This window comes from Equus przewalskii, chromosome 29 (assembly GCF_037783145.1).
Source record: "Equus przewalskii isolate Varuska chromosome 29, EquPr2, whole genome shotgun sequence".
NCBI classification, from domain to species: domain Eukaryota; kingdom Metazoa; phylum Chordata; class Mammalia; order Perissodactyla; family Equidae; genus Equus; species Equus przewalskii.
In genome coordinates, this window is record NC_091859.1 from 29,736,242 (window position 1) to 29,880,420 (window position 144,179).

A 144,179-nucleotide genomic window follows, 5' to 3' on the forward strand; every position below is an offset into this window, starting at 1 on the left:
GTCAGCAGTCAACCACCCTGAGACCGCCATGCTGGAAGGAAGCCCAAACTATCCCACACAGAGAGACCGTGTGGAAGGCTCCAGAACTACACAAAGAGAGATATCTCACCAGCCCCCAGCTGCTCCTGCCCTGCACTATTCTAACGCCAGCCCCCGTCTGGCTGCAACCACAGCAGAGACCCCCAAACTAGAAATGACCGGCAGACATCTTCCCAAATTCCTGACCCTCCAAAGTCACGAGAGATAAAATAATTGTTTTATGCCAGGAAGTGTTTGGAGTGACTTTTTTATGCAGGAATAACTAACCAGAGCCCCACTCAATGGGCACATGGTGGCCAGAACTGTATGAAGCAGTGCTACTCAAAGTATGGTCCCTGGCCCGGGGCCCAAAAGTGAGCTGTTGGTTCCCAGTCAGTGTGGATACTGAGAGTAAGTGTTTAGAGGCTTTTGAAAGGGTGATTTTATGCTTTTTGCGTCTAATCATCAAAAAATTTGGACTTACGTTTTGTCTGGATTTGGGCAGACCTGGGTTCAAAAAGCAGAGAGGAAACCGCTTTTGACTGGTTGGTCAGACACATCCCCTTCTGGAAACTGTGCTGCATTGAAAGGATGCGGCGGAGAGGCTGTGAGCGAGGAGTGGGAGGGGAAAGAGCTCCAGGCAGAGGCAGTAGGATGAGGGGCCCCTCTCTGATGCAGGAAAGAGTGACGTGTTCATGGGATCGCAAGAAAGCAAGGCACTCCTTGACAGGCGCTCACCTTAGGAACCCCTTCAGCCGCACATAACAGAAACCCCTACTCCAGTGGCTTCAACAAATTGTGGTTTATTTTTCTCGGTGTACCAGAATCTTGTCTGTGACACTCCCATATCTCTTGGCACTGGACACTTCTATGCACACCAGCCAGTCTTCCAAGTGCCAGAACTTGCAGCTCTTGGAGGGCTTTCTCCAAAGTCGCAGGTCACCCTGCCCTTGGGTGGGATGAGGGCATGTTCTGCACCGCCTCCCACAGTCCTCCAGTGGGATCAAACTCCGGGTGCCCCTGAGGGATTGTAGTTCATAACCCACTCTGTATTGCCTTTCTCATCATCCTTGCCACATGCTCCTTGTCCCTGATCAGCATTTCCTGGGATCATTTACTAGATAAACTACCTGTATTCTGTGAAGCTATAGCAGCATAAGCAAGATGGAGAATGGTAGGTAATCACGCTGGAGAAGTAGACAGGGGCCAGAGAGGCAAAGAGGTGGGGACTTGCCTAAGAACACACAGAAGTGGTGAGACAGCTGGAATTAGCCCCTGCTCCTGCGATAGCAGATGTGTCCATCTCATTAGGGTGCATTCTTGACTAAGAAGTCAAGAAGCAAACTTGCAAACTTAATGTTGCCTCCAAAACCATCTTGGTGATTCTTCCTACAAATGACCTCACGTGAATTCTTGCTTCTCATGGCTTCCTTCCTTCCTCTCCTTCCGTCCTCCCACTAAGCAGCACCCACCTCAGAGCACTCCTAATACTGAGGCTGTCACACCAAAAACAAACAATCAAAGGATTCGTAGGAGCTGGAAGCGCTCCTACTAGTATATCCGTATCGGTCAACTTGAAGTGGAAACCAGAGCACTTGAAGTCAAACAGACTCTGCTCAGCAAATGCCTCCTCCATGTACTAGCTGTGTGACTATGGACAATTTTCTTAACTTCTCTGTGCCTTCTCTGTAAATATAGGTCTGCTCATAATGCTACCTTGCTAGATCATTTCAAAATAAAATGTATAATCCAAAAAAGTGCCTCGGTCCTGCCTGATGCACAGGAGGAGCTCAGTAATGGCCCGTCTCTTCTCATCTCTTCCCACACACTCTCTCTTTCACAACAGAACGAAAGATCAAGTAAAGCTGCATTAGACCAATAATCAACTCCATTCGTCTGGTGTTTCTCAGCCCACTTGCTTCACATGATTATTTCTATGAGGCTAATACCTCATTACAATAACACAGCACTCTAATACCAGTGGGCCCATAAACAGAGGCCCAACTAAAATAAAACCATTACAATCATGGCCCAGATTGAATCACTGGCTAGTGGGCTCCCCAGTGGTTTGAGCAAGAGCCAGGCAATAGTCAAATAATCAAACTGCAGATGCTGGGATAGCAAATCGGCTGAAATTTAAACAGTGGCAGAGACCCAACGACAGTGGGGAGAAAGGAGAGATGAAGGGGCGGAGGGCGGGGGGCGGGATGCAGCCTTGCACAATGTTGGAATTTCCCTTCCACGGCCTCCCAAGTTAATTGGCCCATAAAATAACCAGGCTGGTTAATGAATAATAGGCTCATTCCTGAGAGGCACCTGGGTCAGGCGGTCACTCGGGGCCTGCTGGCTGTTGACTCTGCTCTTAGAGCTGAAAAGGATCCCAAGGGTGGGTGACTTGAAGACAGAGGCATTATGATCTCCGTCCTACTGTTCGCTCATGGGCGCTCAGCTACTTCGAAAGAGGATCCTGAGTCATAGAACCAAGAGTGAGAGGTAAGGAAAGGCAGATCAGGTTGGGGGGGTCCTGAAAGTTATACGATCTGGGAGCCCTCTTTGAGAAAAGTGAGACAAAATTCTGCATATAAAATAGACTCAGCCATCCAATACCACCTTGAATGAAAGAGTGGTCACCCCAACCCCACCCAACCCAAGAAGCGGGAGGCAGAGGAAGTGGAGTGTAAAGAGACAGCGGTTTTAGCCCATTGCACTTAAAATATCTTACAAAAACGCATGGCCATGTGGACATGTAGCTAGGGCCACCCCTAGGCAAATGACAGGCCCCCAAGCTTCCTTAGCTTCATGACAAACCCACCTCTAATGGGCACCTTAGACCATGAACTTCTGAGTTTCCCACATTTTGCTTCCTGATGCCATTCCATTAAACCAAGAACCAAGTGGCTACCTAAAGGGCAGCCACTAAGAGCAGGGCCTAACGAGACATGGCGAGCAGGACAGAGTACATCCCTGGGCAAATGTCTGAGGACTCATCAGACTGTTTCCAAAACCAAAACACCAAAGGCTTTTTGATCCCCCGGGCTGTAGCTCTCTCTGCATTTTATTTTAAAACCAAGTGTGTCATGAGATAGGCAGACATGGAAGCCCAAGTTCTTCCAAGGAGCCCGGACATTCAAAGGGAACTGTGGTTTAGACCTTAACCGGATCGTCTGTCAGTGGCTGAAAGCATCATGGTTCAGAGTGTAGGTTTTTAAATTACACAGATTTGGGTTTAAGTTCTGATTCTGTGAATTTAGGTAACTTACTCAACTGCCTTCAACCTCTGTTGCCTCTTACGTAAAATTGAGGTATGGATAACATCTGTTTCACAGAGGTGGAAAAGGTTAATTAAGATAATTCACATAAAGCACTTAGCCCAGTTTCTGATGAATGGTCATGGGAGACCGAGATTCACCGGGATTAAGAATCAATCCAGGGGTCTGCCCGGTGGCGCAGCGGTTAAGTTCCTACATCCCGCTTCTCGGAGGCCCAGGGTTTGCCAGTTCACATCCCAGGTGCGGACATGGCACCGTTTGGCATGCCATGCTGTGGTAGGTGTCCCACAGATAAAGTAGAAAAAGATGGGCATGGATGTTAGCTCAGGACCAGGCTTCCTCAGCAAAAAAAGAGGAGGATTGGCAGTAGTTAGATCAGGGCTAATCTTCCTCAAAAAAAAAAAAAAAAGAATCAATCTACCGTCCCTTCTTGTTATGGAATAGATGCTTGCTTCCTCCTAAAATTCATCTGTTAAAGCCCCAGCCCCCATTGGAGGTAGGGCTTTGGTGGAGATAATTAAGGTTAAATGAAGTCATAATGATGGGTCCCTGATCCAATGGGATTGGTGTCCTTATAAGAAAAAACACCAGAGAGCTCTCCACCTGTGAGGACACAGGGAGAAGGCAGTGGTCTTTAAGCCAGGAAGAGGCTCTCTCACCAGGCACCCATCCTGCTGGACTTCAATCTGGGACTTCTAGCCTCCAAATCTGTGAGAAAATAAATGTCTATTGTTTAAGGCACTCTGTGCTATTTCGTTATGGCAGCCTGAGCACATTAATACGGTTCCACAGATCAGCCCTCGCTATAGATAAAATTACTGGCCAGTAAATCCTGTAGTCTTTTGTTTTCCAGCATAAATAACATCTCCGATTTCCTTAGTGTTCTCATAAGAATAAAATGTCCAGGACCTTTACCAGCTGGGTGAGTGTGTCCAGAATCCATTCAAATAGATTGGATCTAATAGGCTGATGAAATATAACAATGCTCCTCTCAAACACTTGCATGCAACATCGAAGTTCGTCTTCCCAAACGGGATCAGACCAGAAGGAAAGCATCATCCAGGAATACTCTAGGCTGGGTTTTCAGTCTCAAGAAAGAAAGAAACAGGCATAAATAACTTCCAGTGATGGGCTTATTGCACAGAGCCTTGGAAATGTGAGGTGGAAGGAGAAATCAGCACACTCAACATCAACACTACAATAGTTCAATAACCTCATCTTATTCCTTCTACTCTGCGGTGGCTTCAAAGCAATGGACAATGTTGCCTACCAGTATTCAGAAAGCAACATAAGTTGAAGGACCTATTTTCTCTAAATTGAGCTAGTATTTGTTCTTCCTATAGTGGACACAAATTTTGATTGTCCAAGATACCTTCCACCTGGGGATGCACTCCTCCCTCACTCCAAGCGCTAGCTGGGGACTGCCAATCCCCCGACTCAAGCTACAGGGATGGGCCAGTGATCTGGGATGGGCAATCAGCACTTTATCTCTCCAGCCCCAGGGATTGGGCAAGAAATGGACACGTGACCTGAGTCAAGCAAATCAGTCTTCACTGAGATTTTTCTGCTAAAGCAGTCTGGGAAGATGACTTCCTTTATGGGGGTTCTTGGGAAGATGCGAAATCATGGCTTCTAGTGGTCATTTTCATCCATCACAGGGAGTTAACCTGTCTACAGAAGGAGAAAATGAGGCCAATGCAGAGAGGGGAAAAAGCAAAAAGATGAAGAGAGTATACTCTGAAGATGGTTGAGGCCTGGATCCAGCTATGCCTGAAACCTATTTGGACTTCCCAATTATGTGAGCCAAAAACTTTTACTTTTTCCTTAAGCTAATTTGACTTGGATGTTTTGGATTTTTTTTTTTTTGGTCACTTTTATCAAAAAGAGTCTTAATACACTTCCCATGACTGGAGATTTTTGGCATCGTTTGATCAAGTCACCGTTGGGCAGTGTTCTCCCACACTGCCTCATACTCAGAAGTAGCCAGTCCCCCTTGCTGCCTCATCTTCTGGCTGTCCAGTCCTCAGCTGCCAAGGCACAGCTGGCACCACCAGCTGGCACAGGTGGTCTCATGCCTGCAGACCTCGGCAAAGCACGCTGTCCCCACCCTAACCTTTAAAGCAGGAGAAGCCAAGCTGGGGCTGCTCTGCTTAAGTCTGTTCCCAGCACCTTTCAACCTGCAAATTCAGTGATCTTGGGGAAAGATGGTGGAGTCTGTCAGCCATGCTGGTCCGGCAAGAGGGAGTGGCTGAAGTCTTCCTGTCACCCGGACAGGCAGTTTTCAAAGTGGGTACCGCATGTCCCAGGTTCGCTCTGGAGAGAGATCCAGTTTGTCTGTCTTGGCTCATCTGTGTGCCGAGGGGAGGCTGGGGTAGGAGGAGCCAGTGCCTCTATCCACAGGACCCAGAGAGGTGATGTCAGCTTCATGTGAAGAGTGTCCAAGCCCCGTGACATGGAACTGGAGGGCACCGGCTCCGGGGGAAAGGGCATTCCCGCGGGTTTGATTGACAGTGCAGTGCAAATGAAACAGGGCCACTCCCAGGCCCCCACATCACGGCCCCAGCCTCATTGGTGATAGCACATCTGGGAAACAAGAAACCAGAGCTTGATGGCATTTCCTTCCCTTTTGATCCGTAAGGGGCTTTCACAGATGTCAGCTCATTTGAAGTCTCACACCAAGCTTGAGGACAGGAGGAGAGGACAAAGCAGTGGTGAGTCTCTTCCACGTTTTATGCGGGGAGACCAAGGTTAAGAGGGTTAAATCACTTTCTCAAAGCCACACTGTCAGTCCTGTGCCTCAGTTTCTCTGCCTCAGTCTTTCCCAGCTGTACCTCATCGTGGCCCATGGATCCATCCACCCCCAAAACGCATGAAGGCTTAAGCAATCCCTGCCGAGTCCTGCCCAGCCAGCCTGGACTGAGGCAGGAATTTCCTCAACACACACACATGCATCCCACTCACACATTCTTACACATATACCTATACACACAGGCACACGCTCGTTCACATGTTCACATGCATGTGCTATACAGTCATGCATATATGCTTATCACAGACGCATGTGCAAATGCCCATGCAGATACAAAACAGGAAGACACACGCACACATTCAGCTACAGTGGAGTCTAGTGTCCTGGCTCCCTCCTTAGGCACGTTCACAATACTGAGCCCCGGACCTGACGCCTGCATTCCTCCATTGCCCCAAGTCATCCAGCCTGCAAGTTCCACCCCTCAACTCCCAGATTCCAGCGATTTCATCCCGGATTAAGATCTGAGTTTTTTAACTTACAGCCTCTCCCTGATGCTTCAGGGCTACAGTTCTGTCACGACAGCCTGCACAAAAATCTGTCACTAACATATGTGGAAATGCAACGGAGAGGAGGTGTGATCCACTGGAAAGGCCAGGGACTCATTCGCTCGTGCCAAAGCTAGACAAGGAGAGGGCACAAATAAGAAACCATGGGCCGTAGTCACTAAAATAGATGATAAATCCCAAATACATGTTCGCAGATCGGATTTAGCACTATCATCAAAGAAATGCAAGAATCAGGAAGCAAGACATCTATCATTGCAATTCACTACATTAACTCATTCAAAAATATTTATTGTGTTATTTGAACACTTACTCTTTGCCAGGGTAGTATTGGCTCAAGTACAGAGCAGTAGAAGAAACAGATGGATGAAGACGATTAAGTCTGCAAATATATTAACGGAACAGGAGATTCCAGACACAGACCTATATATAGGGATATATTTTAACGATGAAGGTGACAATTAAAAGCAGAAAGGGAAAAGACTATCCAATGCATGGTATTGACACAACTGCTCATTTATAAGGAAAAAAATCAAATTAGATCTTACTCAATGCCATTCAAAGCAACAGATCCCAGACGCGTTCGACTTCAACATCGAAAGCAAAACTACAAAGTAGGCTCCATAACAAACGAATTCGGTTAGAGCACGGCCAGTGGTTGGCAATTAGTTCTCATCTTCAGCACGGTAACACCACGCCCACATCTTAAGTGACAATATTTGGGGCCCCCACTTCTAGCATTATGATGGGGCTTCAGTAGACTAGAACACAGGAGAATGGTTTTGCAACCTTGAGATGTGAAGAAGGCCTTCATAAGCAAGACGCAAAACTCGGAAGCTATAAAAGAAAGACTGACAGCCGTGACTACATCAGAATTCAATGTTCTGTCAAATCAACACCAAGTGAAGTTCAAGGGTGAAACTCTACAGCAATCCAAGCATTTTTCGGTAGAGAAATCATTAACAAATTTGCCTACATAATTTGTCATGCAGCCATTTTACGGAATCTTAAATAGTGGTTAAGAAAATGACGCAAAGTTATATGTACGGGTGTGGAAAAATTTCTGAGACGTAGAGCTAAGTGTCAAAAACAAGCCACAGAACTGGCTAGAGAGGCAAATAGATCCCGTTCATGCCTAAAGTGTGTGTGAAAATTATTATGAAACTTCATAGAAAATGGACAACACTCACACATAATGAACTGTCCGTGTTGGTTATCTCTGAGGAGGAAAATGCGGTCCACAGGCGAGGGATGAATTTCATTTTTCAGTCTATAAGCTTCTGAATTGATAAGATTTTACAACAAGAATGTACTCATGCATTTCGTTTGTATAATATATGAGAGAAAGGCAATCATAACATTCATAATCAGATCATCGTGCTGTCGTCCTGGCTCCAGTGTATATTAGCTTTGTGACCTGTGGCAATTTGCTCAGTCAAAATGGAGCGATAACACTTACCTCATAATCGTGTTATGAGCACTGAATAAGATAAGTTATAACTACCGTTTATTGAGCACCTACCGTATACCATTCTTTTTAAACAGACAGTTGTCTTTTAAATACTCTATCAGACTGAACAGGCGTAGCAACCTCATAGCTGTTGTAAGTGTCTTGCATGTAAGGAAACCGAGGCTCAGAGAGGTGAAGTAACTTGGCCAAGGTCACAGAGCTGGTAAGTAGCAGAGCTGGGGGGAGACCTGGATGTTTTTGACTGTAAGATCAATGCTAGTTTCTCCCATGTTCTCCCTTTGATTTTCTCTCTGAGTAGTGGTGCTTACACTGGGCTTAGGCAACACCCCAGAATAGACCTTAGCCCAGCTCCAACAGAGCCCCCAGCCTAGACCCTGCAGAAGGGGGCCCAGGAATTACTGACTCATAGCCACAGCCGATTGCTCACAGACAGTGTCTGGCAGCATCCATCTCCCACTTCCTCTGAAATAGATAACGACAGCTATTTTAGCCTGAAATGCCACTGGCATAAACACACAAAGAGTAATATGTCTGGACGCAAAAAAATTCCTTGTAAAAGAGTAGTGAGGGACTTTCATTATAAAACGCCTTCCCCTGCTAGAGCCAGCCGGGACCCCCACCCCGGGGACCCCCAGCCGAAGAAAGGAGAGGACGAAGAGAAGACCAGGGGACAGGTACCACATAGAGGAGGGGGCTAGGAAGAACCTTCAGCGGCAGAAACTGAACAGATGTTTAAGAGCAAGGAATGGCTAACTGGATATTTGAATTATTTGCAGCAGGGTACATAATCTGATTTGTTTCTGTGAACCTACAATTTTCAGTAAAGTCTAATCTACCTACAAATGTTAACTAACTCCTCTTAAGGACTTTTTATGTGGCAGGAACTGTGCAAGGAATTTCCACAAATTAGCAGATTTAACCCCCACAACAACTCAGTTATTATCCCAATTCTCTAGATGAGGAAACTGAGGCACGGAGAAATTAGGTAAGTTGCCCAAGATCTCAAAACTATTAAGTGACAGGTCTGTCTTCGGAGTCCATGCCCTTAACCACCACTGCACACAGCCTCTCAAACACTTGGCATAAGGGAGGTTTTTGCATTGAAACGAATGAAGGAGCTAAAAGTCAGGTCTGGGTTTATGTCGCACAGAGAGGTTAGCCTCAGGGCAAAAATGGCCTTGAAAACATCAGGAATACTCAGAAGTCTGGGGAAAGGGGAATGGAATGAGCTTTCCAGCCAATCTTATCTGGATCTCAAGGGTTCCAGAGCCCCAGCTGTTGTCTGGGTTATATTCCTGAACGACTTCACCACTTCCTCTCCCGAGATCTCTCTGGGGGTCAAGAAATCCTAACGTGGCTGGGCCTGGCGTCCTCTGCTCCTTGGCAGCTGGGCCCCTGCCTTCCAATTCTCCTTCCAGGCCCCAGGTCTGTTACACCCTTGTCGTTGCTTGGTTGCACTGGGATTTAAAAGGATCAATATCAACTCTGCCTGCTGCTCCCAGGGCAGAATACATCTAGAACTATAAATACAGACATCAGACAAGGGTAAACTGGCGGCCATATTATTGATCTTGCCTGATTGGAGAACACGGCTGATACTCTCTGGCTAATGGGTTCCCTATGACTATCCCTAAGTCTAACCAAGCACCGTCCAACAGAACTTTCTGGAACGATGAAGATGTCCTGTGTCTGCACTGTCCAATAGGCAGGCTCAAGCCCCATGTAGCTATTGATTAGTTGAAATGCAGTTAGTGCAACTGAGGAAGTGAATTTTAAATTTGTGTTTAATTTTAATTTAAATAGCTACATAGGGCTGGTGGCTACCGTATTGGAACTCGGCTCTCGACCTTGGAGCACGCTCCATGAAGAAGAGTCAGACGCCGTGACAGCAAGCAGGGGAATTGCTGCCCAATGCCAGTTGAGTCTGTATTGGTTTCCTATTGCTGCTGTAACAAATTACCAAAACTTCATGGCTTAAAGCAGCATACATTTATTATTTTTATAGTCCTAGATGTCAGAAATCCAACATGTACTTATTTCACTGGGCTCTAATCATGATGTCACTGGGCTGTGCTCCTTTCCAGGGGTTTTAAGTGAGGATCTTTCCTGCATTCCTTGGCTCACGGCTCCTTCCTCCACCTTCAAAGCCAGCAGCATAGCATCTTCAAATCTCTCTTTCTCTTCATCACCTTCCCTCTTACAAGGACCCTATGATTACATTGGGCTCACCCAGATAGTCCAGGATAAGCTTCCCATCTCAAGATGCTTAACTTCCGTAAAGAAAGTCATTACAAATCACACTGTAAAATCCCTTTTGCCGTGTAAGGTACCATATTCAGAGGTTCTGGAGATTAGGATGGGGACATCTTTGGGGGTGGGGAGGCATTGTTCAGCCTGTCACAGAGCCCTGTACCGGAACAGCAAGAGACGAACTTCTAGCTGTGCCTCTACGGCCTGCATCTGTGCCCTGATCCAGAGGTGTGGACCCCACTGGGGGCCAGAGTTGGAGGGTAATGCAGGGCTAGCACCCCACTTAACTCTAGTTGGTGCCATTTGCTTCCTTTATGCAAATGGGACCCAATGGAGTTTTGCAGTGTACAAGCTGAGCAGCTGTACGTGGGGACTCTGTGAGAAAGCCTCTATCCAGCAGACAAGCCATCCAGAAAGGTGAAAGAGAGGAACGGTAGGCAGACATATTCAGGTCTTTCTCCTGGTTCGACCAATCAGATGAGGCCCTCTTCATCCCTCAGGGGAAGCTTCAGTGAGCAAAAGGTAGGGACTACGTTACTTCCAAATACTTTCACCTTCCAGGAAATGGGGCAAAAGTTCCTTATGAAAACATGAGGACAGAGGAAGAAGTTTCTCCTAAAGTGCTGCCTGGCTTAAAGCATCTAGCAACTAGTTGGCTGGGGTAAAGATTCCCCCCCGACACCACAGCACATACCCAACCCCTCCCCATCCCCGACTGCTTCCTAGACCGACACAACAGGAAGACCGATAAGACCCAAAGTCCCTCGCCGCCTAACATCACCTCTTACAAGTGGCCCACAAAAATGTCCTGTGGCGTTGGCCTTTCCCCACTGCAGAGGACTGAGTGAAGTCAGCATTCTTTACATCTCTCTCTGCCTTAAGCCAGTTAACCAAACCCCCTTAAAGAAGAGGATCTGTCATTGTAGTCACAATTTTCCCCTCTACCCAGCACCAGTAACAAAAAGAATTTGTCTGTCTCCATCCTCACGCAGTCAGGGAACTCCAGCTACCATCAGATTCCCCCCGTGAGTTCTGGGAGTTCTCAGAGGGGCTCAAGTGTGCTCACCAATGTTCCCTCCCAACCACCAGGTAGCATTAGTCGTTTGAATCGTGTCCCCCCAAAAAAATTATGTTGGAGGCCTAACACCCAGTACCCCAGAAAGTGACTTTATATGGAGATAGAGTCTTTACAGAGGTAATCAAGTTAAAAGGAGGCCATTAGGGTGGACCCCAATTCAACAGGACTCGTGTCCTTACAAAAAGGGGAAATTTGGACACAGACACAGACACACAAAGGGACGTGATGTGAGGAGACAGAAGGAGAAGATGGTCACCTACAAGCCAAGGAGAGAGGCCTGGGACAGAGCCTTTCCTCTCAACCCTCAGAAGAAACCATCCCAGCAGACACCTCCATTTTGGGCTTCCAGCCTCCAGAACCGTGAGATAATAAATGTCTGTTTTTCAAGCCCCTCAGTTTGTGGTATCTTGTCACAGCAGCCCTAGCATACTAATACAGGAACATCTTAGCTCATTTTCAAATTTTGGAATAAAACTGATCATGAGCTTCTTTTTCTTTCTTTTTTAATTGGGCACATGATTTGAAATCTACCGCCCAGGATTAAATGAATTGTGGTACGATAGAAACCTTCGCAGCTATAACTATAGAAAAATGTGAGTATGGCAAGCAATTCCCATCTATTGTTAAATGAGAATACTGACCCCATCGCTTACCGCTGTGCTGCCTTATTTAAACTCTCTCTGACTCGGTTTCCTCATGTCTAAATTGCTGATGATCATATTAATACCTACCTCCTGGTGTTATTACGAGGATTAAGTCAGCTGGAACGTAGAAAGACATTAGAATAGTACCTGCACGTGGAAGGCCCTCTAGATGGATGAGCTGTTACAATTAGTGGTACCGTCTGATTCTACGTTTGTAAAAACCACTTACATGTTTACATATATGTAATTTGTATCTATACATATTAGAAAATTCTAGATAGATAACAGTAGTTAGTTCCAGCTGATGGGATACAGGTGATTTCCGTTTTCTTCCTTTTGTTTGTATTTATTAACCCTTCTATAAGAAGCACATCATGTATACAGAACACATTTTTACGGACTTTTTATTATTGTAGAAATGTGTCTTTTGGCATTCCTGAAAGTGTACTGTAACACAGTGACATACGAGGGATTGATGGGCAGTTTACAAAAGGACATTTTCAACCCTGTGACCTGGTCTTGGGTTTTTGGTGTCAGAGAGAGAGAGAGACCTGCAAGTTTGGTGTTGGCAGGGCTCTCGTCTTCCTCCTGTTCCTTGTCTGGTTAGCATAGGGGGCGGGGTGTGGCTAGAAAGGGGAAGGGCCCATAGAACAACCCATGAACAGAGGGAAGAGCCAACCCCGGCCAGTGGGTGACGTGACTTTGATCATTGATCCCTCCATATATGAAGTGTGTCTCCACTAAGAAGCTCTCAATTCTTTATTCACTTACATTCATTCTATTTATGCATTCAAGAAACGTCAAGTACGTACTACGCACGAGGTCCCGTCTTAGGAATAAAAGATGATTCAGATGTAGTCCCTGCCCTCAAAAGGCTCACACTCCAGTGCTGAAGACAGATGACAGATGCTCCACCATGAGCAGTGACAATACCAAGAGCTCAAGCAGTGATGCACGTGGGACACAAAGACCCTCAGGAAGGCCAGCCAGGCCACAGAAGCTGTGGGCCGAGTCTCTCCTCAAGAACTCCTCCAGAGCCTGCTTGGTTGATTCTGAGATTTTAGGCCTCATATCTAATAACCCCCTGTACTCCCCATCCAGGGGAAGGTCACACATTGCCCCTGAAATTTTGTTCTTTGATATTTCTACAACCAGGTGAGGAGATGAACTCAGACATCGAGAACGAAAGCATTCCAGGCCCACAAAAGGCAAGCGTCTGATTTTTTGACACAGGTATACCCCTGCCAGGTTGATAACAGCTAACAGAAAACATTTGTAAAGCTGTTTGCAAATTTGATAAAAGGCATCGTAAAAGATCCTGGCCAATATTGAGACACAGGTAAGTGTTCAATAACAAGCAATCATGACTGGAAACTCACTCCAGAATCTCAAGCTTCAGGCCAAGAAAACTCCGCTGCTTCCCGTCGCTGTCCCCCGCGGCCCTGCCTGCCTCTGGGAGGCTGAGCCGTCTCCCTGTAAAAGTCCCAGGGGTTGCTTTCTCTGCAACCTGCACTCCTGGAGGGTACTCAAGATGCCCCCAAGACCCAGGAGAGGCTCTGAAGCTGAGGCAGGGCAGAAAAGAAAAGTATTTCTGAAGCCTGGGAAAGGAGGAAATTAACGAGTCCTCATGACCACTAACATCACTGCCGCCATCACCATCTTCATTCTCTCCATCGTTTATTGAGCACCAACGACATACTCAACACTACTGGGCTACAGCATGAGCAACACAGGGGAGGTTTCTGTCCCTGTGGAACTTCTATGCTCGTGGAAGAGAGACAATAAAAAAAGTCAGAAAATTCCAGACAATGATAAATGTTATAAAAGCGGGTGATATGGTAGAGAGGAGCTTGGGTGAGGAAGCTCAGATAAGATGTGAGGACGAATCCTGGGGCTGGCCCCGTGGCCGAGTGGTTAAGTTCGCGCGCTCCGCTGCAGGCGTCCCAGTGTTTCGTTGGTTCGAATCCTGGGCGCGGACATGGCACTGCTCATCAAACCACGCTGAGGCAGCGTCCCACATGCCACAACTAGAAGAACCCACAACGAAGAATATACAACTATGTACTGGGGGGCTTTGGGGAGAAAAAGGAAAAAATAAAATCTTTAAAAAAAAAAAAAGATGTGAGGACGCATCCTTAGAGGTGAGAACCTAGTGATAAGAAAGGACCACGAGGCTGAAGATTCCTAAGGCGAGTTCTCCACACAGAGGGAACAGCACATGCAAAGGCCCTGAGGTGGGAACGAGTTTGGCACATTTGAGGGACTGAAAGAAGATTGGGGTGTGCACCATGGCAGTAAACCACAGGGAGAGGATAGGAGACGGGATGGGAGAGAGACGAGGAGCCAGATCACACAGTGCTTGTAGACCGTGACGAGGGATTGGATTGTGCTCATAGATTTATTGAGCAACTATTATATTCCGGGCGCTTTACAAGCACTTTCTCTTTAAATCCTCATGGTAACCACACAAAGCTGATGTAATGAGCACCACATTATAGATGAGAACAATATGATGGAGGGAGGTTACAGGATGTGTTTTATACCCCACCGTAAATGGCAGAGCTGGAATTTAAATCCATATTTGTCCAACTCCAAAGTCCGTGCAGCTAACCACTACGGCATGCTGGGAAAAGAATAGGATTTTCGCGGTTACAGGGCATCTGTGTGTTCCCCTCTCTTCCCTCCTCTTGACTCCCCCCAACGGCTTGTGCCTCCTCATTTCCCCTGCCCTTTCCCTCAGACATCTGTGGTATGTGAACAATTTGAGGGCCGGGGCGAGACAGCTTCCCTGAACCTTACATGAATCTCGGAGCCCGGGGCTCTGCATCGACAGGCAATCCTGAGTGTTGCGGGGAACCTTCCTGCTCCCCCACCACGCTTCTTCCAAGCAGCGGCAGGAGCCCCCCTAGGGTAGCACTCTCAGCATCTCTCCCCCCTCTCCCCTCCCCTAGGGAAGAAGAGGTGACTTACCCTGATGGGTGAGGTTGACAGGAAGCCCTTTTCCCTCCCCTCTCCTCCTCTCATCTCTGCTTTCCTCCTTCTTGGGACCGTGTTGCCCACATGGAACACCCATTCTGCTCTCCCACTCGCGGCAGGCTCTGACCTCTGAGCTGCCTGTGTCTGGTGGGTAGATCTGTCTGTTCCAGGGTGAGTATTAGGATGCCCATGAGTCTGCCATCTGATCCGAGGCTAACTTACCTCCTGCTGCCTTTTGAGAAGCAAACAGTGGGGAGAAACACTTTGTAGGGAGACAATTAATGTTCAAGGGTGTGATGCCATTATTGGGCACCCACTGCATGCCACCATCATCAATGGGCCTTGGCTTAGGTCCCCTGAGCTGTGATTGGGACATCAGTAAAAGTTAGGTGAATAATCTTAGCTCTGCTTACCTCCCTCAGTTATTGTGAGAAGCAGCTAAAGCAGGGCATTGAATGGCAATGTGGTCCATAAACCATAAAGCTCTATTAGTAAGTGTGGAGGGAGGAGAATATGATTAATACGAGGAACCTGGGAGTAAAAGTAGGATGTCAGAACCAGGAGTAGCCAGAGAGTGTGATGAGGAGAAGGCACGGATCGGGGGATGGGGGCAGCCTGCCCTCAGCAGTACATGACAGAAAGAGCAGAGGCTTTGGAGTAGAGACCTGGGTCAGAGGCTTGGCAGCTCAGTTTACCAGCTGTGACTCGGGCAAATGACTTAACCTCTTGGTCTATGTTAGCCTGTTTCCTCATCTGTGCAATGGATGAGGCATCTGTCCTGCATGCCCAGCATCCATGCCCTCCTTCAGGTAACAGCCTCCTGATTTTTCTTGCAGAACCACCTACCCCCACTCTCAGGTCATGCTGTGGAGCTGACCTCGCCCTCAGGTCCAAGGTGGGCATTTGACAGAGACCTGAACGACTTGAGCATGAAAGTTGCATAGCCACAGTGGGTTGTTCAGAAATGGACATGTAAATCTATGCTCATTCTGAGACCTTTATTGAAACTCTCAGGAAGAGAGAATCTCTTCAGGTTGTGAAGCGGATGGATTATAAAACTGGAGCTGCTGGAAGAAAAGTTGTCACAACAGGCAGCCTGGTTGAGAAGCAGATCCAAGAGATAGAGAAAACAAGACTAAGACTTAATGACATTTTCTGAACCCCTGGACCTAGCCATACCTGAAGCCCAAGACTTTGCCAATGAAAATAAATAAATTGTCTTTATTTTGATGAGGCCAGTTTAAGATGCTACCTGTTACTGGAAGTCCCAGCTTATAGAGCATTTAATTTAATAATATATTCCAAGTGCTTAAAGCCATGCCTGGCACACAGGAGCTACTCAATATCTGAAGGCCATTATGTTTAAGCTCACATGACTGCACCTTGGTGATAAGGCTTGAACCAGAGGTCTTAAGGAGGCCCGTGTTGTAGAAAGCAAAGGGGACACTAGCCCTCCTCTGTAGCTCTTGCCTCCTATAAAGAGCCTCCAGTATCAGAGATTCGGCAGCCTCTGGCTGCCAACCAAACGCTGCCCACCACACCAAGGGAAAGGCCTCACCCCTTCCCACTCCTCACAGCAGATCCAGTGACTTCCGTCTCCATGACATCTAAGCCAGTGCTTCTTAACCTTGGCAAAAGTTGACATTTTGGACCAGATCATTCTTTGTTGTAGAGGCATTCTTGTGCATTGTAGGATGTTTAGCAACATCCCTGGCCTCCACTCCTTAGAGGCGATTAGCACCCCCAGAGCTGTGACAACCGAAAATGTCTCCAGACCTTGACAAATGTCCCTGGGGGAAAACCACCCCAGCTGAAAACCCTGATCCAGACCTAAGGCTTGAATGTCCAATCCGTTGAGTAACCTTGGTGGTGAAATGTACACCCCAAAGACCCCAAATTTCAACGACACAAGCAGTGTGAGTTTTAGAGAATTTAATGCACAGCAAGTTACATGATAGTGGTGAAAGCGGCAACATGGGTAAAAAATAAAACAGAGCTTCTAAAGGCATTGTCATCATCAGCATTGTCGTAATGAGCCATTATGTATTGGGTACTACCAGGCACTTTTCACTTACTATCTCTCTTATTCCTCATCACAGCCCCATAAGAGGAAGGAATACTAGAGATGAATCACAGATGGGGAAACAGAGGTTAAGTAACCCGCTCATAGTCACATAGCCAGCAGGAGGCAAAAGGCATGACTGGGATTCTAATGTAGGTAGTCTGACCTCACAGCCTAAGTTTTTAACCACAATAATCAGAGGTGACATCAAAGGAGTTCCTGAGATGTAAGCCTAGATAGAAGATGAGAGATGATAGATAGATGGATGGATGGATAGGGAGATAGATAGAGAGATAGATAGAGAGAATCAGAAATATGGAGCCAGAAAAGGTCTCAGATATTATTGCAGTCTGTGGGTCCCATCCTGGAGACCAAGTCCACCAACGCCACTTACCAGACGCTGATTAGAAGCCCTGATTGGCTATCAGGACAATCATAAGAATCCCTAAAATGTGATTTTATTATATAATCAGAAATATTTATATATCTGCATCATAAACAGCAGGAAAAGAAAATTATTTAACAACTAGTTCTGTTCATAAGACAATATCTTTCAAAACTTGGGGAGAAAAGAAATCAGAAAAAAGGCCTGAAGCATCAAAAATCGTGAGACCCTGCTCGGGTCCAATCTCGTTGCTTCTAACGAAGGTGGGAAATTTGGGGAGCCAAGTTGGACAAAACTAAAAGGAAAAACTCAGTTTCCCTCAATTCGTAGTCCTGAGGACACTGTCTGAGGAAGATGTGCCCGTGGAAACGTATTTCTTTTTTCTAGCTATATGTGGATTAGACTCTCCAAAGAACTTGTTCCTCTGGTTGGCTAGCTGGCCATCATTTCTAGATATGGAAACATTCCCATAGAGCCTCCTCAAATGATCACGTGAGCAGCAGGGGATCCAGAGAAGGCAAAAGAACGAAACCACCCCCATCTTCATCCTGCTCAGATTTGGGCAAGAGTGGGAAGAAAGGCTGGCTTGGCCAGTTTGCACAGACCATCCATGTGACATGTGCACTTTTGCAAATAAAAACATATAAATCCTGACTGTGGCCATTTGCTTATTTCCCGATCTCCCCTCCAAGACTGTAACCTGCTCTTTGTATCTCCAGTGCTCGATACCTTTCTTGCCATACAGTAAGCATGCCATAAATGCTCATTGAATTAATTCATGTTTATAGACTAAGGCATTAGTCAACAATGATGAACACGGACTTCAAGGACCAGGGTTCACATCCTGGCTCCTACTGGCAAACTTTGTGACCTCATCCAGGCTTCTTTGCCTCATCTGTAAAATGAGTAAATCTGAAAAGCGAAAGATCTATGCCAGGTGAGTGGAAAGGTAAATGATTACAGACGTTTCAGAAGGCAATCTGTGAGCTCTGAGTGAAATTAAATGTACGTATGTCCCAGGTGCAAATATGCCAGAGAAATTCCAGTTTATGGTAATGGGTGATGCCAGGGGAAGTAACAAAGTTGAGCGTAATGAATGTGGTCTATGGAATGCAACGCAGCAAAAGAAACAACGTACCATACATACCGAGAGCAACGTGGATAGATTTCAAAGGTGCAATATTCACCTGCAAAACAAGCAAGCAGCCAGAAACACATGAAAAAACCTACAACCTCACTCCTAATAAGAAAAAAATGCAAATTGAATCTATACTGAGATACCATTTTTTCACCTATTAGATTGTTACAAATATGGAAGTTTGACTTTATTGGCAGGACTGTGGATTAACCGGCATCTTGTACATTACAACATGTAAATGATGCAATTCCATGGTGAGGAATTTGCAAATATCTCGTAAAGGGATGTAGCATTTGTCCTTTGACCCTGCAAGTCCATTTCTGGGAATCCGCCCTGAAAATGCACCTCCACAAATTCAATACATGCCCATGGTTGTTCACTGTGGCATTGTCTGTAATAATAAAAGAAGGGAAGCAACCTAACTTTCCAACAATAGGAAACTGGTTGAAGAAACTATTGTACAATGGAGTACTACGCAACTGTAAAAAGAAAGAAGGGCTCTGTAAGCTGGTTTGGAGTAACTCCAGGATACATTGTTCAGTGAAAGAAAAGCAAGGGTAGAACACTGTTTCTACATGTACTACATTTCGTGTAACAAGAAAGAGAAATAATATGTCCATATATATATATGGATATGTAAGTGTTTATTTTTGTCCCCAAAATTTGCTGGAAACATATACCGGAAACCAATAATAATAGTTACTCTTATGGGCACGAGGGCCAGAAATAGGATGGAGGTATGGAAAGGACACATCGTTGAGTGGGATTTTTAATTTAGTTTTGTCTTTTGAACTATGTGTTTTACATATTTAAAAAATAAACTAAACCAAAAAGAGGGAGAAAAAAGACAAACACCAAAATGGACAACAAACTTTTAAACACAATATCCTAACTATTCATCCTTAGTGGGGTGTGTTCTAAGAACAAGAATCAAAGAATTTGGCAGAGAAATCTTAAACTTCACTCGGTAGCTTTATTGTTAATAATAATATTTGTATTTCAAAAAACAGTATTGAATGAGAAAATAAGGATAGAATAAGATTTATAGCACAATACCACTTGTGAAAATTAAAAACATATACACAGGCAATATTTTACAATAACACACCCATATTTAAGGATGTATATATCCTTATCTCCATATATATATATAGATCACATTAGAATGAATGCCTATTGTAAGGAGAGAGAATGGGCGTGGGTGTTTAGGAAAAAGGGGAAAAAGAAAACAAGAGTGAGACTTTGCAGGAACTAATGATAACAACATGCTATGAGCTCAGAGGCATGACTTACAAAATTCTCTGAACATGAGGGGAAAAGTATACAGATATTAAATAAATAAAATGAATGGACTGACTAACTGCTCAAGTTTCTCCTAGCTCTAAATGTTAAATAAAGAAAAATTGAGAAGACCATGAGCAACATGATGGCACTCTTTTCCTGCAAGAACCCAGCACAATGTCTGCTTTATAAGAGGTGCTCATTAAATGTTTGCTAAATAGATGCATATCAGCTATGAATTGCATTTGACTGCTCCTAACACAGATGGAACCTCCTAAGAAAGAAGTGTATTTCTCTCATACCCAAAAGATGTCTAGAGTTAGGCAATTCAGGGCAAGTGTGGTAGATCCCAGGTCATTAGGGACACAAGCATCTATCTCTCTGCTCCACTGACCTCATCCTATGGTTTCTGTCCTCAAGGTCATGTCTTGGTCCACGATGGTCTAAGATGGCTGCCAGAGTGCCAGTGATTTCATCTACATACAGGCCAGATGATGGGGAAAATGTGAAAGACCAAAGAGAAGGAAAAACAGTATGTCTCCTTCTTTTTTAAGGAAAATTTCCAGAGGCACCAAACGCTTGTGATTTCATTTCATTTGGTCACACCTAGTTATAAGGGTGCAGGAAGGAAAGCTGGGAAACACAATTTTCTAGATAACGTGCCCAGCTGGAAATTAGGGTTTGTTACTGAAGAGAGAGAGAGAGATAATAGGAGCTGGGTAGGCAGCCAGTCGTCTATCATGGGAGAAGGAAACTTTTTAAGACACAAACTAGGTGCTAGGTGTCTAGCAGACTCTTTACACACATTGGCACACGGTCAAATCACATGGGACACACTTATACCAAAAATTACTTGTTGTTTATCTGAAATTCAAATTTAATTGAGCATCCTATATTTTTATTAGCAAAATTTGGCAATGCTACACTCTCAGGATGTGATAAAGGCTAGCAGCTGAGCAGGAGGCTGTATGGCTGAGTGGTGAGGCAAGCAGACTCTGGAGTCTGAGTGCCCGAGTTCAAATCCCCATTCACGATAGGAGCTTGAGCAGGTCCTTGGTCTCCGTCTATGCTTCCACCTCCTCAATGACATGATAGTCTCTATCTCTTAGGGTAGTTGTTAGGAACAGATGAGTTATGCGAGCAAGATACCCAGGAGGGAGTGTGTCTAAATAGATACAGGAAGTGGGATTTGGACAAAGGACTCTGCCCATCAGCTTGCAGTCCCTCCTGGTTTGACTTTGGACCCCAACATGCTGTGGCGCAGATAACATGTGTCACCCCGACCCTCTGTGTTTCACAGTCCTCACTATTACTGCTAATGATGATTAATCGTAGGAGCAGTGATTATAATCATCCCTCCACCGTACTTCACACCTTATGAAAACAGTCTCTCTCCCATTAGCTCATGCTCTCAGTCTGCATTTTATCATTTGTTAAATATCAGTGATGAATTGATGTGACTAGTGAATGAGATCATGTGTATTGAGTGCCTGGCACACAGTAGGTATTCAACAATCCTTTTGCTTAATTCCTCTGCTCTACTGCATAGCCCTGAGTGTGCAACAAACATGAAATATTTGTATGTTGAGTCTTTATTTTATGTATTTGAATATTGACTTGTATTTGTATCTACATCGCTATGTATATATATTGAATCTTTATGATAAATAAATGCCTAAATGAACCAATTCTCATCAGTGCTTCTAATCACTCTCACAGATGGCTTTTATTGGGGGGGTCACCTCAAGGCACTTTTGAATTGGGGTTTCCTTGCTAAGGGGTCTGAACTTGGCCTGCTTCCATCCTTCTGGCCCTCACACCAGTCATAGAAACTCAAAACTCTAATCACTGGCCCATGCCTGGACCTGTTCCAGAAACCCCGAGTCAGGAAACAGGCTCCGAGTGAGAGCTTTTTTCGTTCATTCTGGTGTTGGCCTGGCACAGAGCAAGGAGGATAAGGGGCAGGAGGAGAGAACTGTATCAAGGATGCTAGATGAGGCCCGGAGTCTGAACACACCAGGCGGATCCTATGACCCACGGGATGCTGTGATTGGTATCCCTCGTATCCAGGCAGAATCCCGGGTGACTGGGATTGCCAGCACGCTGTACCATTTCCTTTGCAATGCAAAGTAGAGCGGGACAGCCAGGAGGAGAGGAGAGCTGACATCTGGTGTGGGTGGGCGGGACAGAGAGAAGGGTGGGGTTTCTCACCAGAAAGGCCTCAGACATCCCCCGTCTACACTTGAGGTTGATAGATGGCAGGCTGTGTCACACAATGAATAGTAACAAAGGGGGACCGACTCAGAACAGATGTTAGAAGGTATATTTCACCAAATAGGAAAAAACTAAAGTTCTGCCATGCCCAGGGCTCGCAAGCAAATGGGTCGAAACTGTGTCTGGTTCACTTCTGTTCCCATTCAACACGTCTACCCAGAGTCCTCTGAACCAGGGACCAAACGGGATCCACCTGCCTCTTCTTTCCTCAGAAGGGATCTGACCCTTGACTTCCACCCTCCTGAAGTCACAGCTGGGAGAGCCCACACCATGCAGATGTAGATGACCTGGGCTCAATTTTAGCCCCGCCCTGTACAAGCTCAGGGTCTTGGGAAAGTCGCTTTACCTCCCCAGGGCCTCAGTTTCCTCATCTATTAAATGGGGACATAGTAGCCCCCTGCTGGGTTGTTATATGGATTAAATGAGATGGTGTAGGATGATTTGTCATTGCCGTGGGTCGTTTTTTGGCTGCCCAGCATTTGAATCTCTGGGCCTATGACCCAGGCCAGAGCCGTCAGACACACATGCCCAGGATTTCAAATCTGAAAGTAAGAACCCACAGAAGCAGAGAAGGGGAGAATTCATCTTGGCAATTCTGACCTGGACCATCCCATTTTCTAGGGCAGCAGTGCCACCAGCAGCCCCCAGTGGCCAGAGGCCGGACCTGGCTACGGTCGCAAAGCAGCCACGAAGGCAATCTTCAGCAGCGGGAGTCGCAGTCTCCTCCACAAACTGGCTCTGGGGCCCAATTTTGGCTGAGTTCTGGCCACCTTGCTTCCTTTAGATTCCTAAGCCTTTAGTTTTCCGAGCCTTGTTTCCAGGCTTCCTGGAGATTCTGGGAGCTGCCCCATTTTCTTTCATAAATTGCTTTCCTGCTTAGATCAGCTGGAGTCCCTTTCTGTTGCTTGCAACTCAGAGCCCCGTCTGGCCCAACCGTGAGCAGGACTTGCCTCAGGGCCTGGTCAGCAGCAGGTGTGCAGGGCACGCTCATTTCCCTCAGAAATTAGTTTTCTCTTCCTATTCCTAGGGCTGCTGTAACAAAGTACCACAAATTTCGGGGCTTAAGACAACACGCATTTGTTATCTCACAGCTCTGTAGTTCAGACATCCGGCTCGACATGGTTGAACTCTCTGCTCAGGGGGCCAAAATCAAGCTGCTGACAGAGCTGCGTTCCTTTCCGGAAGCTCTGAGGAAGAACCCACTTCTGAGCTCATTCAGGGTGTTGACAGAATTCAGTTCCTTGCAGCTGTAGGACTGAGGTTCCCATTTCATTGGCCTGTGGTCCCCTCCATCTTCAAGCCAGCAATGGCCTTTGAGTCCTTCCCCTGACCTCCCTTCTGCCCTCCTCTGCTGCAGGTCAGAGTTCATGCGATTACACTGGGCCCACCTGGGTCCTCCAGCTGCTGCTTCCCTCTCTTAAGGCCAACTGAGTCTAAGCTTAATCACATCTGCAAAGTCCTTTTTGACCTTAGGGCTGGAATCTTGTGGGACCCTAAATGTGCCCACCACACCCTCCTTCCCAAAGCCACTCTGCAGTGCCTCCAACTTCTCTCCTTGCTAAAATATCACCTAGAAAATGTTCTGAAGCGAGGTCCAATCCGCGTTTTAGGAAAATGACTCAGATGGCAGCGTGCAGGAGGGAGTGGAGAAGGGATGAGGCAGTCAGGGAAATCGGCTCGTGTGGGAGAAGACGAGGGTGAAAACTAAGGCGGTGGCAGTGGAAGCAGATGTGACACAGAGAGTGATGGAGAAAGCAGCTCAAGACGGAAGGAGGGAAAGGGGAGGAGAAGCCACCCGCCCTCCCTGGGTTTCTGTCCTGCACATCTCGTGCCGTTAAGCAAAATGGGAAACCAACCAGGAAGAGAAGCAGGTTTGCTGGATGGGAAGAAGTAATTTTGATTTGAAGGCGTTGCATCTGAGAAGCCTGAAGAATATCAAAGCAAGAATCCGTCGCCGGGCCCTGGGAGGAAGAGGAGGAATTGATGAAACAAAATATAGAGTGAAAAACAAAAAAGCAAAAAAGCAAAAAAGAGAGAAGTGGAGGAACTTGGAGGTGTGCAAAGCAGTCACGGCAGGAACGATGGGGAGCATCTCAGACACCATGACCGCGCTGCTGGGAAGTCGCCTTCTGCCAGCTGCGCCCCCTCCGACATGTGATCTTAAGTTCCCATCTGCGGCATAGTCACACGTGTCGGTCTCTGCTTCCCAAGCACGAGGTTTTCTGCTTCCCTGTGAAGCTGCAGCCCAGCACAGGCCTGCCCTCCTGATTTTGCAGAGATAAACGCTGCTTTGGGACTTCATGGGACTCCAGATGGCACTCTGGGATTCCTGCCCACGTGCCTTATGCTTCCCAGGCTCAAGAGGGTTGCCACCACCTGGATTCTCCTCCAGTCCTGCCTACCATCTCCACATGTCCTACCCAAAGCCTCTTCCTTATCTCCCTCTCATTCCCCCTTCTTCTCCCTTCCCGGGCCCCTCCCCTGGGATATAGTGGAAAGATCACGGGCTCTGGAATCCAATAGACCTGGTTAGTTCCTTAACCAGCTGTGTAGCCTCAAGCAAGTTACTTAATCTCTCAGATTCCTCACACATAGCATGAAATCAGTAATACCTGTCTCGATAGACCTGTTGAAAGTACATTACCCAGTACAGAATAGAAACTCAATGGATGTCAATCTGCTGCCTTCAGCCTGGCACACAGGCCTGTGGACCTCTTTTCAGAGGCAAGAAGGAGCAGACAAAGGCCGCAGGGCCAGAATGACTATGGTGATGGTGAGCTTTTAGTGAGGGGGGCTGAACTGCTCTGTGTCTACCACTTGTTGAGATAACCTTGGGCCCATTTTCTGTGTAATTTCTCGGAGCCTTGGTTCCTCCTCTAGAAAATCGGGACAGTAGGCGCGTGTGCTTCTGCTGAGCATCTCCCATTTGCCCCTCCGGATGTACTCTCCTCCTCTCTCTATCTGCTCTGAGTTCTTGGAAGGTGACCTGTGTGAACCACATCAGTGGATATCCCTGCCCTCTGGCTCCAGTTGAACTTCAGCTGAGGGGGGGCACTGGCGGATCAGAGGAAGGGAGAAGAGTGAGGCCAAGATAGTCATTTCCGAGTCCCCTCCGTGCAGCGGACAGATCATGGGCTCCGGAATCCGACACGGTCAAGGTCAGGCAGAGAAGAGACAGAGCAAGATCAGCTTCAATAGTGGGCATGGGTCCCCCACAGCTAGCGGACTGAGGCAGAGCAATTGGCCCATGCACTCCCCTCGGTGCCGCAGCAGAAGGAACCTGTCCCCTGCCCGCAGAGGACAGGTGCAACCGTGGGGCTGGCCAGGTGCCACGTGACGCGCAAGCTTTAGACAAAGGGGCACTCATCGTGCCTGCAAGAGGGACGGATGTTCCCACACAAGGTGATCAGCCTGGCACAGGCTGAGCCAGCTCTTTCTCTCTTGTAAGAAAGTGTTCCAGGCCCAAGATGGCCCATTCTTATGCAGAGTGGAGGTTGAAAGACTGTGCACCTGAGACAGCCCTTCCAACAGTCACCTCGGCTGTGGCTGCCCTTGATGGGAGCTTCTGTCCAGGAGGCCCTCTCGCCACAGCTCTGTCCTTCCAGAGCCCCAAAATGCCCCCTCCTCAAGCCTTCCTCCCTGTCCCTGGGTACTGCAGCTCCCCAGAGGCTGCCCTGCACCCTGCCCACACCTCTGGAAACTGTCCTTTACAAAATCTCCTCTTTCATGCGAGGCCCCTGCCTAAAGCTGGTAAGGAATGAATTAAATAAGATATGCCAAGGGCTTAGAGAATTTTCCGGCATAAACACTAAATAAGCGTTAGCTCTAATTATGTCACTTTGTAGAGTTTTCATGGAAATTTATTGAGATTACTTTCGAAAGTGCCTAGTAGCATGTCTGACACAGAGGAAGACCCTAGTGAATGATCGTATTAGGAAGATGTTTATTCTTTCCGTTTTGACAAAGGGGAGGGAGGTCCTTTGCTACTTGACAGAAGGGAATATTGGTAAGAGGGATACAACTCGTCCTTCTTTTTACTCCTCTCTTCCATGGCACAGGTGATTATCTGGCTGGTGAAAGCAGAAAAGGAGCATAGGACAAACTCACTCAAAGGCATTTGGGCTCACTCTGTTCCTTACCACCTGCCCACAGGAATACCAGGTCCTTCCTTCGGTCCCAGATGAGGCACTCTGTGTGGGAGAAGCTGTGTTCGTCCACTGCTAGACAAGTTCACTTGAAGAGAGAAGGATAAAAAGTCCAGTATGGCCTAGGGTCCAGGCCATAGTCTCCAATTTGGGTTTATCAGGAATAAAGCTAACACCTGGGTTGCTTTCTCAATGGAGTTAGAACCCAGAGCAGGAAAAGTAAAATTATTTGTTACCCTATCAATCCTAAACCAGAAGTTGATTTTGTATCATTTTTATTACTATTATTCTACTAAAAGATAACTTGCAAGCAGCATTCATTGTGTGGCTTTATGGGGAAATATGCCACATGGGCCTACTTTGCAAAGCCTGTCCAACCTGGGTCTTCCCACACCACGTGCTCCACAGTTCTTGTAGTTGGGGCCAAAGATGCTGTAGGTTCAAACTGAACCTTCCCTAATATGGTCAACACTGTAGACATTTGTCATTCTATCTGGTTGCCTCACACATCCTATGTCCAAAGGAATCCTCATCTTATGAGGCTTAGGGCAAGGTACTATAGAAACCTGATAGTCACTTCCCTTGCCACTAGGGTGCAGATATGTGAGCCAGTCCCCACCAATTAGACAAACCCATGCCTGGCTTTGACCCAGATGCAGACCCCACATATAGTCTATTCTAGCAATGGTGGTGGCAGCCACCTGCAATTTTCAGAGGCAGCTGTGACAAATATTGTATCATTAATGGCCTATTCTCTGCGTCACCCTACCAGATGTTGGCACTGCAAGGGGCAATGTCTTGACACTGGGGCTGGCCAGGGGGTCTCCACCTGCCAAGTTCTACAACAGAAGTCTGTTTCTGCACCTGCAGCCTCAAAGTCTGGCTCTCCTGCACGTCTGTGTTTACCGAAGAGGCTTTAATAATTTCCATTTCTGCATAAAAGAACTAGAACTCAATTCTAGTGTTTGAAGCTCAGAACTCTGACTGATAGAAGCCATTGACATGACAGCCCCTTGGACCATGAACAACGTGAGGGCAGAGGCCACCACTGTACCACTAAGAGTTTCCTTTGGCTTTTTATCCCATGTTTTGCTCAGAAACCCTATCAGTCAAGAATCCTTCGGTTGCAAGTGACAGAAACCCAAATCAAACTAATTAAGCCAAAAAATGGGACCAACTCTCATAACTGGGAAATCTTGAGGCAGTATTTGCTTTCGGGACAGCTCGACCCGGAAGTTCAAATGATGCTACAGCGCACATTTCATTTACTTTCTTAGTTCTGTTTTCTTCTCTTGGCTTCATTCTCGGGCCATCTTTCTTTTCACTTGGTGATAAAACTGGCCACCATTAGTATCCCTAGGTTTACATCCGTCTCAGGGTAATTCCAGAAAGAAAAGCAAGAACCCTAAACTCCTCTCCCCTAACATTCACACCTGACCACCCAAATGGCACTGAGTGGCCTTGTTTGAGTTTTGGGGGGAACTCAGGACCAATCACTGGGTCCAGGAGAAAAAGAAATCCAATTAGTTGGAGGGGGTGAAGAGCTCACCCCTGCAATGTAGAAGGTAATCACAGGAGGTGATGCCCCCCTGGAGTCACGTTGCATTGGGAGGGACAGTTCCCCAAAGGAAGTGATGCAGAACCTACAAAAAGAGCAGGTTTCCGCTACAGAACCCTAAGTGGCACAGTAGCCAGTCAAAGCTATTAGAATGGAAACTAAAAGCGTTCTCCTACTACGATTAATACATTCTCCTCTCTCTCTCTCTCTCCTGTCTCCTCATTTCACATACACACACAAGAAAGAGGTTTCAAACAGTCCCTTGGGCCCTAACAGAGAAAAATGGCCAGGAGGATCAATCCCCATATTACTCAGGGGACAGAGCTAAAGTCTCTTGCTACATCAAGAGGAAAAGAAAAATCGTGAATTGCAGCATAGACTTCCTCATTGTGAGGACTATGAATGGGGGGGCAGTGAATACCTCATCATTCTCAAATAGACGATAAGCTTCAGGAAGCCTTCCATAAATAACCTATCACATTGACATGAATGAAGTTGAGATGGAGTGGGCCATGGTGAGACAGTAGAGATTGGACAGGAGAACCAAAAGAAAGATGGGTTCTGATGTCCCTTTGTATCTCTCACTTATCCAGATACCGAAACTGAAACACCACGACGAGTCAAGTTTCATATTCCCAAAAAATCTGCCAGCCATTCCTGACATTTCAGCTTTATTGAATTACTATGTAGTGCAGCCTTAGAAATATAAATCATGGAGAAGCAGGAAATGCGCTGATTTCATTATCCCATCCAGCCTTCATTTAAGGCATGCTGATGCATCTCTTAGGAACAGCCTTGCAACCTCACCCTGCAAATACATTGCATTTTGTTTTCCAGCAGCAAACCTAATGATGGACTATCGTTTCATTCCTGCTTCTCTCAACAGTCTTTTATTTCCAATTTAGTTGCCCAGCTGTAGTGCAGAGCTTCTTTAAGATGAGAACATCTTTATGTCCTTTTGTTTGTCGTTTCTTGGTCTCCCAGGCAGCAGTTGGCCAGACTCCCTTTTCATGTCCGTTCCAATCAAACAGCCATGAAGGGGAAGAGCTCATTCCCAAGACTGGCAACAAACATCTGGACGATATGCAAAGGCCTGATGACCTTTGGCACAAAACGTGGTCCTCTGTGGAGGGAATGCATATACAAAATGCTTAATTGATGGCGTCAGTAATGAAGACAGATTACTTGGTCATAGCAAGCAACTTTGCATGCTTAGATGACGGAGCAGAATTAGGATTGGGAGCCCTGCAGTTAGGTGGCCTGAGTTCACATTCAGGCTATGCATTTACCAGCTGGATGACTTGAGCCCATAAATTCCCTTCTCCAAGCTTCCATTTCCTCAGCAGTATCAATGTTTACCTCCAGGGACTATTGAGGGGCAGCTCCAAGGAAAAAATGAGTGTGGGGGGACCTGTAAGCTACAAAACATCCCTCAACTTTGTTATTGTTATGACACCCGGACCAAAGAAGGCAAGAGACATGTACTTAAGTGGCTCAGCTTGAGGCAAAATTTGAGTCTCTCCTTGTCACCTTTCCTGTAAGAATTCCCTTGCTTTCTCATCCTGTCCCAGTTCCCAAGGGGCCTATGTTGTTCTCCGCACTCGCTCTCAGTTAGCACTCAATAAATCTCTCCTGAAACATTCATGGCTGGCTAAGGTCTAGCTGACAATGGCTTGATGTGTGCTTCCTCCCAGGAGTAGTGGCATTTATTTTAAGAGGGAAGGAGATCTTGACTTCTCTCCTAACCACTCAGAAGTTCCACCGGGCTCCAGGAGACATCCCTAAAATGTCACCATCTGGGCCTGTCCCACATGATCGTGTTGAAGGTTTGGGAGAATGAACAAGGAGAGGAAAAAGAAAGCAAAAGAAACCCTGTTGGGAATTACTTCTCACTCCCCGGTGTGAAGCAAAGCCTAGTGCCTGGAACATGGTAGGTGGTCCATAAATAAGCTTGAATGGATAAATAAATGATAGAGTTAGTGAATGAGTGAACAAAGAAAGGAAGAGCTGCCCCATACCTTCTTCACTCTCACAAAGAAGAAAATAAATGAAAGCCCACTTTGTCAGGGCACCTCTGAGAAGGAGCAACCATAACAGCTAACTCCCTGGCCAGTCCTTTTTACTGGAATTACCAGCAAGCAGAATAACTAATTTGCTTTTCACTGGTTGGATTTTTACCTGCATTCTTTCTGGAATGTGATTAAAGGGGTTAGGGTAGAGAATAGAATCTTGATAACAGGAAAGGCATAGGCTTTGAAGTCTCCCATATCTGAGTTTAAAACCCAGTTCTGCCATCAGCTATTTCTGTGACTGGGCAAATGACTTAACTTCAACTTTTGCTTCTATCCATGAAGGAGAAACTCTTATGGCTCACCCTTTGCCCCAGTGTAAAAACAAACTACAAGAGGGCCAGCCCTGGTGACCTAGTGGTTAAGTTCAGCACACTCCACTTTGGCGGCCTGGGTTTGGTTCCTGGGTGTGGACCTACACTGCTCTGTCAGCAGCCATGCTGTGCTGGCAGCCCACATACTGAAAAAATAGAGGAAGATTGGCACAGTTGTTAGCTCAGGGTGAATCTTCCTCGGCAAAACAAAACAAAACATAACAAAATAACTACAAGACAGAACAAAATGTATTAAACAATTGTTTTCAGACATGAGACAACAAGAAACATAGGACTATAATCCCCAGTAGAAAGGGAAAAACAAGGTATATCCTACAATTGCCCCATCTTGACCTGGGGGCAGTTTCTGGTGAGAATCACCAGGAGGGGAAACAAGTGATAGAGATAAGGGAGACCCTGGAGGCCAAGGAAGTGAGATTTGGGGGCACAGAGTGCTGGAGAGAAGGGCACTATACAACAAAAGAGCTCCAGAAATCTGCATGGGAACACTCTTGAGTCTTTAGCTAAATACTAATCTGCTAATTTGTGGGGGGAAAGTCTATCAAGGTGAGCAAAGAAAAAAAACAACCCCCAGGGAGCAGCAAGCTGAGCAATTCCTAGAGCTTACCCAGGGCTGGAAATATTCAAGCTCCCACCAGCCAGAGTACAGAAACATTGCTGAATGAATATACCTACCAAACAGAAATGTTAGGGATGAAAAACACAATGTCTGAAATAAAATTTCACTGGATCGAGTTAGGAGCAGATTAAACACTACCAAAGAAAATATCAGTGAACTTGAAGACACACTGAAATGAACATGTAAAACAAAGCACAGAGAGAAAAAAAGACCAAAAAAGGTCAACAGTGTCTCATTGTCACAAAAAATGTCAACCCATGTCAAGTGGTGTAAAATATATGTAACTGGAGTTCAAGAAGGAGAGGAAGGAGATGAATCAGCAAAACAAGCATTTGAATACATAATGGCAATGACATCATCTCCAGCCACTCTTCCTATTGCTTACTCTGCTCCGGTCACCCTGGTCCTCATTGTGTCCCGAGCACCTCAAGTGTGTTCCTTACTCAAGACCTTGGCACTTGCTGTTTCCTCTGGCTGAAGGCTTTTTCAATACACAGCTGTAGGGCTTAATGCTGAAGTGTCACCTAACCAATGAAGGTTTCCCTGAGCACTCTACAAAAATCACTGCTCCTCACGCACATACACACCCCCTCCAATTTCCTTGTCCTGCTTTATTTCTTCCATTGACTTATCAGCATCTGCCATAGTATGTATTTTTTTTGTTTATTGTCTGCCTTCACCATCCACCACTAGAGCTTATCCCCAGGAAGGCAAGGACCATCTCTGTCTGTTCACTGCCGCATCCCCTGCACCTAAGACAGGCTATGCAATAAATACATGTTGAATGAATCAATTTTAAAAGAGAGGCAAGAAGCATTCCCATAAACAAGGGTAGAGGGTTTCTGATCCTAAAAGAAATAGGGAGCAATGCTGTAAAACTAAACCGTTATATTCCCACTTCACCCATGCAGTGAAAAACCAAGTGAAGGGCCTTGGAGTAGCTCTTTCCATTCGTGTGGCTTTAGGGGAGACCACTAAGACCAGCTGGTGCTGGAGGAGGCACATACCGGCTCTCAAGAGCCCGTGGTTACAATTCCAGGAGTTTTGCTAGCTCATTGATATCACATTGGTGTCTTGAAATCAATCATGGTGGGAGAATTTATGCTATAGAAATTGGCAAACTCTACAAATCAGTGCATCTCCCCACACTCCACCCTCCCCTACCTACCACCCCACTGCCCTGTCTGCCCCCAGAGAGCCGGTTGTTAAGCATTTACCAGAACCCCACTCACTAAAACTATATAGCCCAGAGCTTCTTTTTGGAAAATTTTCTAGCCATGAATTTCACTCTTCGAACAAAAACCTCTCAAGAAGCACAATCCACAAACAAATTGGAACAGCTTAGGTTGGACCGTGGGGAGGTTTTCTAAATCACAGCAACTCAGGTTTCTTTTTCCCCACTCTCCTTGACCCAGATGGGTATTCTCTACGGTGATCCCAAGAACACAGTTGGAAAATCACTGCTCCAATCCAAGCCTCCCTTTGCAAAAGAGGAAAATGGTGTCCAGAAAGAGAAAAACAACTGGATCGAGATCCCAAACTCCAGAACTAAGGTCTCCAGACTCCCAGCTCGGCATTGGAATCGACGTTGGACCAAGACCCCTGATTTCCTTTGGCTTGAAAGGATGATTCCCAATCACTTATTAGGCATTGGGTCAGGCAACAAGGTCACCCAGTGCAGGTAAAGGGTACAGGTTGATCCAGGGGTGCATGCTAGGAAGTCACAGCAGTGCTCATATTCAGGGAATGAGCAGGAGGCAAAAATCAAAGGCAAGTAAGAGTTCAAGGGCCAGACAAAGGCAGAAAGGCTTGGCAGGTGAGGCGGAGGAAGAAACAAAGCAATGAGGTCCAGGACTTTGGCTGTGAGCAAGGCAGTTGGCATTGGAGATAGTGGCAGGATCATGAATAAATTAGCCAGAATGGAAGATGCAAGGACAGGAAAGACCTCAGGTGAAACACCAGTCAAAGCACCCATGCGAGACTGCACTGGAAACTTGGAGGATGACTCGCTTCTTTAAATCTGTCTCTTCCCTTTGGAGCCCTCTTCTCAACAAGGAGCACTCTCGGTGGCTCCAACTTAGCCTCATGGGCAACATTATCCCACTATTCTGAATCCCAAAAGGGCCTGAGCATGTGATTATGAGTTGTTTCTCCAAAGAGAGGCACTTTTCCTCAAGCCCTCCATGTCTTTTTACCTCCTCATCATGGTGCCCAGAAAGACGTGTTTATGAGAAGCGAGTCTAAGCAGCGCCCACTGCCAGGGACCATCTGTATCTCCCAGGGGCTGAACCCACAATCACAGCCTCTTGGGAGCTGACCAGCAGGGCTGGTTCTGAGGCCTGCATCTGGCTTTCTGCTTTGCACACATCCTTTTGTCTGGGCTCCAAAGCCTGATGGCTGAAGCTTCTGGAATGCCCTAGGCACTGCTGAATCAGATGTTTTTCAGTTTCGATGATTCACAAATCCCAATTTGCAGAACTTTCTCAGGATAACTATTTTTTGGAGCCCCTTTTCTCCAGCTGCCTCCAAAATGAACTGTTCCCCACCCTCAGTTGCAGCTGACAGTGAGGTGTTCCTTTGGAAGTCTGATTTGAGGTCATGACTGTGTCATCACCCCGCTCTGGGCTTTGAAGATGTGGCAATGCTGTGCTTTTTATGTGATCGAAGTTGCTGTTGCAGTGGCTGACCCCAGGCAGGTCCATGCAGTCCACCCTGGCATCCTGTGTTTCCATATGACTCCACGCAGTCGCTTTGAGTTCTCAGCCCTGTGGAAGCAGAGTCCCCGGAGGCACCTCAGCACGGGAAAGAGCGTGTTGAGGGGGTGCATGTGAATACACAGCTTTGGTCAGAAGAAACCCAGCCACTGCAGGCCTACTGTCTCCCCTTACAGACTTCTGAGCCACAGCAGACTGTAGCTGCCCCTGACACAGGAAGGGTTAATAATCACTGGAAAAAGCTTGCCAACAAACTGTGACCTGGAGGTGAGAAGGCCGGTTAGCCAATGACGGGTAAGACCCCCTGGGGGGGCAACCTAAGCCAGGCGGCGGCCGCCCGGGGGCACAGATGGAGAAACGATATCAATATCGGGAGCAAGAGGGACCGTTGCCTAAGAGACCTTGCCTGCTCTGAGATAAAAATATAGGAGCACAGCAACAACATGATAATATCAAAACAGAGACCAAGGGAGGGCTCCCTGAGAAATCACTAAGAATTCTTGGCATTCGCTAATTACTTCATCCAGAACACCTGTGTATGTTTAACAGATGTAGGCTATGTATATATTGAAACGCTGGTTATAATAAACTCAGAGTGGCCATCAGCCCTCTCCGCATCTATCCTGATGTGTACATTGGATTGCGACACCGACACAGACGCTTAGGATGGAGACACACTCCTCCATCCCATGCCACTCTAGAAGAGTTAAGAAATCTGAAGCAATCCTATTAATTCCATCTGCTGAGACTGGACCTTCTAGAACCTGACACTAATGGGATATTGGTGGACAGTTGCTCTCCTCTCCATGTTTGTTAGGAGAGTACATTGACTTGGGCCAGTGCCTTCATTCCTGATGGTTTTCTGCTCAGTTCCTGCAGAAAAATGTTGTTTACATGAACAGGGATGGCAACAGGATTGGGTGTTATGATCAAGGAGCCTGGCTTGAAGAAGGATCATCCCAGGGGCCCAACAGAGTGGTTAAGATCTTGGGCCCAGAAGCCGGTCAGCCAGGCCTGTTTTGGAATCCAGCTCCACATTTGATAGCTGGGTGACTCAGGAAACTTGCTGCATGTTTCCAACATTCAGTTTCCTCATCTGTAAAAGTGGAGATAAGGGACCATGAGGGGCGTTAAAAGAGATGATGTACGTAAAAAGTAGGCACACTGCCTGCAGCTCGCTAAGCTCTTGGTTAATATTAACAGCAATGATCTTTCTTTATGCTGGGACCTCCTTATGGGAAGCAGACATAAGCTGTGACAGAGAGGTTGTTACATGTTCATCTGATTCCATTTGATTTTCCACTTTTTAGGTACTATAGACTTGAAGAATATCCAGGAAGTTAGGTTGGGGTCAAATGACTGAGTTCTGGCCCATGGGATGCGGGTACAAATGATGTACACCACATCCAGGCCTGATCCTTAAAAGATCCTGACTTGTGCTCTCTCTTGATCTCATTGGCACAGCTAGAAATGAAGGACCCCAAGATGGCAGAACCACAGGATGCAAGAAGCTCAGATCCCTGAGTGCCTGTGTGGAGATGACATGACAAGGAGAGCTGCCCAACCTGTATTGGACTTGGTGAGAATAAGAAATAACTGTTTATTATATTGAACCACTGACATTTCAGGGTTTACTTGTTACTTTAGCATAACATAACCTATTCAGACTAATTTATGAAAACTAGCACAGGGAGTGGACAGGGCAATCAGCTGGCTAAGACACAATGGGTATTCCCAGTCAGACAGAGACAGGCAGTGTAAATTTCTCATCAGTAGGAAAATAATCTCCACAATTTTAAAACAAAATTGGTTGCTAATTTTCCACACAATTCCATGCTGGAACCAGACAATTGTGATAGCATGGGGCAGGTCTTGTGACATGAAAACCTTAGTCTTCACTTTCTGGTCTTCACAGAGCATCACCACTACTCCACTTCCATGCCCCAAACTTTGCATGGTTCTGTGGATTAAAAACATCTCCATAAATTGCAATCAACTGGTAGTGAATTTCTGCAGTGGAAACATATTTTTGTTTAAAATTGCACATCATGGCATGTATCTCATCTGGGGACCACCTGTGGAAGGAAGCGGGCATTGTAATTAAGGGTACACAAAGTCATAAATGATCACAGCCAGTCCATGTTAGAATGTGGCCACACATGTTTAACAAAACACCACAATCCCTGGACTGTCGTTGCCCTATGCCAACAGACCAGAAATTAACCCTGTAAAGCTCTGTTTTGAAGACCCCAGGGCCTTTGCATATACTGTTCCCTCTACCTGGAATGCTCACTCTTCATATAGCTAGTTCTTCACATTCAGACCTCTACACAAAGGTCACCTCTTCAGAGACGCCTTCCCTGACTACTCTTTCTACAGGAGGTTTCCCTCTTCCTTAATTCTCTATCTCTGCATCCTATCCATTTCCTTCATAGCACTTATTACGATCTGTACTTTTGCAGCGGTTTATTCATTCACTTGTTGATTACCCATTTCTCCCAGTAAGTAAATGTGACATCTACCCTAACTCTAGAATTCCGCATGTATGAGCTAATAAAGTCTCTTAGGGCTTAAACCAGTTTCAGCTGCATTTCCTGATATTATAGCTGATTTTACAGCTAAAACCTTCCTAACAAGTACATCTCCTGTCTACAGTGTTATGCCGTTGTCTTCCCTGATATTATCAGTATAAATTAAGAATCTTTTATGTGTCAGACCCTGTATTAGGTATTTTATTTCATTTCATCTTTGCCATAACTCTAAACGTTAAGGATTATTTAATGCTATTTTATAGATGAGGAAATTGTGGCCCAAAAGGTGTAGCTAAGATGGGTTGCTTTTTGTCAGTTCTATATCGCTTCCTTTGGGGGGCTTCCTTCCCCCACTCTGTGTGATTCTGAAGGAGCTGCTTTCAAGTATATCAATGGGTGGGCACATGATCCAGGCAGTCCAATCAGAGCATCTCTTCACTCTGTGACTGGGCCGGAGGGAGACACGTGAGCCCGGCAAAGCCAATCACAGTCCTTCCTTGGCACATACTGGCTAACATAGTTAAGAATCTCTATCTGACTCTAGGATCACACACTAAAAGGACCTCATAACCCAACTACAACCAGGAGCTATCTTGCTGCTGTGCAGAGAGAGTCTGCCTAAGAATGAAGCCCCGACTCAGTGAGAATGGGTGAAAAGGAGGCCAATGACATCGCTTGAACCCTGGATCCAGCTGTGCCTGAGACAGAGGCCTTGGACTTCTCAGTTACAGGAAGCAGTAAATTCATCTTGTTACTTAACATAGTCTAAGTTGGGTTTCTGCCACTTTCCGCTGAACAAGGATGGAGTGAGCACCATGTAGAAGCTTAAGAAATCTAAGTTCTCTCAATTTTCTTCCTTAAAGTGACCACTCCCCATTAACCTCCCAACCTATCAGTTGACAACATGTCAACCGTGCCAATCCAGCCACCTTTACTCCCTCACTACCCCTTATGTGTCACATTTGGTCCAGCCTCTAGCCCGTGCACATGCTGTTCCTTCTATCTGGCTGCAGAATTATGTCTTTCCAAAGAGGTTTACTTTTAAATAAACTTCTCCTTAGTCCGTTACCCTGAAAATGACTGACAGGCCCATTTGCTAAAAGTGGCAGCAAGAATTAAGAGCCTCCAATCCAGGTAGATTGTCTTTGAAATGTCCTATTTTAAAAGTCAGTGAGTATTGCCCTGTAAAGAAAGCACTATGGTTTCCCATTTGTGCTGAGTTTTATACTCAAGATAACTTCATAGAAATTCTCTCACTCCTTCTTCACAGCCCCGTTAAGAATTGGGTAAGGTAGCAGTTAACATACCCAACAGGTGAGAAAACTGAGGCCCAAAGAGGTGAAACAGCTTGACTCAGCAGCAATCATCACGTCCCACATGGAATTAGAGTTCTTCCCACCTCAGCCCAGCTTGAGAGGCAGGGACCTGTCCTAATTTGGCAGGTCACAATTATAAGCATCCAGGCCCAACCCTCTGCCATACCCAAATTAGCCAATGAAGTCCCATCGGATTAGGTTGCCAGATAAATTCAGGATGGGCAGCTACATCTGAATTTCAGATAAATACTTTTCTTAGAATAAGCATGGCCCAAATATTGCGTGGGACACAGTTACAATAAAAAATTATCCATTGTTTAACTGAGCGTCCTCTGGTGTTATTTGTTAAATCTGACAATGCTACATCAGATGTTCTCCCAGGAGACCATAAGGGGTGAAAGCTGTAATTTCTTTGGGAAGTCAGACTTCTCATGGATGGATCCCCTGACACTGCTATTCAGTGCAGAGTATGATTCTCTAATGTTTGGTACGAGGGAAAGGGTTAATGTCATTTGATACTGTGACCAGGATCCAGGAACTCCTCAGTCTGACCCAATTGTTCATCCTCTTTCCAAAAGCTTCCTGGAGGGTCTGTTCACACAAAGAACAATTGCAAAATGCGGCTCAAGATGCCATTTTATTACAGACAGAGCAGTTGCCTTCCCCATTAGGAAACTGGCCCATTGGTCTTGGACTCTGAGCAATCAGACGAGCCATTTGTCTGCCGTGGGATAGAGGGGAGTGCAGAGAAAGGGGGCAGGCAGGGGAAGAGGAAGCATGGGGAGAAAGTGTGGCTGAGTCTTAACCTTTGATGGTATCTCTAGTCCAGACTGAAGGAACTGGGTCAAAAGTCTCTTTTGGAAACTGGAACCGAGAACATAGAAAGTTGGAAGCTATGGGGTAAGCCAAGGCAGGTCACAAAATCAGGGAGGAGAAAGCTAGGCTACAAAAGGAGGGGAAAAATAAAGCTGTCTGCAAAGAGGAGCAGAAAAGAGGGTGCTTAGTTTTCTTGGATCCCACTTCTCCACTTCCTGGTTCCAGCTGCACCGCCAGCTGCATTTCTTCTGAGAACTTCGAATCAATTCTCCTTTGGTGCTTAAGCAACCTTGGGTGGGTTTCTGGTACTTAAACCCGTTGTGTCACTTACTTAACTAGGAGAAAAACAACCAAATAAAGAGGCAAGGTCCCACTTCAGTTCAGTTCATTGCAATTTATTTAATTTAAAAATAAAAACAAAAAACCCAAAAAACAAAACAAAAATCAGTTTCCAATGAAAACACAAACACTTTGGGTGGTTATCCAGCTTTTTTTTCCCTGTAGGCTGTTCCGGGCTCAAACCAATCAAATGAGTTAAAACCAATGTTGACTGGAGCCATAAAGCATGTTGCACCAATTAAATTACACCAATATATTATTATAATACCTTTGAAATGCCTTTCAGACCAATAAATAAAAAAAAGACAAATTCAAATAAAAAAAGTCAACTTTTTATTACCAAAAAAAAAAAAATAGAAATTAAATAAAAGTCACAACATGGATTTAAAAAAAAAATGCAGTCAAGTTTCTCTCTCTTTTTTTTTTCTTCTAGGAATGATACCATGCCAGTAAATCCCTACAGAACATTTCCAGTTTGGCAATAAGCAGTCAGTCGATCATTCACATTTGTACTCAAGACAGCAGGCCTGGGCAACACATCCCTGAATTTCATCCTGAAAAGTGCGCCCCCGTCATCTGAAGAAGCAGCACCTTATAACAGGGATGGAAATTCAGAGAGGACTTAGCATTTTTCATTTTGCCTGGGGTCTTGAAGCACTTCCTGAAAACTGATCATGCCTTGAAATTTACCTGTAAAAAGAAGTATAATTCTACTCCTTTGGCAGATGTGTAAACTAAGACACCGAAAGGCCCACCGAGGCAAGGAAAGGACCAGAGAGCTGACATCGAATCTCCCGTTTGGTCCACCAGGTCAGAAAAGTGTCTCTCACTTGTAATTCCATGGAAATGACTCAAACATGACTTCCTCGGCTGGGGATTGGCTGGTAGGGAGGATGGGACTGACTCAGGAAATAGAGGAGCTGCTTTTCAGGGCTTTTCCCTCTATTTCCAAGTTTTGCCTTGAAAGGGCAGTCAACATCGCATCTAAAAGCAGAGGATGTTAGCAGAATGTCAGAACGAGGTGGGGCCTGAGACACCAGCGGATCCACCCTTCCAACCCTCACTGAAGGGAACGCTCAGCCCCCAAAACACGGCAGTGTCTGAGGCCAGTAGCTAGTTAGCAGCACACCAGGACTCAACTCAGAATCTCGGCCTCTGAGTGGAGGACTGTCTTTGCCACAATCCACTGTCTGGGCTTCTTGACAAAAGAGAACATACATGTGGGGGTTTTTTTGGGGTGTGTGGGATTATTTTCCTCGATGATGTCATTTTTATTTAAAGATTAGAAGGATGGAAAACACTAAACAGATGCAATCACTTGGCAAAAGGAAAAAACACATCAACCAGTAGGTAGGTGTGATACCTAAGTCATGCTGACAGCTACCCGCTAGGCCAGCTGCCACGTGAGGGGCCGGCAGTGAGGCAGGAGAGGCTGTTCAGAAAAGGTTGCATAAAACGAGTTAAGGAGCAGGGAGCTCAGAGGTTGCAGAATGCCCTCCATGCACCCACACACCTCATACACACAATTTGCTATAGCTTTTTTTTCCCTTTGAACCTATATTGGAGTTCAGGAAAGAGATGGAATTGAATGAAAGCAAACTGAGAAGCTTGCCATAATACACTACTCAGCTCAACCTGAAGGCGCAAGCCCAAACCCTAGAGCTGGTGGGAAGGGGAGAAATGGGAGCTGCCTTCTCAGGGAAAGGGCAACCTCATCCTACTTAATGTTCTTAGTGCCCTCAGGTGAGTTCTTTCTCATCTCCCTATGAACCATTGTCTGTTGGTATTCCCAAAAACACTCCCAAGACTAGTCCTCCTTATGTGTCTAGGTGGCTCTCGGAAGTCAGCCATCTTGATACGAGGGTTTCGATTTGCCCAAGGCAGTAGAATCTGAAGTCATCCCAAATTCCCAAAGAAGACCATTCATTTCGAACCCAGTGTCTGGAGATGTCCCATTGTGGGAGTGACTTTGTCAGATAAGAGTCCTGTCACACCTCTTTTTTGCCTCCTCCAGGATCACTTCAATGAATCCTAAGAAAATGTTCTCTCTCCTCTATGCTTCCTCCTAACCCACTCTGCTCTTTCAACACCTTTTTCCCCAAAGCCTAGGAGACCAAAACCATGACAGAATACCCAGATTTGGGGATAAAACACCTTCTGCCTGACTTCCTTTTCCTCCTCCAAATATCCCACCTACACACTAACTCCCAGAGCAAACTTGCCTACTCTGAGAGGTCTACACTTGGGGGATCAGTAAACAGAGCAAACGGTTGAGCCAGTGGCTCCTTTGGAGACTATGGACAGTATCACATCCAAGTCAAAGCATTCATGCAGGCGAGAACCCAAGAGGCAGCATTCCAGTTAATATTGAGACGTTAAGGAAATTGACAAGTCGCCCCCTTGCTGGTGTGGATCAACGTCCCCTCATCTGCACAAAGACCACAGAGGGTCCTGAGCTCTGTTATACACCATAGTTTTGACACCACTATCTTTTTCCCTGTCTACCTTCGGGAGGTTATGCTGAACAGCAAAGCAGACATCAGGAAAGAAGAAGTGGAGAGCAGGGAGCCAAAAAATCACCATGGGCTGACTCTATGTCCTTAGCAGAGTTCAGAGCATTCTCTCTCTGACCAAGGCTCTGTCTTCCATTCATGGTAGACTAGCAAATTGACAAATGCCACGCCAGAGGCATACAAGTTCACATAGATCCCACAGGATGCCTTAACCTAACTCCCAGGGCTTAGCCAGGTCAAGGATGGCAACTACATGGCAAGAGTGCTACTGCCCCACTTCCCATTCCCATGGCAGCCATTACTATTCAATCATAGCACTCCTTCCTGGGCTACTCAAGCTAGCACATTCAGCAGCCACTATCAATCAATCACTGATTCAAGATCAGGTTGCTGAAATCTACTTGCTGGCCTCGTGTGCTCAGACCAAGCTTGCTATGGGAGGAGAGGAGGAGCAAGCTCTTTGAGCTCACCCACAGCAGATGGCTCCAGTCTCTCTTGCCCCTCCTCCAGAAGCATCTGGACGCTTCTAGGGAAATGCTTCCTCTCCCACACACTTCCTCCCCACCCTCTAAGTGCTGGCCAACACCACCTCCCCGGGACAGCTGGTCCTCTGGGAGGTGCCACAAAGCAAATGCCAATTAGGACCCAAATTCTGACTGGCAGTTGACAGGACTGGAAGAGAGCCCACATCTCCCTTTTAGGTGCTGGCTCAAGGCTGCAAACCTGGCCAAGCAAGATGGCAGCACCAATCCTTTTTCAGTCTCTTGTCATGGCCAGCAAAGAGGTAACCAGCTCGTTAGCACAAGTCACTGCTCCCCTTCCTCCCTCGTACCCACCCCCGCCCCGCCCTGCACCCCGGGGGAGCTAGTTGAGCTTGTTGCAGATCTCCAGCGCTTTCTTGTAGACCTGAGTCACGTCATCCATGTCCGTGAGGAGCGAGAAGCTGCTGTCTCCCAGCCGGTTCCGGTACCGCTTTAGGTACTGGGGCCGGGGCCGGTTCTGGAGCCCCTCAAAGTCCTGGATCTGGAGGAAGTTTTCGGCGGAGACGCAGCTGCGGATGCGCTGGCGGGCAGGGCGATTCTCCTGCAAATCCAGCAAGTCGAAGGAGTCGCTGGACAGGACGCTGTCTTCGCTGATGACGCTGGAAGGCCGGCTGTAGCTCCGGGAGAGGCCCTCGGCGGGGACGCCAGGCTCCAGCAAGGATTCCAGTGTGGGCATTTCGGGGCTCGCGAGGGCCGGGTCCATGGTGCCTGCTGAGTACTTGCTGCTGTGTTTCAAGATGCCCTTCCTGCGGCAGGAGAGGCTGTGGGACGTCACTCTGGCTGGGTCCGGGGGGCTGGGGGAGGGGATGCTGCTGCCCATCCCGTCATTACTGTCCAACAGCTCTGAAGACTCGCTGCGCTCTGGGGAGGAGTAGTAACCCGATTCTCTCTGCTGGGTCTTCTTCAAGATGCCTTTCTTGGGCATCGTGGCTGACTGTTTGGGGCTGAGTTTACCAGGCACCTCTGCCTCGGGGGAGCTCGGGACGGGCACGCCAGTCCGGCACAAGTCCTGCTCCATCTTGAAAGCAGAGGGTAAGGCAGGAGTGACGACGCCTTCGATGAAGCCGGTGCTGTGAGAGCGATGCTCGCTGTTGCTTCGCTTCTTCAGGATCCCTTTGGGCCTCTTGGAATTCAACTTGGATGGGCTTTCGGGCACCGAGTCCTGGCCGGACTGGGCAAAGTCATTCTCCTTCTTGGACTTCTTCAGCGACCGCTGCCGCTCCAGCATGACCTCAGAGGCCCCGGGTTTGGCCAGGCCCTTAATTTTGGCTTCGGCCTCAGCCTGCAGCCCCGTGGAACGGTGATGCCAATCGATAATGCGCGCCAAGAGCGGGGACTCGGAGTTGTGAAGGGCATCACAGTCGCAGACGCTGCTCTTGTAGCCCCAGTTCACCCACCAGTGGTTGGCTATGTCCTCGATGGTGGCCCGGCGATCAGGGTTCACCATCAGCATCCACCGAATGAGTCCTCGAGCATCTATGGGTCAAGAAACAAAAGGAACGATGCATTACATGGGAGCTTTTGGCTTTGGGACAGGGCTGACACTCCAGGAGTGGCTAAGGAGATGCTCACTTTAAGAAAACTCTACTTGGAACCTTGGTCCAGCCACACTATAGAGCGGGAAGCCAAAGTCTTCCAGACTGTACATCAAAAGCATCATCAAGGCTCCGAACCACCGGCCAGTGCGCTGTCACATCCTGGCACGTTTTCCATATGAGTGAAGGAAAGTCATGAACTACTGAGCTTTTCATCAACTCAAGATCTTTAAAAATGGGGAAGGCCAGGTAACCGGGAAAGAATCCAGACCCGACCCCGAGCAGGGCCCCACCATTCCTTTGGTGGATATCATTTTACCAAAAGGGGAAACAGGTGTAGATCACCCTGGATTTCTTTAGTCCCTCCAAGGTAGGCTTGTATAAACATGCAGTGCTCAGGGTTACCGGGAAAGCATGTAGGCACGAAAAGGAAATTCGGGGCTGAGAGGGAGAAAAAAAGGCTCCTCATCAGAGAGGGGAAGACAGAGAAGGATAGAGAGAAGCTCCACCCTGGCACCCCCAGGCAGTGAGAGGGGCCATGCCCTAGGCGGGCCTGACCCCAAGCCTTGGCCAGGTTCTCAGACCCACACCCAGGGAGCACACCTCTTTCTCTCTCTGACATAAGCCGGAGCCTACTGAGCTGTCAGATCACAGAGCTGATCTATATCTGCTCTCCATTTACAGCCGGTCTGAAAAATTCCATTTGCAAATTTCTGCTGCCAGAGAATTAGGGGAAAGTCCCAAAGGGATGTTGAGGAGGCCACAGGAACCAAATGACTCTCATAGCTTATAAACTGACTTCTAAGATCAAACTATGCTCCCCCAATGGGGGTTGAATTAAATCCTGGGAAGGCGCCACCTCCCTTCACCCGCATAGGTCGGCTAATGGGCAGCTGGCAAGGCCTGGCAAGGGGGCCGGGAGTGAGCCATACCCATGAAAAGTTACACGACGATCGCTCATTCAGTCATTCACTAAGTATTTTCTGAACCCCTGTCACGTGCCAGGAATTGTGTTGGAATCAGTTAGCTGGGGAGGCAAATAAGACTGCCAGAGAGGTCATCTGAAATCTTTCCAAAAAAAAAAAAGGTTGGCTTATTGAAAAAATATGCCTATCTATAGACATACACTCATCTACAATGGTCAATCCTCACTATTCACTGATTCTATACTTGTAAATTTGCGTACTCATTAAAATTTAGTTGTAGCCCCCAAATCAATACTCGAGGTGCTCTCCTGGTCATTTGATTATATCCTTAGAGTGGCAAAAAATTCGAGTTAACCCCAACGTGTATGTGTGTCACCAGCTGAGGCCAAACAAGATGAGGACACTCTGCCTCCCCGTTTCTGCTCTCATACTAACAAGTGTCCTTTTCACAGTCTATTTAGTCCATGTTTTTTACATTTTTTTGTACTTTTTGTTGGTGATCCTGCTGTTTAAAATGGCCCCAAGCATAGTGTGGAAGTGTTGTCTTGAGTTCCTAAATCCACGAGGGCTGTGGGGCACCTTATGGAGAAAGTATGTGGCTGGGTAAGCGTCGTCCAGGCGTGAGTTACGGCGCTGGTGGTTGTGAGTTCGATGTTAATGAATCAAGAACATATTTTAAATGAGGTGCTTTACACAAACATACATAAAACAAGGTTCTGTACTGATCGGTTGACAAAAGTATTGTGACCAGATGCTCACAGGAATCGAGCCCTGTATTTCCACTAGGAGCAAAGGTTCAGGATTCACCAGCTTTGTGTTCATAGCAACTTTATAGAACACAACTATTGCAAATAATGAGAATCATTTATGTGTGTGTGTGTGTGTGTGTGTGACGTATATGTATGAAGGGTCTGTGTTAACGACACTCCAAACACAGCCACCTGTACACACCCTTTCCATCCACATATAATGCTCTCCCATCAAGAGATGGAGCTTATGGCCTCGGCTGCTTTGACCAACAGAACATGGCGGAAGTGACATTATCTGGCTTCCAAGTACAGACATTAAGAAGGCTTGGTAGCTGCTTCTTCCTCCATCTCTAAGCTGCCATGTGAGAAGTTCAGGCTCCTTCCTGGAGAGAGAAGCCTGGGGAGCTTCCTCACAGAGAGGGAGCCCACATGGTGTCCCACAGTCAGCCCCAGCCCAGCGGCCACCTGATTCCAACTGTAGGAGAAGCCCAAGCGAAGCCAAAGAGCTCTAGCCGACCCAGGGAATCGAGAGAGATGGTTACATGGTTGTTGTTGAAACCACTGAGTTTGTTTTGTGGGGGTATGGGATACAATTGGCATACAGCAACAGATCACGAAACCGTGCCCATGTGCCATAGCCCCCGCCGGGGGCACAGGATTGAGAAAGAGCAGCTGGCGCCCTCATGGCACTTACAGTCCAGTGAAGGTGGTTCATATGTCCACATGGACTGGAAGGGACTTCATGTAACACCTTTTCCAAAATTTTAATTTACAGGGAGAAACTGAATCCAAACAGGGAAGGGGAATCGCCCACATTCACACAGCAAGCAAACAGGACTCCCAGCCCACCCGCCATATAGGACGTTTGTTTTGAAATTCCATTTGGGAAAGTTTGGGCAATCAGCTGAGCAGGCCAGCTCTGCCAGAAGGCAACGGTCTGGAGAGAAGAAGGAGGAAAGGCAGAAGACCTCATACAGACAGTAAAACAGAAGCAGCAGGAGTGAGCTGGGGCAGGCACGCCGACCACTCCCGCCCGACCCTCCGCGGCCACGCACCTGAGGGCTGCGTGGGCTCCCGGTACTCTCCACTGCTGATCTGCCGAATGAGGTTTTTGTGATCGAAACCATCGAAGGGCATGGTACCATAAACGAGAGTGTAAAGCAACACGCCCAGGGCCCAGCTGTCCACCTGGAGCAGAGAGACAGGACACATAGGGGCTGGGAAGCAGATTCCAGGATGCCTTGCAAACCATTAGCATCACAGCCTGTGAGCACCCACCCTCAACGACCCCAGGAACTGAATTTAGCACCTGGCAGACAGGGTCCCACCGCAGCCTGACACCTGATATGCAGTGCAGCTGGGGCCTGCCTCAGAGCCTGACCTTTCCATTTCAAACAGAGACCAGGTCGCAATGTAGATGAAAACCTTCTCAAACAGATTATCTTCTCTGATCTTCAGTACAGTTTTGTGAAACAGGTAGGGCCTGGATTATTTTCAACCCCATTTGACAGATGAGAATACTGAGGCATAAGGAAGCTAAATGGTTTCTCCAGAGCCTCACCCCAGTGATGGAGAGAAGACTGGGACACAGGGGCCTTCATTCCTAATCCAGAAATCAAGTCCTTCCTGCACCTTCTTCAAATGGGTCAGGGGCTGCAGACTCAAATGCTTTCAAGAGCCAGGCAGACAGCAGACAGGAACAAAGCAGGAGGGAACCTGGGGGACGACGTGGAGCGCTGGTGATGGAGACAAACTGAAACGTGCATTCACCCAGCGTAAGCAAGCAGCCTCCTCTTGGCCAGTGGCTGCTGCGTAGTAATGCTGGCCCAGCCCTGCTAGACCCTTTGGTTTTTCAAGAGAAGTCAGAAACCAGACTTTCATGTGAAATCTCCCAATTATTAAGTGTTTGTTCAGTTTGTTTTAGAAAGACTAATATGGCCAAATAAAGCAAGCTTGCTGGCCAGATCACAGCCTGCCAGCTTGTAACCTCGGAGAGAGATCATGGGAGATCAAAGCATTCATTATCGATGATAAACGTACAGTGTCGAGTTTCTACAATTTTGTAAATTGAATCCTACGCTCCTCCCTTACATTCTTATTTTAGGAACACTTTCTCTTCACTCTAATTGGTAGAGGCTGTTGGCAGTCGTCTCTTCACCCCCCAGGCCGGCCCCAAATACTCTCAAACAGATAAATATTTGGAAGGAAACATTTCAACCCACTGAGCAGCTGCTATTCAAAAGGATGCTAAGTGGATGAATCTCTCTGTAAAGAAAGCATCTTTTTGAAAGAGAATAATCACTCGAAACTCACCCGTTTTCAAAATAATATTTTCACATACACATCTTTTACGGTGGCCCTGAAAGCTTTAGGCATATAGAGAAATGCATTTCTCATGAAAGAGAAGATGCAATTAAAATGTAGTTCCTTAATCAAAAGTACAGGTTGTCAAAAATATACGAAAAAAGGTACTCACTGCGGAGCTGAGAGCTTTTTGTTTTTGTTTTGTCTGTTTTGTTACAATAGGGAAAACTGAAAACAATCTGATTGGTTAAATCTAGGGACATGATTAAATAAATGATGGTACATTCATAGAATAACATATGTTCTCATTAAAAACCATGTTTTTAATCATAAATTCAGAAAATGTCACAATTCTAAGTTAATAAAAAGCAAGATATACACATGTATATACCTATATAATCTCAATTATTTTTGAAACACAAAGATCTACACTGGAAAAAAGTCCAAAAGAAAAGTCACAAAAATATTAAGTGGTATTCTCTTAGAGAGAGATTGCAGGTAACTCTATTTTCTGGATTTTTCAAATTTTCTCCCGGGTGTGTATATTATGTCTTTTATAATCGTATAAGGAAAAGTTTTATTTGTTTGCTTGCTTGTTGGTTTCTTTTTAAGTGTTTCCTGGATTCAGTTCTTGCCCTCCCCTCTTTTCCTGCCCCCAACTCCACTCCCCACCCTCCCCCCATATACACCAGGCAACCTGCTCACCTCTGGCCCTCGGTAAGGCCTCCCATTGACAATTTCAGGAGATGCGTAGAGTGGGCTCCCACAGAAAGTTTGCAAGAACTTGTCCTTCTGGTACAGGTTGGAAAGCCCAAAGTCAGCAATCTACAAAGAGAAGCAAGACCCAGGGAAGCCCGTTAGCATTCCAGTAAGTGCCTGCCCTGGATCAACTCTCACCACACGGCATGAGAGCACCTGAGGGTCTGCCTGCTGGGTCACCATTTTCCCCCCAGTCTTGAGTCTTTATGAGGGGACCCGTCAACACAAGGGGACCAGTGACTCCCAACTGCAGTCCTTGGCCTTCATCACAAGTTCTGTCCTATCTGCACACTTCATGCTGTTACTTACTTAAAATTACTCCCTCCGTGGACTCTCTGTTTTCACTCGATTTAGACTTGCCCTGAGAAATCGCCACAAAATTCGAGGCTTGATGTTTCTGATGAACACTAGAGTGCATAACTATTCATCTGAAAATTAGCTATCTGTGGCCCACCTAAAATCATACTGCATCCACGGTGGTGTGCATATCCCAACTTTGGAAAACCCTGCCCCGGGCAACTGACACCACCATCTTTTCATCCATCCACACTCTGATCAGAACCGTACTGTGCCCACCTTGTGACCCTAGATAAAACAGGTCCAGCGCACTGGGTTTTGAGTCATCACATTTCGGGCCAAATTCGGCCACTAGCCATCTGTGTGACATGGAGCAGGTCACTTAGCTAGTCTCAGTTTGCACAGCAGAAAATGGGAACCCGGGATCCCTATGCTGTTTTAGATTATAGGATTATTGTGAGAATAATAAGAAAAAAAAAACTGATCAATCAAACTGAGACTATGCATGGAAAAGTGTTTTATAAACTTTACGTCTTCGGGTTCCGTGCAAATGTTTTAGCTAATCTTGCTTCTCCCGTGTTGCATGCTCCTTAAAATCATTCTCTTCACCTTTGGTTTCTAGAAATGTTTTATTTATTACCCTTTACGGCAGCACTCTTCCATGTATATATACATACACATTATCTCATATATACATATAATGTATATATACTATATATAATGCATGTACATATATACGTATGTATATATAATATAAATATATAAATTCTCCTTGCCTACTAGACTGAGTCCCCTGAGGCAGGTGGCAGGTTCCACATCTTCCCCTCATCTTTCTACCATCCACACCTAGCACCTGCCCCCACCCAAGAAACACTTGTCATTAGAATAGGCAATATATTTTGCAAAGCACAAGATCATGAACGGGTAATGCAAAATAATAATAATAATAGACTTAGTTGCCACTTAGTCAACAACCTCCAATTCTCAGCACTGTTCTAAGCACTTTGTGCTCTCTAGTCTAATCCTATCTAAAACCCGATTTACACAAAAAGGTGAATGTGCTGCATGCCACCAAACTGTATACCTAAAAATGGTTAAAATGGTCAATTCTATGTCATGGATATTTTATCACAATTTTTTTAAAAAGTCATTGAACAGACGAGGAAACGGAGGTTTAGGGGGATGGGGTTATTCATCTCAGGAGAGCTAACTGGCGATGTCAACGCCGTGTCGTCGCCACAGCTCCAGACCACTGCGCGCACGGCCCCGGGTAATCCACAGATTCCTCTCTAGCCTGAGCCTTTCACTCCAGCCTCACAAGCCGAGCCACTGGGGGCTCCTGCCCTTCCCCAAGCTGATTCCCATTGGCGCCTTATAAATAAATAGGCTGAGCGATTCACATGCCCAGAGAGCAGCCCAGCCCAGACGCAGCTGAGGCTCTCTTTTGAACGCAGCCCCCAGAATAAGCCTATTTTGTAAAAGTTGTCCCTGAATGAATGGAATGTCATTGAAAGCAGCTGGTGTACAACCGCCCTCAGAAAACGCATTCTCGGGGCTCAGATTGCACTTAATTGCCCTGAATTCCACTTTCTTATCAAAGCCCCTGACTTGCTTGCAGGAAGCTGGTTGGAAACTTTATGAAGTGTGCCCCGTCAATCAGAAGAGGAATGGCACGGCTGCAGCCCTGGCATACCCCAAGAAGTCCAGGGCTTCATCCTCTCCGATGGCAGCTAAGGCAGGGACAGCCACAGCATAGCACGCGTCCCAAGGAAAATACATTCCCTTCCCCGCTGTGAAGTCTGCAGGGTCTGGAACACCGCAGGAGCTTCCAAATACACACGTGTGAGAGGCCCCGCCGGCGCCATGTGCAAATACACACGCACACTCGCACCAGGGGTTCTCCAAGTCTGGGCATCCTTGCGTTCTTTGTAGCCGTTGTGAGGAGTGTGTTTATGTTATGGCCCACTCCCATCCTCACAGACTGATGTTTATCAGCCTCTCCCAGTAAAACTGTCACTGCCGCTCACATAAGATTAATAGAGATCTAGATTAGTCCGTGTTCTTGGCACTTCAATGGAAAAGCCATATTAATCAACACATACAAACACACATAGTTCTCAAACCTTGAGCCACTCACACTTGGGCTGCAGCTCTAAGATTTACTGCCCTAAGGAGCGTCGATGAACTATAAGAAGGGAAAAGGCCATTGGTTATGCAGCTTCTCAAAGCCTCAGTTTTCTCATCTGTAAAATGGAGGTAGGAACAGTGTCCACCCCCACAGTGTCACAGAGAAGATTAAATGGCATAAAGTATGTCAAATGCTTAGAACAGGAACTGGCATGGCTTTGGAGCTCAATAAATATTTGCCTCCCACTCTTAAATCCACATAGGTAACTTTATGAACTTCTTGATACTGATGTTTGATGCTCAAAACGATACTGGTTTTCCATCTAAGGTAATGAAGGAAGGTTTCTTTTTCGAATATAATTTTTAAAACGGAACTGAACTAAATAAAAAATATAAAGTAAAATAGCACAGAAGATAGCAGGAAAAGGCAAAATCCATGAAGAGAGTGAAAGAAAGCTGAAATTTGGGAAATATTGATTTAAAACATCACAAAACAAAATACCCAAGTCCCAGAATTGGTTTTGACCTGAAAGAGCGCTCAGAGATGAGCTCATCCTGCCCCTCGCTCTGTAAGTGAAGCAACTGAAGGTTAGAGGACTCAGAAGCTTTGCTGAGGGGCGCAGAGATGAGAACAACTACGTGGGCATTGGGAGTCTTCTCAACCTGTATGCTTTCTCTGTAACGGGACCCCAGTTGTCTATGGAGGGTGACTCTCTAGCAGAGGTAATGGGGCTTTGCTTTTTAAGTCATATTTTGCTGACATACTGGTGATCTTTGAAGAAAGGTAACTACTTTGCTTTTTTTTTTTTTTTTGAGGAAGATTAGCCCTGAGCTAACATCTGCTGCCAATCCTCCTCTTTTTTACTGAGGAAGACTGGCCCTGAGCTAACATCTGTGCCCATCTTCCTCTACTTTACATGTGGGACACTGGCCACAGCATGGCTTGCCAAGTGGTGCATAGGTCCGCACCTGGGATCCAAACTGGTGAACCCCAGGCCACCAAAGTGGAACATGCGAACTTAACCACTGTGCCACCGGGCTGGCCCCACTACTTTGCATTTTTGCTGGCTATGGATTGTTCCCCTGCCCCGTACTGGTTCAGAACCACCCTGTGTCTCCAAACTGGGCTATTACGTTCAGCCTGGGCTCTGAGAAGGAATCTGGGAAGTCAACACTCATGTCCTCAATTTTTGGACTTTTTATTAATATCAAGCCTTTCCAGAGGTGTACCCTACTGGGTGAAAATCAGAGTTAAAAAGATAAACGAGGAAGTCACTATTCACATTTCAAAAGGATTAACCTCACTACAGCATGGATGAACCTTGAAGATGTTCTGCTAAGGGAAACAAGCCAGACACAAAAGGATAAAAATGATATGATTCCCCTTATATGCAGTACCTAGAAGAGGCAAATTCACAGAGACAGAAATTAGAATGGTGTCAGGAACTGGCAGGAGGAAGGAACAGGGAGTTGCTTTTTATTGGGCACAGAGTTTCAGCATAGGAAGATGCAAAAGTTCTAGAGATGGATGGTGGCGATGGTTGCACGACAACGCAAACGTTCTCAATGCCCCTGAAACGTAGACCTAAAAATGGTAAATTTTATGATACGTACATTTTACCACCATTTAAAAAAAAAAAGGATTACCCTCAGATCACTGTGAATAATCACTGTGAGCTCACCCGACGAAAAGGAAGTAACAGCTTGCCGATGATTAACCGCTGGGAAAGGATGCTGATGACAATGATAACATAAGCGTCTGATCGTCATCTGCAGTGTCTAAGAGGAAGTGCGCTGGACTGGACCAACCGATCAGAGGTTCTGCAGCCAGAAGAACCTGGGGCTAACTTTGGACTTGGTGCTACAAGATGACTGCTGGGACCTGTCAAGCCACTCAATTTCCTCATTTGCAAATTGGCAATACTAATAGAACCCAACTCACAGAGGTGTTATTGTAAGGACTGAAGAATACGCATGTCGAGCCCCTGGAACAGTCCTGGCACCGCTGACTCTTTATAAATTACAGCTGTTACGATAATGCTGATGGTTTGGTTTATTCAACAGCCACTTGCTAAGAGCCACTGCCCACCAGAGCCCAGAGAAATGATCGTCATCCATTTCTAAGTAACCGTGGGCAGCATGAGAGGCTGCCTTGCATGGTGGGAAAAGTATGAGATGTAGGGGTTGAGTGTTTGGGTTCAAATCCGGGCCTCACCTCTTGAACCAGCACTAACCTCAAGCACGTTAGTTAATCCCTCTCTACTCCACGGAGGTCCGTGGAGCAGCAGCAACACCACCAGCTGGGAGCACAACAGCAACTGAGAATGGCAGACCCCATCCCGGGCCTGCTGAGTTAGAGTCTGCCTTTTAACAAGATGCCCAGGGGATTTGCTGCACATTAGCCACTCTGAAGCTGGGTTTTTTCTTCCGTAAAATGGGGGATGATGAGGATAATGTAACCTACCTCACAGGGCTGATCTGAAATCAAATGAATTGAGAGATGGAAAGTGCTTAAACCATGCCTCGCACATAGTAGGGCTTCAATAAATCTTAGCGATTTCTACTTTAACCTCTCTGACTCTTGGTTTCCTTTGTTGGAAAATGGAATTGCAATAGCACCAATCCCACGGTGTTGTGGAAACCAAAATCAGGTTAAATGAGATGATAATAACGACGACGAGGACGGCAGCACTGCCTCCCAGCAGTCGCTGTTCTGTGAGTGCTACAGCTATTACATGTTACATCCTCACAACAACCCTGTGAGGAGGGTACCATTATCACTCCCATTTTGCAGATGAGGAAACTGAGACACAGGGCGGTAAGGGCCTGAGATGAGGGGAAGAGCCGCCTTGGCCGTAGAACTCCCACAAAGGGGAGTTATTGCTCTCAGTAGCTGAGGAGGGAGTGTCCTTTGTGCGGAACTCTTCAGGAAGACAGCAACCACGTGGAGGAAGACACACTCCGTAGCTCCTTTCCGGCCCTGGAGTTAATTGCTGTGGCTTTAAACACAACAGCCTTACTCCTGAGTCATCAGGAAGTGAAGGTAGGGAGTGGAACAGACAGCAGAAGTGAGAGGGGTCGGCTTTCATCTTCCGAAGATCTAAGCTCACACGGCCTCTCAGGAGAGACTGGAAATGACCAACCCCGAGCAATCTGGGGATCGCGTAACTGAGGGTGCCTTTGAGAAGCAGCCTCTCAGAGGACAGTGATGAGCAACCCGTCCCGGCTGACTGCACACTCGACTGTGGCGTCCCTGCACGGCTGCTCTGGCCACCATCAGCACGCGGAGAGGCTCTCCCACGGGCTGCTGTCTGCAGGCTGCCTACAAACAAGGTAAGGGCAAAAAGCGAGGACCACAAAAGGGCCCTCGTGTGATGCTCTCCTGGATTTACGCCACATTTGGGTGGTACCGATAGAGGGTAGAATAGACGCATCAGGTACCTGGTCTGCAGAATCAAACAGCCATAGGTTTGTGGTCAGCCCCATAGCTTATGAGCTGAGAGAGCCTGTTCATTTGTAAAATGGGGGCAATGAGACCCACCCCGATGGAGACATTCTGAAAACCAAAGGAGATAAGGTCTGTGGCAGGTCCTTCTAGCAGGGGCTCAATAAAGGTTCCTTTCCTTTTCTAGCCTCCATGCCCTGTTCCTGTGCTTGCTGCTCCTTCCTCTTAAAAAGCCATCATCACATTCCTTTCTACTGAACTCCTACCTATCCTTCAAAACCCAGTTCACTCACCACTTCCTGAGCAAAGGCTTTCTGGTCCATCCAGCTAACAGACCCACCACCTCCTGCTTGGCACTTCCACAACATGTTACATAGGGTGCTATGAGGTACTCAGCAGGGCCACCTGGCCCTGCCAAGGGAAGAAGATCAGGGAAGCCTTCTTGGAAGAGGAGGCCTTCAAGGTGAGACTCAAAGGAGGGGTAGACAAAGAGCAGTGGGAAGAGCATTCAGGCAGAGGGAACCATGTGTGCAAAGCAGGCAGCCAGAGAAGGCTTGGTGGATTTGAGGAGTTCAAGTCCTACACAAGGGGCCTTCTCCGAACACCCCAGCTAAAAGAGAACCTGCCACTCCTTAGCCTCACCCCACATGGATTTTCTTCACCACGGCACAATTACTTTGTCTTCATTTGTTTATACAAACTGCTGGTTTAACAGCTGCTAGATTCTGAGCTCCAAGAGGACAGGGACCTGGCCATCTATTTCATTACTAAATCCCTAGCATCCAGCACAGGGCCAGGTACACGGTAGAAACTTATTAAACATTTGTGGTTGAATAAACACTGCCCATAGGAGATACTCGATTTGCCAAATGAGTAAGTGTGGGAATGGAGGCGTGAACACAGCCGTGCATGGATATATATGTACACACACACACACGAACGAACAAATGAACGGATTACCTAATGCACCAGTGCAGAATTCTCACATTCATACAATCAAAGCCCAGAGGCCCGTATCCTGAGCTGCCCCACTTGGTCTTATTAAGCCTCAGAGGTTTCTATCTCGTCTTAGCCCTGGCCATTCAAAGCTTCCTTTCTTATCCGCAGCAACCACGCTTCTATTGTCATCAGGGGCAACAGGCCATTTTTCCGACGCCCATCTACTCTGAGCCCTGGGAGCTCACCAAATTCCCAGCCCTCTTTGAGGAGGTCGGCTGACCCTGGTGCCTGGACCTCTTCTCATTGTAAGGCATTTTTACAGGAGCCTTCTATGGGAATTGTCGGCATTCCATTCTCCCAGAGAGTGGGATGTGAATCTGGCCCATTTTTATTAATTGCAAATTAATGCTAGGCTGGGTGTCTATTTTAGTAGACATGCTTCTCCACAGAGTACGGAATGCGACCCAAAGCAGCACATTGCTCTCATTCTTTCTGCTGACCGACTGTGTGAATATTTTTAGAAGCCACACCCTTTTGCAGTGGCCAGATAAATAATTCCCAGTGCCAGATGTGCTCTTTGCAAATCAACATCAGGCAGGGAAGGGGAGAGGCGCAGCAGCATGGCTCACACCGAAACTTCAGTGACATGTGACAAGTTTACACCAGTAGCATTTTTATAGGCTTCCTGGGCGAGGCCCTCCACCCTCGGAATATGGAAGATGGACCCCTATTTAGAGAGGAGCCAGAGGGGTACATTGCTGCTCATATGCCGCTGGTTGGGAATAGGCCATCCGTGTCAACGGTCCTCCAGGCCAGCCACTGATGACATGGGCTCTCGTGAACGTGGAGGCCAGCTTGTGGCCATGTGTCTGCCTGCCTTTTTTACAAGTGCCCTTTCTAAATATGTTTTCAGCAAAACGCTGAGTCAGGAAGAGCTGAGCAGACACGGCCGGAAGACAAACCAACAGCAGCTGAAACACATTTTAAAAAAACCTTGGAAGTGGGTGTGAGATGATGAAAAGAGAATCTGCCTGGAAGCCAGACATGTGAGTTCTACTCCTGGCTGTCATCCCTTCATGCCAAAATCAAACCGCTTAAGAATACCCACTGTGTGACATGCACTGTGCCACCACCATATCGTCTAGACTGACTTACTGGGTGAGCTTGGGCAAATCACTTAGACTTTCTGGGGGCATAACCATTAAAACAAGAGGTTGGAAGATGACCTTCAAGGTTCTTTCAAGCTCTAGGATGCCCAGATCCTAGCAGCACTCCTGGAACAAGCACAAGGAAGGACCAGCATCAGAGAATGGGAAGGTTTGGTTTTTGTTTAGGTGTGTGTGTGCGTTTCACCTTGGGAAATGCCAGGAGTAGAAATTCTTAAGGAAAAAGATATGACCAAACCTTCATTTTTATAATGTTCTGTGTGTCTGCTATTTCCCTACATCATGGACATGGATCCGAGATTGAAGGTCGTGGTCAATCTCACAGAGACCCAACATCACTGCCCTGTTGCTTATGCAAATGAGCCATTCTCCTGGGCCCCTGCCCATTGTTCCCAGCACAAGTGCTTTCAGAATTCTAACCATTCTTCTCCTCCATTGGGGAATTCTATGACTCCGTAGGAAGCTATGTGCCTTATCACTTCTGGTCCGACATCATGGGACCAAGAGGTCACGTTGTACCACAGAACCCAATCCCCGAGCGAGAGGCTCGCATTCCAGGCCTTGTAAAGACTCCATTTTGTTCTGAGAGCTCTGGGGGCAGGTGGCAAGAAGAATCTGCAGAGAAAGCTACCAGGGTGGATGACACCAGTCCTTAGAAAATGTGTCACAGACCAGAACACAGTTCTCTAGCCATGGCCTGACCGCCACTCCCCAGGACCCAAGCACCTTCAGAGCAGCTGACTTGCAGTTCAATTTCCTCTCTGGGGACCAGCCACTTAAGCAGGTGCCTTGGATATTAAGAGTTAAGTGCTAAATGCCTTGACTATAGTACTGTCTAAAATCCTCACGTTTGTCACCGACTCCTCAGGATTGGCCAAAAGCATGGCACACAGTAACTGATCAGGAAATTTTGTCAGTGCTGTTGAGTCCATTCGACTCTTAGCACAGCTGGACCCTGCCCAGTGTTTCTGCACCGTCCTCTCACCTTCCAGGGCTGTATCAGACATTGCTCCACTGATACTCATAGGCCAATTTTTTCAGAGTGAGCAGCCAGTTCCTTCTTCCCAGTCTGTCTTAGTCTGGAAGCTCTGCTGGAATCTGTCCACCATAGGTGACCCCATGGTATTTGAAATCCCAGTGGTATAGCTCTTAGCATCACAGCAACCCGCAGCCACCACAGTATGACAACTGACAGACGGGTGGTGTGGTTCCCTAACCCGGACAGGGACCCAGGCCACAGCAGTTAGAGCACCGAATCTTAACCACTAGACCACAGGGGCTGGCTGATCCAGAAATACTCAGTGAAAAAAGGGAGCAAATAAACAACAATCCCCAGAGACAGGGACTGGCATCCCTACCAGCCAGATGAGGAAACTGAGGCTTAGTTAGGCAAGTACTCTACCCAAAATATTGCCGGTAGTAAGGGGCAGAGCTGCAACTCAAGCCCAGGCTCTTACACTCCAAAGCCACTGCTGTTAACCTCGGCTCACTGCACAGTGCTCAGGAGCTTATGAAGCTAAACACAGAGTGTCTCACTCAGTCCTCAAAACAAGCCTGTGGGTGTTACTGTCCCCTCATGTTATAGTTGAGGAAACAGGGTTAAATGGCTTTCCCAATGTCAAGCAGCTAGAAGCCACACAGGATGGAATTTTCTAACTCTACAGCCAGTGCTCCTGCTAGAGTTATCCAGCCACTTTGCCAGAAAAGGAGAGACCCTGAGCTTTCCCTTCCTGTTCCTAGGAAGAGCTGCCTTCACTAACTGTCTCCTCCTTCCTCCAGGGACTGCAGAGAAATACGTGATCACGGTCAACCTCTTGCAAGAACAAGAGGTCACCCGGACCTGGCTTCCGGGGGCCTCTCAAAGGATGATGGTGACCAACGGTGGCTGCCATGACCTGTAAACAGAATCCAAACACCTAAGCAACCCCATCCTTCCAAACAAGGAAACGGTCTTCCCGCACTGCCCCCTCAGAGGATAGCAACAACAACAAAAAGTGAGGACGATGCAAGGTCATTCCCAGGCTTTGTCCAGGGACCAGGGATGAGGCACTAACGTCACCAGCGGCCAATTAGAGGGATCTCCTGGTGCAGGGAGTGCTAAGGCCATTTCATAATGAAACCCATGCGGCGAGCTCCATTTATTTTGAAACCGTATTTGCTTATTTTGCAGACGTGATCAAAAGGACATTTGGGGTGCTTGCTCTGCAGGAGGCACTTGAACCCTGTCGGCCAGGAGAGCTTTCTCCAGCTCCGGCAGCAGCCAGCAATAATCCTCTCCATCAGAGGAAACTCTGTCACTCGCGGATATAGTCTTTCCCAACGGCAAACACCACCATCATTTAGTCAGCTTCCCAGTTCCACGGCTGGTTTCACGGGGTGGGAGGGTTAGGAGGGAGAAGGAGGAGACACGGGGTGGCAGTGAGAGAAAAGTGGCAGAAAAGAGTTCCAACTCCAAAATAACCTGGCGCCCTGCTGGCATATCGCGCATAGTGGTTCGAAGGCTGGACTCATGAGTCAGACAGACATGGGTTCCAACCCCAACACCACCACACACACTGTGTTACCGCGGGTAAGTTCCTGCCTCAGTTTCCTATCTGTGAAATGATGTACATAACAGTACCTATCTCATGGGGTTTTTGTGAAGATTGAATTTAAGCGATATCAGGCAAATATGATACAAAATACATAAGCAATGTGTTACTGTGATAAGTATTTTTACGGTGATGATTGTAGACTAGGAGCTTCCTGAGGACAAGGACTGTATCTTCGTCATCTCTTCTTATCCCAGCATGAAGAGCAACGTCTGGCAGGTAGATAGATAAACGCTTGTTGAGTTGAATTGTTTGAACTGATCTGAGGGCTCAAACCCAGTGACTCTCCCCAGCCGCCGGCCAGGGAAGGAAGTGGCTGCCTTATTTTTAGGCTGCAGCTTGGAGCATCTTAAGCCCTCACCCGGCTGCACTCCCCAGACCCTGAATATCAATCAACGAGGCAAGAGCTTTACCTTAATATTGCAGTTGTCATCGAGCAGTATATTTTCCAGCTTCAAGTCCCGGTGGACCACGCCGTTCTGAAACGAGAAGACAGGCAGGGAATTGAATGGGAGCAGTTGGGATGAGAGAGAGAGAGAGAGGAAAGAGGAGGGCCAGCAAAGGGAAATGTTTGACAGATTAAAGAAATGCACCAGCCCGGTGGTCCTCGCCTCCTTCCTTCAGGGCTGCTCTCACTGTCATGAAGCTCCCTGCCAGCGACCGGCGACAGGAGAGCATTAGTCACTTGCTGTGTGGTTAAGGGAAAAATGACTGGAATCCATTCTCCCCCAGAGCCTGTAAAACAGCAGGGGGATTCTTTGTTGGAATGTAATTCCACTGTGTGAAAGCAATATAGTCCCAGGCAGCCGCGAACAATGTCTGTCTGTGATGTGATTGCCAGGGAAGAAGATGATTTCTCTGCTGGGGACTCAGAATGTGGGGCTCGCAGACCTTGTCTGTCTGTCTGTCTGTCTGCCTGCCTCCCCAATGCTGGAAAGTGGCCTGGCTCAATCTATCTGGACTCCTGAAACCAATCCAGATCTGTCCTGAGGATAACAGAAGCACTCCCAAGAGGTTATTTCCTAAGCAGCTGGGAGGGAAGACTCTGCAAGTCCCTCTCTGCTCAGCAGGACTCGATGTGGGGTGAAGGATGAAGGTGGCAGAGGCCAATGAGCCTGTAGCCACTGAGCTGGCCAAAGCAGGTCACTGCCATACTGGTGACCTTTCCATTCAAGGAAACTCTGGCAAGGCTGGAAGCTGAAATACAGTGACAAGCAGACGGCCAGCTAAGGTGAAAAGGAGTCATTAACCAATAGGCTGTGGGTCTATCCAGCAGTAACAAGTGGCTTGCTCAATTCTTTTTAAAACCCCATGATCTTTTGGGGGGGGCGGGGCAGGAAGAGAAGTGGAAATGAAAGAACCAACTGCTTTGGGCTGGGCAGATAAATAGCAATGGGTAAGTTTTAAACATCCTTCAGCATAAAGGACATTTGCAATTAAAGCTGCTCTTTTAAGCAAACCAACTGGCTGGAAATTCTTCATCTTTCATTCAAGACTTCTTTAGTTCAGAATCCGCATGTTTACAGTTGGTGATTTATTGTCGATTTTCCTTTCCATTTGACAGTTCTTCATATCTCCCAAAGCACTGACTGGAGAGACGAAAACATCTATTGCTACTACTCTTTTTCTAACCCAAACCTTTAAAGATGTGTTTTGGATTCAGAAATGTACAAACCAGAGCTCCTGGAGGAAAGATACGGAATACGAGGTACCTGACTTTGTTTAGTTTTAAATATTGGGAGCAGTCTAGTTTACACTGTTGCATTCCTAGTTTTCATAATAGGATGGAATGAGTCTAATAAAGCCCCATTCATACAAAACCCAAGTATCCACACACTTCAATAATGAAAATATGATCTGTGGTGCTTTAGGATGAGGTCTGATGACAAAATACAAAATACACTATGAGCTGCATCATCAGTGCCTTTGAGACAGCAAAGAGAAGCCAAATAACGTTCATATGGGTTAAGGGTCTTAGATCTGAATAACCATCTTCTAACCCCTTACAGAGCTACTCTCAGTTAACCAGAATATTGAACAAACCAGAAGGCCCCAGGTTGCAATCATCTGAATGAAGATTCTGACTCTATTTTGGACGCCATGTTGGATTCAAGTCACTATTGTCCTCAAAGTGAATGATGGTGCCAGGTATGACGGTTCTGGGGAAAAGTAAGAATGGGATTGAAATCAAGACTAAAATAATTTGGCTGAAATTTGGCTGAGAATTACGTGTCCTTCATTTCCTTCTCCAGAGACCCAGGGTAGCTAAACTGGCTGTGTTATGAGCCCACCCCATTACGTGCATCGCAATAAAATGTGTGTGGAGGTAGGTCACCTATGTGGATGTAACCCATCCAAGAAAAGGCACCAAGAGCATAGAAAGGGTTAGAACCTACAGCCTAGCAATTGTGCTTCTGGAATTTCTCTTGAGCACATTACTCAAATAAGAAGAAAAGGTTAATGGATAAAGACGTCAATCATTATTTATAATAACAAAAAATTGGAACCAGCCTAAATGTCCAACAATCACAATAATTACAGTGAATTTTCAGTAACATAGGAAAATGTTTAAACTAAAATACCTAGTGAAAAAGCAAGACACAAATGTAAGAAAACATGCAATGTGGTACTCTGGATTAGCTCCTGGAATGGAGAAAGTCACTGGTGGAAAAACGGATGAAATCCAAAAAAATATCTTGAGTTTCGCCAATACCAACACACTATTGGTGTCTCAGTTTTGGCAAATGTACTAGAGTAATGTAAGATGTTACCATCAGGGTAAACCGAGTAAAGGCTGGATGGGAACTCTCTGTACTATCTTGGAAAGTTTGCTTTGAACCTAAAATTATTCAAAATAAAAAGTTTAAGTCAAAAATAAATGTTAGGAGTGGAAGGAAGAAGACTGAAATAAACAAACAAAAATGTCAATAGTGGGTTATCCTCGGATTCTGGAATTAAGAGTGATGGAGATTTTCTTCTTCCTGTTTATAAATTCTCCATAAACACTACAATGAACAGACATCACCTTTATGATATGAAAAGAATCACGTGGTACCATAAAAACCACCTGTGGCCCAAGCTCTGACCAGGTTCAGCTGTACCTTGTGACAGTAGTGCACGGCGGACACAATCTGCCGGAAGAAGTGTCTGGTCTCCCGCTCACTGAGGCGTCGCCGCTCGCTGATGTAATCGTACAGCTCCCCTTTGCTTGCGTACTCCATGATGATCACAATCTTATCTTTGTTCTCAAACACTGTGGGGGGAGAGCAATGCACAGATAGTCTGTTTATCCAACAAGCTCGCTTCTGACTACAAAGAGTGTGAGAGAGGACGATGGAGATGTCTCTGAGCTGGGCAAACAGCTAGCGGCCAGGAGACAAGTCAGGCCATTCAATGTCACAGTGGGTTGGGCAAGTTTTCCAGCCAGGTGGACAATGACATCATCACTAGTGTTTCTGGAAACGCCTTCACAATGTTAAGGAGAACATGCCTCTTTTCGGCAGACCCCACCCCTTTACCAGGATCATTTCTCACAAGCCCGTCCCACTAGAACAGCTCCCCTGGAGATGGAATAATGGGTAATAGGACACATAACTACCACTTATTAACCATTTGATACAGACCAGCTACCCGGACCTATAAGCTGCTCTGACCCCAAAAGGGGTGGCTGAACTTGTGTCCTCTTTGCTCAAAACCTTCCAGACTGTTCATCTCACTCAAAATAAAACCCAAAGTTCCAAATGTGGTTCCCAGGTCCTGCATGATCCCGTGGACCCTTCTTAGCCCTTTTATATATCTATTCTGTATGTTTGTTTATTTTATCTCCCCCACTAGAATACAGCCAGCCCTGGTGTCTAGTAGTTAAGATTCAGCGCTCTCAGCGCCATGGCCCAGGTTCGTTTCCCAGTCAGGGAACCACACCACCCATCTGTCGGTTGTTAGACTGTGGTGGTTGCGTGTGGATGTGATGCTGAAAGCTATGCCACCAGGATTTCAAATACCAGCAGGGTCACCCATGGTGGACAGGTTTCAGCAGAGCTTCCAGACTAAGACAGACTGGGAAGAAGGTCCTGGCCACCCAGTTCCAAAAAATTAGCCATGAAAATCCTGGGAATAGCAGTAGAGCATGTCTGATAGAGAGCCGGAAGGTGAGAGGATGGCGCAGGAAGACCAGGCAGGGCTCTGCCCTGCAGTACACAGGGGCGCTAGGAGGTGGAACTGACTCATGGCGCTAACAAACTAGAATATAAATGAGGGCTGGTCTGTTTCATTCACCGATGTTTCCCCAGCACTCAGAACACTATTTGTCACAGGGGCTCAATTAATATTTATTAAATGTGTGAACTCAAAACTTCATAGATGCATTCTGGACAATTACAGTAAATAATTACTTAGCACTTACCATGCACCAGGCTTCTGTAAGGTTTTGAGTACCTGACACCACGTACTGACTCATTTAAATCTTACAACAAACTATCAGGAAAATATTTGTCATTTTACCACTTGAAAAACGAGGAAGCTGAGGCCTAGAGAAGTTAAGAAACTTGCACAGCCGGCAATCAGGCCGTTCGGCTGAACCACTAGACTAGGCGGCTTCTCAATCGGCTCATTTCTGGCTTCCAGCGTGGGTGGGGAGCCGTCTCGTGTTCTGCCAGGACCACTGTAGTCACCTCAAGCTGGTCTCCCAGACTCAGCCCTTCCCACCCAACCTCCACACCACCACGGAAATGGTTTTCCAAAATGCTTGTAAACGCTTCTCTCTCCTCAACCCTGATGCTCTATAGCAATGATCCTCAAACTCTGCTGGACGAAGTGCTTGTGAGTTCCAGGCAGATGCCCACGCAGGCGGGTGAGGGGAGGCACAAGGCTCCAGGTCCTCAGCACCCCCTCAACAAAAGCCACTCCACTGCTATCTGTCCCCTCCTTCGGGCTTTCACATAAGACGTCCTTTGAGCCAAGACAAATTAATAATACTTGTTTTGAAATCCATCACTCCCAAGGGATATGGTAAAAACCTTTGTAGGGGGGCTGGCCCTGTGGTATACTGGTTAAGTTCAGCACACTCTGCTTCAGCAGCCCACATTCATGGGTTCGGATCCCCAGCACGGACCTACACCACTCAACAGCCATGCTGTAGCAGCAACACACATAGCAAGCAAAAAAAGAGGAAGATTGGCAATGGATGTTAGCTCAGGGCTAATCTTCCTCAGCAAAAAAAGCAAAAACAAGAACAAAAACCTTTGTAGGGGACCCAAGACCCTCCCTGAAGGACCCTGCCTACCTCCCACCATCTCATCAGCTTCTACTATTTCCCATTAGGCCCCCCATGCCCACTGATGCAGGGCTGTTTGCTGTTTCTCACAATCACTCACTCACACACAGAGGGCTATTTCACACCTCCACACTCTTCCCTCTGCCTTTACTCCTACCTGTCTTTCCTGCCAGGGAAACTCCAAATCACCAGTCAAGACTGACCTCAAATATGGCAGCCAGTGTGCTTCCCTCTGCCTCTCCCTGTACTAATCAATCCATTCCTCTGCCTGGACAGTGAGCCTGGACTTTGAGAGGTAAAAACTGTAGCTATGGAATCAGATACTCCAAGCAGGATTCCTGGATCTGCCTCTTTCTGTGTGACTCTGGGGGAGTGGCTTGCCCTCTCTGTGCCTCAGTTTAGTCAACTGTAAAATGTAAATAATATTAGTAAGTACTTCTTAGAACTGTTGGGAGAGTTTATTGATATGGGGTATGTTATAATGCTTAGAACAAGGCCTGCACTTACGGCACGCACTCAATAATGTTAGGTCTTATCGTTGGTATTAATATTATTGGACCCCAGGGTCTAGCACTGAGCCAGACACACAGACACACTCAGTGAGAACTGAGCTGAACTGGAACATGCCCCAGGCCTGGGTCCCCTGTCCTCCCACACCTTGTCACTGGCTGCTAGAAGCTCAGGCCCCTCCAGTTCCTTTTTGGCTCCTTCAAGTCCAGCCAAAGCTCTCTGATAAAATGAAGGGGGAAAGGGGGAGGGCTGGGAGGAGGAGGAGAGAGAACAGCCAGATAAACTTGGCTGCTCCCGCGTCTGCTGGCCTCCGTGTACCCTGCAGCCTCGGCTCCTGCCAGGGATTTCAGCCTGTTGTGCACTTTTCATTAACAATAAACTGTGGAAACTGCAAAAGCTGCCTCGGGATGCATGGCTCAGGCTCCGAAAATGATAAAGATGTGCCCTGGAGAGGCCAGCGGGTTTTCTAATTTTAAAAACGGGGAAGGAAGAAAGAGGGAAAAGTACTTTGACAGAGAAACAAACAAGGAGGCTCACAGCCCAAAAAGTCTGATGCATCCTTAAAGGAAGCCAAAGCCACTGGCCCTTCAGTGACTGTCAGAGGGTGTGCGGGTCACGTGCCTCATGCAGACAAAAGGACTGTTTCAGTGACTGGATTTGTCCTGTTCCAACTGGCTGACTTGGTATCAAGGAGATTTAAACATAATTCATTTCAACACAGTTCGATACGCCAAATATTTTACTAAGCAGTTTCCATCAGTAAGTGCTGGTCCTCCCTCTAAAATGCATCCCAACTTTGTCCACCCGTCTCCCATGCCCGGCCACCCTTCCCCTAAATCCCCAGCCCCACTGGTCTCCTGCCTGTCACTCCTGTCTCTCTGCTGATTGCATCTGGAGGGACTGTGGAACAGTTGCAAATGCATCTGCCATGGAGCACTAGTCCTGCAAGATATTCTAGAGAAACAAAAGGGTTTCATGGTCAAACACAGGGAAAATTTTTAGAAAACGCTAATACTCGATCGCCCTTGGAGAGTCTGGCTTTAACTTAGAGTTTTGCGGGTTGATTCGGCCATTTCCACATCCTATTTACATCCAGAGGAACCAAGCAGGAGCCAGTTTGGGTAACACCGGATGAATGAGACAATATCCGAGTGATAAAATCGGCCCTCACTGTGGCAGGCGGGGCTGGTGGGCAGCCAGGTGAGAGAACTGTCCACGCGGCCAGGGCTGACTCTGGGACACCACCGCCACCCCTCCTACAGGAAGCAGCCCAAGTCTTATGGTCCAGGCCCCGATTATAACCCTAGATTACTAAATGCAAACAATCTCTCTAGACTTAGAGCATCAATGATTCATCAAGGAGGCCGTGTGGGGTTTTTCTCAAAGCTTCTTGAACTCTTCCTAAACAGAGCAGCATTTCTTGAAGGCCTACTATGTGCAGGCACTGTGCTAACAGCATTTGCATGAATTACGTCATATGGCTTTGGTCCTATGAGAAGCCTGGTTCCACAGACGAGAAAGCCTGGGTACAACGAGGTTAAAAACCGCAAGGGCCACAGAGCAGGTAGGAGGCAGAGCCAGGCCTGGGCGTGCAGTCTGACCACACACTCCACGCTCTTAGCCGCCATCCTATTATTCACATACATTGACCTCCCTGAACCTCAGTCTCTTCTTCAGTCAAATGAGGCTAACAACTTCCTCACATGGTTACGGGGGATTCCGTGAGCTCATAGGTCCAGCGCCCTCAGCACGGTGCCTCCGCCAGTCCTCAAAAAATAACAGCTCTTCTCCTAATTCCTTCACCTGCCTCTTCGGCACCTCTGGCCAAACAAACCCGTAGACTTTCCTCTCCCCACTGGCATTGCTCTTTCAAACATGCTGTGGATGCCGCAGAATCACAGGATTTTCAAGCAGGAAGAACCTCAGAGATCAGCTATTATTTTTCCAGAACAGCCCAGGATTTACAACATATAAGAACAAGGCCTTGGGAATTTGTCCTGAAGAATGACCAGCTTCCGCCCCGCTGGCCCAAGGCTCCTCGCCCACCGTAAGGTCACTATCAACGAGGTGAGAGGAACACTCTCAGCCATTCTTCTGGCAAAAAGGGCCGCTTCCCTTGGGCACTTTTGCAACTGGTTATTTATAAGCCCAGAAATCTTGTCTGTGTTTATGTTATTAGTCACTAAGCAAAAGCTTATTTTCCACCAGTTGGGAAGGGTTTCCTTTCTGAAAAATGAAAGCCTGTGTCTCTTGGCCAGACAGTTTTACCCAGAAGCCCGGTGGCTCCAGAATGGTAAGGCAAACTATAGCCCTTGACATGCCAGGCCTACCAGGAAAATTAAAACCTTGAATAGAAACTTAGCTCAGCTTGAGTCAGCCCACAGCACTGGGGCCGTGTCCATTTGCTGCGAATCCTGGTTTTTAGTATACCAATAAATTTTTATAAAGCACCCACTATGTAGATGGCACCGGGGGTCCTGGGAGAAGTCTTTACCAGGTTAAGGAGCAGAAGAAGGCAGGCCTGGCAGAAGGGGCAGAACGGCTAAGCGCAGAAGCAGGAACACTGCAGGCAGAACTACCAACAGTTGGCAGGTGCCAAGATTAAGAGAAGAGAAGGAAGAAGTAGGCTAGGAATGAAACACAGAGGCCTTGAATGCACACAAGGCGCTCTGGGTGGGGAGGAGTCAGACAGGAGACCAAACACTGCCAAGAACAATAAACAGATGGAACAAAGGACAGGGTAGCATCCAGGATCCTGAACCTATGAAACAGTCCAGGGCTCGCTTCTTCCCAAGAGCCTCCCCAGACAGTGGCCTCTCCTTCCCTAGGAGACTTATTTATAACAATAGTTCACACTTATTGAACACTCACTGCATGCCGTGGATTGTCACATTTAATCCTAACAATCCTTGAGATAGGTGTTAATATTATCCCTCCCGCATAAACAGGGAACGGGCACTCAGATAGAGAAACGAGATGGCCAGCACCCAGCAAATGCCCCCATGTCCTCTTTCTGCCACTAACCACCTCCCCAAGGATGTATATAAGCCAATAGGATACATTATTAGTCTTGCCGATTTTGAGTTTTCTAAAAATGGAATCATGCAGTATATATTCGTTTGTGTCTGGCTTCATTAGCTCAATATTATATTTGTAAGAATAATCTGTGTTGTTCCATGTCATCAAAGATTGTTTACCCTTACTGCTGTAGAGTACTCCATTTTGTGAGTGTGTCGCGGCTTAGCTATCCATTCTACTGTCGATAGACTTTGGGCTGTTTCCAGGCGAAGGTCATTATGAATCACGTTGCTGTGAACATTCTTGTGCATGTCTTTTGATGCATTTCTGTTGGAGAGATAACCAGTAAGGACTGGATCCCAAATTTGTGTGATTCGAAACCTTCTGTTCTTGCCACAACTCTCCACCACCTTCCTCCATCATCCGTTTACTCTCCTTGCATAATTCTCAAAGAAAAATCTCCTTCCCTAAAGAGAACCCACGTCACTACCTTTTCTGAAAACACTTTATTAGCCAATCTGAAGCATTTATCTGAGCATTTTGCTATGTATCAAAGGGGGTACAAAACCAGAGTGTGGCCGGGAGGAGTTGCTAGCTAGTTGTATACAGCTAGTACTTATAAAATAATTCAAGGACTGACCTGTCTGAAACAGACTTTAAGTACCTAGATGATCAGAGAGAAGGATTAGTGAGGTGGCTTGAATGGGCCTCAAAAGATTCCTAGACAAAACAGGCATGGAAGTGAACCATCAAAAATGACTAGGGTTTTGCTTGCAGGAGACCATTTCACCATCGTTTCAGCATATCTTAAAATATCCAAACTCTGTTTTCTTCTACTGTTCTGCAGAAGGGCCTTCTTCCCAGACGCCAACTTGAATTATTCTTCTTGTTTTCTATTTGTTTTCCATTTCAAGGGAGAGTGAGGATTGGCTGCTATAGCAACAGCTGCTTCTCCAAATTAATTCTGAATTTCATCAGATGTTCAGCTTCACAGTCCAGTTCTGCCTTCGGATTGTCTGGCTTTCACAACCACGTTAATTACCCAACTCCTAACGACTCCCTCCCTGCTGCCCTCGGGGTTAATAACGCAACTTGTATAACTTGAGAAAATGCATATTATAAAAACAATGCTCGGGCCTGGGAGAAATACTGATGAGTGACGAGATCTTGGGATTTTAGCCTTCCATTGGCCATTTTAGAGCCTAATGAGGCCATTTAGAAAGAAAATGAGCTGGGGAAGGGAGAGAGTGGGGATCAATTTACAGGAAGCTCCGTGAAGAGCAGGTTATAAAAAATGGAGGAGATCTTTCGGGTCTACACGGAACTCCAGGGGAGGAAGATTCATTTGTTGGTTGTAAGGAAAAAGGCCAAGGGCCTAGAGTGGACCAGTCAGAATTCTCTTTATGACTTTGCCTTCTATCAACTCCATCTCCTAACTTAGTTCCAGGAGGCTGCCATCCCTTCCACGGTGTTCCCTCCCCACACAGCAGCATTTTTATTACTTTCCTAAAACCTCAGACAGAAGTCCCGTTCCACTCCTCAGGGGTGTTCTTTTTATTAAAGGTCAGTAGGATCCTCACAGAAAGTACCTTATTTTTCATTTTAAAAATGGAGTGAACTTCCCTTTGCAAGAATTGTCTGCAACCTAATTAGGTCATTTAGTCAATACAAGATTCATTCTTCAAGTTTCCTCCCCAGAACTAAATTTCAAACACCTCATGGGCTCACAGCTTCACAAAATGGTCCTCTGATCCCTTCAGTCCGAAAGCCTAGGGCAGCAGGAGTGAGAAAATTAAACCGGACTGGCAGCTCTCCCATCGTCAGCGAGCTCGTCAGAGTTGAGTCAATGTGTTTCCTGGTTTGGACAATGAAAGGCTCTTTAGTTCACTAATTGTCTTTTCTTAAACCAAAACTCTTTCTGGATGTTGGTTGGCATGCCCAAGGAGAACCACAGCCAACTAGGCCGCCCACCGCCAGCAGTGGACTCCACAGAAGGCAAAAGAAACGGTCAGAAAATGGATAAGCTACCTGAGGAAGAGGGGATGCAGAAGGCTTGCCAAGAATCATCCATTCCTGCTAAGATCATTAGTGCTACTTGGGGAGACCAGTATCAAATGCCAGGAAGGCAGGGGACATGGCCAGGATAAGAGAGGAGTGTGGGAGAGGGAATCCCGGGCACCATGCTGGACCAGTCATTGGACTCTGCCCACCTTCCACAGCCATCCTGGGGGCATTGCCGTGGAAACAAGCAGGAATCTGAAGTGATGGGCTCCATCCACCATCCCCACACACTCATCAGCCACACCCCACAGTCTCCCTGATCATTCCCTTTATTGCTCTGTCTCAGCCTTTTTGTCACACACACTCAAACACACACACACACACACACACACACACACAAACACGCTCACACAACCATGAATCTGAGAGAGCACTGACAACTGACCAGAACATCTCAGAACCACCCCAGGCTCAAGCTTAGGCTCTTGCACTTGACACTGGAACTTCTAGAAAAAGCAAGTTCCTTCAAATCGGGCAATGAAGTGGGTAGAAATCCCTCCCTCTGCGAAGACAGCCTTAGTCTGCCTCCCCCCACAGAGGGCTTCGCTACAGGGGCTCATCCCCCACTTCCCAGCAGTCAGGGTGGAAAAGCCAGGCCTGTGGTTATCACACCTCTCCTTGTAGCCTCCACCAGACCCCCTTGGCACAGGAATATCTTGTCCACTCGAAACTCCAGCCCAGCTCATCAGCAACAGAGCGCAGTGGTTAAGAGCCTGACTCTTGGAGCCAGGCTGCCTGAGTTCCAACCCAGGTGCTGCCACTTACCAGCTGAGTGACCTTGGCAAGTTGCTTAACCTTTCTGCGCCTCAGTGTCTTTATCTTAAAATGAAGACTATCTACCCCTCTACCCTCTTTGTGCAGATTATCACAGCGCACAGCAGTAAGCACACGTGTAAGCGTTAGCCTGTTCCTATGAGGCAGCAAGTCTTAGTTTAAGAAAGGAGAACAAATGAAGACACGCCTGGATCAAACCCAGGATTATTAAGGATATGTATCGGAATAAGAATTCGCACCTGAGATTACACGTGTGCCCTCAAGGGATGGGAGGGAGGTGAGAGAATGGAAGGGATAGTAAACGAACACTCAAAGACATCAAAGGACTCGTAGCAAAGCCTGACATGGAGGCGAGCCTAGCTCTTGGAACTGGAGTCCATTCTTCAGTCCCCAGGGGTGTTCCACAGCCCGGATCTCAATCTCAGAGCCATACCTACCAGATGAACCCCCTGTCAGAAATCGTGGAGGGATGGAGGCCCTCGTCTATACTCTATGAGCCTTCGTAAATGCATGCTATTGACTGCCTGAGCAAATTACCGGAGCCATCCCAGTTAATTTCCAAAGACCCTATATTAAACGGCAACACGGTTCTATTTTTTCTTTAAAAATTAGCTTCAAGTACAAGCGGTATTATTTGAGGCACTAGAAAAGACTGAATTCCAGGAAACCCAAGAGGGCGAGGCAGGACAACCAGGGAGTAGCATTAGTTTTTCGCTGTTTTATTTCTAATCTCCAGCCTCTAGAAAAATGACTTGGGTGTAATCAAATGAAAACAATGAAAGTAATACACTTGAAGGTCAAATAGCTAACTTAATAGGAAACTCATTAGAAACGTGGCTGGACAGATTCACAGCTGAAGAGCTCGTTCACATGATTAAAAGTGAAGAAAACTCTCCGGTGCCGTGTCATTAACGGGGGCGAGGCCTTAATCTGGATGCAGTCTGTAGAGAGTCCATGTGGAACTTGTGAGTCTGGCAGCGAAGGGAGAGCGTTAAAATGCTCAGCAATTCGCCATGGGTTCAAAAGAGTAAACACAAGCATAACAGACCACTTTGCCAAGTTCAACAAACTGTTTCATGGAGCTCTAAGTCTCTGATGGGGGCAGCAAGCAAATGGCTAAGGAAGCACACCCAGGCCCAAAGGTGTCAGTCGGGGCTCACTGGTGACTGTTGCCAGACACACATTCTTCTCTGGAATTCACTGATGACAAATGATCAGACCAAGACAAGTTTCTCAAGCAGGGCTCATTTCCTCCTGGTTGCAGGATTAAGTCCATACTCCTCAGCCTGGCCAATTAAATTGGAATCCCTAGGGGTGAGGCCCAGGCATCAGCATTTTATAAAAGCCCCCCACGAGATTCCGATGTGCATCCGGCATTCAGAATCCCTGAAATGGGCAATCTGGCCTCAACCTACTCCTCTACCACCTCCCAACAGAAGTTTCGACTCTAGCCAAAGGACCTCTCAGATCCCTAAACATCGCATCAGGGACAATCAATATTGTTTCCTGTACCCGGCACTGGGCTTAGCAATTTTATTCATTATCTCATTTAATCCCCCCGACCGACCGTATCTATAACATCACTAGCTATTGGTTCCATTTTATCCATAAGGGAATTAAGCCTTAGACAGGTTGTTACTAGCCCAAGGTCACACAGTAGCAATTGGCAGAGCAACTGGCTCATTCAAATCTAAGCCTGTTTGGACAATAAAAATATACTCACCCTCCTAAAACAGTACCTGGAACATAAGTGCTCAAAAAATTTTTGTAAAATGAATGAATGAATGACTAAATAAGTGAATGAATGACTAAATAAGTGAATGAATGACAGCAGTGGGTAGTATTAATAACCCACAGACCTTGTTAGAGGAATTCAGCCATCCCCTGCCTTCAAAAGAGTCTAAATCAGGACTCCCCTGCCTGCTGCCTGAAAACCATGGATGAAGACACTCAAGCCTGGGAAGAAAAATGTAAAGTGCTTCCACTGTAGGTATTTCTGAATAATTGACGCTGGCCAAGCAGCCCTACTTCGGTTTCTGACCTACCGAGCAGGGCTTTCTCTAACACAGTGGTCCTCAAACTGAGAATGCATCAGAGTCACCAGAAGGGCTGGTTGCCTCACAGAACCCTGGGCCGACTCTCAGAGTTTCTGATTCAGTGGGTCTGGGGTGGGGCCCAGGTGATGTGGATGCTGCTGGTCCTGGATCGCCCTCTGAAAACTGTTGCTCAAATGTATTACTAGGTAGTTTATCAGGGCCCTGCCATTCTCAAGGGGTTATCTTCCAGTGGCAGTAACAGCTTCTGACTCCAGGACCTCTGCTGGGTTCTGGGGGCCATCTTGCACTGGCCCCATGTCCCCGCCACAAGTTGACAGGGAGGAGAAGGCAGGCAGTGGGGCGCCCTGTCCTCTGAGCCTGCAGGGCGCCACACAGGCTCCGGGCCCTTCCACAGACCCTGTCTCTTGGTTTCTCCTCCGCATCTCTGGTGGGATTTTCAGAACAGTGATTTTAACCAGGAGGTAAGAACAACATCCCCTTCCACAAAGATGTAACAGAATCTCAGGAGGCATAAGTGGCTTGAAAAACCATACTGTAACGTAACTTCTAGGAAGACGGCAGGAGCTTTTTAAATTATTTGGAGAATAGTGTGGAATAGCATGGGGACAGGACCCATGGGCAATCAGGCTGCTGCGTGGGGACAGGGCCCAGGGGCAGGAGGAGCGGCTGCTGCTGCCCCCACTTCTGCTGCAAACATGGGTGGAGAGTAAGGCTAAACTTAAGGCATAGGTATGTGAGCCATCTCTTTACAAGACAAAGGAAAGAACAAAGGAATGAAAAAGTTACACTGGTATTAGTCCAGGTGGGGTCTGGCCATTGTGTGGTCCCACAACTTTTAGATAAGAATCAAATCGGATTAAGTAAAGGCCAGAAGCCACCACCCTAAATCAGTTACATGAGGTTGTCAGACAGTAACCAACTTAAGTTCTTGCCTTCCCCATTAAGAGTTTCTAGATATAAGGCCATCCCCCTTCTTCCTGGCACAGAGAGGGAGGCATCTTTACAGATGGAGGTTTCCCTTACAAATGTAAAGGTTTCTCAGCAAAGGGCAATCAAACTCCAGTCCTTGGAGCCTGCTTCTCATTTGCAGTTTTAAAATTAACCAGCCTAGAATCTTCATCAGTAGGAATTCAGAGAATTTTCTAGAATATAGTCTCTTTTACGTCTTCTCACAGGCAGCAGGTTTAAGGCTCATGGGGCCAGTGCATGAGACTCACATGCTTATGGACCAAAGGACATCTGTTTGTCTGCTGTGTTTTTTGAAGTTTGAGAAACTCTTCCAAAGGTGAGAGATCACAGCTGACAGATGCCACGCAGGCTGCCTAATTGTCCCAGAAAGCCAGGGTCACCCTCACCCAAGAGAGGGGAGGGCAGGAGAGGGTCGGCTGGTTCTAGCATAGCACAACGCTAAGGGCCAATCAAGAGATGTAATCCTGCATGGCCAGGAAGAGAGATTTCCAGGAACAAAAAACAAGGGCAGGAAAGTGAAGGCTCAGGCTGATCTGCCCACACCCCGCCTTTCGCTTTCACACAGGACTGACACCAGATGGGGTGCGAAGATTCCCTGAGGGTCCAGCGGCAAGGCAAGATGTTCATTCTCGAGGTTTTGCTGATTGGGGCTCCTAGGCTTTCAAAGGGGAAATGTGAGTGAGACAAGGCACCTTTGATGTTTGAACTTGGGACTGAAATCAGAACCTCAGGCAGAAACTGTTTTTATCTCTTCCATCCTAGGTAAGCAAGCTGAAAGCTCCGGTCGGGCGGGCACTTCCTCCTCAGCTGTTCTTTCCCTATCGTCAATTACCCCCCTGCTGAGAGAATGGAATGCTTTTGACTGGAAACAGGTCCATCCCAAGATGCGGCGGGAGATTTCTTTCTTCCTTTTCTCTCTCTCTCGATGATGTTACCCTTAGTTTCGCACCCTGGAAGGTGTCTTTCTATCCTCTTATTTTACTTAGAATTAGAAGCCAGTTACGTTTCGCGTCTACATAGAGTCGACAAATTTGAGGGTTAATCACCTGCACCCATGGGTCAATAGGAGGGTGACCCCGGGCTCCGGGTAGAGAAAGAAACGTTTGAAAGGAATTACTTTTGAGGTTGGTGAACGGCAGCATCAGTTCAGTGAAGTCGCAGATTTTATGAGCCTATGGGTGTTGCGAATAATATATAAGTAACTTACATTTCGATGGACTGCAGTGTAGAAAACACTTGACCTCTGACTTTACTGGATTTGGGCCCCAAGCTTCTTCCTGAGATGTGTGCAGAAATATTTTCTAAAATACCCACAAAACTGGGATTAAACGAGATAATACATGCATGCATCCTGGCCCAGGGTAAACACTCAACAACTCCTAGCTATTATTAGTATTATTCTAAAGTGTAAATTAAAAAATACTACTTCCTTCCTCAAAACCAGTGGCTTCTCCTCATTCCTGGTGTAAAATGCACTTTCTCCGTTAGCCAGTGTGCTCAAGATCTGGTCCTCTCCAACCTCCTCTCTCCTGTCACCATCCTACTCACTCCCTCCCTCAGCCTCACAGGCCCTCTATCACTTCCACCAACACAAGATCCTTCCCTCCTCTGAGCATTCACACATGCTGTTCCTTTTGCCTGGAATGCGCCTGCCATGCCCAGGTCTTCCAAGGGCTCACTCCCCACTTCACTCAGGTCTCAGCTCAAGTCACTTATCTGTTCATGGTCTGCTCACTGAATGTCGGCTCCATGAGACACGAGTGTGTCATGTTTACCCTGTATTCCTAGTGCCTAGAATAGGGCCTGGCACAGAGTAAGTATTTAATTAGTTTTTTTTTTAATGAAGGAATTATTTTTTCTCTAGAACTAGGATTTCAATATCACCAGATAGTACAGACCAAGACGGTGACTTCCCCTCATGAAAGTCCAACGTCCCTAAGTATACAGGGTTGGGTACATCATTGCTTTGTCACGTTGCTGCCATTACTGTTACTGCTACTGCTGCTGCTTGTGTGTGTGTGTGTATGTGTGTGTGTATTTTAAATCATAAAGGTCCTTGTGGAAGAAATGATTGTAAAGTTCTTTAATAGCTTCTATTCACTTGGCCAATGTCCCAACAGCCACTTAGACGCCTCGACATTTTCACTAAGCAAATTAATGCATCGCCGCACTCAGCTAAGACTCTTCATTGGCCTATCAAACAACCAATCAGCTTTCAGAGAGAAGGTTCCCCTTTCACTCTGTGGGTGGCAGAGACACCAGCGTATTAACTCACAGACTTGGGTCCCACCACCAACGCTGCCACCACACTGCCCCTACCACACCACAGGGTAGAAAAGGATGGAAAAGGGCAGGCTGAGGGGGACGCCTGGGGCAGAGAGGTGGGCTGCAGAGCCAGCAAACCAAGACACAAGGTCAGAAATACAGGGCTGAGGCCTGGCAGAGTTAAAAAATGTGCCAGGGCCGCCAACTAGCTGTGATACCCAGTGTTATGAGCTGAATTGGGTCCCCCCAAATTCCTATGTTGAAGTCCTAACCCCTAGGAACTCAGAATGTGACACTATTTGGAGAGAAGGTCTTTAAAGAGGGAATTAAGGTTCGATGAGGTCATTCAGGTGGGCCCCCATCCAGTAGGACTGGTGTCCTCACAAAAAGGGGAAATCTGGACACAGACATATAAAAAAGGAAGACGGTGTGAAGACTCAGGGAGGAGACAGCCGTCCACAAGCCAAGGGAAGAGGCCTTAGAAGCAAGCAACCCTGCTCACACCTTGGTCTTGGACTCCCAGCCTCCAGAATTGTGACACAATAAACTTCTGTTGCTTAATCCACCCAGACTGTGGTACTTAGTTGTGGCAGCCCAGAGAACGAGTACACCCAGCAAGTGGTCAGCCTGCCAGAGTCTGCAAAACGGGAACACCTGGACCGCCCACCTCACAGGTCTGCTGTGGGGATCAAACGAGACTAGATGTGGGAGTGCTGTATAAACTCTACAGAGCTCTCCAGATGACGCCAGGATGTCTAACTTCACCCTCAGAGCTGCATCTTGGGGTCCTGGGCGGTGAAGCAGATACAGTCATAAGACCTGGAGATTGCGGGGTCCCAGTTAGGGGTGTACGAGCTGGAACAGCACCTTGGCGATCTCGCTCCTAACCACTCGGGAAGGGAGGGGAGCTGCCCTCCTCCACAGTTATTTAGTGGATGTGGGAGAAACAGAACTTGCGTGGGAGAAGGGAAATAGAATAGAACAGAAACTGGAGATCTCTAAGAAATTAAAATTTTTTAAAAAGCCACATTTAAGTCCCTGGGAGTTTTCTGGATAAAAACAATACCTTTTATTTGTATGGGACTCTGCTGGTCACAAAATACTTGATGGCAGTGGGTTTTTCTAAACTCATTTGAGGGTAGGCAGCCCTCTGAGAGTCTGATGAGTGCTATGCGCCCTCTCCCCAGAAAAAAATAACCCATGCACTTAACACATAAAACAGTATACACCAGCAGGGTCCTATCCTGCAGCCATGAAAAAGTTCTATATGTACACTATCCAGTATGGGAGCCACTAACCCTAACATCTGGCTATTGAGCACGTGAAATGTAGTGACTGAGGAACTGAATTTTTAATTATTTTATTTTACTAATTTTAATTTAAATATTCATCTGTGGCTAGTGGTTTCTGTATTGGACAACGTAGCTATAGACTATTCCAGAGGATTTACAGACCCTCACCCATGAAACACATTTGTCAATGGACCCCAGGTTAAGAACCACTTATAACGATTATACCATCTTCACAATAATTACCTTTTTTCGAGTTTACCATACCAGAACACATATCTCATTTAATCCTATCGAAAACCCTCTGAGAAAGGCAGAACATTATCCCCATTTCACAGGTATGGTTATTGAGGCACTGAGAGGCCCACCATCTTGCCCAAAGTCTCACTTCTAGGCCACAGTGGAGGATTTGGGACTGAAACTCAAGACTGATGGAAGAACTCAGGCTCCTTCCTGACTCCCTAAAACCTGTTCAGAGGGTTTTATGGATTGAGGCCCAAGCTCCCACCTGCGGCCTTGATGGAAATTATTTCTAGTCACCCAAGGAACTTTAATTCACGCTGGTGCCCATCTTTAAAGTTATAAGCAAGGGCTTCCCTTCTTCTTGAAGCCTCCAGCATGGGCTGGACTGAGGCCAGCTTGACTTTGATAATAGAATGCTCTTCCATAAGGGTTCATCTTCTGGCCTTTCCTTGGGAGGAGGACAGATTGCTGTTCCCCATTGGGCCTGTAGGATTCCCAAGGCCAAAGGTGGCAGGATGCTAGCGAAGCAGTCAAGCTTCTCCATGCCAGACTTCAGTTCCCACAGACCGTCTCCCAGATAAAGAACCTAGGAGCTGCACCCGGGGATAACACTCTCTCCGCCTTCCTGATAAAGAGGGGTCCAGCTCTAGGCCAAGAATCCCAACACGGCAGTGCTCACGGAGCATGTGACCCTCACTGGTCCATACACGTCACCTTTCACAACTGCCTTCAGGTTTCCATGGTAACCAGACCACATGGAGCAAAACCACTCAGAATTTAATAAAACTCACTCTCATCCTACAGTTTGTATCTCTACTCACTTCTAACTTCTAGAAATTCCCTCATTCACCGGGCATATTCAGTTTATCAGCCTGGAATTCTACTTTTGCCAATTCTTCCTCAAAAAAACTCCTTCAAAAGCCCAGCCTGGATGTCGTACATCTCCATGAAAACTTCTAACCCCTGGGACTCCACGGTCCCAGAATATGTTGCTTACATATCTATACAATACTTTTTCTATCATGCCTTGTATTGGCTCTTGAGTATGAGATTCACAGCATATGCCTCCTTAATTTCTAAGAACATTTAACACAGTGCTTAAGGAGAAGTAGACCAAAGGTTCCCAAACTTGTTAAAACACAGAAGTGCTGATTCAGCAGGTTCTAGGTGAGACCCGGGAATCTGCATTTCTAACAATCTCAGTTTATGCCGATGCTGCTGGTCCAAGGACTGCACTTTGAGAATCACTGCAAGAAACGTTTGTGGAATGAATCAATGACTGAATGAATGAAACTTTCCCTTAACCATCCTATCCCCAAGGGGGCCAAAATGAGCTTTAGAAAAATCAAGATAAAAGATATTACCAACATTTACTGCTAGATGAGGAATGAAAATAGAAACCGCAGAAAAAAGAATGGCAAAAAACAGCAGGGAACCAGAAGAAGGAAAATTTTAAATATCAGAAAAATTTTAGGGTTACCATCTGGTTTTGTCTTAGTCCTCACTGTATAACTTATGATCAGACCAGAAATTAAAAATAGGCTCATTTTTCTGACTCAACCATATATTAATAAATATTCTGGAGAAACAGTTTGACTCAGTAATTCCAAGACTAGGAATTTTTCATAGGAAAATAATCAGAAATGAATGTAAGAATGATGTATAAGGAGGGTCACTAAAGCCCTGTTTATAATAACCAGAAATTTGAAATAACTTAAATGTTTGACAAAAGGAATGAGATTCAATAAATTATGGTATGTCCATAAAAGGAATACTACAAAGCCTTTTTAAATGTCCTTACAGGGGAATATTTATTGACATAGGAAGAGATGCATGATATAAAAAATGAAAAAAATCAAACGAAAAAATACTACAAACAGTATGATCTAACTTTGGATAAAAACCACATGCAGATATAGAGAAGTAGATGAAAATATAAATATGGCTAGAGAGCTATTTATCAAACTGGGAGTTAGAACAGAAATTACTGTCTTAATTTTAACATTTGTATTTCAATCATTTCTGCAATAAACACATATAGCTTGCGTAATTTTGAAGGATTTGTTTTTTAAACGGTAGACTGGCAAGTTTATCCTCTCCATTTCTTCCTACGAAGGACCCAAGAGTTAAAGCAGGAACGTTTTTATAAGCTTTTCCCCATCCCACCTTTCTACTAAAATGAATACAGCTTGGACTCCACTTAAGAAGCATCTGCCGCATCTACAGATCCCTCTTCTTTCTCGGTATTTCCTGGACCTGCTCAAAGTTAATTTCTAACTCAAAGAGCCTAACTTCCAGTAACTCATGACACCACCACCAGAGCATCAGCTTTGGGGAATGACGTTTATAATGGATCCCCCGTTACTTGGTCACCCAGCAAAGTGCCATTTTCAGAAACCATAGCTGTCTCACATACTGGCTGTCAGCAAGGCAGGTTGCTTAGCAACCACCAAGGAACTGGAAAGACGGAGGAAGGCACCCGCCAGAGCTATTTTATGACCAAAGTGAGCTGCGCTACGTGTGTCTGGTTGCATTCAAGGTAACCAAATAAGAGATAACACCCGGCTATTTTTGCATCATGAAAAAAAATACTTGGCTCCTGTCCAGAAGGGCAATTACCTAAAAATCTTGGCAGGCCCCATGGTATGAGAAATGGTAACTGATACGGAGGTGAAAAAAAAAATCACTGACCTTCATAAATACTGATGATATGAGGATGGTTGAGGGATGACATGATCTCAATCTCTCGTCTGATGTGAACCATGTCTTGTTCATCCTTAATTTTGTCCTTACGAATGGATTTTATAGCGACCTATAAAGTCAGGAAATGAAATGTTACTCAGAGAACTAAACAGATGCAAATCAGCCATCGGGAGAGTGTGGAAAATAAATACAGATGTTACTCGTTGGCAGAACCGGCAATAACCAAAACAAAGCTTTGAAATACCCCCTGCCACATCTTTCATTTATAGCAAAAACCCTCTGCTCCCGGCAACAGAAAACATCAGGTTTTAACAGCCTGGGGTTTGGGATGGTGGGTTTTTTCCATAAAGCGGAGGCTGCTTCACGTGGCCAGATTCATCTACTCTAGGAATACCGATCCTTTGAAAAAAGGAAAAAAAGGAGAGCTTGGTTTACAGGGTATCGATGATTAAACACGGATAGGTGAAATTAGGATGGCTCAGCTCCACCACGCAGCTGCCTCGGCGATGGCTAGAAAAAGCATTTCTGGCTGGCCCATCTCAAGGCCAGTTCTGCCTCAAACCTTGGGTTTTAAGACTCCAGTCTCTGCTGTGTTTATGCAATTGCTCGGAAGCCAAAATCCTCCCTACATCCTTCCTCTTCCCCAAGGCACCTTCGATAGCACGTGATGTGACAAAAAGGCTCTGCCAGAGAGAAATCGAGATCAAACAAAGAGAGTGACAGCTAGACTCCCTGCCCAGCCCCAGTGGATTCCAAAAGCTCCGTGCCAATGTCGCTTGCAAATCCAAACTGGAGAGAATTGCCAGGACCAACGCGCAGAGCAATTACTCAAAGGAAACACAAATAAAAAGGCATTAGATGACTATGGACATCTAATAAGGAAAAATATGTTTACCAATGGATTCATCCTTGCTCATAAACAAGTTGCTGGGTAATTCAATCTGCCTTGGCTGTAAGGGGGACAAAAATGACTTTGGTCGGGGGAGGTATCCATGGGTAATAAGGAAGCACGCCAACCAATTTGCTGCCAGCTCGGAAAGCCTGCTTAGTCCCCATCAAACTAGTCCCGCTGTGACCTCAACTCTACCTGTACCACCCTTTCCTAGATGAAAGGCAGTTAAGCCATCCCTCTGGATTACAAAGGCATGAAGTGCTCTGGAGAAAAGAATGTGCTTGTTTTCAGGGACCCAAAGGACACACCTTGACTATCACAGGGTGAACCATGGTCAGCCTCAGCACGAAGGCATCCACACCTGTGAATACTGGCAACTTCCGACTTACACCAGGTCCCCACCAAGACTATACACGGAAACATTTCTAAAATACAATCAGTCCATCGATGACTCAACAAGCACTGGGAAGCAATTATTATTATTGTTTTTGCTATTTGCTGATCTCCCAAAAACAGGGTAAGTTGACTAGCAGCTCTCTGTATTTCTCCTTCGCAGAACCTTCCCCAGTTGCAGTTAAATCAGTCTTTCTGTCATTACTTGACTCTACCTGAGTGCGGATCTTATTCGCTGCTTTATCTCTAGTGCTTAACACCGTGCGGGGCACGTGGCAGGCCTGAGAAAACACTAGGGGTGGGCAGGCAGACAGGTGGTAGGTGGACAGAAAGGGAAGGAGAGAAGGAAAGGAGGAAGCACGAGAGAGGGGAGGGTCTGATGCTATTAAGTGATGAGAGGTCAGACCAGACAAGTGATAGTGGAATTGGAGCAAAAAAGGAGGGACCACTCTGGTCAAACACCACCACCAAGACAGGCACGATAGGAAGGTGATTTAGGATTTCTCTGGCATCCTACCTACATGGGCAATGGAGGAAAGGAGAACACGGATGGGAAACACAGGACGCCCTGCTGTAAGCCCAGGGGCAGGCACCACCCTCCCTTAGACTGTGGAGAAACCACGTGGCCGGATAAAAGGAGGCTGCACAAGATGAATGAGCTTCCAGCTTCAAGGCCCCTTCCGACCACAGTGCCAGGCTCAGAGCGACCCCAGGCCCTCACGACAGCCCCATGCAGTATGTAACAACGAATGCCTCCCTCGGCTTACGTCAAACGTAAAGATACGACTGGAAAGCTTTATTTTATCTGAGTAGAGCCTGCAATCCTGGGAGCTTGTTCTCGGAGGAAGCAGACAGTGAACACACACAGGCCGTGGAGGATGTGGGTGGCTGTTGGACCAACTCCTACATTCCTCCATGAACTAAAGATGGGCCAAGGGGAGAAACCACCCCCTTTGATTATGCAGCAGGCTGAACTTGGCCTCGAGGAGGCCCTATTGTCAAATTACAATAGAAATAAATTCTTTCACCATCCAGGGTCAGGGGAGGGTAGCGACGTTCTAGGGGGTAAGAAAATAAGCCCACTTGTTATTCCCCCCAACGGTGGAGCGAGGGGCCCGCCGGTCCCACGGTGTACTTGCCAGGGCGATGCTTCCCGCCCAGGATGAAAAATGGACCCACATTCTAATGCAGCCCCGCTCAGAGCTGAGGAAACTAAAAGGGCTCCCTAAATGTTAATGACAATGGTGGTTGTCTCGCCACAAAAGCTTCGCTGCTCCGACAATGAATCTTCTATTGAAAACGTAAGAGGGCTCCTCCTGCCCCCGCCCCGTTTCACAGGGTGGGTTGGGAAGTCAGGGGGAGAGAAACGCTAGAAATCACTCACAACTGTGCAACTGCCAAGGCGGGAGGAAAGACACTCAGTTCAACTCCCAAGGGCAGTGAGATGACTCATCCAAGGTCGAGGAGCCAGTTAACGCCATCCATGAAAACAACAGCAACGACAGTAATAATAACAGGCATTCTTGGAGCACTTAATACAGAGTCCAGACACTGTGCTAAGTGCCTCACACATGGCAGGTCTCTCATCACTCAAGCTTCAGCTTCATGCCATCCCCTTAGGGATGCCCCCCCAGCCCTCTAGTTGGTAAGCAGCCCCCCTCCACCCCCACCCCACCCACCCCACCCCCGGCCCTAGCCTGGCCACCTCCTTCTCTCTATACCTTTCCCATTTTATCTTCTTCAGGGCATTTTGCACCATCTGAAATCATCGTGCTTCTTTGTTGGCTGCATATTCAGCCTGCAGGCCAAATCCAGCTCGAGGCCTGTTTCTGTAGGACCCAGAGAGCTAAGAATGGTTGTCACATTTGTAAAGAGTTGTTTAAAAAGCAGGAGAAAGAGATCTATAAATGTGTCTCCAGTAATGTAATATAGTGCCTGCTTCATGAAGTTGAAGGACAAACTGAGCCAGTGCACAGTGAAGCAGTACCGCATAATGGCTAGGGACATGGCTTTGAGTCCTACTAAAACCACTCACTAGCTGTGTGACCTTGGGCAGGTTGTATAACCTCTCTGTGCTCTAGTTTCCTCATCCTTCAAGTAGGGAAACTAATAGTACCTGCCTCACAAGTCTCTGTGAGGTACGTAGAATGTGCCTGGCACCAGGTAAATGCTCAGTAAGTGTCAGCCATGTTTAACCTGGAGACGGTGCTCCATCAACAGGGCCTTCCTTCCTTCCCTTCATCCTCAGAGCAAACTTGAATTCCTCCTGGTTCCTCATGAGGCAGTGACTGAAGGCCTTGGGAATGGAGACCACGTTTGTTCCCAAAGCACACAAAGGTCAAAAGAACCTTTCCCCTGGGTCTTTAAATTGTGCCTTCATCTGAAATGTCAGCAAGCCCAGAGCAGCTGGGGCCACCCCCCAGGATCATCACGGCACCTGAGTCTGAGATCAGACAGAAGGATGAACAACTTGAACCCAGGACCATCTCCCCATCTCCTTCTTGCGGCTGCCCATCCAGGTGAACAGGGGAACAAAGCGTTCCTCCTTAGAAGACAAAAATCTGACTCAAGATACCCACTTCAGCCTTTCTGGACTTTGACTGTTCATTCACTTATTCCTTTTGAGTGCCTAGCAGGTACCAACCGCGATGCTGAGACCACATAAGAGGGATCCAGCACGATTGGGCCCCAGCCCTCAAGGCAGGGGGAACAGGGGGAGAAGGGCAGTAAGCAAAAATGACACAATAATGACATAATTACCCTCGTGGCCGAGGGCTACCAGAGAAACACATAAAGATGGCTGGCAAGGTGGACAAATCTCCTTTCCAGTTTTCCTCAATCCTCACCCACATCTACAAAGAAAGACTGTGGTAAGGAGAGAGCCCAGCAGGAAGAGATTACCAAATGTCTGAAATCATACAGCTTCCAGAAAAAAAAAAATCCAATTTGTTCCTGCACGAGCCAGAGGTTTCAGCCCGCCTTCGAAATGCCAGGAGCAGAGAACTCAGGTGTTTGAGCCACTTCCATAAATGCTCCCAAGTCTAGACGGTACCGTGCACCTTATAAAATGGTCTGCTTTTAAATAAGGCCACCCTATAGCTTAATATCTACACTGTATGCAGCAGGAGGTCTGGCCACAGTCCTGCGAATTCTGCCCCGGGGTGCCTGCCTGTTCAAGAGACAAACTCAGCCCAGCCAATTCCCATCTCTTATTAAATGTAACAGGCCCAGCCTCCTCTTCTGCAGTGGTAGCTTTTCCTTTTTTGACTAATCACCAAAAACCACCTGCTCTGCAGCCTGGGGCGTCGCTTGCCCCAGGGGCCACTGTGAATGCTGAGCGCTCGGTGATCTAGGCTGGGTAATGGGAGGATGCTCAAAGGATCCCGAAGGGCCTCCGGAGCCCAGTGGGACGGGGCCCTTCTAAAAAGATGAAGTTTTCCACGGTCACATGTGAGGTCCGGGGAGGCAGGACTCAGGGGCTGAGCAGCAGGGAAGAAACACAGCCATAAACACAGCATTAGCATCACTTAGTGAGAACAAGTTTGCCTTCTAATCCCGGCAACAGGAGCTGGCAGCTTCCTTGCCATTCACAAGGTGTGATCTCACCCCGGCCACGTTCCACAGGAGCTGCGGGGCACTGAGTCAGAGGCAACTGGGGATCTTTCCTTACCAAGGGGCCCAGAGGCCACTTCCAGTGGGGACGGGCAGCCAAGTCAAGTTGGAAGCCAGCATCGGGGTTCCTGCTCTTGTCTGGTTGACGGTCAGAGTTCAGGGCGAGGCACAGCTCCACCTGGGACACAGCTCCCCAAGATCACCAAATGGCTTTTGCTCGGAAAGGCTATGCCCAGGCACCACGGGGATGCCACACAGGAGGCCATCCTGCAGCCAAAGCCCCTAACGAATTAAATGACCACCTGCTCTTTGTGAGCAGCCTGGCCAACTCAGGACAACACGCTAACAAGTTGCCGTGATGCAACCGGGCCCGCAGGGACCCAAGCCAGCTCCGCCGCGGGGCCTGTGGGCCTCTTCCTCTCTGGCCTGTTGATTCATGTCAGTACAGGGATGCTTTTTCAGACAGAAGCAGGTTGGAAGCCAAGCACTGTATCAACAGGCTCTAAGGAGAGGCGCCCTCATGCCAGGAAGCGCAGCATGTGTAAGAAAGAGCTTTTTCTTCAAAGAATGGCATGCCACCATTCGCCACCACCAGCCCTTTAATCTTGTAAAAGGTTCTGAAAATATAATCCTCCATAACTCAGTTCTCAATCTTTTATTTCCCAAAACTCCCCATAAGAGATGTTTCCTCACATGGGACTGATTTTTTTCTCCTGCCATGAAAAACGTGTTCTATTTCCAGAATTTAAACAGCAAATCAGACTTTTATTTGACGGGGCCAGGGCCTGCTTTAGGAGGACCTCCGAGGGGCCTGGGACGTTTTTATCTACATGTATAGTCATTCCTTGTTCACCACCCGCCTCTTCAAGGACTGAGCAAAGAAAGCCATAATTGCACGTGGGGATGCTGCGAGGCAAGTGGAATTAATGACTAAGAAATCACGGGCAGAGTTTCACTCCCTGTGTGGCGCTGGGTTTGTAAACACGAGATAGTGGCCATGGCCGACCAGCCCAGAACCAAAAAAGCAGCGAAAAGAAGCCCAATAGAAAGTTAACGCTGGTGGCAATGCAAAAAGCAAGCACCAAACCAGCCCGGAGGGCAGAATTAGATCCTCAGAGAGAGCAATTTGCCAAAGGGTGGTCAGCACACCACCCACATCAGATCCCCTGGTTGGGGAGGAAAGGGGAAACTGAGGGTCAAAATGCAGATTCTGGGGCCCACCCCAAATCTACTGAATTTGAGGGTGGGGGCAAGCTGGCATCAGCAGTTCTTTTATTTTTTTGTGGTTTTTTTGGTGAGGAAGATTGGCCCTGAGGTAAACATCTGTTGCCAATCTTCCTCTTTTTGCCTGAGGAAGATTGTCGCTGAGCTAACACCTGTGCCAATCTTCCTCTATTTTGTATGTGGGATGCCTCCACAGCGTGGGCTGATGAGCAGTGTAGGTCCGTGCCCAGGATCCAAACCTGCAAACCCCAGGCCACCAAAGCAGAGCGTGTGAACTTAACGGCTATGCCACCGGGCTGGCCCCAGTATCAGCATTTCTTACAAGCTTCCCAGGGGCTTCTGACACACTCTGAAGATTGAGAACTGCCATCTTAAACCAGAGTCAATATGGCCATGACGCCACTTATTTAGTAACTTAAATATTACAGTCATATTAAACATTAGATGATTAATGAAAATTAATGAACTGCCCATCTATAGAGAGGGGAATTTAAAATAAGCTGCTTCCTTGAGGGGACTGAGTGACCCAAATTAATTTACCCCTGGCTAACGGAAAGTCTGCTCCCAGCGGACATGTCGCTCATCCCAGGTGGAGGCAGGCCTGTGATGCTATAAAGCCAGGGAAGCTGGCTGCCAATGGGTCGCTTCACGCTCTGCAGACAACCTGGGGCTCCCACAGCTGGTAAAAGTGACTGTGTCTAAGGGAGGAGAGAGGAAGTGAGTCCTGGAGCCTCACGTCCCACCTGCTCTGTGAGAGAGGGTCTGGCTGAGGCTGTGAGGAGCCTTCCCTCACCAGAATCCTCTGGAAGTCTCTCCAGGCTCTGCTTGAATAAATGACCCCAAAGCTCCCTACATGAAAAGGCCTCTGGGAGCACAAGAAATGCTACACTAGAGTCACTGAAACACTGAAATTTCAAGGGTGTTTAGCTGGGGTTCGTGTGGCCAAGCAGCTGTTTATTTTTGAACTTTCACATTTCCGAAAGCTAAATGCTACACCGCTCAGAATTCCACACTGCTTTTCTTCCAGGTCACAAGTGTCCTGGGGAGCAGGGAAAGGGCTGGACCAGAGGGCTGAGGTTACTTAGAAGTCAGACAGCCTCAACCAGTAGCATCTGAAGCATCTGATGACGCTCACGCTGTTTATAACACGGCTTGGATAAGCTCAGGGTTGTGCAACTTTTATTTATCAACCTCCAAACCAGCAGCACCCCCGCCAGAACGGCTAAGAAACTCAGCATCAGCACCCTGGCCTCGTCGTCAGTCCCTGCAACTTGGCCCAGGCGCCCCCTGCACAGAGAGGCACTCAGGCAAGCACCCCACAGACCTTGGTTCCCTCACCTGCAAATGAGGATGCCGAGACCACCAACCCCACAAGGCTGAGGTGGGGGTCCTATCAGAGCGTGTCTCTGACGCAGGGCAGAGAAGGCAGACAGTCACTATGGCGGAAGGCAGAAGGAGCACCATTATCATCAGCAGATGCTAGAGCTGCAAGGACCACAGCCTGTTCTATGCCAGCCCCTCATTTTACATATGAGGAAACTGAGGCCCAGGGAGGCTAAAGCACAGGCCCAAATCTCCGAAGCTAACACGGCACTGGAATTGCAACAAGAGTCCCGAGTCCCACTCCAGTCCGGGAGCGATACTCCAGGCAAGGAGTCCTAACCAAATTCCAAGCCACAGCTGGCAACGGGACTGAAGCTGCCACCAGAAGGTTTCACGTTTACAAGGCAGGCAAGCCCCAGCGCAGCAAAGTCCCCAGAAGTGTTGCATTATTCATAAACCGAGATGTGGAGTGACAGATACTCCTAAGCGTGCAGGCAAATCATGGCCTGAGTCAAAGCGTGGAGCATTATTTCACCTCCATCTAATGCCAGGGGCCTGTCCTCACACAGACAAGCTGGAGACACTGTTTTCAGTCCAATTCAGTCCAAACCTTCTTTGGTTCCGAAGCCTGATTTGATATCACACATGAATAGGTCTACTTGGGAGGTTTTGATCCCATTATTTCTTAATTCACTGAAAACACTGCTTTTAAATATTAACTCCAGGCTGCTACTGAATCGCTGACCTTGCAAACAATGAACAAAGACAGAAAAACCTAAGAAACAAAATTAGTTTTCCAAAAGGAAAGGAAATTGGTCCACAGGGTTTAGTGGATCCAGGTGAGCAGAACAAAGGAAAAAAAGCTTTTAATTTCTTAAGGTAGTAGAATTTAACAAGCAAAAACAGGGGCACGGCTTTAGATTTTATATTTTAACCATTTTATAGGTAAGTGAAAGGGACGATTCTCCACAAGTTATTTTTATCCTGACAGAATCCCTCTTATCCGGAAATCTGATTTATAGCAATCAGTGTGCAAAGACATATCAGACAGGGAAGGAACAAGAGCCCAGGCTGCAGTCTGTCCCCCTGTGGCCTCGGGAGGCCTCATTCATCATCTCACAAGTAGCAGCTTCTTTCCTTCCAAGGGCAGCTCTCCTTGTCCATTACCCAGAGAGTTAACAGGCTGCTCCCTGCTCCACAGCCCCACTGCAAAATCCATCTGGATGCTTGTCAGCCCGCTAATTACCACCACAAACCCCCTGGGGATGCTTGTCACAGCAGCGCCCCTGACGACAAATGCACAGCCCCAAGCAGTGACAGCCTGACCCCAAGGAGCATGCTCAGTCCCAGGGGGGCATTTACTGCCACCCCAGCAGGCAGGTTGCCTCCGTGAGCCTCAGCCAACACCCATCACTCAGTTCCTAGCCTTGGGGAGACTGAGGCAGGGATCTGTGGTCATTACAGGGACCCAAGGAGCAGCCCGGGTGGTGGAGTGTGCTTGGGCCCCTGGAAGTTTCTGATTGTCATTTTCTCTGCCAGGATCCCTCCAAACTCTATCACCTGCAACTAACTTCTTCAGCTGACCAACTCCTTCGCATCCCTCCCCTGCAGGGAGCCCCCATAACGCACGTCCAGGACCCCTTTCATAACCTCGCTCACCATTACTTACAGGCTTCATTTGCACGGAGACCAGCTCTGTTTTAATCACTACATTTCCAGTGCCCACCAGGTGCCTGGTCTATAATATATGCCAAAAAGCTGTTGCCAAAACAGACCCCAAGGATTAAAAAGGACCCTTATAAAACTATAAAACCATAATAGGACATCTTATTATTCCACCCAACCTAACCCCGGGCCACCTGCCACTGAGATTTCTTATACTTGCTAATCTCTCAAGTGGTGAACCCCTAATTGTCCTCAAGTCACTGAGCCTAAACTTGCTCATCTGTCAAATGGAGATAAGAGTGCCCACTCCAGAAGGGCTGGGAGGTGATTCACAGCAATAGCTAATAGTAATCATAATAATTACCCATTACGAAGCCCTACTATGTGCCAGGCACTGGGCACTATCCTATTTAACCTCTCAAGTTCTCACTCATTAAATTCTTGCAAAAACATTATTACTTCTGCTTTCTCCATGAATATAAAGTGAGTGTGAGGGAGGTTACGTAACTTGCCCTAGGAATAAATAGGACACCTGGGTCTCGCTAAACCCAAAGACCACACTGCTAAGCTCTGTGCCACACCGACAAAGCAAGTAGCACAGTCTTCGGCACATAGCAGGTGTCTGATAAATACGACCTGAATTGGAGTCTGTGGAGATGGAGGCCCCACCAAAGCCACACGGCCTTGTCCCCATCCTAAGTCTTTTTTTAAGCTATTATTGAAGCCACTTCCATCTTCAGAAGCACATCCGCTGGTGCTCCTTGCTTCTTTCTGTGGGGCCAGCCAATGCAGTTGGGTAAAAAGGCAAAATTGGACAGGAGGGTGTGGGGGGGGGCGTGTCCCTAAAATGATGCAATGATGCGTCAATTCTCCAGCAAGCAATTTTGGGAAATCTGTTCTGGATAAGGCATCGATCCAGGTCCTGTGAAACGTCACCCAGACCTGCCCTTCAAGTCTTACTAACCAAGTGGAGAGGGCGGTGGACCCAGGGGCTCTTCTCTGCCCTGCATCCATTCACCCTTCTACTAGTGAGAACACTCTGACTTTGCTCCGGGGACCACAACCCCATTGGATGCAGTTTCAAAGAGACTGTCAGTCAACGTACCTCACCCTCCCCATCCCAATGAATAGACACATCACCCAGAAGTTTGGCCAAGGAGATGCTCTCTCCCCAGAATGGAATTTTGAGTGCTCTGAAAATGGCTGGGGCATTCATCTCAACAACTTTCACCCCAACAACAGTCTCTGAAGAGTCATCTGTTAGTAGTTCCTCCTACTTAGTTCTTCAGGGCTTCCTTAGTTGTCCTTTCCCAAGCCGGTCCTGTGGGATATACACCCTAACCTTATAAACTCATTTTCTCCTTAAATGAATCACAGGGTCCATTTCTGTCACTTGTAACCAAGACCCCTAACTTCTCCCTGGAGATGTCGATGAATATGTGGGAAGAGAGAACAAGGTTACCAAGCAGGTAAGCACCCAGCTATGCTGCGGGCTAGAGAAGTCAAGGGAGGGCTCCAGGGAGCAGGTGGGACTTGAGACAGGACCAGAAGGTGAGCAGGCTTTGGCACAAAGAGACCATCAGTCAAGGTACTTCACCCTCCCCCCAACGCCAATGAGTAGACACATAGCCCTAGAGTTTGGCCAAGGAGATGCTCTTTCTAAGACTCTAAGACCTTTCCCAGCAAAGCGTTCTTGTGTGAGGTCACAGGCCAACTGATGGATGTGTGCTGAGGTGGGACTCCTGAGAAGTCTTTCCATTCACAGCACCCCCTTTTCACCCCTGGGTCTCACTCATGCTCCTAAATAAGATCAGAATTGAGTCTCATTTTGCCCAGAGTATCCATTTTTCCATCCACAAAAAGAGCCAGGACAGAATCTCCCTTGTCCCTTTTGCTCACTCATATTGCGCGCCTTACACTCAGTCATCTCCTCCATAAAATCACCCACTGGCTCCTTTACTCTGCTGCTACTGTCCAAATGCCGTCCTCAGGACCCATCCAGATGTAATTTTTACAATAATTTCCTCCCACACCACAATAAAGCCATATTAAATTATTGCGGAGTTTTGCCCTTTTTTCTGGCTGACTGGGGGTTCGGTAAGGGTCATTTCAAACTATCTTGCCAGAAGGTGCAGGAAGTCTAGCCATATTCTCTGCCAAACAATGTTCACACCTATAAAATAGTTATCAGTGTTACAGACTGAATTGTGTCCCCCCAAACTTCATATGTTGAAGTCCCAACCCCCAATGACTGTACTTGGAGATAGGGTCTTTAAGGAGGCAAGTAAGGTTAAATGAGGTCATTAGGGTGGAGACCTGATCCAATAGGACTGGTGTCCTTATAAGAAAAGGAAGAGATACCAGGAGTGTAAACACACTGAGGAAAAGCCAGATGAAGACACAGCAAGTACGTGGCTGTCTGCAAGCCAGGAAGAGAGCTACCACAAGAAACCAACCCTGCTGGCACCTTGATCTTGGACTTCCAGCCTCCAGAACTGTAAGAAAATCAATTTCTGTTGTTTAGGACACTCAGTCTGTGGTATTCTGTTACAGCAGCCCGAGCAGACTAATACACCAGCATGGTCCATGCTACTAAAGCACAGGCAATATATAACCTAACACGAGGGAGAGTCAGTCATGGTCACTGAATGACCAGGCACAGCAAGCAGACTGTAGGACAGGAACTCTAACTAAGATGCCTTGCTACCCCTGTGTCTCCTGACATCATAGTAGACATCCAATAAACATTTGTTGAGTTGAACTGAACCAAACATGATGAATATCATGTCTTAATTTTGATAAGAATTCCTTTCTTACCCATCCACCAACTAACCACAACCTGGCCCAGCATCTACTTATCATTCATATGTTTAAGTCCTAAACCCGACTTGCTGAAGTTGCTGAAGTCAGACAACCTACCCAGATGACATCCCAGATTCCACTCTGGTCCAAACCACATCCGTACTTGTGGAGAAGACCCAAACCCATGGATGCAATACCATGATGTGGGAATGACCCCCTCCTTGGGATACAATGCCATCCCACTTTACTTCACTCTCCCCACCACCCCATGAGACAGGCTACTTATTTTGTAGGAGAAGTAAACTGAAACTGAGAAAAGGAATTCCCTAAGTCCCCACAGGTCATAAAGGCAAGACCCAAGTTTCAACCCAGGTACTTGAAGTCTACGGCCAACGCTGCTTCCACTGGGGCACACCTGTTTCCACATTTCCTCAAATCTATGGAACCACAGGGTAAAGAAGAAACACCCTGAAGCACTGTGATGCTTCCTTTCTCTGAAGTTCAAGCCTTGGAGAAAACTAGCTCAGATATTGGACTGTCCATATGTCATAGATGATCTGGCCAGGGAGCGAATCAGAACAATCTGAGTGTGGGGCCAAACAAGGACACCCCTTCCTGGATCGAGCATTGCCTCTATGGCAACACTTCATAAGAACTCTTCCCTTACAACAAAATTGTCAAATCTAGCGACCACAGGCCAGAAACATCCCAGCTGAACCCCGCCAAGCTGCTTTCTGATGTACTGTTCACACAAATACCAATATTCCCCAGATGTTCTCCATGGAAAACATTTGGTTTGAGACACAGCCCTTCTTTCCCCAAAACTCTTACATTTGTTTAATGGACTCATACAGTTCAGCTAAAATATCCTGGAGCAGACATCTGAAGCCAGCCCGGCTCTGATGCAAACATCCCATCTGTAGAAAAGACGAACAAGTAAATAAGACCGTCCTCCCCAAGATTTATGCTCCCTGCATCTTTAAGCAGGTCATAAAATGTAAGCTATGTAGGGATAATAACGCAAGTTGCTTTCAAGTGTGTTTCTGAGTCCATCTTGGTATTAATCGAAGACTGATGTTCAGAGATGAGGTCTGGCATGCTGAAGAAAAGACTCCATTCCACTTCTGGCTGCCTCAGAAAAGAAGTTTAAAAATCTGTCACCTGAGCAACCTAGAGGATTGAGGTAAAGGTGGGTTTTTCCTGGTTTTAGCTATCCAAATAGAGCAATAGCTCCTTTATTCCAAAGCCACTTAGCCCTTAATGCACAATCTAGGAGACAGGTAAGTGGTGGCAAGATGGGAAATGCACTGGACCTTGAGTCAAGAAACCCAGCTTGGCCACATACTAACTGGGTGACCCTGGCCAGCCCTACTCCCCCAGTGGCCCATCCTGTTACATGATAAAATGGAACTTCACTAGACTTAGTGTCAGGGCCCGTTCAGCTGTGAAGACTCTATGAATAAAAGAAATAAACCCTTAGAAAAGCCACCCCAAGAAACGTCATAGAATCCATGCACCGGGACCCCGCAGATGGTCACCCATAGCTTCCCTACCAACTATTCTAACAAGCTTGGTCACAGCCAATCTGTGGAGAACTGGAAAAATGGAACTAGAAAGCCACTAGAGACAGCCTCACTGACAGAATCAAGCCAGGACCATGAATTTTACCTTTCGTCTTTAGCTTTTCTGTCTTGTGAGTTTGCAGTATTGAGCACGCATTATTTTACTAAAGGATAAAGAAGAATTTTATCTTTTAAGAAGGTCACAGAAAGGAATGAAAGTTGATGAGGGAGAAGATAGACAAACCATAAATAGCAGACATGAGAAGTCCAAAACACAGTACTGAGGACCCTAGAGGGGAAGTTCCTAAAGACACCACGAAAGGGCTTAACTACCTTCAAGGTACTTTGTTTTAAGAAGGCAAGAAAGGGTGCATCCACTTGAGAAAGATTTCCATAATCAATGGTTACAATTTTTTAAAAGATTGGCTGTTAAGCGAGTGTGTTCCAATTACCTGGAAAAATCTATTTAGAGCTCTCTATTATAGCGTATTAGTATTTCCACTAAACCAACAAATCAAATTAACCAGGAGTCTCCATATCCTTGACTGAGGCTTGTGGCAAGTTGGACACTAGGGGCAGTGGGGCTAGTCTCTGTTTTTTCCCACACCCTCCTGTTCAATTAGCCAACTACCCACTGCCATCCCAGCCACGCCAGCTGCCCCAATATGGCGGCCTCTACAGTCCATGGGACACCTCACCCTCCAACAAGGCCAGCAAATGGCACGACTATAACTTCCTTCATTCTAAGGATAAAAAGTCCAAGATTTCAGACTTGTGTTTACTCTCATCACTGTCAGGAAAAGGCAAAATGCAAGGAGATAACATAGAAAATGCCCCATAGTGTGCCCAACATACAGTATATGCTCCAAAACTGCTTTCATCATCATCATCATCATTATTAACAAATAGGCCTTATGCAGAGATATGCGTAAGTAGGAACACTACAGTGAGAACTTCAAAATACGAGGTTGAGAGGACGATGTCAGAGGGCAAAGTGAGACAAGGGTTAGGACAAAGGGAGCAGCTGTAGCCTCTTTTAAGAGGACGTTTCCACTAAAAGAAGTCCCTCCAAATGTACTTCTGGAGCCCCCAGGGGATCGATTTTGCAGGATGGAATTATTTCTCTGAAATAAACAGACACACAAAGGTCGCTACAACTGGGGCCTAGAAAGAAAACAAAGCCGGCTGCCGATTTACGGGCAGCTTCTGATGCAACAGAGCCAAAGGTCCGGGCGCAGGTCCAGCGGGACAGCCTGGGATACACCAGGCCTCCCTGGAGAAGGCATACCGGGGGCAAGGACAGGGGAGGTGACTTCCTGTGAGCAAGCTCCCAGTTGGACCGGGCACTGACGGGAATACCTTCAGGGGGGCAGATCCCTGGACCGCCACAGTCAGCATGCTCCAGCTTGTGGCTCTCAACTCCAGCAGCGCTGTACAGTGACCCAGGGGTCTGTTTAAAAATACGGATGCCTGGGTTCCATCCCCAGAGAGCTTTTTAAAGGTCCCCACCTTGAGGGTATTACGCAAAGCGAAATAAGTCAGAAGGGGAAAGACAAATACGGTATGCTTTCACTCACATGTAGACGATAAAAACCACAGAGATACGGAGAACAGACTGGTGGCTACCAAAAGGGATGGGGGCAGGGGGGAGGGCAAAAGGGGTAAAGGGGCACATGTGTACGGTGATGGATGGAAACTAGACTTTTACAGTCCACACAGAAGTCAAAATGCGATGATGTACACCCGAAATCTATATAACATTATAAACCAACGTCATCTCAATAAAAAACAATTTTTTAAAGGTCCCCAGTTTATTCTAATGCTCAGCCAGGACCGAGAACCAGTGGTACAGCATGAAGAGCCCCCAAGGGGTCAGATGGACCTGAGTTTTGAAGCCAGGTGCTACCTCGCTCGAGCAGATCAGTTATCCTTTCTCAGCATCAACTGCTTTAACCGTTGAGAACTGCTGTGAAACGAGATGACGCATGTAACCGCCTCATTGAGTGAATCCTGCACTAAATAGTCTATCAGTGTTCGCTCCTCTCCTTTTCACTCTCCTTTCCAGCTTCTCCCAAGTGGGTCAGGAGTTCTGGGCAGCTCCCAACTCTAAGGGGTGTCCTGCCTTGCTGAGTGCTTAAACAGGGTGGCAGGGAGACATCCTTCCTTACACTGGACCGCCCACCACACATACAAAATACACACACAGAACCCCTCCTGGGTGAAAGAAGCAGATTCTACAGCAAAACTATGCAAAAAATTGAGTTACAAGCAGTAAAATGAGGGAATACCTAGTTCTTAAGATTCGCTTTGCTTTTCCCCGTACGGAAGAAAACCTCTATCAGGTATGACGCCTTCGGGGGAAGTCCCTGCCTATGCCTCTGTCTCCCCAGCTCGGCCAAGTGCAAGGCCCTTTCCCCTGAGAGCCCTGCACAGGGCTGGTGCATAGTAGGCCCACGGGGAATGTCTGCCGAAGGAATGAATTACACTTCTTGGGGCCTGGGATGGGCATTTGTAGATCAACGGAGCTCATAATGGCCTCACATGTTAATCCCCCAAACAAGCATTTCACAAATACGCCTGACCTTTGGTTCTGAGCAACTGGCAGAACACAACATAAAGGCCCACTGGGCATTCGAGAGGCAGCTGTTCAGAGTCCAGCAACTGCGAGCGGCAGTATCACAGCCCTTCAGGGTTTGAATTCCACTTACAAGTGCTGTGAACATGGGCAAGTGACTTCATTTTCTGTGCCTCAGTTTATCCACTGTGAAATGAGGATAATAATGGTGTGCACCTCTTAGGATTACCACGAGGATGAATTTAGGTCAGTGATCTAACAGGCTTAGAGTCTCCCCTGGCACAGTTACTGCTATGTAATTGTTTGCTATTATTATTACTCCGCGAAAGGATAACAGGCAAAGAGCTCTCAAGCTTCAGGCCCAGTATAAGAATTCGGGGTCTTACGGCCCTCCAGTCATCACAAGAGAAGGTATGGACTGAAGAAGGCAGGGTGGCGTATCCCCAGATGAATATAGCAACTAGCTTCCTCTTGTCCAGAGCTGTGTTTCTTAAAGCACAGAGCATGGACCAAAACCATCACATTCACTTGCGTTGCTTGGTAAAAATGCTGAAGATTCTCGGGTCTCCCTAAGTCTCACCCCAGCCCTGAGCGATCAGACTTTCCGGGGTGGATACCAAGCAGGGTGCATTTTAACAGGCACACCCAGGAGTTTCACATTTGCCCACAAATGGAAGAACCATTGGGTCGGTCAAGCTCCTTAACTAGAAGATTCAAGTCTGTTTGCTCATCACGGTATCCCCAGAGCCTCGCATGATGTCTGACACACAGAATGTGCTCAACAAATATCAGATGAATCCATTCAACGGTTAGATATAACTATTGGTCCAATTTTTTTGAAGGCCCACTAAGTATCAGGCACACGCAAAACAATGCTGAATGAGACAACTTCATTCATTCATTCTAAAAAATCTTTACTGGGGGCTTTCTACATACCAGGAACTGGTCTAGACCATGGAGATACAGACAAGATGATGAATGAGGTTGCTTAGAAACAATTACAGACAGTGACAAGGGCTACTACGGAGCTAACAAAGCGAGGTAAGGGGTGGGGCATGTCACTGCTCTCATTAAACTCAGCATCCAGAGCAGCGCTGTGCATCAGAGCTTTCTGTGACGGTGGAAATGATCTTTTCGGCACTGTCCAATGGTAGCCACTAGCCACACAGGGTTATGAGGCACTTAAAATGTGGCTAGTGTGACCAAGGAACTGAAGTTTTCATTTTAATTGTAATTAATTTTCATTTTAATAGTCACATGAATTCATATTAGACAGTGCGGCTCTAGAGGCAGAACAAGATATGTAACTGGAAATTAGAACACCAGGCAGTATGTGCGATGGGCAGGGGGGGAGGGGAGGGGAGTACACAGCACCATGTGTTATCAAATGCCTCTCACCCAATTACCGGATGCCCGAACGTTCTCTGGCTCCGAGAACTGAAAGAACAAGGTCAGGTACAAGGCATTGTACTTGGGCTGGAATTTTTATAGCCCATGATCAGTTGGAAGTGGTATGCGGCCCGGCCAAGCCCCAGGGACTGTGGTTCAGGAACACACCACTCTCCATAAAGCCTGCCCACAGCTGCCAGAGAGATCTCTCTCTCCCCTGTCATTCGCTGATGGTCATTTTGTCCTTGGCTAGAACGTCCCACTGGGCCTGAGACGCTGCATGGATTTTATGAGATTCCTCCACTTCAAGCATAAGTACGAACACAAGCCTCCTAAATTCCACCGGAAAATTGGTGGCTAATCCAAACATTTCATAAAATTAGAACTCATTGTGGAGCTGAAAGGAATTCAGACTGTGCCGCCACCAGAGAAATGCAAAATATTTGTTATAATTTTTTCCTTCATGAGCTGTTTTAAGAAGCAAGTGTTTTTTCTGCCTGAAGGAAAGGAGGGGGGAAGATGGGAGAGTTTTTGTTTTTGTTTGGTTCTCTCTGTGGTTTGCAAAAAGCATCACCAGAGGAAAAATCGAGGAATCGTGCCTGACTCCCTAATCCCTCAGCTAGCAGGGATAATAAACTGTCCTGATCTCGGCTGCATCTTGCCTTTATAAAGACGCTGTTTTTCCTGGAAAATGGTACTTTTGCTCCTTAACTTTCTTCTTGGGCTTTAGCCCTAGAATTTTATATTCTGAGATTTCATTAGCAAGAGAGATACCACAACCATTCATTCAGGCGCTCATGCATGCATGCATGTCACCAATATCTGCTTACCAGGCACTGTCCTGGGCATTTGGGAGACACCGGTAATCCAAATTGATGAAAATCCCTGCTCTGGTGGAACATGCCTTCTAGGGAAGGAAGATAAACAAGGGAGGCTTCAGCCATAGTGCTTTGAAGCGATGTGGGGAGAAGACATGAAGACTCATCAAATGCAGAATCTGGAAGGTTCCAGGCTGGAATGTAAGCTCCAAGAGAGCAGGAACCTCATCTATCCCGTTGTCACACTCTCTCTATCACCCAGAGCAGAGTGGTGTCTGACATATGGCAGGCACTCAATAAATATTTGTTGAATGAATAATGAATCCTGAAACAGAAATCTGTCCCAGAGCTCTCATCTCAAAGGTAAGTTAGTTGAAGCCATAGAAGGGACACAGCATCTTGCCCAAGGTCACACACCTCAAGTTGCGGCAATGGTGGGGCTGGCCCCCAAGTCTCCTGAAAACGTCCCCAGACTCATAATACTCCACAGCCATTCAACAAATATTTATTGCACTCTTATTGTGTGCCAGGCACGGAATTAGGCATCGAGAGGACCTACATTAGTAAGACACAGAATAACTGAGATCATGGGAGAAAGTTCCTCCAGTTGCTATTTTCACAAGACTGGAGACAACTTCGCTGAGCTTTATGTCCGGGTTCAACAGCAGTCAACCATCCCGTGTGTGGGTGAAGAACCACAGCCGGAAACTGCAGAAGCTTCCAAGAATCCATACCCAAGAGGCCATGGCGCCCAGTGGTTATGACCATGACCCTGAAATCAGACAGCCCATCTCTAAATCCCAGCTCTGTGACTTTGGGCAAGTCATTTGACCTCTCTAAGCCTCTCCTTCCTCATCTGCACAATGAACATACTAATAATGCAGGGTCAAAGGAGAGAAGGGTGTAAAGTAGTTAGAACAGCGCCTAGCACACACTCGTCACTCAATAAATGTGTCCTCCTATGATGACTGTGAGAGAAAGGATCCTCCTGCTCCGGACCTTCCTGCACATTCAAGAAGGTGCACAGGACTCAGTGGAGATTTCCACTGAAGCCTACCCTCTCCAGGATTTCTGCTACCAGCTGCTTGCACGCCCACTCACACATCGGCTCCCTCCCTGAGCATTCCATTTGACTCTGCCTGGGAAACAGATATCAATTAACCACGAGGAAGATGCAAAGCGGGCTTCTCCCTGGAGCAAGCACATCACTGCCCCGCCCTGCCATCCAACACCGTCCAGTGCTGGGCTCTGAACTCACCAGGTCAACCGGGGAGCAGCCTCTTCCCTCCCACTGCTTTTGCTAGTTGGAGAAAGAGTTCACTTTCAAATCTACCAAGAACTATACAAAGTAATAATGTTGCATTAAGGACCAATGAGAGCTTCTCGAAGCTTGCTGGCCATCTCTTTTAACTGATACTGAGAAAATCAAGGCTGAATACTGGATGTCCTTGATACAAAGGAATGAAATTCTAGGAGATTAAAGAAAAAAAAAAACAATAGGGGGCCAGCCTGGTGGCGCAGTGTTTAAGTGCGTGTGTTCGGCTTCTCAGCAGCCCAGGGTTCGCTGGTTCAGATCCTGGGTGCGGACATGGCACTGCTTGAAAGCCATGCGGTGGTAGGCGTCCCACATATAAAGTAGAGGAAGATGGGCATGGATGTTAGCTCAGGGCCAGTCTTCCTCAGCAAAAAGAGGAGTGGCAGTAGTTAGCTCAGGGCTAATCTTCCTCAAAAAAAAAAAAAAAAAAATACAATAGAGAATTCATCTCTTTAAATGGGTCAGCAAGGAGGGGTAAGTGTGGACCACAAGGATGGGGATCTAGAAATGACAAGCAGTAGACGCACATTCTAGAACCAAGAGGTGGCTGAGTTCTTTTGGGGCAGAGGTCATATCTTGTTCCCTGTGGTCCCCCCAGCATGTAGCACAGTTCCTGGCACAGAGAAGAAGCTCACCAAATATCTAACAAATATTACTAAACGAGCTACCTGGGAGAGGCAGAAGGAACACCTGCCACAAGAGAAAAATGACAGAGATATTTCTCCTCCTTCTTGGGAAACTGTGTGGGCTCGTAGCCGGAGCTCAGACAGATGTGAGTTTCACTCCTGCCATCATCCCAGGTTATAAATACTGTGGCGCTTTGCAGTAAAGTGGGGATCCCGACAGCATCGTCCTCATTCGATGGGTCTAAGGACGACCAGGAAGTCAGTGAGATGACGCAGGCAGTGCACTTACCCCAAGGTCCGGCAAATACAAAGTGCTCCATGAAGGAGAGCTTGCTTGATTGATTTCATCTTTAAGGACGAAACAGTAGGAAACACATTAGTCAAGTCTTCCTTTTAAGTGAGACTGCCCAAAACATCCCCTGCCCTGGGTAGAGGGCCCCTCCTTAGTCTTTTTCTTATCCGAAGTCTTGCCTCCACCTCCTGTGTCACCAAGATGAAGAAGCTGAGCTTTCCGCAGATGCTGAATCCCCCACACTGCTAAAGTCACAGAGAGAAACAAGGGAGGCCCAAATGCACAACCCAGAGCAGAGGCAGTCACAAGGCTCTGGCCTCACTGGGACCAAAAGCAAAGCCCCCAAAACTAAGTATCTAAGGAAGAAGCAACCCAGCAGAACATGAGCCTGCCCTCCTCTGAATCCCAAATAATAACAGCTAACATTTATTGAGAACTGGCCACAGGCCAGGCACTGTTCTCAGCACCGTCCCTGAGACTTACAAGAACCTAGAAGGCAGGTCTACTACTATCATCCCATTTTACAGATGAGAAAACTGACAGTTTCTTTGAAAGTGAGAATTTTCTCTCCCACACAGAGCCTCGTTCGGAACCCACCTCACAGACGTGCTTAAAACGCAGGGCCTGCCTTGAGCTGCACGGGAACGCCTTCACATCCGGGGGAAGCAGGGCTTAGGAGAAGGTTAGAGGGTCTCCGCACGCCGGCTGACACCACTAGGGAGACCCTCCTGACGCTTGGCAAAGCTTGTGCCAACAATCTGAAAAGGATTTTGAGAACTGAAGGTACTTCCCCTTCTCCCCAACAAGAAGTCATTCTGCCAAAAACTAGGCAACAGGAAATGAAGTCTACACTTCACCAATTCCATTCAGCGAATCCCAGGATTCTCTTCCATGAGCTGGCGGGTATCTTGGAGAACATTTTGGCTCAGCCCTTAATTTACAGGTGAAGAAAGGCAGTTCCACACAGGGGCACCTACTATGTGCAATGCACTGTGCCCAGGCTGCCCAAGGTGCAAAGACGGCCAAGAGCCATCCTGCCTTTCTCAAAAGGGCTCCTCCCAAGAACGGCACTTAGAGAACATTCGCTGTGGGCCCCACACTTTTCTAAGAACTCCACATTTATCCTCACAGCCACTCCCATTTCACAGATGAAGAAACTGAGTCAAGCTGACCATCTCAAGTTTACACAGGAGGTTCAACGGTCGGGGGCTCTCAAACCCAGGCAGCCCGTCTCCAGAGGCATGCTTAGAACCACCCCAGGCTCCCTGTTAGAGTCCTAGATTGGATCGCCCACTTCCCTCCCACCATCCTGTAGAAGATTGGGATACAAGTGTCCTTTGGCAGCCGGGGTGAATCCTACATGAACTGGGCCCAATTCACAACGGAATGACGACAGCCAGCAAGGATTCCTTCTAACCTGCAGCCATCAGCTGCATTCGTGGTTTTGAGCCACATGAATATGAGGAGCTTCACACAAGCTGGAGGGAACAGGGAGGGAATGGGCCCATAGGCAATACCAAGACAAAGCAGCAATTCCCCTTTTGTTACTGGGAAATTGCCCTTTGGCCAAAAAGATTCAAGGTGCTCCTGAGCCACCTGAACACCACCATTCTCCTCAAGTTCCAGGAAGCGGGGAACCTACCACAGTCGCCTCTTAGCACTTTCCCCTGCCCCGAGAACCTCGTGTGGCCTCTCAGTATCTCTAATGAAAGTAAACGAAGTGGAATTCTTTTCTCGAGTTTAAAAGGCAAATCATGATGGCGTTTTTTCCAGACATACATGAACTCCACACTCCAGCCGGTTTACAATTCTTTAAGTACCTGATTTACAACCCAAGGAGAAAATGTTTTGAAAACCTTGCAATTCGCATGGAAAGCTTGCCTGCTCTGCAGAGCTGATCACCAGGGCTCCGTAGACAGGGGGCTGGAGTCTCTGGGGGAAGATGAAAAATATGGGAGCAACTCAAGGAGGCCATGAGTTGCAAAGAACTGGGGGAGCAGAGGCCAAGGCTGGGAAGCAGGCCCCTCTTCCTCTCCAGCCATGGCACACTTGAGAGGCACTTGCCAATGGTGTCCACATGGCGGGGAGGAGAGAGGTGACCCATGAAAGGAAGAGGATGGAGTTCCAAGGAGCCTCCTCCTGGGAGTCCTTGCTGCCTCCCAACTTCACAGAACTACCCTGCGCAGGATTGCTGGTGCATTCTTCATGCAGTTGTTCATTCATACATTCATTCATTCATTCATTCCTTCCTTCACACTTACTGAGCACCATATGCCTGGCCCCCAGCTACAGGCCAGGGTGCAGGGGTGAGTAAGATAGCGCCCCTGCTTCCCTTCTAATGGGGGAGAGAAGGGAGGGTGTAGACAGACAAATCATTAAATCCACATGGTTAACATGCTCCAAAGGAAACAGACACAGGGCTGAGACAGAGGAATAAGGGAGTGGGAGTTTGGACATCCAGGCAGGAGCCTTGAAGGACATGGCAAATCCAGAGTTTCGTTCCCACGCAACCCATGGGAGGGTTTTAAGCAGGGAAATCCACGATCTGAGATAAGAAGACCACCAAGGGCTCGATGCTAGTACCTCTCACTAAAATACTACTACTAGTCTAGCTTTCAAGAGCCTACTATACACCAGGCTCTGCGCTCGAAGCTTCCAAACCCTATTTCTCATGGCGACCCCACTTGGTAGGATACTGGCGGCCACATTTTCTAGATAAGGGAACAGACGCTCGGAGAACACAGGCAGCCTACAGATCCTCTCGGCTGCTGAGTGGCGGGGAGGAATCTAAACCCAAGCCTGTCTGACGGGACAGCCGTGGTTTCCCCCTCTACACCTCATCTATATACAACCACGTGTTGTCCTCAGATTATTCCAGATGCATAAATGACACGCCCAACTAAATTCTAGGTATCTCAATGGCAGGACTTATACCATCCTCTGACATCTCCCACAGTCCTGGGCACATAGGTAAGCACTCATTAAGTACAGCTGGTTTATTGCTAGACTGAAAGGAAAAGGAGTGCCTACCTCCAAATTATGTTGTGTCTTCATGATGGGGACAATTTAGCCACTTGGTGATGAGTGACAGCTAATACAAAGAAGGATGCAAGGCGCCACCAGGGCTCCAAACAGGACCCTACAGGTCATCCACACACAAGGTGCCGGGTTGAGGGGCAAGTGAAAGGCCTCCAGCCCACTCATTCCTCACGGAGCCACCAGTCTGGGGGCTGCTTCAGGCCAGGAGGGGAGCCTTCTCAAACTCATCCACCTAGAAGGAGGCCTTTTTCTAATTCAGACAGATGTGCCTTTTAGATTAGCAATGGGCCTGGCTACATTTATTATGCACCCACTATGTGCCAGGCACTGGGCTAAAGGCTCAGTCACATAGCGTCATCGTACTGAACCCTCTCAGCAACCCATAAAATGAGAACTATGATGAGCCCTAGATGAGAGACAGAAGTTTGACGGAGATAAGTGATCAGCTCGAGATCACACAGTCATCAGCGGCTGGAACAGAATGCAGACCCAGGTGGTCTGGATCCAGGGCTCCCTCTCGAACACGGCACACAGCATGCCACTTTCCATTTCTTTCACAAAATGAGCCTGAGAGTTATGTGGACCCACAGGTTGGAATCTCAGGGGCCTGATAGATATGGGCTTCCACCCCCATCCCCACTCCCCACCCACCACTCCAAGCCCCAGGGTTTTTTTTTTAATAACAGCTTTATGGAGATAGAATTCATCTATCACACAATTCACCCATTTAAAATGTACAGTTCAGGGGTTTTTAGTATGTTCACGGAGTTGTACTATCATCACCACAAACAGTTTTAGAACATTCTCGTCACCCCAAAAAGGAACCCCATACCCATTAGCAGCCACTCCCAATTTACTGCCAACCCACCCTAGTCCTAGGCAACCATTAATCTATTTTCTGTCTCTCTGGATTCACCTACATTTCATAGAAATGGAATCATACAATATACGATCTTTTCTTTCACTTAGCATAATGTTTTCAAGCTTCATCCATGTTGTAGCATGTGTCAGTATTTCATTTCGTTTTATTGCTGAATAATAATCTATAAATATTCCATAAATAAAATTATGGAATGGATCACAAACAATATTCCATAAATAAAATGAACGTTCCATATTTTATTTATCTATTCAGCCACTGATGGACATTTGGGTTGCTTCTACTTTGGGGCTCTCAGGAATCATGCTGCTGTGAACCTTGGTGAGCAAGTTTCTGTGTGGACATGTGTTTGCATTTCTCCCAGGCAGATCCAGGAGTGGAACTGCCCATCCCTGTTTTAACATGCAGTTAAAAGTGTACCGAAGAGCCTTGCCGCGAAGTCAACATCTGGCTGCTCCTGGGCCATTTCCAGAGAATTTTATCAATACAGCCAGACTCCACTCATGGGTGGGTCATCTGGCTCGGCCCCTCCTATTCCAGAGCCCGGGATCTCCTCATTCCTGCACTGTACAGTGTCGTCTGGGCCAGCGCGATGATAAATGCATTCTGCTTTAAAGCAGATACTTCACAAATCATAACTTACAGATGCTCCAGGACTTTCATGTGGGAAAGACAAATGAGACTTATGCTGTCTGACTCCAGAGCCACTGAGGACAGGAAGCCAGGGCCAGAAAGCCGACCAGCCCTGGATAGATGTCTCTCCCTCCCTAACGTATGCATGCAAATGTAACAGAAGGGGAATTCGTGCACGGAGGGGTCTGCCTGGCTTCGCGGACTTTGCTACGTAACCTGCCATTCATTTCCAGCCATGGTCTCTCCTTCCCGACAAATCGGAAAGTTCCTTGAGATCAGGGATGATGACCTACACCCTCTACATCTCCTAACAGAGTCCCCTGCTCAATGTATTCACTTCAGTTCCATCCTACAAGCCTTTGCTGAGGACCTACTACGTGCCTGGCACTATGCCAGGTGCTGAGAGTAGGCTCCAGATGGTTAGACAGGGCTTACCAACAGACAAGACACAGGGACCCACCCTTATCTCCTGCTGCCTCCCAGGAGGAAGAACCATGCAGAGGTCGTGGCGTGGTGTGCGTGCACTTCTGTCTGCAGATAGGGAAGGGAACAACTGACCTCTCCAGGCCCCCTACAGATTCTAGAATCTGAGGCTGCTTAAGGAGCAAAGAACTCAGTGCCTGTCCAGGTAGAGAGCTCCCTGATTCACTGAAACACAGTCAAGGCCCCACAAGGGGAGAGTTTGCCAGAAGCAGACATATTTCTCGTCCCTCATGTGGTTCCCATCCTTATCTTCTCACACCTCAGATCTTGGGAAAACCTCCAGGCTGGCCTCCTGCTCCAAGCCAGCACACCAGATAGAAGGGCTCAGAGCCCCGCTGAGAGCAGAACCCAGCTCGGCCCCCCAGAGGAAGGGAGACAGTCAAGGCCTCTGCCGTCACACTGCCGGGGTCCTAACCCTGACTCTGCTGCTGCATGTGACCTTGGGCAGGCTAGTAAACCTCTCTGTGGCTCAGTTTCCTCATCCAGAAAATGGGACCATAACAGGATTGTTACAAGGATTACATCAGTTAATATGTACCTGGCATGTTATAAGCACTCAAGAAGTATCAGCTAATAGTATCATCATTATTAACTATTATTATTACCCTCATCCCATCTTACCAATCTTGCCTCCTACTCTGTCACAGCACAAACTCTGCATTCCAAGCAATCTGGCCTGCCCACCTGGAAGCTTCTCTCTGCCTGAGACGCCCCATATTTCAGTCTTCTGAAACCCTAATCAAGGGCCATCTTCAACAGCGCTTGCCCCCTCAATCCTACAGTAAGTACTCCACGGCCCCTTCTCTTCATCCCCTTCCTGAGCAGCAACAAGAAACTCCCCAGAAAAAGAAGCATCCCTTAGCTGGTCTTCTTGTACCGAGAGTGAAGTACCACACCCAAGGGCAGAGGTCACCAGCTGTGTAACAGAAGGAATGTTCTCCATTTCTCTGCAGCAATGGGCTTCAAAATAGATAGACTTGTTTGACACCGTCTAGGTGTATGGCCCTGGGCAAATGACTTTATCTCCCTAAGCATCTTTTACCCCTTCTGTTAAATGGACCTAACTAGTGTGCACACCTCCTGGGGTTGTTGTGAGGATTAAGTGAGAGAAAATGTCTGTAGAGCACTTAGCAGGGTGCGACACACCCCAGGCTCTTAACAATATCAGCTGGTAGCAATAATAGCAGCAGTGGCAATACGGGGAGGGGTGTTCCTGTCCAGGATCGAACGCAATTTAATGGACCAAGCTTCAAGGACCTATGCTCCAACTTGAAAATCATCTGAAATAAGAGAGTCCTGCAGAGAAGAGGGACCCACGGCCTAGGCACTGCTCACACTGTCTCTTCCAGCAGACATAAGCTCCTCGGGTTTATTCACGTCTATGTCCCATGAATAACATAGTGAGAAGCACATGGCAGATGGCAATAAATCTTTGTTCAACTGAACAGAATTAGCTCAATATTTGTAAGTACATTTCATCTTTGCTACTAGATGAGAAGCTCTTTAAGAGTGAGGATCATGTCTTGCTCTTGTAAAGATTTATTAAATGAGTGATAGAAAAATACTAACTCTAGAATCAGGTTGCTTAGACCCCGCTCAGTCACCTACCAGCTGGGCAACCTCAGGAAAGTCACTTAACACTTCCATGCCTTACTTCCCCCACCTCCAGGATGAGACATTTGGACCAAACGTTTGCCAACGTCCCTTACTCCCTGAAACTGGGTTTGGGCCTCAGCCGCAACATGGCACCTCAGCCACCGTGTATACAGCAGCCACACACCCCCTGGCACGGCAGGCCAGCTTACTAAATTGGGCCCCTGATCTGTGGTTTTTCCAGCACCAGGCTGTGAATAACCTTGGGCCAGTGCTTAAAACACCCATTTCTGGTCAAATCACTTCCCTTGCTCAGTGAAGATGCCCCATTACCTAGTCTAGAGCTCTGGTACCTGGGGACATCATGGCAAACTGGGGGCACACTCTGCCCACCAGTCCTCTACTCCCATGCCGGACCCCTCCCTCCCAGAGACCTTGCCTCCCACTCATGCCCCACCATATCCTGCTCACAGGAGAAAACCTGGTGCAGAGGGAAAGTTGAACTTGGCCCTTGACGATGAGGTGATCACATGATACCTCTCGCCAAAATGTTGTTTTTGGTTTTGGGGTTTTGGCAATACTTTGTGCAGCCTGAAGGTCCAGGGAGCTTGGCTCAAAGAAAATGCACACCATGTTATGACAGAGGAGCTCCTCTCCACAGCCCTGCCCAATATTGTATCAAAACAGAAGTTGTGCAATAAACAAAGCCCAAATTCAAGGCTTTAGAGATGTGTTCAGATCTTATCAGAATCTGGCTGATTGTCTTGGCTTCCTCTGGGCCCATTTCCCTAATTAACCTCACATTCCCTAATTAACCTGAAAAGTCTATTATTTCCCCCTACCTCTCTCTCAGTGATACAAGGCTAATTGTCCAATGCATCATGTCTCTCTGATGGTCTTAAATCTAAATGAAAGTCCAAGGGAGATGAGAAAAACATTTGCTAAAAGAGGGAATGACATTGGCTAATTTCCCCTTTTGAGGCTTTCTATAGATTATTCTGCGCTTAGAACAAGTCCGTGAAGTTGGTACTATCAGCAGCCCATTTTACAGATGAGGAAGCTGAGGTTTTAAAAAGTGACATAGCCGGGGGCTGGCCCCGTGGCTGAGTGGTTAAGTCTGCGCGCTCCGCTGCAGGCGGCCCAGTGTTTCGTTGGTTCGAATCCTGGGCACGGACATGGCACTGCTCATCAAACCACGCTGAGGCAGCGTCCCACATGCTACAACTAGAAGGACCCACAACGAAGAATATACAACTATGTACTGGGGGGCTTTGGGGAGAAAAAGGAAAAAAAAATAAAATCTTTAAAAAAAAAAAAAGTGACATAGCCAATGCAAGGTCACAAAGCAGTAAAGGATCAGTTAGGATAGGAACCTAAGGCAGGGCTCTTAGCCCTTTTGCAAGAGAGCCTCATTGTTAGGCTTGCTAATCTCTGGAACAACCCACTTTGAGTCCTGGTCTCATGGACATGTCAGGCAGAGGCCACAAGACCACACTGGGGAATGAAGAGGGGAGGATGCCCGGACCACGCAGGGGGCAGACTCCAAGTTCCTGATACTGCAGCTCTCTCCGGAACTGCCTTTCACAGAACATAGAAGGTGAAGGCGTGTGGTGTTGTGTTTGACTCAGAAGGCCCTTCCAGACGTGCAATCAAAAGCCACAACATTCTCATTTTTAAACACTTCTCTGTCTGTGAGCTGCTTTCAACAGGCATGCTGATCCCACAGCATCTCACGCCCCGGACTTTGGCCACTCACACTGGCAAGGCGGCTTCAAGCCACTGCTCCTCTTGAGAGGTGCCATAAAAGGTATGGGGACAAACAGAAACAAAACACCACTTCGGAATTCTACCTGAAGATTGAAAAGGCAGAACAGAGACTTCACTCTCTCAAGTCTCCTTAATTGCCCCTCAAAAGCAAGCTGTAGATATTTCGTGCATCCTTAGAAACTGAGGAAAACTCCAAGTCCACACTTCAGATGAAAACGTCTTGCTGCTCTTGACGGATTCTGAGTCACCAGGCACTGTACAGGCAAGAACAACTTGCTGACCAATTTTTTACGTGTTTGTTTTATTTTCTGTCGAGCCAGGCACAGGGAATTTTCCACCTGACAATCCCTGTTTCTCACTTAAGTTCTCACACCATCTGCGAGCAGTGCGCTCAGCAAGGGGAGGACTCAAGGCCAAGGCGGCCTGCCCATCACCCGACCTCAGTTTTCCCATCTGTTTACTGCAAGGTTTTCACCAGCTGACTCTGCTAACGTTCAAAACTTATCTATCGAATAGAAAGCAGTTTGGGGATTGCCAGCTTCCGGGCCTGGATCTGCCACCGGATTCAAAATCTTTACATAATTTTTGAGTAAAACAAGAGATTTAGCTGAAATTAATAGCACAATGGGAAACCGCACTAGAGATGGACAATAACAGCAAGACTCAAGTCTGGCGGCAGAGAAATGAGCCTCTTCCGTTCTCAGGGCGCCCCCTAGTGGTCCTTCTGCTAAATCCCGACGGAATGTTCGGAGTTTCTGCAAATAAAAGAGACAGACACCCACCACAAGAGAAAGGCAGGCTCCGGTGTACTGATGCAATCCCTTTCGCTGTAACCTAGTCTGGGGATCAGGCAGCCAGAGGAATGCCTGACAGGAAGCCCCACTGAAGCTCAGAAAGGTGTCTGCCATGAGACAAGGTTTCACTCTTCCAGTTTGCAGCAGCTCCCCAACTTTCAGGCTTCTGTGTCCCCTCACAGAGCCCAGACACACCCTTACCACTCAACCCTTCACGAGCTCACATCCTCAACCTGCAGCTCGAAGCGCGTCTGTTTTTCATTATTCCGCTTTCCAACTTCCCAGTGCGATTCTTCAACAGCTATTAAGACAACATGAGCAAGGAGCTAAGCTTAGTTTTTGCTTATTCAACGTCCAGCCTGGGGAATATCACCTCAGAAGGAAAGCATGAATGAAGTGCACGTTTCTCAACCTCTTCCTCCACAAACCCGCACGGCTGTTCCTCGGAAGGTCATCTTTACAACTATCTCCTCCTTAAAATTTTCAACCTACAAAAATGGCACCTGCGCATAGTGAATTCTCAACGACTTGCTTGCTGTAGAATTTCTTTATGGGAGACAGCTTAAAAATACAACGTCTCAAATTTCCAATTAACCTATAACAAGACTTTTTTTTTTTTAAGCTAGGGGATAAAGTTGTATCAACCCAAACAGTGAAGCTTAGAATGAGGGAGTTCTCCAAGCATCCAAATATTTGAGAATTGGGGGGCTGAACCTTCCGATTGGTGCCCCATTTTTTCCAGAGAACTGATGCTGCACAGATGCAAAAGCAATAGATCAGCATCAACCTACAACTTCATTTGACAGTTCATTTTGCTTTTTCCCTGTGGTCATTTAAGTTTATAAGCAACCCTGGGCCCCGAAACACCCCCAAAAGTGTACACAAGGAGTCCTATAATTAGTTCCTGACTTTGGCTCTAAATCGACTAAAATACATCTAACATGCTTCAAATCAAAGAACCATGTTAATTTTTTGCCACACACCACACAAAATCTTTCTGGAACAGTCACTTTGAACCCAGCCCGCTAGCCACAAGCAGTGTGGATTTCAAGTGCCTGTTCTGCAGAAAGGAAAATGACAACAAACCAAGTCTGGGACAATGCAGAGACCCCAAGGCACTGAAAGCGCTCCCTGGGGATGTGCAAATGGTGCTGGGACTCTGGCAGGATTTCAGCTGTCACAAAGCGTGGGGCGGCTGGGCCAGACCCCTTAAGCAACTTAGTAGCCCTGCAGTCAGGACCTGAAATGCAATTGAGTCCCTGCAACTCAGCGTCTGTGCGGCTCCCTATGCCCTGGGCATTTCAGTCCTCCCAGAAGCCATACGCTAACTGTCACAACCCTCAGGCGTGCAGCAGCCTTCGCTTTTGCTCCCTAACCTTCACTCTTAAAAACAGGCAGAAGCCTGCCCTCCCTTGCAGCAGACGGCAGCACCGGGGTGATGAGGAGTAGAAGGGAGGATGCAGGGGGAGAGGGAGTCGCATTCATCCACAGGACATTGGACTTGGGGGACCAGCTCTGAGCTGAGGATGTGGGTCTGTTTGGAGTTAGAGCAATAAGGCATTCCAGGGCACGGTCTGAATGCGTGCCCGCGAGGGAGAATCCGCTGGTCCCAACGTTGCAAAGTGTTTGCAAATCATAAACACTACTTTGCTGCTGGGATAAAAACCCCCAAAATATGCGCAGACAGGATGTAACAAGTGTTTCGGGAGAGAGACACGCCTGAGTCGCGGGGAGCTGGGGGGAGAGCGAGGAGTCTGTCTGGGGGGTCCCGGGAAACCCCTTCCCGGACAAGAAAGCCTCCGTGCCCAAGACCCCCGCCCCGCGCGCCCTCGGTCCCCAGCCCTGTCCAGCCCGCGCCCCTCAGGGTTCTCCCCACTCACCACTCGGCCCGAAAACCTCTCGGTGGCCCTCTTGACTTTGCCATAGGTGCCTTTGCCCAGGGTCTCCTGCAGCTCGTAGCGGTGCTTCAAGTTGTGCTTGTGGTGATGCCGCTTCACCCCGTGCGGCTTCCTGGGCTCCGGGGCCGCCGCTGCTGCGGGGGCTGCAGTCGCCCCCGCCCCCGCCTCCGGGAGAGAGCCCGGCGCCCCCGGCCCCAAGTCGGGGCCGTCCCCAGCCGCGGGTGCAGCGGCCCCCTCCATGTCTAAACGCGGGGCGAGCCGGGCTGGAGAGGGCAGGACCGGGCGCAGCGCTCGGGGAGTCGGGGTCCCCGTGGAGGCAAGCCGGGGTGCGCTCAAGGTCGCCCCCGCAGCATCGGGGAGGCGGCCCGATCCCGCTCAGGCTGCGGCTCGGTCACTGGCGGCGGCGGGGACGGCACATCTGGCGCCGCCGGCGCGCACGGTCCGCGCACCGCCCACCGGCCGCGGCGAGCTGCGGATCGGCGGGCGAGGTGGCGGCGGTGGCAGGGGAGGCGGTGGTGTTCGCGGGAGGGAGGGAAGAGGGGTGGCTCCGCGCGCCGGAGGGGGAGTGTTATGTGGGGCGCCGCGCCCCCCGACCCCTCCCCCGGAGGACGGCAGACGGGCGGGGGCGGGGACGGCGCGCTCGCCGGGCCCCGGGGAGGGGCGCGAGGGGCGGCGTGCCCGGGGCTTCCCCACCTCACCGCCGCCCCTGGGGCCCGGGGCCACCCCGCGCTGGGAGGGGGATGGGCGCGTGTCGCGACGCGCCCTTTGTGCCGCGAGGTGTAGGCCGCAGCGGCGGCCAGGGGGCTTTGTCCTCGCTCGGCCGGGATGGGGACGGGGGGGTTCCAAGCCCGGGCGCCCCCTCCCCGGGCTCGCCCGCCGCAGCTACCGCGGGCCCGTCGCCGCCGCCGCCGCCTGCTCCGGCCGCTCGGCTTCCCTTCCTGCTCGCGCCCGGGCGGCGGCGGCTCGCTGAGCCCCGGGCCCGGGGAAGCGAGAGCGCGCCGAGCTGGGGGCCGCCGGGGCCCGCTCGCGATCCGGCCGGGGGGGCCCCGGGTCCGGGCGCCCCTTCATTTTCTTTCGGGTGTCGCGGCGGCCGCCAGGCCGGGGATGGGGGAAAGGCTGGGGGGGCAGGGCGGGTGTTGGGTTACAGGCGGTGAGTCACGGCCCCCTCCCGGCGCAGTGCGCGCCCTGCCCGCCTAGCCAGGGCTGGCACCCCCGCCGCGCGCGCCCCCGCCTCGGGCTGGGGAAGGGCCGCCCGCCCCGAGAACCCCGAGAGGGGCGCCGGGACCCCGGCCCCGCGGGCTCCCCGAAGCAAGGCGGAGTCAGGGAGGAAGGGAGGCTCCGAGGCCGACGCTGGGCCCGCCGCCGGCCCTGCAACACCAGCCCGGACTCCGGCCGGCGGGGCAGCCGCCTGGGAGGAGAGGAGAGTTGGGGGCGTGGGGGAGACGGGGCGCCCACCCTGACCGCCGAGGCTGCCTTCGGAGGTGGGCAAACCAGGGACCTCGGATGGAGCCGGGGCCGGGGCCTGCGACTTGCAGGCCTCTTGGCCCCTCGGGCCCTGGCAGTTTTCCTTTAAGTGAAAGGGCCGGATCCTGGAGATGGTAACAGCCAAGGTACCCCCGCAATCCGAGGGTCAGGCAGGGAGGGCCTCCACCGCGGCGAGGCTGCCTCCGTCCTCCTAAGAAGCGGCGAGTAAAAATAAGGGAAAAAGCAAGAGGAAAAGAGGCCTCAGGGAATTTTTTTATGAACGGTGCAGTAGACCAGACTGGGATAGGAAGAGAGGTATGAAGAATGTCTGGTGCGTTCTGCACATCCACTGGTGCTTCTTTACGTTTCCTCCCGTGAGCTGGCTCGACCTTCCTCCGCAGCTCTCGGGTTCATCCTTTGTGCATTCCTGCTGACTTCACTCCTGTCTACCCCTTATCACCTTACCCTGCACTCCTGCACAAGCCGGTCCTCCCCGGGAGCCCCCTCCTTGCTGCCAGAGTAAGGGCCTAAAACGCTGCCATCATCATATCCTCCATGGTGTGCCTCTGCCACACTCCAGTGCTTGGTATTCTTGTCTGTCCCAACTTTTCTGCTGATGCTTGACATAAACCCCTCTGCCCCTTCCTGCCTTCCCCAGAAGCACACTGGTTATTGCATAATACAAACGCAAAGGCCGTGTTTATTCAATTCCTATTCCATCCTCCACCCTTGCAGGGCCTCCCTGCCCACCCCCTGAAACTATAGTCTGCTTTTAGACGAAGTCTAGACATTGTGCGTGCAGATTAAAGAGTCAGAGCGAATATTATGCACATTGAGCCGGGCTCCCCAGTGGATGGGCTGTGTGACCTTGGTCATATGACTTAACCTCTCAGAGCTTCAGTTTCTCCTTCTTAGAATATGGGTTAGCAGATCTGTTTGCAGATAAACAGATTGTGTCCTAGTGGTAATTAAAACTGTTCACCAAATATTTTCTGGTTCTTCCCCTCCCCAGGGATGTGGTGGGAATCCACTACCCCATCCTCTTGAAATTAGGTGAGGCCGTATGACTTGCTTAGGCCAATGGAATGAGCAAAAGTGATAGGCATTGTTTTCAGGTGGCAACTTTTAAGAGCCAATGGACAAATCCCCGTGTCTTGACAATTCAGAGAGGACAGTCTTAGCAATCCTATCTTGACACCCATGGAAGTACAGAGATAAAGCCTCCCCCAGCCAGCCTGGGTCTCTAAAGATGGCTGAGCAGTCCCACCTAACCTGCATTAGAAAAGTAGTGTGAGCAATATTAAATGTGTTTGTGTTAAACCAGTGAGATTTGGTGGATTGTTTGTTATGGCAGCATAACCTAGCTTATTCTGGCTGATAGTGTTGCTTCCATGGGCCTGGGACTTAATCAGTGTTTGTTGAATGAATAACACCCACCATATGCTGGTACCACCATGACAGTAAACCCTCCTCTGTAAGGTGGCTGTTAGAATCCCTATTTTCAATTGAGGAAACCATTTCAGAAAGGTTGAGTGATTTGCCTGAGATTACACAGCTTGTAAATAGCAGCACCAGGATTTAAACCCTACCTGTGCGGTGCCAAAGCTGGTGCTCTTCCTCCTCCACGTGGGCTGTGCTGCCTCTCCTTAAAAGGGAAGGATGGAAACACCCAATACATGCCTGGCACGCAGTCATGCCCAAGCGCTGGGAGTTCCTCTCCAGACTGAATTCCTATAGCATTTATAACTCAAACCACACTTTAGCACAATGTTATCATGCATTGTGTTCGAGTGTTTTCACGTAGACAAAGCATTTCCTCCAACAAGATCCCACGCTCCTTGATTTAGAGCTTGAGTTCTGGAGTCACACTGCCTGGGTTCAAATCCCTGTTCCACCACCAGGAATTGACCATCTTGGACAATTCTTTTCCCTCTCTGTGCCCCGGTTCTCTCATCTACAAAATGGTGATGGGCATAACATAGGTGGTATTGACGGTGGTAACAATAATAAGTTGCACGGGGTTGGTATGAGGATTAAGGGATAGAATATATACACTCAATAAATCATGGCTATTAATATTATATTTATTTGTCGTCTTCCACGGCTCCTGCTAGAATTCAGGCAATTATAAGCAGTTTAATCACACTACTTGATTAGACTGGTTTCTGGCTTCATTCTGGATATGGGACAGATGTTGTAACATCTGCAATTGGAAGCATGACATCCACACTGTCCTACAACTTACATTTAAATAAGGCTCATTACTTGTTCTTTATTACACTTTCTATTTCCAAAGCAATTTAAAAGAAAGGAGGTATGTTGCTTTCTTGAGAAATCTTTGTTCATAAAACACAGTAATACCAGTTATCATTGATCTACTATCTACTGTCTGCCAGGACCTTTATATGTATTGTCTCTAATCATCACAAAACTGCAAGGTGGGCGTGGTGATCCCCATTTGGCTGTTAAGAGCACTGAGTCTCAAAGAAGTTAAGTTGCTTGTGATGAGGAAGGCACTGCCTGAATCAAGATTTGGAGCCAGGTTTCTGACTCTAAGGCTTTGCTCTGACCCCTATTCCAAGCTGCCTGACATCCCAGCTCCCATCCCGTGCTTTGAGTGACACCACACCAGTCTTCCATTTGTCTAGAAGAGCGTTTGGAAAGTCACCTAAGCTTGTGACTTCTAACCTGAGTATGTTATCTGGTACACGTCTTACATTAAAGAGCAACCTAAGAAGTTACTTATTCTTCACCCTGGCGGAAGATTGCTAGCTGCGCACCACATATTCATGCTTCTCCTTCCATAGGGAGCAGACTGACAGCTCGCAGCTGGAGATCTATTTCCCAGCCTCCCTTGCATCCAAGCGTGGCCATGTGACTAGTTCTCTCTAATGGCATACGAGCAAAAGTAATGTTCATTACTTCTAGGCCAGTAAGTAAAAAATGGGTATGCCTTCCGCAATTTGCCTAGCTGGAGGCAGAGGACTCCCAAGCCCCAGAGTACGGTGGAGTCACTAGATAAAAGACACCTGTGTCTCTGCATCACCCGGAGGAATAAAGCCACTTCCTGACCTGACGTTGGACTGGTACTTGAGTGAGAAATAAACTTCTATTGTGTTAAGCTCCTGGAATTAGGGAGTTGTTACAGCAGCTAAAAGTGCCCTAATACATACAGCTCACAGTAAGTTTGAATTTACATATAAAAAGCAAAAGGGCAGATTATAACAACCATCTGAATAGTTGGAACCAAAAATGCCACTTTTATATTCTCTGTCTACTTACTTAAGGAGAAAGTAGATTATTTGGAACCAGAGTGTTTCCTTTCATTTTTTCTGGATTACGTGTATCAGAGATCAAATAAGAGGAGTATTCAAGGTCATAAAACAGTGAGGAACAAACTTATTCATTCAACAATATTTCTTATTTCCCACTACATATCAGGCACCCAGGGCTCGGGGTGCGCTGGGACAAGACAGGCGTGGTCTCACCTTTATAAAGCTTCCAGTCTGTGGATACTAAACACAATTTATAGCATTCAACTGACCTCTGGCCACCCCACTTCTTGGGAGAACGCAGGCTATTTGAATGTGGAATAGATAACTAAAATAAAAACCAAAATTTACTCACAAATCAAAACAGAAAGCTATGTTTCTCCCCCTGCTAAGTGGCTAGAGAAAGAGTCAAGAGGGTGGTTAAGAGCATAGACCAGAATCAAAACCAGCTGAGTTCAAATCCTGCCTCCACCACTGTCAAGTTGTGTGATCCTGGGCAGCTTCCTCTGTGTTTCTCAGTTTCTCCATCTTTAAAGTGGGCACATTAGTCATACCTAGCTCAAAAGGTTTTTGTGGCGGATTGGTTGAGTTAATGCAAAAAAAAGGAAAACCCCTAAAAACAGCACAAGATGCATTATAGCACCCAATAAAAGTCAGCTGCTAATGTTATTTGCTGCGTTTCCAGTGGTGGTATATTTTGTGTAGAAAAGCGTACAAGGGAAGACCTTTTTATGGGGGTTGATAGATGGTGACACCAGGAAACAGAATTATGAGTAGAATCTGTCCAAATTACAAGGATTCAACTGAAATAATCCGATTGAGATCCCACTTTCCATTTTTCTCATCTATTTGGTGACTGAGAGGGCAGAATGATCATGTTTGGGAAGAGCATCAGTTTGAGTACCCACCGTAGCATGGGGACAATCACAGGACAAGAGGCAGGGCTTCCAGGCCCTGCTGGACTGCTGATGCTGCCTCGGGCAGGTGCCCTCACCTCTCTGTGGGATGCTGTCATCAGATGAGACGACCTATGATGAGCCTCTGGCACTGACAGTTCTTGATTCCTTCCAGAGATTCAGTCTTACGTTCCTTGCACGCTCCTTCTCTTCCTCCCTTCTCTGGGCATGTGTGAAGAGGATGGGGCAAGCAGATGATTGACAGCAGCTTGGTTTACTTTGTTTTCTCTGTCCTAAACTTTAGCCTGAAGAATAAGATAGTGTCTTCCTGAGAGAATAAAGCAGCCAAGATCCATTGGAAGGTTCTATCATCAAGAAAGGAAACTGAAATGTGATGAATTCCCCATCAACAGGGAAAGCACTGGCAGGACTCCAGAAACAGAAAGCAACACCGCGTCACCCTGGAAAGAGTGGCCGCCAGAAAGTCAAGAGAGTAGATCCATCACATGCAGGGATGCGCTGGGGTCAGGTGGGAGAACTCTCACTGGCCACAACGGAAGAGCCTTTCTGTCCCATACAGAAGTGAACCAGAACAAGGTCCCTGCCTTCATCAGGTTTGCAGATAGACAGTGAGCCCTGAACAAATACGTGTATTGCCTGTCAGGTACTAGGAAGGGCTGGCAGGAAGAATAAAGCAGGTTAAGGCGGTAGAGAATGATGAAGGTGGTAAGGGGAACACTTTCTGGTAAGGTGACACTTGAGCAGAGGCCCCAAGAAAGTGAGGGAGTGTACCATCTGGATATCTCGGGGACAATATGGATATCTGGGAGAACAGCCTCCCAGGCATAGTGAGTGCCAAGGCCCTGAGGCAGGAATATCCTTGGCACGTTCATGAAACAGTGAGGAGGTCATTGTGAGTGGAGGGAATAGGAAGAGAGGAGTAGGAGTTGAGGCCAGAGAGGTAACAAAGGACCAGATCCTGAAAGGCTTTGTGGAATGATGTAAGACGTTTATTCTGAGTCAGGCAGGAAGCCATTGGCCAATTCTGATTAGAGCGATGACATAATCAGACTTGAGTTTGAAAGGTCTTCCTCTGGCCACTGTATAGACAACAGACTTGGAGAGAGAGGGTTATGATTTGGGGGGCGTGGGGGACGGGGACTATGACAAATTCTAAGGAGAGGCACCTACAAGAACTACAGAGCAAGAACTCCAACACTCAGTCACTCTCCTCAGTGCCATCCCTCCTCCATGGTCACCATAATTCATTCTGAGAATACACATCTGTCTGACCCTGTGTCTCCCTCCTCTGGGATGCTGCTGGTGGTCTTCAGGACAAAGTCCAAACTCCTTAGCCTGGCACACGGGGCAGCATGACAGAGTAACAAGAGCATTGGCATAACATCAGAAAGACCCAGATTAGAATCCTGCCCTTATTGTTCATCAGCTGTGTGACTTGGCCCAAGTCACTCAACCTCTCTGACCTTGGTTTGTTCTCTTTCCTCCTTGTCCTGGATATTGTTACCTGCATGTCAGCTCCATGAGGACAGGGACTTCGTCCTGTTCCCTGCTGTATATTCAGCCTCAGGAACGATGCCTAGCACATAGTAGGCAGTCAACACATGTGTGTGGAGTCAATGAATGAGCTAATATAGGAGAAAGCATCCAGCAGAGTGGCTGGCACGCCGGTGCCCGGCAAATGCGCCTTCCCCCTGCGGGGTAATGCTCGTTCCCTGCGTGGTCTGCCCCTAACAGTACTCTGATTTGTATCCACACCACCTCTTCCCACCAGCACTGTACGTTCCAGGGGCACTTCTTGCTGTTTCTCTGCCTTTGCACATGCTGTGCCCAATGCCTGGAACACCCCCTTTCCTGTCCTCCAGATGTCAAACTCCTACTCTTTTTGGAGACCTGGCTTAAGACGTCACCTCTCCTGTGATCTGCACTGGACAGAACTGTCCCCAGGGCACTCAGTTTCTAGGTCTCTTATAGCACTTACCTCATGGAATTACAATTATTCCATTACGTGCCCAGCTCTGCCCCATTGCCGGGAGCTCTAGGATGGTCAGGTCTAGAAGTGCTGTCCAATAGAAATATAACATGAGCTGCATATGTCTTTTCGGCTTTTCTAGCAGCCACATTAAAAAAAAGTAAAAACAAAGAGAGAAAGAAATTCATTTTAATAATGTATTTTATTTCCCCTAATGTGTCCAAAACATTATCATTTCAATATACAATCAATATGTAATCAACATAATTTTACATTTTTCTTTTTGTTGTCTCTTTGAAGTCCATTGTGTATTTTACACTTTCGGTAAATCTCAATTCAGAGCTAAGTTTTGAATGGTCAAAGTGAAATGTAACCCTAGCAAAACAGTAAAGTTGTATTTAACAGGAAAATATTTTAAACTGCTCCAGGGTTTTTTAATTTAAATTTTAGTTAATTGCATAAAATTAAAGTTTTAGTTCCCCAGTCACAGAGGCACATTTCAAGTGCTCAATGGCCACATGTGGCTAGTGGCTACTGTATCCAACAGTACAAATCCAGATCTTAGTCTTCTTTCTAGTAGAGGTATGAGTCTGGCTTGTAATGGGTGCCATATAAACACTGAGTGGATGGATAAATGGATGGATGGATGGGTAGATGGATAGACGGATAAATGGATGGATGGATAGTTGGATGGATGGATAAATGAATGAATGGATAGATGGATGGATGGATAAGTGGATAGATGAATAGATGGATGGATGGATGGATGGATGGATGAATGGATGGATGGATAGTTGGATGGATGGATAAATGAATGAATGGATAGATGGATGGATGGATAAGTGGATAGATGGATAGATGAATGGATGGATGGATGGATGGATGAATGGATGGATGGATAGTTGGATGGATGGATAAATGGATGGATAGATGAATTTTACCACCTTTACTTCCTCCCTAGTTTATCTTTCTGTTTCTTACTCTGGAAATGCATAGCCCGGGAAAGAAAGAATGAACTTAAGGGAAAGGGGAATCCATAGAAATATTCTTCGGACTACAATTTTTCAACTTGCCCATTGGGCAAAGTTCAAAAGCATCAAAGTTCTGCTCTCTGACCCATGCAGCTCAGCAACCCAGCTCTTTGTTCAAATATCGCCTTCTCAGTGGGGTCTTTCCTGACCATCCTGTTTAAAATTATAGCCCACTGTCTCCTCTGCCGTCCCACCACTGATGTTCCTTATCCGCTTTCCCTGCTTTATTCACCACAGCATTTCCCAGTGTGTAATATATTATGTAATCTACTTATTTATTATGTTTGTCTGGACAAAACAGAGATTTTTATCGGTATGATTCACTCATGAATCCCCACTACCTGGGATATAATAGGTGCTCAATAGTTATTTGTGGAATGAACAAATGAGTGGATAAATAATTTGAGTTCCAGCTCTTTCATCTGCCAGCTCTATGACCCCAGTAAGTAATTAAAGGTTAAACCTCAGTTCCCTCATCTATAAAATGGGTATCATAGTAATACTTACCTTATAGAGTTGTGTGATGTGATCCTACAGCATTAATGCTTACCTTATAGGACTAAATAAGATAATGCCTGTGAAGCATTTGGCATAGTACCTACATAGGCATGTGGTAAGCACTGACAAGTGGTAGCTGCTATTATTGCTGTTTAAATAATAATATTATTAGATTTATTCTATCAGCTTCTGTAACAACCATATAAAGCAATTACAATCTCCCAAGTAATTCTGTCCCAAACTAAAAATTAGATCAGGGAAAAGTATTTTTAGGATCTAGATTTCCTACATAATTGCCTATATTTACCTGTCCTGTTTTTATTTGTATTTCTAACCATGGGATACTGGTCCCTCAGCCCCTCCCCCCCCACCCCCGCCAAGACCCGGGACAGCTCAGTGTCAGGTCCTGCATCCATTATGTTTACTGTCACCAAGGACTTAAGCTTGACAAGCAGGCACGAGAGGGAGGGCATTCCAGGCGCATCACCAGCCTGCCCATGAGGGCAGAAGCTCTTGGCCCACCTCCTCTGGAGCGGTCACACAGGCCTTAGATGGCCCGGGACCTGGCAGCTGGACCCAAGCGGAGCCAGGCTGCCCAGGCGGCCGGCTGGTGAGGCATGTGTTAGCCACCTTCCCGGCAGATGAGGCACGTGCCCCAGATTCCCCTCAAGGGCCTGCTTCTCCTGCTCCCTCTCCAGCTTCATCCTTAAAACCCTTAACTTAATAGGCACATTTCCAATCTGCTTCCCTTCATGGTGCTCTGCATCCACCTGTTCGTTCATCCATGCACCAGATGGTACTTGAGCATGTATGAGATGCAGTCATTGTGCAAGGACTGGGGCTAAAGAGTAATATAAGACAGTCCTCTGCCCTCAGGAAGTTTCTAATACCACCCATCAGAATCATGCTTTCACAGTTTACAAAAGCTTTCACCAAGGGTTCTCTTTTAATTCTCAAAATGATACCTTACTTGGGATTAGATATTTTTGTTTCCCTCACATTTCACTGGATGTGCTAAGAGATTGGGTGCCTTACCTAAGGTCTCATGGCTCACAGATGGGGAGCCAGGACTCAAACTCAAATATTTTGGCTACCCTGCAGCTGGTGTCCAAGCAACATCACATCTCACAAACAGCACTTCTATAAAAGTCACAAAAGTCAGCTCCCTGAAAGATACAGGCCATTTGATAGTAGGTCTAATGGCTCCAAAGAGAAATTGCATGTTATACGTGGGGCAGGGAGACTGACTCCCTCCCCAGCACGACAGAAGGGGGCTTCTGGGAAACTTGCAGGCATTGGGAGCCTCCCCAGATCTGTCTTTCCCTGGTCCCTCCAATATGAGCACCCTCCTCGGGATTCCTGAAACCTCTGAGCTCAGAGCCCCGACTGCCCAAATTACCAGGATGCAAACAAACACTGGAAGCACACACACAGGTATGAACCACACCGCTTGCCCCCTGAAGCACCATTTCTGGTGTGCCTACCCTTAGACCTGAAGTTCTCCGGGAGAAACATCCAGGTGGCTTTATAAGAAAAAACAGCTTCCCACAGCACCACCAAGTGGCTGAGTCTCTGCCCACTGACAACTCTGTGAAACAGAGGCAGAAGAAATCCAGTCCGCTTCAGGGCAAGCCAAGGCACAACATATCTGATGACAGGATGGAGAAAAAGAACTTGGCAAAATGGAGGTGGGGTAGAGAAATGCGGGGGAGATCCGGGCGGTGTGGGTGTCCTCAGGATAGGGAGAAGGCAGGCAATCAAAGCTCTTTATCAAGAAGCAATTCAGCAGAAAGTCATAGATTATTAGGGCTGCATGTGGCCAACACTTTCCTTTGTATAGATGGGAAAACTGAGGCCCAGGGAAGTTCATGCTCTGACAATGTGACCTAAGGATGATGACGTACTCTGTGCCAAGCACATGACCTGTCTGATCTCATTTAATCCGTACAAGTCTAAGAGAGAGGCCCCAATTTTACAGATAAAGACAGAATAGGAGCCAGCACACTATGGCCCACCGCCTGTTTTTGTGCCTTACACAGCTGAGACTGGTTTTTACATTTTTAAGGGGCCGGAAAAATCTAATAAGAACAAGTTTTATGATATCTGAAAATTATGTGAAATTCAGATTTCAATGCCATAAATAAAGATTTATTGGAACACAGCCATGCCCACTTATTTGTGTTCAGCTATGGCCGCTTTCAAGCTGTAAGAGCAGAATTGAGTAGTTTCAGCAGAGACCATATGCCCGTGAAAGCCTAAACTATTTACTATGCAGCCCTGTACAGACAGAAAAAATCACCAGCTCCTAGGATAGAGACTCGAAGAACTTGAGGAATCCAGGGAGAAGTGATATGGAAAGAGGGCAGAATATAGATTTAAAGGACCTGGTCTGTCACTGACAGTGTGATCTGTAAGATGCGAGATAACGATGAAATCCCTTACTGGGTTTGTTGTAAGGATGGGCTGAAAAGTTAGATGCAAAAACTCTGTGTCTGTTGTAAAGGGCTCTACGTTTGTGTCCATTGTTATTTCCTAGATTAGAGCCAGGTTAGGGTCCTGTTCTCCCAACTCATTCATCCTGCCACCTTCCACCACATCATGAGGTCTCTCTGGGCCTCGGTCTCCCCATCTATAAAATGAGGATAATGATACCCTTCATCACAGGGACGTGGTCCAGATGAAAGGAAGAGCATGTTTGTGAAAGCCATTTGTAAAATACTTTGTATGTGGTTAGCTGCTGGGTCTCAAGCTCCTTTCTAAAATCAAATGGGATGCACTGAGTTTTTACCCCCCCAAATCGGAGGATGGTGAGCCAAAATGAAAAGCCAGAAAAGGGACAGGACAAAGAACCCCAGCCTGGCTTCAGCTTGGCCTCCTGCTCTTTCAAAAAGCGCAGCCTCCTCAATGTTCCTTCCAAAGGGCAGCTGACTGGATTTTTAGTGCCTTCATCATGCGGGAAGGGCATTTAGGGAAATTAACGTGTCCTTGGGGTATTTCCACCGAGCAGTCCGCTTCCAGCCTGTGCTCGTGTTCTCACCTCTGGCCTTCTCTGGTTACCAGCGGGCTTTCTCTTCAGTGGTAGTGCCAGCCACTCATATCAGGCAGACAGCAGGTGATGAGTGGACTCTGGCTGAGGGACCAGATCCCTACCCTGACAAAGAGTGGACTGCGGGCCGTCACCCGGGCAGCTGGTGAAGAGACGCAAGGATCTGCGGCCGAGGCAGGAGACGGTGAGCAGCCCTCTCAGTCCCAGCCAGCCACAGCAAGATACAGCAATTAGGCAGAGTTTGGACACTCGACACTTTGACCAAAAATGTCCCAGCAGTTGTCACCAAATTGCTTGGGTCATCAGCCTACCGGCTGGCTCAGATCTCCATTTGACTGTGTGACCCCTTAGCATCCAGCTGCATCTAGCTAAAACAAGCCCGGCCACAGTCGAAGGGAGTAAAGCACGGAGAAAAATCCAATGTGGGATGGGCCTTCTCTACAGAGAATGAAAGCTCTGGAGTCAGATCTGGGTCAAATCCCAGCTCCTTCCATTGCTAGCTGTGTGACCTTGGGCAAATTGCTTAATTTCTCTGGGCTTCAGTTTCTGCATCCACACAATGGGACCAATACCTAACAACTATCATTTGGAGAGGATTATATTAAAGTATGCCTCATGTCTGGCACAAACTAAGGGCTCAGTTAAAGGTGGATATTGTTATTTTTTACTGTTGGAACAGCACTTTCTCCCTAGGCATCTTGGTAGCCCCTTGTCCCACACATCAGGACTGCAAAGAATCACTTGCTAACTGTGAATGAACTAATGAGCAAAAGAGAAGCATGCTTCATTCTGTCTCCCTCATAACATGCAGGAGAGTTACGCTATTCTATTATTGTGTCTAATGTGAGGCCCGAGAGCCTACATCATCTGTAGAAATTTGTAATTCAAGCCCAGGGTTTAAATTGTGGCTTCTGTTTGGGCCTCAGTTTCCTCATCAATTAAACAGGCATCATCATCAAACCTGTGTTACTAGGTTGTCAAGGGCAGCCAATGAGAGGAGGCGATGTGAGAACATCACTTTTGTGGCTGGTAAGTGGAAAAGTTCACGCTCCAAGGAATGTACTTTAATAAGACACAGATTGCCTGTTCAGCCTTAGCCAAAAGGATGAAACTCTACTTACAGAATGTCAGGCAGAGCCAGACGAGCTTGAGAAGCATCGATGCAGGTGACGGAGAACATCCCATCTCTTTTGCAAATAAGCCGCATATGGCGATGTGGGCCAGAGATGACCTTGTCCTCTGAGGCTGTTTTCCTGGATTTGTAGAGTCCAACTTGACTGTGGCTGTGCCTCCTGAGTGAAATCTACAGAAGATAGAGTTGCAGAGACCACGGACTTCACAAAATCCACCCCCGATACTTTAGCAGAGGCATCTGGCATAGTCCCCATTTATGAGAACCCTGTAAAGCTACAGGGGTCTAAGGCCACAGTGAGCTGTGTTTTGTTCATTCCTCTGGCTCTGTCATAAGTAGAAACCCATCAGAGGATGCCTTTGAGATTAACGCCCCCCCCCCACATACACACACAAAATTAGGACTATTTAACCTTAAAAGATCCTCCAACATAAAATTATTTAACTGTCTAAACTAAACTTTCCCATGAATGTACATACACATATTCCTTTGGGATAAAAGGCCTTATCAGTGCCTTAATGTCCAGGAAGGTATCTGTAGGAATGGCTCCCCTGTAGGAATGGATGTTGTCTCTCTCACCTCAGCAGTTGTCTCCACCTGGTGGAGTGGAACCGGTACAAGAGTTCTCATCAGGGCATGGTCCATGATCGCAGCCTCTGGCCAAAAACCTGCAAGGGTTTCTTAGGGCAACAGGGGAGCAGGGTACAGAGGTGCACAGCACAGCCCCTGCAGCGCCAAAAAATGCCAGCTAGCTATGAAAGCTCAGGGTTCCTGGGCTCCCAAGTGAGGGGCTCCTTTTCTGTGATTGGTTTCCCTGGGGTTTCACTGTTCACACTTTCTAGGCTATATGTAAATAAGCTATATGCAAATAAGCTATATGCTATATGCAAATAAGCAAATTCCAGTGTGCTGATTCTAGATATGCTCATTAGCATCCATGCTGGCTCTGCTTCCCCCACCCATCTCTCTGTCTTTTATGGATGTGTAAATTAGGCTACCTTAATATGCTGATGCTGAAAAGATGGTGGTCCTTGCTGGAGGAAGACAGCTCTCCCTTCGTGGGCTGATGTTGGTCCCAGAAGTGGGACTTCAAGTTCAAAGCATATACTCATACACTCTACACACTCATAGTAGGTATTCAGTAAATGTTCTCTTTCCTGGTTTGAGTGACTTTCTTCTCTCTCCCCACTGTGTGGCTGGTTTCCCTCCTTGGTGCTTCCATAGCATCAGTGCCTTTCCCTCTTTTGGAATTATCTCTTCATCTATTTGTTCTCTCCTCTAGACTGTGAGCTCTTTGAAGGCAGGGTTTGGGGCTCTTTTTCATTGTCACTAGTGCCATTGACACAGTCGGTGCTAAGTAAATACATCAGAATGCTTAAATCCGAAACGAATGATGTCCATTTCAGAGTAGTCACCATAAGAGGGGGTGCAGCTGCTGTACCCTTTTGGGGAAGGGACTTTTTAGTGTGTGACATATTCTTTTGAACAGCCTTAGTGAGAATGTACCTTCTTCCCACATGGGAGGATTTCTGTGAGAATGCTTTTAGTGACGAGGATCAAAACAAGCAGGTAAAAATGACTTAAACAATGAAGACATGTTATCACCTCACGTGACAAGAAGGCTGAAGGTAAATTATTCCAGGGTTGGCTCAGCAGTTCAACAAAGACACCAACGACACAGGCTCTTTCTATTCTTCTTCTCTACCATTCTTAGCTTTTGGCTTTTTTTAATCCCATGGGTTATTACCTCCTGGTCACAGATGGCTGCCATAGTTCCAGACATCACATTCTCATACTACTGCTTTCAAAGGAAGTAAGAAGGGGTGGGGTGAGGGATCAGCCAGGGCAAAAAGGAGCTCCCTTCATATGTCTTTCTCTCCCTGTATGAGAGGTGAAAACACTTCCTAGGACATCCCATTGACCATAACTTGGTCACATAGTTACACTTAGCCGCAAAGCAAGCTGGGAAAGCAAATTCCCAGTGTATTCAGGCTCCACAGTGGGAGGCAGGGAAGGACAAAGGAGTCTGGGGGTGGCTTGTAGGGAGGCAACCAAGAAAGGTTCTCAGAGATTTGATTTCCATTAGATGTCAAAATTCAGTTAGAGCCCAATCTGGGGAATCCAGTGGTTAATATCAAAGTGGATCTGTAAATAACAATAACCCGTTGAACACTAACTATATGCCAGCTTAGTAGTAAGGACCTGGCATACATTGTCTTACTTGATCTTCTCAAAATCCTTGAGTGACCTTGGGGCCACAATTGTTAGCCCTGTTTTATCACTGATGAAACTGAGGCCCAGAAAGTTGAAATTACTCACCCCAAGTCATACAAATAACAAATGATGAAGTCCTGGCTGACTCCAAAGTGAAGCCTCTTCACCCCAACATTGAACTACAAGCAATTCATAGGAAGATTTTTCTATCATGGCTCATAAAACCAAGGCTGAGGTGAACCGTTATATCGCGCTTTACAGTTTACAAAACTTTCCCACGTACCAGATCTTCTGATCCCCAAACAACTTGTTGAGGTAAGAAATATGACACCGTAGCAGGTATGTACGCCCCGTGTCTTTCTCCCTCTCCTCGTCTTCTGTAGTAGTACAGCTTCTGATTTTTAACGGGGTACATGGCTCCCAGAATAAAGACTATATTTCCCAGCCTTCCTTGCAGCCCAGTTGGCCCTGGAACTAAGTTCTGGAGAATAGGATGTGAGCAAAAGAGAAATGGGCAGCTTTTGGATCATGGTCTTAGAGAGAATGGAATCTTACCCCTTCTGCCATCTTGAAAGTGAATCTGATGACAAGCCATAATGAACCACGGGGATGAGGGGGAAATCCCACCCATGGGATACCATGGCAGACACCAAGATAACAGCAGCCCAGCCTACCAGTACTGCAGTTGTGCTCTCTCTGCCCTGTACTGCTTATAACTGGACTGTTACATGAGAAATCTATCTTATTTAAACCACTGTTTAAATAGGTCCCTGGTAAACCAGTGAACCTATGTTCTAAGATAGCCCACAGATAAATTTGGGTGTAACAATCCAGCTTACAGCAATGTCCTTGACCTCCCACTTCACCTATAAGTATGAACTCCCCTTAATTACATTTGTGCACCATGACTCTGACCTCCTAGACATGGGAGTAGACAAGAAACCCAAGATGGGCCAAAGTCTCTCTTTTACGTATCTGAGGTGAGTATTGAGTGATTTTAGATCAGTCTGGGCTAATTACTTGAGTAGAGAAGATGTAAACTCAAGAGCTAAGGGGCATGCATTGTTATAGGACCAAAAAGCAGAAAAAGTCAGTCGACAGAAAAAGAATAAAGCAAGTGGGCAGAGACAAGCTGTACGGCCCCAGATGACTTTTACGTTCCTGATTCCGGTCTCTTCCTAAGGCCCAGCTGAATCTCTTTCTTGAGTTCTGCAAAACGTCACTGTATCCTTACAATAAACCCTCCCTTTTGCTTCCCTGGCTCAACCAGGTTTTTGTTACTTGCAAGCAGAATTACAAATAATGCCATGAGACCCAGTACCATTAAGCAAGTGGCAGAACCAAGACACACTCAGCTTCTCTAATTCTGCGTCCAGGGTCTTCCCACAACAAGCCTATTTCACAGCTTGATTTAGAATCTGGTCTCGCCTCTCCCTTTTCCTTTTTAATGGACACATCTGGGTAGGACAGGGTTCAGGAAACCAAGGCCCTAAATTCCAATCTGGGCATAGTTCCCTCTGAGTTCCACCTACTGCTTAAAGTAGGAGCTGGCCTCAGCCATCTCACTTCTTTTCAGAAGGCCCAAATGCATCCCAGGTCCTTTTATAATTATTCAGATGGATCAGTTAAAGTTCAGATCTTACCCATGTCACTCTCCTAAATAACCCTTTAATAACTCCCATTTCTTTCAGGTTAAAGTCCAAAGGCCTTAACCGATGAGGCCCATCCTCCTTAGACTGTCCCTGCCTGCTCTCCAGCCTGAAATCCCGTGTGATGCCCCAGCATCCCTGAACTGCTACCAGCTTCTCATCCTTTCCTCGCTGACTTGGTTCATGTTCTTCTTTCCATTTAGTGGTCAAGGGACAAGCCAATTACTTACTTTTAGTAGTCAGCTTTTCCTGTAGTAACAAACAACCCCCCAAATCTCAGGGGTTTACAAGAAATATTTATTTCTCACTATCAGTTTGCCTGTCTTCTGTGGCTGCCCTGGGCACAGCTGGGCTGGGCTCCAAGTCACAGGTCAGGTTCAAGACTGCTCCATGTGTCTTCTCATTGTAGGACCCAGGCTGAAAGAGAAGCCACTGTCTGGGGTATGTCGATCTCATGACAGAAGCAGATGCTCAAGATGCCAAGCCAAATGTGGGAGCACGTTTCAAGCCTCGGACCGGATGTGATATATGTCAACTCTGCTCCATTCTGCCGGCCAATGCAAGTCACACTGGGGAGCCAACATCCGTGGGGTGAGAGTGTGTACTCCTCCCTCTGAGAACTGGGAGGGACAGTGAATATCTGAAGAGCAAATATGTGTTTCCAGCTGATGAAGACGGCTTTCCCCTCACCCTTCAGGAGAGATCACTTCCTGTCTTTGTCATCTCCGGCTATCTGAGGGGAGAGCAGAAGAAAGGGGGCTATCCTGTGTGGGGTCTCTCCCTGGGAACCTGCCTGCATGCACACTACCTGAGTTATTTTTCTCCTCTCCTCCTGCTCTGTGATCAACGGATCAGAGCAGGACTTAACCCCTGCGAAAGGGTGAGTAAGCAGTCAATTAATGGGGCAAAGGAGCAGGAGGACCACACGAGCCTCAGACTCAAGCTGAGATCCCTAGTCCAACTTTCCCAGTATAAACTCCTCTTGCCTCTATCTGATTCCTGTGTCCATTTCTCAGTTGGTTCACAACATGAAGGGGAGGCGAATTGAGCGGGGTCTCACCAAACCTGCGACACTTAGAATGATGTGACCTCTCCTAGGCCCCCGAGTGACTAACATCTATTTATTTTTTCAATGACAATAAAAATAATTAATAATAATAGTTAACATTCATATAGTACTTATATGCTAGTCACTGTTATAACTGATTTTCAAATGTTAGTTCATTTAAAACTCATGCAAACACTACGAGGGAGGCACTATTTTTAACATCCACATGTTGAAGGGGAAGAATTGAGGCATACAGAGGTCAAGTGACTTGCCGAAGGACACAAAGCTAGCGTCAGAGCCGGATTTCAACTTGGACAACGTGGATGGAAGCCATGCTCTCAACCACTACACCTTATTGCCTCTAGCTCCCCTACTAAGTGTTGTTTCATTATTTCTTCCATTTACATGATGTCCCAGATGCCAGCAGACTTGTAAAGTTAGAATGGTAGATTCTTTGCAAAAAAAAGCCCTGCTGTCATTCCCCTACTTGAATCAATTTCCCCACTCCTTGAATCTGGACTGGCTTTATGACTTGCTTTGGCCAATAAAATGCAGTGGAAGCAATGTCCAGCTGGTTCCAAGCCTGGATCTCAAGATGCCTTGTCTACTTCTACTCTCTCAAGGCCTTGGGCAACTGCCCCAGGAACAAGCTTAGGCTGGGCCAGCCTGTTGGAAGATGGGAGGCCAGGCCACTTGGAGCAGAGATGAGCCAACCCAGCTGAGGCCATTCTAGACCAGCCAGCCCCCAGGCCATCTTACAGCTTACCACAGATGCACGAGCCCAAGGGCCATCAGCCCCACATGGCCCAGATAAGAGAAACAACTAGTCACACACAGTCTCATGAGCTAAATAAATGGCTTTTTAATCTACCAAATTCTGGAGTCATTTGTTACACAGCAAAAGCTAACTAATACAGTTGGCAACTCTGGTGTGCACAGGATGGTAGTGAAAGTTGCAGTAACTGTGCTCAGACCCTCTTAAGGATGAAGCGAGGCAAAAACCAGCCCAGCTGCTGCCCTCCGCAATTAGGTTGAAGACCCCAGTTCTGCCTCTTCCTTTTTTTTTCTTACTCCAAAGTTTAGTCGCATAGTCTGCAAGATGAGAAAAGACCACAATGGTTCCAAATACTCTGTGAAAATAAGTCAAACGGGCAAACAGCTCTTTCGTTCTGGTCACCAAGGGTTCTAACATACCAGCTCTCAAACCCTGAGACAAATCTCAACCTACCAAGAAGTGACTATTGTGTGTCCTGGAATCAGAACATTTCAAAGGAATGTTCAATGAATAAAATAAAGTGCCAGGAAGACCTCTTGTGTAATCCAAAGGGAATGAGGCCAGGCCCTTTGGAGGGGACTTGAATCTTGGAGATGACACTTGTCTGTTTTCTGGGTGGTGATTAAGGACTCAGCATTTCTAGAAAGGGATAAGAACCTTGCCAACCTCTCACCAAGGCCTGGCTCCTTTGCCCCAAGGCTTTTGATTTTCACCCAGTGGGCTCTGTCTCAACAGACTGAGGCAGCTCTGACCCCTCTGCAAAGGAGGAGCTGTCTTTTTTATTAGCTTCTTAATTCCTCTGCTGCATTTATATACACAAGTCAATAGATTTGAGATGCATTTCCAGGAGAGTAAGTAGGGGAACAGAGACAAGGCTTTTCCTAGGAACAGTCTTAGTCACTTATTCATTGAAAAAAATTCTAGTAAGTTGGCACTGTGATAGGCGCTGGAAATAAAACCATGAAGAGACACAGGATCTGACTTCCAGAAGAGGGAAATGGAGAAGGTAGATGCAGAGGAGGAGCTCTTACAACCTCCATGGTTCTTTTCCTTCAGTTGGTGTTTCTTTGGTTTGTTTTCTTTGAAGCTTTCATGTATTGAGAGCCTGGCACTGTGCTGGGCTCGAGAAGAAAAGTATGTTAAGAAAATAAATAGGATCCACTTTCAGAAAGATAAGAGTAATTGTTGTTAATAACAACGTTGTTATTATAACTTCCTTGAGTTTGTTGTTTTTTTACATTTCTGCAGTAAAATATACATAACAAAATTTACCATTTTAACCATTCTTAAGTGTACAGTCCAGTGGCATTAAGTACATTCATGTTGCTCTTCAACCAATCTCCAGAACTTTCTCATGTTCCCCAACTGAAACTCTGTACCTCTGAAACAACTCCCCATTCCTTCTCCCCCCATCCCCTGGCAACCACCATTCTACTTTCTGTCTCGATGAATTTAACTACTCTAGGTACCTCATGTAAGGGGAATCAAACAATGTTTGTCCTTTTGTGACTGGCTTATTTCACTGAGTGTAATGTCTTCAAGGTTCATCCACAGGGGCTGGCCCGGTGACATAGTGGGTAAGTTCACATGCTCCACTTCAGCAGTCTGGGATTCATGGGTTCAGATCCCGGGTATGGATCTACACACCACTAGTCAGCCATGCTGTGGCAGCATCTCACATACAAAATAGACAAAGATTGGTACAGATGTTAGCTCAGGGCCAATCTTCCTCACCAAAAAACAAACAAACAACAAGCAAAAAGTTGTTCCATGTTACAGTTTTTGTCAGAATTTCATTCCTTTTTAAGGCTGAATAATATTTCATTGCGTGTATATATCCCATTTTGTTTATTCATTCATCCATCAATGCATACTTGGTTGCTTCCATCTTTTGGCTACTGTGAGTAATGCTACTAAGATCATGAGTGTGCACATATCTCTTCATGTTCCTACTTTCATTTCTTCGGGGTATGTACTTGGAAATGGAATTGCTGGATCCTATGGTAATGCTATGTTTAATTCTTTGAGGGCCCACCATACTGTTTTCCATAACAGCTGCACCATTTCACATTCCCACCAACGGTGCACAAGGGCTCCAGTCTCTCCACATGCTCATCAACACTTCTTATTTTCTGTTTTTTTAATAATAGCCATCCTAACGGATGGGAGGTGATATCTCATTGTGGGTTTTATTTGCATTTTTCCTAATGATTAGTGATGTTGAGCATCTTCTCGTGTGCCTGTGGCCATTTGTATGCCTTCTTTGGAGAAAGGTCTATCAGGTCCCTTAGTTTTATTTTTCATGACCATACGCTGCTTTCCATGTTTTGTGCCAGGCACTCTAGCAAGCTCCACAGATGTGTTATTTTGTGGCATTTAACCTCACTACAAGGAAATGAGGGGTTATTATTCCCATTTTACAGGTGGGGAAACTGAGGCTCTTATCAGGACTTGCACCCTAGGAAGGGACAGAGAGGGATCTGAGGCAGGCCTGGCCAGCCTCACTAAGCCTCACCATGTTTCAGGCAGTGGGGACTATGGGGAGAGCTGGTCTTTGTGTCTCATGCATTCCTTCCTGCCTCTTGTAGCACTTTCCTCCTCTCTCTTCCTTCCCTTCTCCTCTCCTTTCCAGTCTGAGCCACTAAATGTCTCCTCCCGTCTGGCCAAGATCTGATAACTTCTTGGCACCTCAGTGAGAAGCTCCCTCCTCCGGAGGACTTTTATTTTCAAGGGCATGAACTGGAAGAGAAATGCCCAGAAAGAGCCTCTGGAGGGTCACCCCTAGGGCCCTGACTGGGAAAGCTGAATCTAACCTGGGGTGAGTGTCCAGAGAAGAGGAGGGCAAGCAGGCTCCAGCCCTACCCCCGTGACCTGGTGACTGGCTCTTTTTTTTTTGCTCGAGGAAGTTATTACCCAACTACTCACTAGTTCTTAATACAATGAATTGTTGGCGTAGCTACAAACTAACTGAGAACCTACTATGTGCCAGGCCCCATTCTAAATACTTGTATTCACTCATCTGATCCTCCCAACCACCACTCGTCCCATTGAGAGATGAGGAAACTGAGCCTCAGAGAGGTGACATAACCAGCTCCAACTCCCACAGCGTTAAGGGGTCCAGCCAGGACTCAACTCCAGTTGGCTGGTCCCAAAGCCTACACTTAGCTGCTACTTCATACGGCCCACAATCTTCTCCTAGAAGAACTGAGAGGCAGATATACGTGATAGATGATAGATAGATAGGTAGGTAGGTAGGATAGTTGGGGGAGGGCTTCCTCTCCTTTCCTGACTTACTTGTGGAGCATCTCCACCATGGAAATCAGCCTCTCTCGGATTCCTCACTCACTACTCCCCAGGGAAGAAAGTTTCTGTTGTCTATTTGTTTTTCCCTCCTCACCAACACCAATCCCTTCTGGTCTTTCTCTGGCCCGGGAGGCTGAGCCCTGTGGGCTATATCACCAGTGCCCCCTTGACCTCTTGCTTCCAGTCGGGCGCGGCCAATGGGAGGCACCAGCAAGAGTCAGAGGGTGAGAAGTGCCCTATCGCTGGCAGTTTCTGCGTCCATCCTTCCATGGCCATGGTCCTTCCTGTAGCCGTCTTCATGCTACAGCTTCTCCAAAGCCAGTCCCTCCACTTTCCTGGCATCCTCAGGGGAGGAAAGTACTTCCGGCTGCTGCTAGCCATAGAGGGGCACACCACTGTGTGTTTGTTCCTTAGCTCTGCCCACGTCTCTGTGATGCTCCCCTCTCTTCATTAGGATCTTCCCTGCTTTCCCTTCATTCAGACTCTCTCAAGAGGTTCAGACGTCAGACGGGGAAGAGGGCTGTTTTTCTTGGACCCTACACACACGTACACACATACACACATATATACACATACACACACATACACACACACACACACACATTCTAAATACTGGGAAGACACAAGCCGAAATGCTCACAGTGGTTTTCACTGGACAACAGGACTATAGGTGATTGTTTTTGTTTTTCCTTTATGCGTTTCTAGATTTTCTGTGATATTCATGACTTAAAACTTTTTTTAATGTTCTTTCTTTTTTCAAAGAAATGCCGATCCATTAGTGAGAAGACAGAGCCAATGGGGGGTTGTGGATAAACTCAGAGGTCAGAAGGTTCTACTCCTTTCCCTGAAATCACCCTAGGAAGAGGGGGGCCTCCCCTGCCTTTGCAACGACCCCTCCCCAAGCCCTCGCATGGCCATCACAGACTTCTGAACCAGCCTCTGCTCTCTCACTAAGGCCACCTTGAGGACTTAAGCATAGGAAAGGTCCTCAAGAGCCCTTCCGTGCCTCCCAAAATGGCTGGAAGTGTCAGCTAGCCCTCTCCTGGGCCCACTAAGGGGAGGCACCCCCACCCACCCACCGCAGCCCCCTGTTCCCCATCTGTGGGAGAAGTCAAAGATGAGCCCAATTCTCAGGAGACCCTGGACTTCCTGGGCGGCCTGGATGAGGGTAGGAGTCACGTCAAGCTCACCGAGCAGGAGAAGCAAGTGCCGTCACCAAGGCAGGGGCAGGGCCTTCCGAGCCGCCAGCCCTCGCGGGAGGTGTGCAGTGAGAAAAGCATTTCCCACAACCCAGGTCCTCGCTTCCTCCTCTCCCTGTCGCCCCGCCCCACCTGTGCTCAGTCAGGTCTCTCTCCGGACCTGCTCTGAGATCCCTAGACGCCCTCAGGCAGCAGCAGCAGGGCAGATGGAAAAGCATAGCTGCTCCTGGGGCGATTTACATCTTAAACGGAGGAATCCTAGAAAGATAACCCCACAGAGGGCCTGCAATGGAGGAATTTCATGCCGCAGTGGGGGCAGTCTGTTGAGAAGCAGAGCGTGTCAGGCTGCCCCTGCACCAGACCATAATCAACTCTCCACTGCATTTCAAAGGAGGGTCAGCCAGGGTCAGCCGGGTCACTGCCCAGGGCTGCTTTTGAGGAGAAGCTAATCTAACAAGGATCTAGCCCCACCAGAGGGAGAAACCAGTTACTGAGATGTGAAATTGGGTCCAAGCAAATGAGTCTAACCCTTCCACCCCACTCCCCAGCTCTCTGAGCCTTGAGCCTCCACGGGTGGTAAACAGCCCCAGGCCTAGACGATTTAAAAATCCTGTGTCCAGCACCTAGCTGTCTCCTAATCTGCTGTGTGATGTTAGGCAAGATACTAAACCTCTCTGAGCCTTGTGTCATGACTGGCAATGTGAAGAGGTTGGATTAGAAGGCTCTAAGGTCCCCTCCAGCTCCCATAGGCTGTGGTCTCCCTCTCCCTTCCGTCTTCCTCCTCCTCCCTGCTCCCTCACACACGTGCACGCACACCCCCAGCCCCAACAATGTATATCAACACAAAGGCAGAGAGTGTGGTTCAGCTCAATCCAGAGATTTCTGGGAACTGCAATAGGCCTGCAGCTCTCATTTGGTCAACCGCGGCCAGCTGTCTCAGGGACTGAAAGAGCTTCTCTTCCCAGGTCACCCAGAGGTCCAGGCCCAGATAAAAGGCCTGCCCCACGCTCAGCTAGCCGAGTTGCTCAGCCCGCATCCAGGATTAATCAAGGCTCCTCACTGGCTCTCTGGTTTCAAAACAAAACTTTGAAAGAGAACCGAATTCAGTGGAAAATCCCCCAGTAACAAGGCCACTGGGCCTTACGGGTACGCCATCTGTCAAGCATTGGTTCCCACAACCTGTGACCAAAACAACCTTTTAATGTCAATACCAATCATGATAATCACACCTCGTGTGTTTAGACAGCGCTACTGACCTTTCAAAGCCCTTCATCTGGGCTCCATTTGGCCTCGTGCAACTTTCTCAAGTAGGCAGAGCAAGGGACTTTCAAATCACTTAGTCCTGGGTTCCAGATGAGGAAATTGAAGCCCGAAAAATAACAGAGGTGGGAAGAGAGACATTCCAACCTGGAACGAAGTCCCCTGAACAAGGTTCAATGAATTTCCCCCACATCAGTGCATCCCAAATGCCATCTGCAGCTGGCTGCATCACAACCCTCAAGGCCCCACCACAAAGACGATTGAGGTCTTGGACGGAACCCCCAAACAAGCATTGTAGTGATGCACAGATTTGGGGACCGCTGCCCCTATGCTGTGTTCACCAAATCTGGGAATCCTGGAAAGTCCGGGCTGGAAGGACGTGAGAGTTCATTCATCCAGCCCAGTCTCCTGCTCAGCGTGCATCCCCCCCCTGCAGCCTCAACACATGCTCAGGATACAGCTGCTGCTGCAGGGACAGGGACCATGAATAGTGACAGCTGGAACGAAGGAGCCGCTTCTTTCTTTCTCACGTCACAGTTGGGAGTAAACAGCACAGGGCTGCTGGGGCAGCTCCCTGGGGTTGAGGACACAGGACTCTTCTCTGCTTTGGCGTCTTTAGGGCATGTTGCAGTTCGAGGCCCCCAGGAAACAGACTTCGAGATGGAGATTAGTATGCCGGATCCACACCTGTGGAAAAGGGCACATGCTGGATGGAGCAGAGGGAGGAGCTGGCTGTGATGGAGTCACAACGAGGCCTCAGCCAGCCCTTTGGGGAAGCCCTGATGGCCTTGATGGCCTTTCAGCATCAGCCGAATTGAGGAGTGGGGACCAGGCCTTTATCCACACACACAGACTGGTCATTGGATACCGGCCGCCCCCAGGAAGGGGGGTGACCTTGCACCAGCAGACTCTATTCAGCTGGGAGCAATTCTCAGCAAGGGCTGAGAGCTGAGGGCTGGCAGCTGTGGGAACAGTCCTTAGGTCCAGAAAGGTAATCTGATCAGCGCAGCACAGCATCCACTAAATTCAAATCCCCCCCACCACCAAATTCATGTGTCAAAGTCCTCACCCCCAGTACCTCAGAATGTGAACTTATTTGGAAATGAAGTCCTTGTAGACGTAATTAGGTAAGTTTAAGTGAGGTCATACTGGAGTATGGTGAGCCTCTAATGCAATATGACCAGTGTCCTCATACAAAGGCAAATCTGGACACAGAAATGCACACAATGAGAATGCCGTGAATGTAAAGATCACAGTGACGCTTCTACAAGCCAAAGGACGCCAAAGATTGCCAGCAAACCACCAGAAGCTAGGAGAGAGGCATGGAACAGATCCTCTCTCACAGCCCTCAGCAGGACCCAACTCTCCCAACACCTTGATCTTGGACTTCTGGTCTCCAGAACTGAGAGACAGTAAAATTCTGTTGTTCAAGCCACTAAGTTTGTTGTACTTTGTTATGACAGCCCCAGAAAACTAACATGGAGATGTTGCCTTCATCCACATGGTCCAAAATGGTTTATTGCCACGTCAGCCTTCCAGCTAGTAGAAAAGAGAAAGACGATGGGGGCGGCCAACAGACCTCCTCCCTCACGTCCAGTCATATCCCATTGATCTCGACTTGATCACGTGGTCACATCAGCTGCAAGGAAGGCTGGGAAATGAAGTCTTTATTCTGGACAGCCATGTGCCCAGGGAAAAATTCTTTTACTAAAGAAGAATAAGACCACAAATAAAGTGAAGTTGATCCCTTCAAGGAGCTCAAGTGAGCTCAGGGGGCAAGATGTAAAAACAAACATTTCCCTTCGAATACCTTACCAGGAAGTCTCCAAGAAAGGAAAGCACAAGGGACAGTGGGAACACAGAAGACATTTGGTCTCACTCTGCCCGAGAGCTGGGTAGGCTTCCTGGAGGAGGTGGCACAAGGATCTGGGCCCTAAGAGACAGAGAAGACATTCTTGAAGTGAAGCTGGAAGGGGAGGAAATTACAAAAAAAGAAAAAAGTATGCTCAGTGGGCAGTGCCCCAGGAACTGTACATCGATTATCTCATTTCACCCTCAGAACAACCCTGCAAAGCTGCCATTTCAGAGAGGAGGAATCTGAAAGGCTAAATAGAGAGCTGATATAACTTTGACAAGTTGCTTGTCAAAGATCACACAACTAGTAAGAGGCACATTAGAGGCACAAACTAGGTCTTCTAATTCCAAGCAAAGGGTCTATTTTAACTCAGAGGTAAACGGGGCCCCCCAACCCTTGAGATGTATATAGGATTGCTGGTAGGAGGCACAGACGCAGCTAAAGGACACTCATCCTGTCTGAATCAGGGGCACATTCCCAGGGACTCTGCCTGAGGAGTCCTGGGCCTTCATAAGCTGTCTTGGCCCATCCTGGCATCAAATTGGATATAAAATCCTTCACCTGTTTCCTAAATAAATAAGAAAAATGTTTAGCTAGGAGAGGTAGCAGGGAGGGGTCACACCTCTCCTGCACGACCATCTCCTCTCCCTCCAACACACCAATCCCTCTGGCTGTCCCCAATATTCTCATCCCCCAGCTCTCTTTCCAATTCCACCACTTTCTTTGGAGCCCTGATGATCCAGGAGACCCTTGTTCAAATCCCTCTTTGACAGGCCCAGCCCCGTAATTTACTTAATCAATCCGCAGCGTTGCAGCTGCCTCTGTGCTCTGCTCTGGACACCTGGAGCTAAGTAATCGGCAAACTACATTTCCCAGGCTCCCTTGCAAGCTGGCTTCCTGGTTAGTTCCACCAATGGGAGGTGCTGGTGGGAGAGGGGAAGGCAGGTGGGAGGAAGTGAGAAGCTTCCTGCTCTGATGCTGACAGGTGGAATTTCTGGGGCCTGGTATAGTGACGGCCTCAGTTGGGTGATTCTAGACAACAGCCACTGTGGCAGAAGCAGCCCCATTTTGGCAGTCCCAGCCCAGCTAAGGAGGCACATCTTCAAATGACCCAGAGCTCACTGCTACAACTTCCCCGACAGTGCACTGGCTCCTGCCGGGGACACCAGCAGCTCTGGATGCCTGGATGTCTTCCGTTTTATTCTTCCTGCCCACCTCCTCCTTCTCATTTTTGTTTATCCAGCCCTTCTAACATCTTTATCACAATACCCTCCTTTAAATTCCCTCTGTTAGAAATACCTAGCATGTTTTTTATTTCCTAACTGAATTTCTTCACATTTAACATGCATTTTAAGATTTTTCCCCCCTCTGTCTTTCGAGAAAAGGATGAAAGTGGATTTGATTATTTCCCTTTGCTTCCAATGAGTCACACGAAGATCTGTGTGCATCTTCCTCAGAAAGACAAATTTTTGGTTATTAAAACAAGTGGAATGTATAATACTTGGAACATTCCTATAAGTAATAGTCATTCAATAATTGGGCCATTCTTGTTGCTTAATATATCAACTTTTAAAAGCCAAAGGGGACTTGTTAAAGCTACCTCAATTGAAGTTTTGGAGTTATGATCTGATACCATCCCTCTAATGGTATTTTCCCCAGGAGGTTTTATAAAAATACCATCTCCTCCTTCAAGGCAGATATCCATTTGTGGGCAAAACTTTCTGGGTCTGCCCCCAACCAAGCTGGGAGATCTCTTCACACAAATCAAAAAGGAATGCATGCCCCATGCCCCACACTGAGGACTAAAATGGTGGGGTAATAGCTGGATTGGTTCAAGTTGCACTAAAGAGGCAGTAATTGCTACATCTCCTGTTGTCCAGAATCTTCTTCCTTGTCACTTATTTTAAAAGATCAAAAAGTTGTGCCCAGCCTAGAAAAGGGAGCCATCCTTGATTTTGGTGAGCTCTCCATGCTCTTGGTATGAGCCCCAAGGGGTTCAGCCCAATCAGTTTCATCAACGTTTTCCCAAATAAACAGGTTCTCTCCCCAAAAAGAATTCTTCTCTTAGCTACTAGCACAACAATTTTCTCCAGAGTTTTATTACCACTTAACCAGGTCACCTCCACTGCCCCAAGCAAAGCTCTATAAAAGGGTCTGGAGCTGGTTCAATAGCATAAACCATGAATATCAAGGCCTATTTAGATTGCCCTGTGGTCAGTGGGCAGACTTCTCACCTCGTCCTCAAGACTTCCCATCCTGCAAGGGCCTGAACAAGGCTCCGTTCTGTTTGGATAAAGTCTGATTTTGTCCGTTATCTTGTGTTGAGGGGTGAAAAAGACACCAGTTGGAACTTCAGTGCAGGCCGGAGGGCAGGGGGCCTTTGGGTGCTTGAGTTGGGGCTGTGATTGAAGAAAGAGAGAGTTGGAGAGCCAACAGATGAAGTAGCGAGACAGGCCCAGACAGTACTTTACTCTAGGACTCGGGAGTGAACTTGTGTAAATCAGAGCATTCTAGCCTCCATGAGAGCTTGAGAAGGAAGCATCACCCTCTCCTGCTCTCGTGCATCTTTCAAATAACGGTGACTGAGTCACTCATCCTTTCATTCCTTCCTTAACATTCAGATAAGCAATAAATGTCCTACAGGCCGTAGTGCCTGGTGATTACCCTGTGCCCACTCTGGAGTCAGACAGACCTGAGTTCGAATCTCTGCTCTGTCTCTTGTTACATATGTGCCTTGGGCAAATGGTTTAATCTCTCTGAGCCTCAGTTTCCTCATATATCAAAAAACTTGGAGTAACAAGCCCTCCCTCCCAGGGTTGCTGTGAGGATGAAATGGAATCCCGGGTGCAAGGCACAGTGCCTGACTCACAGAAATGCTCCATTAATAGCAGTTTTAAAAACCCGGTGAGGTCGTGGCAGTAAACACACAGACTGGTACTTAAGGGCTTATTTCATGCTTGTTGACCGCTTGACCTATGCCCCCATGGCCCTTCCCCAAGAGCCTTGACCCAAGCTGGGCCAACTGGATTTTGTCTTTCTAAAATGTGTAATTGGTACTCAGAAATTCTAGTTCTTCTCTGTGGGTGTTTCGTGTTGCTTCCCTGTTGGTGAACTAAGATGACAAGTAAGAGCTGAGGTGGCCATTATGTGTCCTGCACCCGGAGAAGCAGAGAAAGCCTGCGGGAGGAGGGAAGGAAGAAAACAGGCTGAATGAGAAGCCATGGTGGGGGGCTGGGGTTGGGGGAGAGCAGAAGAGAAGAAATGAAGGAGAGAAAGAAAGACAGAGCACTCATTTGGTTTTCATAAGACCCCCAGGATCCTCCCAGTGAATCCCCCTTTTTGCCTAAGCTACTCGGTGAGTCTGATCTAAGACATCCATTCTTTCAGATCTCTCCTCAGCTCACTGATTCTTCTCCTCTCCCTCGAGTTATAGGCATTCTAGTTCCTCCTTTGACAGATGAAGACGTGAGGTTTAGAGAGACTGAATGTCTTGTCAAGGGCACACATCTGAAAGCATCAGAGTCAGGACTCAAACCCCTATCCATCTGTCTCCTTGTGGCATCGGACCCAGGAGTCAGAACACCTTACTGGGGTGGGAAGTTCTGATGCTCACCAGCCACGTGACCTCAGCCAGGCCCTCAATCACTGAGACCCCTGCTTGCCTACTCCATCAAATGGGAATAACAAGGTGTCCTCTCCCCACCTCCAGGGTGATTGATGAAGTGCGATATGTGAACACACTTTTTAAACTGCAGAGCACGGGGCAAATACCAGCCATTGTTCGTTCATGGATCTTTCTCGATCATTGCCTGCCTGATGAGATTTTTAAGTTGAAAATCCCAAAGATAGGAACTGTGTCTGCTTGAATGCCCCCAAAAGCACCTGGAAGTCTGCCGGTCCTTGGAAAATGTGAAGTAACTCCAAGTTGAGAAATCGCAAACACGTTTATTTTTCTAAAGCAGAGGATACAGATTTCATAAAGAAAATAAATATGTTAAGAAATTACTCAGTTTCTCAACTCACGTTCCCAGCTGTTGTTTGGAAACTCTGTGGATGGCATTTGGGGTGATTAATAAAGAAGAAATAATTTATGCGAGTGTCTGCATGTTGTTGCTTAAAGTCGCTATTAAAAACACAACTGAAGACCATGTGTTTTTCCATTCTCCGGAAAGGAAGAAATACAGAGCTGTTTTTACTCAAACTTTTCTAAAACAAATCACCTTTTGTGATGGAAAGTGTTGGCCTAAGGAGAGAAATTTTCAGAAAAATTGTGAAAGAGTGCAAGAAAACAGAGCACCAAAGAGAAGCCCTATTTAATGAGAACAAGAAGCCTGGTCTGCAGGCCTGAATCCGTCTGCAGCCCGTGTCACTCAGCTGTCTGTCTTCTGTGTGGGCATTGAAGTCGGACAGACCTGGGTTCAAATCCAGCTGTGATTGTCATTAGCTGAGTAGCCTGGGGTATCTCGGCGCCTCTCTAAGCCTCAATTTCCTCATCTGTAAAATAGGGATGAAATACTTTTCCTCCCAGCTTCTGGAAAGATTAAATGCAGCTATATATTTATAATACTCACCCTGTTGTAAATTTTGAACATACGATCATTTCTCTGGTTGTGCCTAACGCATATAAACCCACTGAACCTGTAACACTGCCTTGTAAGTCACCTCCTAAGAACCACACTCTTCTCAGTGATGCCTACTAGAATATTCTAGTCCCCAAAACTTAGCTTTTAGGCCTCTCATCCTGGTATCCAACAAAACAGGGATTGGGTATAGAAAGGTAAATTGTTTTTGTTTTCCCATTTTTATGTATTGTTCAAAACAACATTGCCAAGAGTAAAAGAAAGATGGGAAGGAACCCCACTAACCATGTGATCTTGGTGCCCGTGGCGCGTGAGGTGGGTAAGGTGGAGAGAAGCAGGAGGTAGGCGAGGTGGACTGAGAAAGAAGAGAAAAGAGCATTGCAACTTTATCTGCAATTTTCGAAATTTCATTCATATAAAAATATTGGAAGCAAATAAGATAGAATGTTCACAGCAACTCAAAGTGGTGGGTACCTGGATGTCTGTTAGGATATTCTTTGTACCTTTCTGCATTTTTCACTATCAAAATTATTTCCAACTAAACAAATTATTCTTGTACCCATATAAAATATTGTAATGGAAAGAACCTCACCAGTATCCTGGCTACCCTTACAACTGAGGTCATTTACGTCCCGTTGCTTTTGCTGTCTTCCACTCAGGCATAGCTATTTTACAGAGTATAATGTGTAATCTTTTTCCGCATAGGGACATGCAAGGATCCCAGGGCATGTTTTGTGTGGCAGTTTGCTTAACCCACATAAAGGGGCAGAAACTAGATTGTTCTCATGACAGGTAGTCTGTCACTTGTCGTCTCAAGTGCAGCCGCCTTCAGGGATGGTTCTTTTTACCAACCTGGTCCTTTAATTTGCAAGTTCTGCATCATAATGTAACATCTTCCTGCTTTAGCTCTTCACCAGCCATTGGTTCATCCGTTCATTCTAGATGTCTATTCAGCACCTCTAAGTACCCAGCCCTGTGCTGGGCCTGAGGAAAGTGCATGAGTCAGGCCAAGTGGACACCCTGGAATAATTCAGGGACAAATGTGAGAGATGGACAGGTGAGCAGCCTGTGAGAGGTCCTGCAAGGTCAGGTGAGATGATGGAGAAAAGCAGAGGATGTGGGAGGCACAGAGGGGACTAGGGGGGCGAGGGATGGCTCCCCAGAGGAGGTGACAGCTGGAAGAAGTCTGGAAGGAAAAGTAAGAGTTTGTTAACATTTAAAACTTGAGAGATTATATGTTTTTAAATCCAGATGTCTTGGCTTATCTTTTAAAAATCAGAATCTGACAATAGTGGGGAAGAGTCCTGGAGGGCAAACGTCAGCTGGACCTGCATGGAGGGCTGGTGCCCGAGCAGAGGAGAGTGGGAGGCGATGGGATCCCGCAGCCGAACCTCATCAGATTCCACCAACACCGCGCGGGCGGGGGTCTCCACAAGCCCCTTTGGTTTCTCTCAGCTCCAGGGGGAAGGGCACAAGGGCTCCTCCAGGCAGTGGCGGCTTCATTCAGAGAGGTTCCATCCCAGGATCTTCTAGGCGGAGACAGATTTCAAACTGCACTTCTGGTAGGTAAGTCCAGAGCCCTTCCCTAGGCCGGAGAAGTCCCCCTAATGGCGGAGATATTGGGCACCAAGGGAGGCCAGTCGGGGAGACAATTTAGGGCGGGCAGATAATTTGGTTCTCTTTAGATTATACCTCATAGCCAACTTCCCTCCCTATGGCCTCACAGAGAGGTGTTCCT

General features: G+C 47.3%; 1 protein-coding gene and 2 long non-coding RNA genes across 5 annotated transcripts; 2 read left to right on the forward strand and 1 right to left on the reverse strand.

Moving 5' to 3' along the window:
- Positions 1-2,319: 2,319 nt before the first annotated feature.
- Positions 2,320-7,739, forward strand: LOC139080203 (uncharacterized). The gene is made up of 3 exons (XR_011534512.1): positions 2,320-2,511; positions 4,946-5,998; positions 6,923-7,739. It is a non-coding gene; the product is annotated as an uncharacterized lncRNA (long non-coding RNA).
- Positions 7,740-38,640: 30,901 nt separating this feature from the next.
- Positions 38,641-111,900, reverse strand: NUAK1 (NUAK family kinase 1). Of its 3 annotated transcripts, none has more exons than XM_070600554.1 (8): positions 111,212-111,386; positions 79,643-79,763; positions 74,362-74,431; positions 61,595-61,746; positions 58,907-58,972; positions 47,875-47,994; positions 45,921-46,053; positions 38,641-43,131 (listed from the first exon to the last, which is right to left on the reverse strand). In XM_070600554.1, the coding sequence occupies exons 2-8, from the start codon at positions 79,724-79,726 to the stop codon at positions 41,978-41,980; spliced, it is 1,779 nt and encodes a 592-aa protein (XP_070456655.1). In that variant the 5' UTR covers positions 79,727-79,763; positions 111,212-111,386; the 3' UTR covers positions 38,641-41,977. The 3 variants fall into 3 exon arrangements, with proteins under 3 accessions (XP_070456655.1, XP_070456656.1, XP_070456654.1); XM_070600555.1 differs by lacking the exon at positions 74,362-74,431 and adding an exon at positions 109,533-109,632 and having other exon boundaries at positions 111,212-111,339; XM_070600553.1 differs by lacking the exon at positions 74,362-74,431 and having other exon boundaries at positions 111,212-111,900.
- Positions 56,337-60,706, forward strand: LOC139080351 (uncharacterized). Its single transcript, XR_011534803.1, has 4 exons — positions 56,337-56,686; positions 57,682-58,471; positions 60,058-60,201; positions 60,503-60,706. It is a non-coding gene; the product is annotated as an uncharacterized lncRNA (long non-coding RNA).
- Positions 111,901-144,179: the final 32,279 nt, after the last annotated feature.

What these genes read in the sequence shown, in the direction of transcription:
- NUAK1 (XM_070600553.1), bottom strand. Translation starts at nt 111,469, where the DNA reads ATGGAGGGGGCCGCTGCACCCGCGGCTGGGGACGGCCCCGACTTGGGG. An exon ending in AGAGGTTTTCGGGCCGAGTG is followed by an intron (nt 79,764 to 111,211) that starts GTGAGTGGGGAG and finishes CTGACTTTATAG; the next exon opens with GTCGCTATAAAATCCATTCG. An exon ending in GGCCTTACCGAGGGCCAGAG is followed by an intron (nt 46,054 to 47,874) that starts GTGAGCAGGTTG and finishes TCTCTGCTCCAG; the next exon opens with GTGGACAGCTGGGCCCTGGG.